The sequence below is a fragment of the Myotis daubentonii genome, chromosome 15 (assembly GCF_963259705.1).
Source record: "Myotis daubentonii chromosome 15, mMyoDau2.1, whole genome shotgun sequence".
Taxonomy (NCBI): domain Eukaryota; kingdom Metazoa; phylum Chordata; class Mammalia; order Chiroptera; family Vespertilionidae; genus Myotis; species Myotis daubentonii.
This window is the reverse complement of record NC_081854.1, coordinates 53,043,911-53,184,294: the sequence shown is the minus strand read 5'-3', so window position 1 is coordinate 53,184,294 and position 140,384 is coordinate 53,043,911. Positions and strand designations below refer to the sequence as shown.

General features: G+C 48.7%; 4 protein-coding genes, 1 long non-coding RNA gene and 1 other non-coding gene across 10 annotated transcripts; 4 read left to right on the top strand and 2 right to left on the bottom strand.

Annotated features, from left to right (window-relative positions):
• Nucleotides 1–1,770: 1,770 nt before the first annotated feature.
• On the bottom strand, nucleotides 1,771–7,329 carry LOC132217561 (uncharacterized). Its single transcript, XR_009448910.1, has 3 exons — nucleotides 5,432–7,329; nucleotides 3,950–4,649; nucleotides 1,771–2,940 (listed from the first exon to the last, which is right to left on the bottom strand). It is a non-coding gene; the product is annotated as an uncharacterized LOC132217561 (long non-coding RNA).
• Nucleotides 7,330–7,459: 130 nt separating this feature from the next.
• LOC132217559 (metallothionein-2A) lies at nucleotides 7,460–8,374 on the top strand. Of its 2 annotated transcripts, none has more exons than XM_059667985.1 (3): nucleotides 7,460–7,617; nucleotides 7,860–7,925; nucleotides 8,101–8,374. In XM_059667985.1, the coding sequence occupies exons 1-3, from the start codon at nucleotides 7,590–7,592 to the stop codon at nucleotides 8,223–8,225; spliced, it is 219 nt and encodes a 72-aa protein (XP_059523968.1). In that variant the 5' UTR covers nucleotides 7,460–7,589; the 3' UTR covers nucleotides 8,226–8,374. The 2 variants fall into 2 exon arrangements, with proteins under 2 accessions (XP_059523968.1, XP_059523969.1); XM_059667986.1 differs by having other exon boundaries at nucleotides 7,461–7,617; nucleotides 8,134–8,374.
• Nucleotides 8,375–17,999: 9,625 nt separating this feature from the next.
• LOC132217558 (metallothionein-1E-like) lies at nucleotides 18,000–19,697 on the bottom strand. Its single transcript, XM_059667984.1, has 3 exons — nucleotides 19,540–19,697; nucleotides 18,939–19,004; nucleotides 18,000–18,247 (listed from the first exon to the last, which is right to left on the bottom strand). Exons 1-3 carry the CDS (start codon nucleotides 19,565–19,567, stop codon nucleotides 18,156–18,158), a joined length of 186 nt encoding a protein of 61 aa, XP_059523967.1. The 5' UTR covers nucleotides 19,568–19,697; the 3' UTR covers nucleotides 18,000–18,155.
• A 10,917-nt stretch (nucleotides 19,698–30,614) lies between these two features.
• LOC132217560 (metallothionein-1E) lies at nucleotides 30,615–32,304 on the top strand. The gene is made up of 3 exons (XM_059667988.1): nucleotides 30,615–30,771; nucleotides 31,304–31,369; nucleotides 32,056–32,304. The coding sequence occupies exons 1-3, from the start codon at nucleotides 30,744–30,746 to the stop codon at nucleotides 32,145–32,147; spliced, it is 186 nt and encodes a 61-aa protein (XP_059523971.1). The 5' UTR covers nucleotides 30,615–30,743; the 3' UTR covers nucleotides 32,148–32,304.
• An 11,494-nt stretch (nucleotides 32,305–43,798) lies between these two features.
• NUP93 (nucleoporin 93) lies at nucleotides 43,799–130,143 on the top strand. Of its 4 annotated transcripts, none has more exons than XM_059667981.1 (22): nucleotides 43,799–43,932; nucleotides 55,852–56,044; nucleotides 59,227–59,344; nucleotides 96,252–96,314; nucleotides 102,389–102,517; nucleotides 110,852–110,926; nucleotides 113,096–113,185; nucleotides 114,922–115,061; nucleotides 116,726–116,858; nucleotides 118,004–118,161; nucleotides 119,259–119,424; nucleotides 119,674–119,767; nucleotides 120,747–120,938; nucleotides 121,314–121,440; nucleotides 121,526–121,598; nucleotides 121,872–121,916; nucleotides 123,404–123,520; nucleotides 124,258–124,376; nucleotides 125,194–125,311; nucleotides 125,711–125,794; nucleotides 127,148–127,276; nucleotides 129,876–130,143. In XM_059667981.1, the coding sequence occupies exons 2-22, from the start codon at nucleotides 55,866–55,868 to the stop codon at nucleotides 129,984–129,986; spliced, it is 2,460 nt and encodes an 819-aa protein (XP_059523964.1). In that variant the 5' UTR covers nucleotides 43,799–43,932; nucleotides 55,852–55,865; the 3' UTR covers nucleotides 129,987–130,143. The 4 variants fall into 4 exon arrangements, with proteins under 4 accessions (XP_059523964.1, XP_059523965.1, XP_059523963.1 ...); XM_059667980.1 differs by having other exon boundaries at nucleotides 43,831–43,940; nucleotides 55,861–56,044; XM_059667982.1 differs by lacking the exon at nucleotides 96,252–96,314 and having other exon boundaries at nucleotides 43,830–43,940; nucleotides 55,861–56,044.
• Nucleotides 55,641–55,748, top strand: LOC132217748 (U6 spliceosomal RNA). The gene has a single exon (XR_009449006.1). It is a non-coding gene; the product is annotated as a U6 spliceosomal RNA (small nuclear RNA).
• Nucleotides 130,144–140,384: the final 10,241 nt, after the last annotated feature.

Sequence of the window (140,384 nt, the reverse complement as noted above, 5' to 3'; positions counted from 1 at the left end):
CCCCGGCGGCTGCTGTCAGCTCACTGGACAGTGGGAGGAGAGGGCCTTGGGGACAGGTTCAGGGGGTTTAGTCCAGGAGGAGCTGCCACGGCCCCTGGCTCCCCTGGTTACAGGCCCATGGGGACCCTTAGAGTTTAGGAGAAAGAAAATTCACTCGAAAGGGAGGTCCGAGTGAATGTGCCCAAGGAGGGCCACGCTGGCTTCTTTGTCTCGAAGGGTTTCATCTGGTCTCCGAGGTGGGGATGCTAGGGGAGTTCTCAGGGACGATCTCCATAGACCATTCCTCAGCTTTTCTAGATGGTGGTGTCCACGGATTGGTCAGCACCAGGGCAGGGGGGTCAATAGGCATTGCCACCTGGTTTTGCTGCTTTTCGGGGCCTGGAGCTGAAATATAGCCGAGGCCTAGATGTTATCTCCGGGGAGGAAAGGTCAGGCCGGGACCAAACCGCAGGCTCAGCGCGAGGCTGGGGGAGGGAAGGCTCCCCGGGCAGCGAGGCCTGGCATTAGTTTGCTCCGTGCCGGGCACCCAGGGCTTTCCGCCCTGGTGACCTGTGTGTGGCTGTAAATTGCTCGGCTCGTCTGTTCAGCTATTTGTCTCAGGTCTCAGCTCCAGTTGCCAAGGAATTTTCCTAGCTTCCTCCTATCCTGCCTCACCATCACTTACCTGAAGGGCTGGGGGCTGGGTACCCCTCTCCCACAGACAGCCCAACATGCAGCTGACACACCATAGACGCTGAGTCAGACCAGGTGTGAGACTAGATAGGGGACAACAGCCAGCCTCCTGGCACCTCTCCTTCTACCCCCTCCCCTTTTACCCGCAGGCTGCTGCTCCTGCTGCCCTCCCGAGTGCGAAAAATGCACCAAGGATTGTGTGTGCAAAGGCGGAGAGGGGCCGGAGGCCGAGGCTCAGAAGTGCAGCTGCTGCGATTGAGAGGAGGACCTGCCCCTGCAGGAAACACGTGTAAATAGTGCTGAGTGGCCCAGTGCCACCTTCCCTGCGGGGGGGAGGAGAGGGGCTTGGCTGTGTGTCCCCCACTCCTGCAAGTGACAATAAAGCCTATGAATGGCATAAGCCAAGGACTGGTCTCTTCTTACAGGGGAAGGATGGGGGGGGGGGGAGGGCAGCGTGCCTAATCCGAGGTGCCCAGCTGCAAAGTGAAACCCTGAGACTTGGCTCCTGTTCTGTTTGGGGCTGAGATGGAGTCGAGCACCTCCCCTCCCCAGATGGCCCTGATCCTCCTGCTCAGTCAGGGTCAACTCTGGGGAAAGGGGAGATCAGACCCATCGAGGTTTGTTTCAGCCCCTCTTCATCTGTAGCGTGGGGCAGGGGGAAGTTAAAACCAGCCCCCAGCTCCCGAAGCCCGTCATTTCTGGAATTTTCTAGTTGCTACAAAGCTGCCAGTTTTCAGAGGCATTAAGGGGGGTCCAGGAGGCTCCGGGCCGGTCTTGGCAAACTCAGCTGCGTTTCCAAGGTCACGGCCCTGAAGAGCCCGTCTCCCTGAAACTGAGTGTTGGGGTCCTTTTCAAAGCGCCTCCCATGGCACTTCGTCTCCGCGCCCCCTTTCTTCTTGGGGAAGTGGGGCAATAAGAGCTTTTATCCGAGGTCCAGGCCGTGGGGAAAGACAACACCCAGCTCCGCCTGGGCGGGCTGAGGAGGGAGAAACCGGGCCGGGAGAGAAAGGCTGTCCGGGAGGGAGACACAGCGCTGTGAACACGCCCTCCTAGTGAGTTTTGGTGGTCCATTCAGAAGCCCACCGGGATGTATTTGTAATAGGCTACGTTGAGAAAAAAGAAGAGTGCGAGAAAAGCCACGCCGGCTCTGTAAAGAAACGACAAAAAAGGCTGGTCGTTGGCGAGCCCTGCTTGTTCTGCAGGAAGTGGTGTTGGCTCAGTAGGACAAAGGGTGTCCAGAAAGACGCCTGGGCAGCTGGAAGAAGACACAGGTGATCAAGTCAGTGGCCAAAGGGTTCATTAGTCAGGGAAACGTGTTGGGATGGTTGGCTACCGATTTGCATATCGTCTGTGAACAAAAGCAAAACACAAAGCTATCGCCCTGGCTGATAGCCGGGGCTCAGCGGTTAGAGCGCCGGCCCTCGAACCGAAGGGTGGAGGGTTCATTCTGGTCAAGGGCACGTACCTGGGTTGCAGGTTCCCCGCCCCAGTTGGGGTACGTACAATTGATGTGGCTCTCTCACATCGATGTTTCTCTCTCTCTCCTCTCTCCCTCCCACTCTCTCTAAAATCAATGGAAAAAAATATCCTCCAGTGAGGATTAAAAAAAAAAATCAAAGCTGTAAAAGAAATTTGGAAGAGGAAAACAGAAGACTCTTTATTCCTTTGGGGTAGAGATGACTCTGCTACATAAGACACATAAAAGAAGAGACTGATAAACTTGAGATTGCCTTGAACTCCTTCCCCTTAAGTAGAGTACTTTATTGGATCCTTAAACTCTAGAAGAATGGTATGACTACCATGGCCGTTTTATACATGGGGCACTAGGGCCTAGGGTCATTTGCATGAGTTCTGTTAAAAAATAAACCGAGGCTTCATAAAAATGCGAAGTTTACTTGAGCAAAAGTCCATTTGAATTGGGAAGCATCCAATCTGACAGAAAGGAGCTTCAAGGAGCTGCGCAAGAGGAAAGACGGTTACAGGCGAAGGGAGCAGGAATGAGGAAGTTGTAACAGGCAAAACAAAATGGGGTGATTCTTGCCATTTACTTTCCCCGGGGGGATGGCAGGAATCACTCAGGCAGATTACCTAACCCGTGGGGTCAGGTGGCTCCTGACAGACTGGTTGAAGCTCATTCAGCCTTTGAATGAGTGACCTTTTCCGTCTTTCCGTGGGATTCTGAGCAGGCAAGGAGACACACATCTCCACCAAGTCTGCCATCTCAACGTGGCCCTCCAACCTGCCTCATTGCAAGAGTATTTATGGATGCTGGACACCGAGGGTAGATGAAAAGAAATGGTCTCTGGCCCAGCCGGTGTGGCTCAGTGATTGAGCATTCACCCCTGAACCAGGAGGTCATGGTTGGAGTCCTGATCAGGGCACATGCCTGGTTTCGGGCTCCATCCCCAGTAGGGAGCCTGCAGAAAGCAGCTGATTAATGATTCTCTCTCATCATTGATGTTTCTATCTCTCTCTCCCTCTCTCTGAAACCAATTTTAAAACAAGAAAAGAAAAGGTCTCTGTCCTTCACGGAGCTCATGGACTTGTGGGAGGATAAAACCACCGCAGAACAGCCAGAGTGAAATGCTTGATACTTTAGTGCTGGAAGACTTATAGAGCATGGCTCACAGGCTCTCTGTTTTAAAGATGGGAGACTGAGGCCCAGGGATGGAGGGGGACACATAAAAGCTCTGGTAGCTTTAAGAAGGAAGAAACCCTACCAGATTGGGGGATCAGGAGGAGGCGCGTAAAATGGGTTTGGGGCCCTGGCCAGTGTGGCAAAGTGGTAGGGTGTCGCCCGTGGACCAAAGGGTTGTGTAACGGGTCCAATTCCCAGTCAAGGGCAGGTACCTGGGTTGCAGGTGTGTTCCCCTGCTCCAGTCAGGGCACTTGTGGGAAGCAACCAATCGATTTCTCTCTCACATTGATGTTTCTCTCCCTCTCCCCCTCCCCTTCCTCCTCTTTCCCTCCCCTTTCTCTAAAGCAGCGGTTCTCAACCTGTGGGTCGCGACCCCTTCACAGGGGTCGCCTAAGACCATCGGGAAACACATGTATAATTACATATTGTTTTCGTGATGAATCACGATGCTTTCATTATGTTCAATTTTGTGACAATGAAATTGGGGGTCACCACAACATGAGGAACTGTATTAAAGGGTCGTGGCATTAGGAAGGTTGGGAATAGAGTCTGAAGGGATATTTATTCAATGGAAAAAATATCCTTCAGTGAGGAACTATAAACAGCCACCCCAGCAGTAAAAGGAGAAGGAAAAATCACCTCCTTCATTCCAGATGGCATCCTTCTATTAATGCAGGCTGGGCTCAATCACTGCTTCACACTGAAGAGTCACCTCAGATCTGCAGGGGGATGTTTTCTCCCCTCCAATGCTGCTTGGCTTCGTCTCCCTCCCCCCCTTCCATGTCAGGGATGCAGACATCAGACAGTTTTCCCTCTCCACGTCTGTCCCAAGCACAGTGAGGCTTTCAGGGGTGTGGAGATGAGCAAGACGAGGCCCGGGACCCCCTTCACCTTTGTTGATTGGTCACCCCTTGCCTTCCAGAGTCAAAATGATTCAAGGGAGACAGCTGAGACTGGAAGCAAGTTTTTCTCCGAGCATGGATGGCCCAAACCAGGGCTAGATTAATACTTTGGGGGCCAAAACAAGCCCAACTGTCTCTTCACACAGTTGGAGTGTTTCCACTGGGGGGACAAATAGGCATCTGATTTACTAGAAAGCAGAAATGTTGCCTATAATGTGTGTGTACATGTAAGTATCAACAACACAACCGGCCCACTGCCCAAGAGCAGCCCTGCAATGCGCTCAGGCCACAGGGCTGCCGGACACTGTGAGGTTTCCAGAAGCTTGGCTCTCAAATCAGAGAACCATTGCACGTGACCCTCAAATTCTGGTACAATCTGACCATTTCACAGACGAGTATACTGAGGTGAACCGCATCCAGCACGGCCAGGGGTGAACCTGAGGAGGGGCGGTGAAGGATTAAAGAAGACGGACAAGAGAATACAGTTGGGACCAGGTAGGATCACTGTGCCTGGATGAGGAAACAGTGACCCAGCCTGTAAGCCGAAGCTTTATTTTATAGTCAGATCACCCAAAGCAAAGCAAGGGGAGTGGTCAACATGTTTACCATGTTATTTCGAGTTTCAAATCTATTTTGCTCCTCAAGCCTTATTTTGGCAGCACTTGCTGCACCTCCCACAGCCCCTTAGCTACCTAGGAAGGAACTAGGGAGGACTACAAGATCAAGCTTCATCATTCCAGGAGGGCTCTGCCCTCCAAGCTGGGACTTGTTTGTGGCCCTGCCACCGGTCAGTCCGAGGCTTGGCCCTATAGCCACTCCTTACACTGAGGCTTAGAGGGGCCCTGGCATATAACTGGCCCCAGGTCATCCAGCAGAGTGACCGTTAGAATTTAGTCCCTCTGACAGGCCAACTCTCCCTCCCTGCTTGGTTTTTGTTGTTGTTGTTAATCCTCACGCGGGGATAGGTTTCCATTAATTTTTAGAGAGAGTGAAAGAGAGGGGGAGAGACGGAGAGAGAAACATCAATACATTGGTTGGTTGCCTCCCGCACGTGCCCCAATCAGGGGGCTGCAACCGAGGCACGTTCCCTTAACCGGAATCAGACCCGGGACCCTTCACGCTGCAGGTCAGTGCTCTATCCACTGACTAGGGCCCTGCTTGGTATTTTCATTTGAGTTAGCACACAGGTCCCAGAGAGGTGGAAAATGGTTTTACTTACATTTTGCAATCGGCCCTAAACAAGGTGAAGGCTGGGAAGGGAGGAGCCATCGAGGCGATGACCCCCAATACCTTACTTGACAAATATTTATGACGCGCACCCTGCGCCCAGGGCTGGAGACACATGGCAGGGGCAACGAATGCTCTTGGAGTTTTCAACGGCAGCCTGGGTTAGGGAAGGACACCGGTACGCCCGCATGTATTACAGACACGGGAAGTTCCAGGGGAAAAAAGGACAGGGTGTCTTCCAGCACGTAGCACGGGCACCCTGCTGGAGCACGGGGCTCAGATGGCTCCCAGAGGAAGTGAGGTTTGAGCTGAGCTGTGAAGACGTCTCCACAGGACCCGACGGTAAACACTGCCAGGACAGCCTGTTCTCTGCCGCCTCCTCACTGCACGCCCGCCGCAGCCGCCAGCAGCCCCTAGGCCTGCCAGGGACCTTCCAGGAACCCGTTTCCCAACTCTGACGACACATTCTGGGCATTCGGAGGTTGCTGATCCAGAGAGGAATCCGGGCCACCTGGCCCCTCTTCCTCCCAGCATCCCCCGGGGAAGAAAGCTCTGTGGGGTTTTTCCCTTCCACGTGTTCCAGAACGCGCCAACTTGCCAGCCAACTGCCTCCCCTGCTCCTCCCTCCCCTGCCCGGCAAGGCCTCACCCTCCTCGCGTCCCTGACCCACTTCCTCCCAGGCTGCACTGGTCTCCTCCTCTCTGCTCCCCCGGCCCCCGAGGGTGCCTTCCAGCCCAGCCATGACCCTGCTGTCACTTTTCCCTGGGCCCCGTGGGGACACTGCCCCCACCCACCCCCGCCCATGAGTGTCCGGACCACAAGGCTTGTGGCTTCTTGGCTTCTATGCTCCTCTGTGGCTCAGTGATGCCTACCCTTAGACAGCCCTCAGCATCGGCTGGGCTCTCTGATTCAAATCACCAGGTTCTGCACTCCCTAGCTCTGTGACCCTGGGCAAGTTGCTTAACCTCCATTTCCTCCTCTTTATTTATTTTTTAAAATATATTTTTATTGATTTCAGGGAGGAAGGGAGAGGGAGAGAGAGATAGAAACATCAGTGATGGCTCTAGCTGGTTTGGCTCAGTGGGTAGAACGTCAGCCTGCGGACTGAAGAATCCTGGGTTCGATTCCGGTCAAGGGCACATGTCCAGGTTGCAAGCAGGATCCCCATTAGGGGGTGTGCAGAAGGCAGCTGATCATTGATGCTTCCATCTCTCTCTCTCTCTCCCTTCCTCTCTGAAATCAATAAAAATATATTTTTTTTTTAAAAAAAAGAAAAGAAATATCAATGATGAGAGAGAATCATTGATTCTCTCTCATCACTGATTGGCTGCTCCTGAACACCCCACACTGGGGATAGAGCCTGCAACCCAGGCATGTGCCCTGAAGGGGAATCTAACCATGACCTCCTGGTTTATAGGAGCCACGCCAGGCGGGGCAATTTCCTCCTCTTTAAAATAGGAATGACAGATGGTCCCTACCTCCCAGTGTTGGTGAAAGGAGAGCTCCCACAGAACTGGAAGACTACCCTTCCTATTGTTGCCAAAGCACTGCATATATAACGGGTAAGATATGTCAATAACCGTCCCACGGGTTTCATATGATGCTACACGGTGATTAAGTCTTGACACATACAAAGAATTTTTTGGTAATCTGCTCTCACTTCCAACGGATTACTTCTCCGAGCAGGATCCCCAGAATCGGCTTTCAGGCTCTCTAACCACTAGGGTTCAAGTACGGGGCACACGGGGTGTGGGGAGCGAGCTGCGCCGAGGTCACGGCGGGAGGTCAGAGCCGGGTGCTCGGCGCACGTCCCAAACGCCTAGTCACAGCTCTGCACCCGGCACCCCCGCCACACCTCCCCCCCACCCCCCGCGCGAGGTCGCCCGGCGCGCACCCAGGGAGGCTCCGGGCAACGGCCGCCTGGATCCGTGTGCACAGCCCGGTGCGCTCGGCCCCCTGCGCCCGCCGCCACCTCTGACTCATCGAGGGGCGTGTGCAGGCGGCGCCCGGCACCGGCGGCTTTTGCACTCGCCCCGGCCGCGTCCCGCTATAAAGGAAGCCTCCGCGCGCCCCGCTTCACAGCGCCTCCCGCAAGCTCCAGCGATCAGTGCCACCTCTGTCCTCGGACTCCAGCCACCGTTCAGCTCGCCATGGACCCCAACTGCTCCTGCGCCACCGGTAAGTGGGCCTGGTCCGGGGCTGGGGATGCCCGGTGTCCTGCTCCTTCTAATCCCTGGGCTCCAGGGTACGAACGGCTCTTAGAGCGGCCGGTGCGCGTTTCTCCACGGCCCGCCGTTGTACTGACAGTTGGCTGTGGAGCTGGCTTCGCTGTGGGTCTGGGAGCCTCTAACGCAGGCTCCCGGCACCCCTTCACTGGTTGGGTATCCGGGGACCATTCTCACCTGTTTTTCTTCTTGCAGGTGGTTCCTGCACCTGCGCCGGCTCCTGCAAATGCAAAGACTGCAAGTGCACCTCCTGCAAGAAGAGTGAGTGCAGTTTTCTCTTCTGCTCCCGACGTGCCCCTCCCGCCCCCACCCTGCATGCCCTCCGCCCGGAGGGGAATTTAAACAGGGCAGCTGCCTCCCCTAGGGAAGGCGGCACCTCCTCCACCGTGGCCCCTGTTGCGAAGGACGGGATTTCTTACTGATCTTTTATCCCAAGCGCTCACCTCTGCCGCCTCCTCTCCTCCCACAGGCTGCTGCACCTGCTGCCCCGTGGACTGTGCCAAGTGCGCCCAGGGCTGCGTCTGCAAAGGAGCCTCCGACAAGTGCAGCTGCTGTGCGTGATGCGTGATGCCTGATGGAGAGCCCGCTCCCGGTTGTAAATAAGCCACGTGTATAAACCTGCATTTTTTTGTACAACCCTGACCCGTTTGCTACATCCCCGTTTTTATTTCTATAAAACACACGAATGACAATAAAAGTTGTTGGCTTTATTCGGAGTCTGTTTTCCTTGGCGTGGGCACCAGGGCTGGGTGTGGGGGACTGGATGGGAAGTGAAGGGACCTGGGTCGGGAACGGAAATGTTGTTATTCCCTAACAGCCTTCAGGCAAGCCAGGTGGCCTCCCGGAGGGGGCTCTATGGGCATTGGGTGGACACAGGATCCCCTCTGTGGTCACGACGTTGATGGCACAGAAACTTCTCCATCCAGAATGCTCATTCCCTGCGGTTTCCCGGACCCACTTCGGTACCTCACGGCATGGAAGGCTTGAAAAATCTATAGAGTACCTTACTTGCTTGATCCTGACATGGGCTTTAAAATCCCCCTTTGTAGTGAAGAAATTCCCCCTAATCCACCCCAGACCTACATATTGGTAAATAATAATTACTATCAAATGGCATAAAAGAGCAACACAAGCCACATTTTTAGATTCAAGACACATTTTCCATAGAGAACAGATATGCGAGATTTTAACACGCTGCACACGGCTCATCAGAAGGGTGCATTGAGACAATTTATAAATCCCCCCAAAGTGTGGACCTCAGACACCTGGAGCACCACTGTCCCACTTTGAACTTGGTTCAGAAACTTTGCAAGTTCCTCCGTAGGGCAGGCTCAACCCTGGCCCTCCTCCAAAATCCAGCTCCTGGCTGTTTGAAACCAGCAAAGTGCCTAGGGATTTGAAGCGAATCACCCAGGCTTCTTTTCTCAGAGGGAGGGGTGGCTGAGAATGGCTCCAGGGGAGGCACCCCGTCCCCCAGTCACTCCCTATCCCCACCCCCACCCCCATTAGCCTGTGCAGGGCGATGTCAGGTTCGGCAGTTCAGAAGCAGTGACTTGTAATTAATGACAACGGTTAGTCCCCCCTGGCTGTTTGTAGAAGGAGTTGCTATTTGATGTAAAATCAAAGAGAAAGACAAGTCACATGGACCAGGAGTCAGGACCGTGCTTGCCTGCAAGGCTCTATGTGAAGAAGGGATCACAAGAGCCAGCCTGTGCCAAGCGCATGGGTTTTGGTGTCATGCAGCCTGGTTCACAGCCTACTTTGCCACACGTGGCATGTCCTGCGCGAGTCGCTGAAACTCTCTGAGCCTCCGTGACCCCATTTGTAGAAAGGAGATTATATTTCTAAGGGAGGAATAAATGACAGTGTCCTGGCTCCAGGGCAGGCTTAATAAGCAGTGGCTGTTACGATCTGTAGGGAGCGGCTATGGGGCCAAGCTTCGGACTGACCGGTGGCAGAGCCACATTCAAGTCCCAGCTTGGAGGGCAGAGCCCTCCTGGCACAAATAAGCTTGACCTCATAGTCCTCCCTTGTTCCTAGGTAGCTAAGGGGCTGTGGGAGGTGCAGCAAGTGCTGCCAAAACAAGGCTTGAGGGACAAAATAGATTTGAAACTTGCAAGGACATTGCAAACATGTTGACCACTCCCCTTGCTTTGCTTTGTGTGATCTGACTATAAAATAAAGCTTCGGCTTACAGGCTGGGTCACTGTTTCCTCATCCAGGCACAGTGATCCTACCTGGCCCCAACTGTATTCTCTTGTCTGCTTCTTTGTTCCTTCACTGCCCCTCCTCAGGTTCACCCCTGGCCGTGCTGAACTATGCTCCAGGTGGCTTCACTCCCTGGCCACTGCGAGCTGGTCACCGTGTTACTGGATGCTCAACCCGGCCTCTCACAAGGAGAGCCATTTGTGCTCCTGGCTGGAGAGATCAGAAACAGCGGAGTGTTCTTGCCACTAATGCCTCTAAGCCAGGTTCCAGCATCCTCACCTTCCCTGGGAAATGTGTGTGGAAGGTCTTGGCTGAGGCCATGATGCTGCAATCTGCCTGCAGTGCATGTCCCACCTGTGTCACTTAGAGCCGCGTGACATACCCTCTGTGTGGCTCAGCCTCCTTCACTGTCAAGGGGTAAAGTAAGGCAGATGGGTCAGAGGAGTGAATGGGTTTGTACGGATACAGAACCCACATGAGCTCTGGCACGTGCGGAGCGGTCTACAATACTAGCTACTTGTCTTATGACTGTTCTACGTGGCTGAGGGGAAATAGATTTGCCTCCAAATAAGCCAGGGCTGGTGAGCCAGGCTGTGTGTCCCGTGTTGTCCACGAAGATGTGACCTGCAGACCAGAGTCCTTCACTCTTCCACCAAATTGTGATCGGCACAGGAAATGTCCAGGCATGAAGAAGATGCCCTGTATCTCCTCAGAAACCCAAAGAAAGCTGCCATTTGTAATTTGAAATGATTCCTATTTTCTTAAATATATTTACATGGAAAGCCGACTATTTTACCACTGATAGCAACTATAAAATGTGAGACACTGGAGCTGGCCAGACGATTCTCATGTTATAATAATAACATCATAATTATATTACTATTACTATAATACATATTTATATTATTAATCATTACGTACATCATTAGGATAAAATCTATATATGTCACGTGTATTGCTGCCACAGTGGGTGAGCTGGCAGCTTGCTCTGGCTTAAATGGCTTCGAGCCTTAGAGAAGTGCTGTCAACAGACCCCAGCCACAGGCTGGCGATCCAGGGGTCTTCTTCCCCTTCCCTCAGAAGCCTTGCTGGAATCCACCGAGTGTACAGATTCCCAGCTATGTCACGGGGGCAAGTGATTTAGCCTTTGTGTGTTGAAATGGTCCCATTAGCAGAAAGGGCTCGTACCTACTAATAGAAGTATTTCCCTTATATGGCTGTTGTGAAAGTGCAAAGATCCAGAGTGATGAAAACATGACCTGCCAATCACTAAGTGCTGCGTCATCGTCATCAGCCGGGAAGAGGGAGAACACTCCTCTTGCAGTGATATTGCGGCAGGCAGTTAGGCATGAGCACAGCAAGGACGGTGGGCCAGGCACAGAAGGCCGCCAGGGCAGAAAGCCCTGGGTGTCGAGCAAAAGACACATGTAGGGTGGGACCTCACCCCCAGGGGGACCTTTCCTCCGCTAGCCTATCACTGGCCTTGAGGTTGGGGCCCCCTGACCTTTCCTCCCTAGAAATAACCTCTAGGCCTCAGTTGTATTTTAGCGCCAGGCCCAGAAAAGCAGCAAAACCAGACAAGTCACCCCATGGCTGGCCTCAGGACCAGCGGCATTGAATAAGGACCCCTGCCCTGGCGCCCACCCATCAATCCGTGGAGACCCGGACCCTGAGCGGACACCCCTGGAAAGCTGCTGAACATTCTATGAAGATCCTCTGAATCCTTCCGGAGCCGGAACTCAAGTACCCAGGTTGCTGAACCCAGGCCCCCTGTGGCCCCACCAGTCTAACCCCTGGTGCCCTTGCCGCTGCCACAACAATATCCCAAGCCAAGTCTCCCCATTACCTGAAATGCTGCCTCCTGAGGGGTAGCCAGGCTTCGGGAACCTCTGGGAGGGGGTGTACCAGCAGGCTGTGGGGAACACTAGCATTTTCTGCAAAGGACCTGACAAATGTGCCCATGGATCCCCCCTGGGGAGACTGGAAGGGTGGAAGAAGGCAGGGGCCTGTGCTAGCCAGGTGCAGGGTAGCCCACAAAGGGGGTTGTAGGCCCAATGTGGGTTTGGGGGGGGGGGGGCGAGGAGAAAAAATGCGGGTGGAAGGCCAAGGCCCCATTGCACACGGTTCTCTGCACACAACTCCCGTTCGTTTCTCCCGTTCCTGCCAAGTCATGGACAGCAACGGGAGGGGGTGTTGCACACGGGGCTCTTTGCCTGAGGTCAGTGGCAAGGGGTCCAGGGGCGGAGAAGATGGTGAGGTCACAGGGGCTGGATTCCAGTAAGAAGGCCTTGGAGACCAGAGCTGGCTGCCCCGGGTGGAAAATGGGGAAGGGTCAGGCCTGGAGGCTGGATACCGTGCGCCACACGGCACACAAGCCGCTAGGCATGATCAGGGGCCAAAGGTGGGGCCCTCGCGGTGCGCACGGAGCTCAGCGGGGCTGGTGGAACAGTGCACCCCACCCAGCCAGGTGCGCTCAGCCCAGACAAGGACGCTGGGAGCCGCGCGGTTCCGCGGGGCAGGTGCAAGGGACGGGGCGCAAGAGCCGGAGCTGCGCCCGGGCCGCCTCTTCTGGGCATAAAGTGAGCGCGCAGGCTCCTGGGCGCCACCACGCGGTGCACCGGCGCAAGTGCCCCTTCTCCTCTTGCTTTGCACCGACTGCCTCATCTCTGCTGGAAATGGACCCCAACTGCTCCTGCCCAGCTGGTAAGGAACCCGGGCTCTGGACCTCAGGAGGCCTCTTACTCACCCTGAGGGAGAGGAGGGAGTACTCTGAGCTTGAGAGGAAGCAGACGCCTTAGAGAGAGAGCAGCTTCTGTGCCTTCTCCCTGGCCAAGGGCCCTCATCCGGTTGGAGCATTTGCATCCTCCCAGTGGTTCTTGTTGGAGAGGCCTGAGGGTCCAGGTTGTCCTGCTCCACATCACCAGGTGTTGGGGGGGAGGGGTTGCTGCTGGCTCAGGACTCTAAGTTGTCCCTGCGGGTTGGAGGCAGGGAACAGTGCGTCTTCTGGGCTGAGGACATAAGGTCCTGGCCCCCAGAACTGGGTCTGGAGCCGGGGGCCATCCCTGGGGGGTAAGCACCCCCTCCCGTTGCTGTCCATGACTTGGCAGGAACGGGAGAAACGAACGGGAGTTGTGTGCAGAGGACCATGTGCAATGGGGCCTTGGCCTTCCACCTGCATTTCTTCACCTTGCCACCCCCCCCCACCCGCCATTGGGCCTAGAACCCCCTTTCGGGGCTACACTGCACCTGGCTAGACAGGCCCCTGCCTTCTTCCACACTTCCAGTCTCCCCAGGGGGGATCCATGGGCACATTTGTCAGGTCCTTTGCAGAAAATGCTAGTGTTACCCACATCCTGCTGGTACACCCCCTCCCAGAGGTTCCCGAAGCCTGGCTACCCCTCAGGAGGCAGCATTTCAGGTGATGGGGAGACTTGGCTTGGGATATTGTTGTGGCAGCGGCAAGGGCACCAGGGGTTAGACTGGTGGGGCCACAGGGGGCCTGGGTTCAGCAACCTGGGTACTTGAGTTCCGGCCCCGGAAAGATTCAGAGGATCTTCATAGAATGTTCAGCAGCTTTCCAGGGGTGTCCGCTCAGGGTCCGGGTCTCCACGGATTGATGGGTGGGCGCCAGGGCAGGGGTCCTTATTCAATGCCGCTGGTCCTGAAGCCAGCCATGGGGTGGCTTGTCTGGTTTTGCTGTTCTTCTGGGCCTGGAGCTAAAATACAACTGAGGCCTAGAGGTTATTTCTATGGAGGAAAGGTCAGGGGGTCCCAACCTCAAAGCCAGTGATAGGCTAGGGCAGTGGTTGGCAAACTGTGGCTCGCGAGCCACATGAGGTTCTTTGGCCCCTTGAGTGTGGCTCTTCCACAAAATACCACATGTGGGCGCGCATATACAGTGCGATTGAAACTTCGTGGCCCGTGCGCAGAAATTGGTATTTTGTGGAAGAGCCACACTCAAGGGGCCAAAGAGCCACATGTGGCTCCCGAGCCACAGTTTGCCGACCACGGGTCTAGACAATCTACAAACAATAAATCAAGCCCTGCTCCTCAGGGTCTGCCCATTTAGAGAGTGTAAGTGCTGCCCAATCTCAAGCCACCGGTGTGAGGTCACTGACGCAGAGTTGGGAAGAGATACCCTCTTACACAGCGTTTCCATCAGTCAGACAGGGTAGATGTAAACCATCTCAAAAACACGGACCAGGGATCAGTAAATAATAGCCTATGGGCTGCACTGGGCCCAAGGCTTGTCTGTGAATGGCCTCAGAGTGATTCTACATTTTGAAAGGGTGGTATACATAAATAAACAAATAAATAGCCCTGGCCTGTGTGGCTCAGTGGCTGAACACCATCCCATGCACCAGGAGGTCACTGGTTCGATTCCAGGTCAGGGCAAATGCCTAGGTTGCAGGCTCCCTCACCAGCAGGAGGTGTACAGGAGGCAGCTGATGGATGTGTGTCTCTCCCTCTCCCTCTCTCTCTTAAAAAAAAAAAAAAAGTAAGTAAAATAAATAAATAAACGACTATGCAACAGAGACCACCTGTGGCTTTCGTCTCACTAATGAAAGCAAAAATATGAATCTTCCTTCATCATATTGGAACTTATTCGGCCCTTGCAAACCATAGATAGACTGGTTACAGATACAACAGTTTAGCAACAATCGATGAATGCATTCTGTGAAAAATCAATAGACTATAGGGACAGTGTCAAGTGCAACGAAGAGTATTGCATATTCTGTTGTTGTTTCTAAATTGTGTTATTTTTTCTATGTGTCCCCTATATTATAATTTGTAGTAAGTGTATGTACTCGTGTGCATGAATGCACAATTCATTTGTATTGTTCAGTGCTTGTCACAGGCCCAGCACAGTGGAGGTGCCCGGGAATGAATCAATGAACAGCCCCAACCCCACGGTTCCCTTGCCCCTGAGCCCTCTATGGCTCCCCCTTGCCTGGGAAATGGTCACACAGGCTGTCTTTTCCGTCTCCAAGCCTTTCCTCATGCTCTCCCCTCCTACAGGATGGGGGTGGGCGCGAGGAAGGAGAGTCCCTGGAGCCCAGGGCCTTGTGCACATGCGCTCTTGAAGCAGTTTCCCTCTGGGAGAGCTGGCCTTTGGGGAGTTGACCTTGATTTTTCATCCGTACCAGGCCCCACACCCTGTGCCCTGTAAGGCTCTGAGGCACCGCATCTGCGTGGCACAAACTTGGAAAAGTGAGTTTCCCAGGCCTGAGAGTAGCAAGCTCCAAGGGCAGGCAGGAAACACCTCATTACCCAAAGAAAACCTCACCAGGGCGGGTCTCACAGGCCCAGGCAAGAAGCTACGTGGCCCAGGACGGGAGGTGAAATCCAGGCGCTGTCCTGGTCTGCCTTCAGTCTCAGAGCCTCCGGGTGTCCTTGGTGCCCTGGGGAAGCCCTGTGCCCCTGCAACATCTTCCCCAGACTCCTGGGTCACCCGCAGTGGGACTGAGCTGAGGATCACTGTTGGAGGGTAAAGGGGAGGACGGGGGGCCCAGCATGGAAAGGGGGCAGGAGCAAGGAAATGCCATAGGGTTGGGGTGCAGGAGCCTCAGGCCTGGACTCAGGGCCCAAAGAATCTGGTGGGGGCATGTGCCTGTGACCAATGTCCTTGGAACTCACTCTAGCCCACACTTGAATTCCAAAGGGGACTATCTGATTGGCTGAGGTTCCCTTTGCTGGCCCATCTGACCCGCACCCTCTTCCCCAGGCTTCCACACCTCTCTCTGCCTTAGCTGCTTATCCCAGAGTCAGTGTGACTGGAGCTGTTCTCCGGGAGGCAGAAATGGTCCCTCCCACTCTCTGCCCCAGCTCAGCAGCTGCATCTAGAAATGATAAATAAATGCTCCCTGACCTCCACGGGGATTTGAAATAAGTCCTCCTCCAGCAAAGAGATTGGATCTTGTCTGTATGTTACCTTCCCTCTCTGTGTGCTCAGCACAGTGATTCACATACAGTAGGGGTCCAATAAATGCTCCTGGCGTCAAATACAGCGCACTTACGGATCGCCTCCTGATCCTCAGGCACGTGCCTGGCCGAGAGGGAAGTGGCATTTACTAAGTCCCTAGCATGTGCCAGAGACTGTGCTAGACACACTTCACCTCGCAGCAGCCCTGGGGAGGAGGCATTATTGTACCCATTTTCAAGATGAGAAATGTGAGGCCCAGACAGGCCACAGAACTTGCCTAAGCAGTGGAGCTCTGCTTCCAGCCAGGGCTGGCTCCAGAGACGGCGCATTTAACTGCCTTCCAATTAAACAAGGTATTAACTTCTGGAGTAAAACAAGGCATTCTGATGCAGCCATGTGAAACTAGAAAAATGTTCTTGTAAATGAATCTCTCCAACAGTCATCCATAATGGTCGTGCCCCGCCCACCCGTGGGGAGATGGGGCTTGGGGACAGAGTGAAGATGTCACTTCACACGTGGCTGGGAACATATAAAGCCGCCAGTCGGTGACTGTTTGTCAGGGCAGCGGAAACACCGTGTCCCCTTCTCTGGAGGGGCTTGGCAGCTGCGGCCCCCGAGGGCGGGGTTGCGAAAGAGCAAACTCTGGGCACGTTTGTGTCCTTGGCACCAGGCCTTCCAAACAGGACCGAGCCGTGTCCCTCTCCCGCTCGAGCCCCACGGGGTCCGGGCCCGGCTGGGACGCCAGCCCCACCACACAGTAATAGAAACAGGAGCGGTAGGCACTGCAATGTGTTTTCTGGGGGGTTGTTTGTTCTAGAGACCTATACCTGTATGAGCTGTGAGAGGCTGGCAACTTCACCACTGCATTGTAATCTCTGTAAATGTGGAATCATGTAAAGAATGTACTATTATATGCGGGCTGTACATTTAAATAAATAATAATAAATAAATAACGTATTCTGTCAACATTTATTTGCTCTACAGCGCGAGCCCCCAAGGAGGCGTGGGGCATCCCCTCCACTAGGTCCGCTCTCTATGAAGCCTCTTGTCACACGTCCTGCAGAGCAAGCCTGCCTGCCACAGACAGGAAGCGGGTCCCTCCAGGTGCCCTCAGCCACCAGCGCCCACGGCCACATGCGAGGGGTGATGGCTTCAGAGACAACCCTGGGGTAGGAACACTTCCTGGCAGAAGCCCCTTTCATTTCACCAAATGACTCCCTGTGACCCTGTCAGTGGGCTGCAACCTTAGGTACTTGTTACATGTACAGGTCCCTGCCCAGACGGTGTGGCTCGGTGGGTGAGCATCAACCCATGAATCAGGAGGTTGCGTTTTGATTCCTGGTCAGAGCACATGCCTGGGTTGTGGGCTAGATCCCCAGTGGGGGGCGGGGGGAGGGGAGCGGGTGCAAGAGGCAGCAGATCCATGAGTCTCATTATTGATGTTTCTCTCTCTCTCTCCCTTCCCCTCTGAAATCAATAAAAATATATTTTAAAAAAATTACACACACACACACACACTCACACACACCCCTGGCCCATCCTACATCTCAGAAACCAGGCTGGGGCTGGGAGGGGGTGCAGGTGGTGGCTTGTCGCCCTTTCCACCGCGCCCAGTGATTCAGCCAAGGAACCAGGCTGGGAGGCATTCCTATGAATGAGGCACGTGGTCCCTGCTCCCTTCTCCAAAGTGAACTTGAGCAACACCCCTCACACACGGGCCCAGACATGCTGGCCCTTCACCCCCACCCCCCCACCCGACCTCCCAGTGCTCAGATCTCAGTGCCAAGGCCTCTCCACTCAGGCTCAGCCCAGCACATCCTGGATTACATTCTGTCTCTCCTGTGCGGTGACTGTCTCTCCGCTGCAGTCTGTAAACTCCGCCTCACCTCACCACCCACAGCCCATTGCCTGTGTAGACAGTAGGTGCAGCATAGGTGGCTACCACATGAATACACACAGTGGCACAGATACACACACAGAAAGGGCAGGGACCGGTTCATTCTAGAAGGTGGTAGAGGAACCACTCACAACAGAGAGAGAGCTAAGGGCAGGCCAGACAGCAGCAAGCGATTCACCTGCCCCATTTCCCTCGCCCCCACTTCCTGTGCAGACTCCCCACCTCCCCCCAAGGCAGGTTCCCTGACAGCCCAGTGGAGAACCAAGTCCCGTATTCCCAGAACACCATCAGGAACCTGGAGCCAGAAGAGTCTCAAAACGTTTATTGTCATCCAAATATTTCATACAAAAAAGGACATAGCAACTGGGTCAGGGTTTATGAAAAAATATCCAAAAATGCAGGTTTGTAGACATTTCTCTATTTACATCCGGGAGCCGGCTCTCCCCGCGTCATGCGTCGTGCATCACGCACAGCAGCTGCACTTGTCGGAGGCTCCCTTGCAGATGCAGCCCTGGGCGCACTTGGCACAGCCCACGGGGCAGCAGGTGCAGCAGCCTGGGGGGAAAGGGCGGAGGGAGAAGTCAGCACACATTACGGGCACCTCCCTGCCCAGCAGCAGGCCTGGCACAAGCTACCCCGCCAACCCCAGAGGACCCTGAGTTTCAGATGGCAGGTGGGAGCCTTTGGAAAGGGTCCCACCCCTAGGAAAAGGCTGCTCTGCCATCCTGGGCCCAGACAGGTCAGAAAGCTTAAAGAGGCAGTGCCAGGGCCTGGGGGAACGGGGAGAGGGGGTGGTGGAGGTAGAGGGGAAGACAATGGAGTCGGCCCCCAGCCTCCTAGGACCATACAATGAAGTGAGGAAAGTCCTCAAGAGGAGGGAGGGGCAAACCCCGGCAGTGCCCAGGAGGGTCCGGAAAGCTTTGGGCTGACTCTAGGGAAAGGGCTGCACCAGCAGGTGGGAGAGACCAAGTTCATGTGCATAAAGGCTCAGGACACTGGAGGGGTCAGAGGGCTCCATCCGCAGGACACAGGTTCTAGCTGGGGCTCCATCCCCAACACTGTTTGCTGACCCCCCTGGACCTCAGCGTCCCCGTCTAGAAGGAGAGGTTAGACTCCGCGGCTCTCCCGGCTCTGGTTCTGATCCAGTGGCTGGGGAAGTGGGGTCCGCGGGTGCCTGCTGGGCTCTGGGCTCCCCCCCCCCCCCACGTAGTTCACCCCCAAGTTCCCAGGAAGGGCCCGCGCTCACTCTTCTTGCAGGAGGCGCATTTGCACTCTTTGCATTTGCAGGAGCCGGCGCAGGCGCAGGAGCCACCTGCCAGGAGGAGAAAGATGAGCAGTGAGATGCCCGATGCAGGAGACACAGCCGTCAATCAACCATCCCTCCCTGCCCCTCCTCTGTGCCACCCGTACTGGGAGCTCCTTTCCCACTGCGGGAAGTTAAATCCAAGCTTCACTCTCTTTTCGTCCCAGGAAGGTAGGTCCCCTCCTGGTTACCCCAAAGGGAGGTCCCAGGCTCCACACAGCCCGGACAGACTGGGGCTGGGGCCCGGGTCCTGTATCCTCAACTGCCAACAGGCAGTGTCCCGACCGCCCATCAAGTCCTGCACAGAACACTGAGTCCCAGTCCAGCAGCACCCCGTGACCCACTGGTTGCCCGGGAAGACAGCAGCCTTGGCCCTCAGTACCCTCAACTCTCAAACAGAGGCAAAGGGCGACGGGAAGTGCTCTCCGCAGCTTGGCTAGGAAGGACGCACTGCAGCCATAACCAGATACCCCTGCTCCACCCCAAGGCCCCCCGTCCTGTGCCTGGGAAAGGGGCATCCAAGGCCCAGGGGCGGGGTGCTTACCAGTGGCGCAGGAGCAGTTGGGGTCCATTTCGATCAGCGGTGAGACTTGAGATCCAAAGCGAGAGAAGAAAGGGTACTCGTTCTGGTCCAATGCGTGGTGGCGTGGAGCAGCCCGCGTGCTGCTTTTATAGCCCAGAAGAGGAGGCCCGGGCGCAGAGGCCCCGCCCCGGCCTTGCACCCCGCCCTCCCGTCGGCTCCGTGCCGCCCGCAGCGCCCTTGGCCGGGCTGTGCGCACCTTTCCGGGCCGTGCGCACCGCTTCCCTGGGGCTTGACCTCTGTGCGCACCGCGGGGGCTGCACACGGGTCCCCCGATCACGTGGAGGAGCTGGGTGCCGGGGACACGGTGTACCAGCTCCCGGGCCCTGCCCCATTATCCCCAGGGGGGCAGCCACTCCTATTCCCGCTGTTCCGGGAACTCAGCCCGAGTCCTAGAAGTCTGCCCCACCCCTCGCCCCCTCGTCTGTGTCTGCAGGTTCACCCTTTTCTGAGCCAGTGTGCAAACCCAGCCTGTGCTCACGTCCCTCACTCGGCTGGAGGCCCGGAGTTGTGTGCAGAAACGTGGTGGCTGTGACCTTCACCCGCACCCCCTGCCCCTGCTCACCCCCCTGTCCCCGCACCGATGCCCCTCCTTCCTCGTTTCCTGTTTACAGCGAGGCGGGCGGGAGCAGAGAGCGGCCCCTTCCTCCTTTCTTCCCTTCTCCCGACTAGAGCGGTGAGAGGGCATGTTGTCCTGATCTTCCTTTGAACTTTCCAGGGTTCGCTCAGCCAAGCGGGCCCACCCCCCTCCAGGAAGGAGGTTCCCACGGCCTGGGGGCCTGGGATGCAATCCCTCCCCCCTCCCACCCCCCCAAGGAAGGGATCCCTTTTAGGCACTAGGCTGACCTGGCATAAATCACAAGCAAGAATTATGTTATTTCCCTTTCGGTGTACCTGGCAGTTACATGAGGGTTAGTCTGTGCCAGCCTTGCTTCAGCACTTTCACTCTTTAAACCCCACCAACTCTAAAGGGAAATCCCAGGACCACACGCGGCACAAGGAGTTTATAAACAGCCTGGTCGCGTGCTGGGAAGTGGTGCCCGGGATCTGACTCCAGTCACTTGCCAAAGGAAAGAGAAAGAACCTACCCTTTGGCCCTCGCTGGTTTGTCTCAGTGGATAGAGCATCAGCCTGGTGACTAAGGGTCCCAGGTTCGATTCTGGTCAAGGGCATGTACCTTGGTTGCAGGCACATCCCCAGTAGGGGGTGTGCAGAAAGCAGCTGATCCATGCTTCTCTCTCATTTATGTTTCTAACTCTCCATCCCCCTCCAGAAGGAATACACATGTCTGTGACTTTGAGGCTCCGTTCTAGGTCTGGAAGTGAACCGATTCTCATTTTCAGTTGTGGTGAGGAGTTTGCTTTTCAAGGAAAGCTGAACTTTAAAAATTCAGTAGACAGATGGTGCCGGCGATGGCGGAAACGGTGAGCCCTGTGTATCTGCGAGGGACACGGCCTGTCTTCTCCTGCACATCCCGAGGGCTGATCCTTCTTGGTGGGAGAAAGGCTACCCTCCTGGGGCCACTGGTTTCGTGGTCACGTGGTCGATAGGGACAGCGCAAGGCACCGCAGGCCTGGTGGGCTTGTCTGCAAGCAGAAAACTGTCCCCTATGCGGTGGATGATACATACAAATCGGTTCTTCATATGTTTGTTGCAATTATATGTGTTGAATGTCAAAATGGGTTGGTATACTGTCCTTTCAAACATTTTCTTTTTTTAAAAAAACATGTTTTTATTGATTTCAGAGAGGAAGGAAGAGGGAGAGAGGGATTGAAACATCAATGATGAGAGAGAATCATTGATTGGCTGCCTCCTGCCCCCACCTCCCAGGGTCAAGCCCACCACCGGGGCATGTGCCCTTGATCAGAATCAAACCCTGGACTCTTCAGTCCACATGCCGACACTCTATCTACTGCGCCAAACCAGCCAGGGCAAACTCTTTCTGAATAATTCACTTTATTTGACCATAGTTGATGTCCGTGAATGTGAGAAACTAAAAAGGGGTCCTCCCCCCAGCAAGCGGCCCTCACAGCCTGTGCCCTGGGGCTCTGGCACTGACAGCAGCTGCCCCTCAGTGACATCACCTTCTTGCCTCAAGGCACTCATTTTCTTGGAAGACTAACTGTCCATCTAGAACTCAACTCTCTGAAGATCTAGGTGAGTCTCCAACCCAGCCCTGTGGGCACAGAATTCCTTACTCTTGTTGCACAGGAGAGAAACCGGAGTCAGAGCAAACTCAAGCACTTTTCTTATCTTTCACATATTTCACAGCAAGAGAATGTGGCAAAGGGGTCTGGGTGGACTGGAAAAAGGGAAAAAAAGTGGGTTTGAACATGTTGCTCTGGATACGTGGGGAGCAGGTTCTTGGTTCTGGGTTCTATGTTACGGGTCACACACAGTGCCCAGCGTCCTTCTAAATTCTTTGCATGGGTGAGATCACTCAGTTCTAAGAGCCAGACACTGTTATTTCCCTTTCCATAGTGGAGAAGGCTGAGCAACAGACAGGTAATGACACCCGGCGACCGGTGACACAGCTGGGGCTGGCACTCACACTGGCTGCCCCCAGCATCATGCCCTCCCCCACCACCGGGCACCGTGGCCTCACAGGAAAGAGGGGGACACCACACACCTGGCCCAGAGGCAGCGGGAAGAGCAGAGTGGCAGTCAGGTCCATGTGCATAGCCCTGTGACCTCCTTGGGCTCCTGTTCACCATCTTGAAAGTCAGGAGCACAACAGGACTATCTCAAAGGCCTCTCACAGCTCTGAATACCGAGAGGCGGGATGGACCACCCAGAGACATCATGTCCCAGGGGGCTCATTGCCAGCCCCCCACACTCCCCATGGCACGAGGTCAGCCGGGTTCCGATGCCATCTCCAGCCTCCGACCCTGAGCAAAGGGTTCAAAACCAATGAGCCTTTCTCCAGGAGCATGCTGGGAGTAAAAGGATTCTCTTCATGTGAATGTCACTGTGGACATAGTGATCATCACAGCCTGTTTGTTCTCCCCTAGCCTGGAGCCGGGGCACGATCACTTACTCCTCAGATACAGGTATAATTTCCTTCTGCAGATGGGAAAGGCCGTCTCCCGGTCACACGGCCAGGAAGCGGCACAGTGGTCTGTGAACCAGGAGGCCTCGCACAGGCTGGCTGCTGAGAGCCCTCCTCACCCCGGGCACCTGCGGGCAAGCACGGGCCTGACTCCGGTCCACGGGACTTGGACTTGACTTTCCCTTTGATTTTTGCATCACATAGCAACTCCCTCCACAAACAGCCAGTGGGGGCCAACCGCTGTCATTAATTACAAGTCCCTGAGGGCCTCACCCCCGTCTGATGAACAGCACCCCCCCTGAAGGGCAGAGCCCGCCAGCGCCCGGCCTGGGCAGACACTGAGCCCTTCATCTGGAAATGCTCAGCCCTCCCACTTGCTGAGAAAAGGCCTTACCGGCACCTCCCTGCAATTCTCTCCACATCCCTAGTCACCTTGCCGGCTTCAGCGAGCCAAGGGCTGGGTTTGGGGATGGGGTCAGATATCTGTCGGACTCTGGAGGGATTTCCTGAGATTCAAAGCCAAACCACAGCTAGGAGCTCTCAGGGGGTGGCAGGTGCCCTGTCAGAGACACTGGGCAAGACAGGAGCTATGGTTCCCTGTGGGGATATCGGGGCAGGCGTGTGCGTGCCTCCCAGGCTGTGGGCTCCACGCACTGGGCCGTGCACGACTTGTTTTCCAGTGCTCAGTGCACACTTTTGGTGGAAATGCGCACGGCACTTGTAAATATCTAATGTTCTTATTGGTTCTTCATATATTTATTGCAATTACATGTGTTGAATGACAAAATGGGTTTGTATATTTTCCTTTCAAACGTTTTCTTTTTTAAAAAAAATATGTTTTTATTGATTTCAGAGTGGAGGGAAGAGGGAAAGGGAGATGGAAACATCCGTGATGAGAGAGAATCATTGATTGGCTGCCTCCTGCACGCCCCCCACTGGGGGTCAAGTCCACCACCCGGGACCCTTCAGTCCACAGTCCACTCTATCTACTGAGCCAAACCAGCCGGGGCAAACTCTTTCTGAATAATTCACTTTATTTGACCATAGTTGATGTCCGTGAATGTGAGAAACTAAAAAGGGGTCCTCCCCCCAGTGCTTCAGAAGCAAGCGGCCCTCACAGCCTGTGCCCTGAGCTCTGGCACTGACAGCAGCTGCCCCTCAGTGACATCACCTTCTTGCCTCAAGGCACTCATTTTCTTGGAGACTAACTGTTCCATCTAGAACTCAGCTCTCTGAAGATCTAGGCGAGTCTCCAACCCAGCCCTGTGGGCACAGAATTCCTTACTCTTGTTGCACAGGCGAGAAACCGGAGTCGGAGCAAACTCAACCACTTTTCTTATCTTTCACATATTTCACAGCAAGAGAATGTGGCAAAGGGGTCAGGGTGGACTGAAAAGAAAAAAAAAGCGGGTTGAACATGTTGCTCTGGTTACATCGGGGCACAGGCTGTCCCCCGACTTCACGCACAGCAGCTGCACTTGTCCAGGCTCCCTTGCAGGTGCAGCCCTGGGTGCAATGGGCACAGCCCGCGGGGCAGCATGAGCAGCAGCCTGGGGACAGCAGGGAAAATGAGGGGTCAGCGGTGACTGCCAGCCACCTCCCTGCCCAACAGCAGGCCTAGCACAGCCCTCATCTTCAAAGGACCATGAGGACAAAAGAGCATGCTCCATGGAGAAACAATTAGTAAGACCACTTGGGCTCGGGTTTCACCAGGAGAAGGCTGGCCTGCCCCAACTGAGCCCAGGACAGGGCAGGGCAGAGAGCCTGCAGAGGCAGTGACTGCTTCCCAGTGGCACAGGAAGACCAATTCTCCTGATCCCTCCTCTCCCAACCAGCTCAGGGCTCCCTCCTCCCACTCCCCAGCCCCCAGCTTCCCAGGGAAGGGCCCTCACTCACTCTTCTTGCAGGAGGTGCATTTGCAGTCCTTGCATTTGCAGGAGCCACCTGCAAGGAGGAGAAAGACAGGCAGTGAGATAGATGCCTGATGCAGGAAAGACCGCAGTCCCTCAACTCTGCTCCCCACACCCCTCCCCTGGGCAGGGGCCAGCCCGGGGGAACTCCTGTCCCAGGTGGAACCGATGGGGGCCTACCCCACCCTCTCTGCCCTTCTGCTAGAGAGGGTGGGGCAGTCCCTTGTGCTTACCCCCCAGGGATGGTCCCTGGTTCCAGACCCAGTTCAGTTAGGCTGCGCCTGGGGGCCAGGACCTTATGTCCTCAGCCCAGAAGACGCACTGTTCCCTGCCTCCAACCCGCAGGGACAACTTAGAGTCCTGGGCCAGCAGTGCCCCTTCTCCCTCCTCCCCCAAAACCTGATGATGTGGAGCAGGACAACCTAGACCCTCAGGCCTCTCCAACAAGAACCACTGGGAGGCTGCAAATGCTCCAACCGGATGAGGGCCCTTGGCCAGGGAGAAGGCACAGAAGCTGCTCTCTCTCTCTAAAGCGTCTGCTTTCTCTCAAGCTCAAAATGCTCCCTCCTCTCCCTCAGGGTGAGTAAGAGGCCTCCTGAGGTCCAGAGCCCGGGTTCCTTGCCAGCTGGGCAGGAGCAGTTGGGGTCCATTTCCCGCAGAGATGAGGCAGTCGGTGCAAAGCAAGAGGAGAAGAGGCACTTGCGCCAGTGCACCGCTTGGTGGCGCCCAGGAGCCCGCGCGCTCACTTTATGCCCAGAAGAGGCGGCCCGGGCGCAGAGGCCCCCTCAACCCCCACTCCGGCTCTTGCACCCCGTCCCTTGAGCCCGCCCCGCGGAACCGCGCGGCTCCCAGCGTCCTTGTCTGGGCTGAGCGCACCTGGCTGGGTGGGGTGCACTGTTCCACCAGCTCCGCTGAGCTCCGTGCGCACCGCGCAGGCCCCACCTTTGGCCCCTGATCATGTTGTATGGTCCTAGGAGGCTGGGCGCCGACTTCCATTGCCTTCCCTTCTACCCCCTCCTCCCACCCAGGCCCTGGCACTGACCTCTTTAAGATTTCTGACCTGTCTGGGCCCAGGATGGCAGAGCAGCCTTTTCCTAGGGGTGGAAGCCAAAGGCTCCCACCTGCCATCTGAAACTCAGGCTCCTCTGGGGTTGGCAGGGTAGCTTGTGCCAGGCCTGCTGCTGGGCAGGGAGGTGCCCATAATGTGAGGTGCCACATTCTCTTGCTGTGAAATATGTGAAAGGTAAGAAAAGTGGTTGAGTTTGCTCTGACTCCGGTTTCTCTCCTGTGCAACAAGAGTAAGGAATTCTGTGCCCACAGGGCTGGGTTGGAGACTCGCCTAGATCTTCAGAGAGCTGAGTTCTAGATGGACAGTTAGTCTCCCAAAAAAATAAGTGCCTTGAGGCAAGAAGGTGATGTCACTGAGGGGCAGCTGCTGTCAGTGCCAGAGCTCAGGGCACAGGCTGTGAGGGCCGCTTGCTTCTGAAGCACTGGGGGGAGGACCACTTTTTAGTTTCTCACATTCACGGACATCAACTATGGTCAAATAAAGTGAATTATTCAGAAAGAGTTTGCCCCGGCTGGTTTGGCTCAGTAGATAGAGTGGACTGTGGACTGAAGGGTCCCGGGTGGTGGACTTGACCCCCGGTGGGGGGCGTGCAGGAGGCAGCCAATCAATGATTCTCTCTCATCACTGATGTTTCCATCTCTCTTTCCCTCTTCCCTCCACTCTGAAATCACGCAGGCCCCCCTGACCGGGCCCCGAGGGCCGCATGGACCCCGGGCCCCAGCGCGGGCAAGCGGGGAGCCGACCACCGGGGAAGGGAGGAAAGAGCCAGGCGGTGAGGCCTTCTGCTCCCGCTACCTCCCCCGTGGTCGGTCACTGCCCGGCCCCACCCCTCGGCCCACCGCCAGCCACGCAGCTGGTCTGGACACTCGGACCCGCTCCGGGGAGGCCAGGCCCTATAGCGGGCGCGGAGGGATTTCAGAGCCCAGCGGCCAGACTCTTCCTCCCGCACCGCCGGGAGAGGTGGGCGGTGCGCCTTTCATTCCCCCCTTGTCTTGGAACTTCTGGCTCAATCATGAGACGGACTGCAATTCTATTCCACCAAGACTATCCACTGAACTATCCCTATAAGGTTAACAAATGGTCCAGTGGAAGTGAAAGACACCATTTCAGATTTAATAACTTCTATTGAAATAGGATCTTTCTTCTTAGAATTCCTCCATGGTTATCAAAAAAAAAAAACCAAATCAAGATTTAGTATTATTTGCCTTGAAGAGGCTCAAGCATTCCTGTTTGTTAGGCTAGGTTTAAATTTAGAGTCTGTTGAACTAAGCCTCCGTTTTTCTGGGCACCATTTTCAACTGGACCAAGTCTCTTCTGTTATTTGGTTCCTGGTCTGGGCTGGGCATGGGAAGCAAGAAGCAGCCATGGGGACAGGAGACCTTCCTCAGAAGGGGCGAGTGTTCAAGCCCCTGCACCATTGGGGGGGTGAGGATCTGTGCCCCACCTCTGTTGAACCCCAAGTTCTCTCCTACTGGCCCTCGGCTGTGTCTGTCTTAGGTCGTCCCACCCTGTGGAGTCTTACCGGTCTCTGACTACCAACCATCTGTGGGCCAAGTAGGGTGATGTGAGGTTCAGTTCTGTCTCCTTGTTAGCCTATGCCCCCTGTGGCCTCCACGCCCAGCACCCGCCTTGGGTTCCCCTCGCCTGCTGGCAGGGCCCCGGCATTGATCACATATTTTTTTAAAAAAAGAAAACGTTCGAAAGGAAAGTATACAAACCCATTTTGTCATTCAACACATGTAATTGCAATAAATATATGAAGAACCAATAAGAACATTAGATATTTACAAGCGCCGTGCGCATTTCCACCAAAAGTGTGCACTGAGCACTGGAAAACAAGTCGTGCACGGCCCAGTGCGTGGAGCCCACAGCCTGGGAGGCACGCACACGCCTGTCCCGATATCCCCACAGGGAACCATAGCTCCTGTCTTGCCCAGTGTCTCTGACAGGGCACCTGCCACCCCCTGAGAGCTCCTAGCTGTGGTTTGGCTTTGAATCTCAGGAAATCCCTCCAGAGTCAGACAGATATCTGACCCTATCCCCAAATCCAGCCCTTGGCTCCCTGAAGCCGGCAAGGTGACTAGGGATGTGGAGAGAATTGCAGGGAGGTGCCGGTAAGGCCTTTTCTCAGCAAGTGGGAGGGCTGAGCATTTCCAGATGAAGGGCTCAGTGTCTGCCCAGGCCTGGCGCAGGCGGGCTCTGCCCTTCAGGGGGCGTGCTGTTCATCAGACGGGGGTGAGGCCCTCAGGGACTTGTAATTAATGACAGCGGTTGGCCCCCACTGGCTGTTTGTGAAGGGAGTTGCTATTTGATGCAAAAATCAAAGGGAAAGTCAAGTCCAAGTCCCATGGACCGGAGTCAGGCCCGTGCTTGCCCGCAGGTGCCCGGGGTGAGGAGGGCTCTCAGCAGCCAGCTTGTGCGAGGCCTCCTGGTTCACAGACCACTGTGCCGCTTCCTGGCCGTGTGACCGGGAGACGGCCTTTCCCATCTGCAGAAGGAAATTATATCTGTATCTGAGGAGTAAGTGACCGTGCCCCGGCTCCAGGCTAGGGCAGAACAAACAGGCTGTGATGATCACTATGTCCACACTGGCATTCACAAGGAGAGAATCCTTTTACTTCCAGCATGCTCCTGGAGAAAGGCTCATTGGTTTTGAACCCTTTGCTCAGGGTCGGAGGCTGGAGATGGCATCGGAACCCGGCTGACCCCATGCCATGGGGAGTGTGGGGGGCTGGCAATGAGCCCCCTGGGACATGATGTCTCCGAGTGGTCCATCCCTCCTCTCGGTATTCAGAGCTGGGAGAGGCCTTTGAGATAGTCCTGTTGTGCTCCTGGCTTGAGAGATGGAGAACAGGAGCCCAAGGAGGTCACAGGGCTCCGCACAGGGACCTGACTGCCACTCTGCTCTTCCCGCTGCCTCTGGGCCAGGTGTGTGGCGTCCCCCTCTTTCCTGTGAGGCCACGGTGCCTGGTGGTGGGGGAGGGCATGATGCTGGGGACAGCCGGCGGGAGTGCCAGCCCCAGCTGTGTCACCGGTCGCCGGGTGTCATTACCTGTCTGTGGCTCAGCCTCCTCCACTATGAAAAGGGAAATAACAGTGTCTGGCTCTTAGAACTGAGTGATCTCATCCATGCAAAGAATTAGAAGGACGCTGGGCACTGTGAGTGACCCGTAACATAGAACCCAGAACCGAGAACCTGCTCCCCACGTAACCAGAGCAACATGTTCAACCTGCTTTTTTCCCTTTTTCCAGTCCACCCAGACCCCTTTGCCACATTCTCTTGCTGTGAAATATGTGAAAGATAAGAAAAGTGCTTGAGTTTGCTCCGACTCCGGTGTCTCGCCTGTGCAACAAGAGTAAGGAATTCTGTGCCCACAGGGCTGGGTTGGAGACTCGCCTAGATCTTCAGAGAGCTGAGTTCTAGATGGAACAGTTAGTCTTCCAAGAAAATGAGTGCCTTGAGGCAAGAAGGTGATGTCACTGAGGGGCAGCTGCTGTCAGTGCCAGAGCTCAGGGCACAGGCTGTGAGGGCCGCTTGCTTCTGAAGCACTGGGGGGAGGACCACTTTTTAGTTTGGCGCAGTAGGTAGAGTGGACTGTGGACTGAAGGGTCCTGGGTTTGATTCTGATCAAGGGCACATGCCCAGGTGGTGGGCTTGACCCCGGGGGGCGGGGGAGTAGGGGCAGGAGGCAGCCAATCAATGATTCTCTCTCATAATTGATGTTTCAATCTCTCTCTCCAAGAACCGATTTATATGTATCATCCACAGTATAGGGGGACAGTTTTCTGCTTGCAGACAAGCCCACCAGGCCTACGGTGCCTTTTTATTTTTTATAGAGAGGAAGGGAGAAGGATGGAGAGTTAGAAACATCGATAAGAGAGAAGCATGAATCAGCTGCCTGCTGCACACCCCCTACTGGGGATGTGCCGGCAACCAAAGTACCAAAGTACATGCCCTTGACAGGAATCGAACCTGGGACCCTTAGTCCCCAGGCTGATGCTCTATCCACTGAGCCAAACCAGCCAGGGCCAAAGCGAAGGTTCTTTCTCTTTCCTTTGGCAAGTGACTGGAGTCAGATCCCGGGCACCACTCCCCAGCACGCGATCAGGCTGTTTATAAACTCCTTGTGCCACGTGCGTGTGGTCCTGGGATTTCCCTTTAGAGTTGGTAGGTTTTAGAGAGTGAAAGTGCTGAAGCAAGGCTGGCACAGACTAACCCTCATGTAACTGCCAGGAACACCGAAAGGGAAATAACATCGTTTCTTGCTTGTGATTTATGCTCGGTCAGCCTAGTGCCTAAAAAGGATCCCTTCCTTGGGGGGGTGGGAGGGGGGAGGGATTGCATCCCAGGCCCCCAGGCCGTGGGAACCTCCTTCCTGGAGGGGGCTGCACCCGCTCGGCTGAGCGAACCCTGGAAAGTTCAGTCAAAGGAAGATCAGGACAACATGCCCTCTCACCGCTCTAGTCGGGAGAAGGGAGGAAAGGGGGAAGGGGCCGCTCTCTGCTCCCGCCCGCGTCGCTGTAAACAGGAAACGAGGAAGGAGGGGCATCGGTGCGGGACAGGGGGGTGAGCAGGGGCAGGGGGTGCGGGTGAAGGTCACAGCCACCACGTTTCTGCACACAACTCCGGGCCTCCAGCCGAGTGAGGGACGTGAGCACAGGCTGGGTTTGCACACTGGCTCAGAAAAGGGTGAACCTGCAGACACAGACGAGGGGGCGAGTGGTGGGGCAGACTTCTAGGACTCGGGCTGAGTTCCCGGAACAGCGGGAATAGGAGTGGCTGCCCCCCTGGGGATAATGGGGCTGGGCCCGAGAGCTGGGACACCGTGTCCCCGGCACCCAGCTCCTCCACGTGATCGGGGGACCCGTGTGCAGCCCCCGCGGTGCGCACAGAGGTCAAGCCCCAGGGAAGCGGTGCGCACGGCCCGGAAAGGTGCGCACAGCCCGGCCAAGGGCGCTGCGGGCGGCACGGAGCCGACGGGAGGGCGGGGTGCAAGGCCGGGGCGGGGCCTCTGCGCCCGGGCCTCCTCTTCTGGGCTATAAAAGCAGCACGCGGGCTGCTCCACGCCACCACGCATTGGACCAGAACGAGTACCCTTTCTTCTCTCGCTTTGGATCTCAAGTCTCACCGCTGATCGAAATGGACCCCAACTGCTCCTGCGCCACTGGTAAGCACCCCGCCCCTGGGCCTTGGATGCCCCTTTCCCAGGCACAGGACGGGGGGCCTTGGGGTGGAGCAGGGGTATCTGGTTATGGCTGCAGTGCGTCCTTCCTAGCCAAGCTGCGGAGAGCACTTCCCGTCGCCCTTTGCCTCTGTTTGAGAGTTGAGGGTACTGAGGGCCAACGCTGCTGTCTTCCCGGGCAACCAGTGGGTCAGGGGTGTTGCTGGACTGGGACCCAGTGTTCTGTGCAGGACTTGATGGGCGGTCGGGACACTGCCTGTTGGCAGTTGAGGATACAGGACCCGGGCCCCAGCCCCAGTCTGTCCGGGCTGTGTGGGGCCTGGGACCTCCCTTTGGGGTAACCAGGAGGGGACCTACCTTCCTGGGACGAAAAGAGAGTGAAGCTTGACTTTAACTTCCCGCGGTGGGAAAGGAGCTCCCAGTACCGGTGGCACAGAGGAGGGGCAGGGAGGGATGGTTGATTGACGGCTGTCTCCTGCATCGGGCATCTCACTGCTCATCTTTCTCCTCTTGGCAGGTGGCTCCTGCGCCTGCGCCGGCTCCTGCAAATGCAAAGAGTGCAAATGCGCCTCCTGCAAGAAGAGTGAGCGCGGGCCCTTCCTGGGAACTTGGGGGTGAACTACGTGGGGGGGGCGCGCAGAGCCCAGCAGGCACCCGCGGACCCCACTTCCCCAGCCACTGGATCAGAACCAGAGCCGGGAGAGCCGCGGAGTCTAACCTCTCCTTCTAGACGGGGACGCTGAGGTCCAGGGGGGTCAGCAAACAGTGTCGGGGATGGAGCCCCAGCTAGAACCTGTGTCCTGAGGATGGAGCCTTCTGACCCCTCCAGTGTCCTGAGCCTTTATGCACATGAACTTGGTCTCTCCCACCTGCTGGTGCAGCCCTTTCCCTAGAGTCAGCCCAAAGCTTTCCGGACCCTCCTGGGCACTGCCGGGGTTTGCCCCTCCCTCCTCTTGAGGACTTTCCTCACTTCACTGTATGGTCCTAGGAGGCTGGGGGCCAACTCCATTGCCTTCCCCTCTACCTCCACCACCCCCCTTCCCCGTTCCCCCAGGCCCTGGCACTGCCTCTTTAAGCTTTCTGACCTGTCAGGGCCCAGGATGGCAGAGCAGCCTTTTCCTAGGGGTGGGACCCCTTCCAAAGGCTCCCACCTGCCATCTGAAACTCAGGGTCCTCTGGGGTTGGCGGGGTAGCTTGTGCCAGGCCTGCTGCTGGGCAGGGAGGTGCCCGTAATGTGTGCTGACTTCTCCCTCCGCCCTTTCCCCCCAGGCTGCTGCACCTGCTGCCCCGTGGGCTGTGCCAAGTGCGCCCAGGGCTGCGTCTGCAAGGGAGCCTCCGACAAGTGCAGCTGCTGTGCGTGATGCACGACGCGTGACGCGGGGAGAGCCGGCTCCCGGATGTAAATAGAGAAATGTCTGCAAACCTGCATTTTTGGATATTTTTTTTCATAAACCCTGACCCAGTTGCTATGTCCTTTTTGTATGAAATATTTGGATGACAATAAACGTTTCGAGACTCTTCTGGCTCCGTGTTCCTGATGGTGTTCTGGGAATACGGGACTTGGTTCTCCACTGGGCTGTCAGGGAACCTGCCTTGGGGGGAGGTGGGGAGTCTGCACAGGAAGTGGGGGTGCGGGAAATGGGGCAGGTGAATCGCTTCCTGCAGTCGGGCCTGCCCTTAGCGCTCTCTCTGTTGTGAGTGGTTCCTCTACCACCTTCTAGAATGAACCGGTCCCTGCCCTTTTTGTGTGTGTATCTGTGCCACTGTGTGTATTCATGTGGTAGCCACCTATGCTGCACCTACTGTCTACACAGGCAATGGGCTGTGGGTGGTGAGGTGAGGCGGAGTTTACAGACTGCAGGGGAGAGACAGTCACCGCACAGGAGAGACAGAATGTAATCCAGGATGTGCTGGGAGGTGGCCTGAGTGGAGAGGCCTTGGCACTGAGATCTGAGCACTGGGAGGTCTGGTCCGGGGGGTGGGGGAGAAGGCCAGCATGTCTAGGCCCGTGTGTGAGGGGTGTTGCTCAAGTTCACTTTGGAGAGGGGAGCAGGGACCACGTGCCTCATTCATCGGAATGCCTCCCAGCCTGGTTCCTTGGCTGAATCACTGGGCGGGGTGGAAAGGCCGACAAGCCACCACCTGCACCCCCTCCCAGCCCCAGCCTGGTTTCTGAGATGTAGGATGGGCCAGGGGTGTGTGTGTGTGTGTGTGTATTTTTAAAAAATATAGTTTTATTGATTTCAGAGAGGAAGGGAGAGAGAGAGAGAGAGAGAGAGAGAGAGAGAGAGAGAGAAACATCAATAATGAGACTCATGGGTCTGCTGCCTCTTGCACCCGCTCCCCTCCCCCCGCCCCCCACTGGGGATCTAGCCCACAACCCAGGCATGTGCCATGACCGGGAATCGAACCGCAACCTCCTGATTCATGGGTTGATGCTCACCCACCGAGCCACACCGGCCGGGAAGGGACCTGTATATGTAACAAGTACCTGAGGTTGCAGCCACAGTCAGGGTCACATGGAGTAATTTAGGGAAATGAAAGGGGCTTTTGCCAGGAAGTGTTTCTACCCCAGGGTGTCTCTGAAGCCATCACCCCTCGCATGTGGCCGTGGGCGCTGGTGGCTGAGGGCACCTGGAGGGACCTGCTTCCTGTCTGTGGCAGGCAGGCTTGCTCTGCAGGACGTGTGACAAGAGGCTTCATAGAGAGCGGACCTAGCGGAGGGGATGCCCCACGCCTCCTTGGGGGCTCGCGCTGTAGAGCAAATAAATGTTGACAGAATACGTTATTTATTTATTATTATTTATTTAAATGTACAGCCCGCATATAATAGTACATTCTTTACATGATTCCACATTTACAGAGATTACAATGCAGTGGTGAAGTTGCCAGCCTCTCACAGCTCATACAGGTATAGGTCTCTAGAACAAACAACCCCCCAGAAAACACATTGCAATGCCTACCGCTCCTGTTTCTATTACTGTGTCGCGGGGCCTGCGTCCCAGCGGGGCCCGGACCCCGTGGGGCTCGAGCGGGAGAGGGACATGGCTCGGTCCTGTTTGGAAGTCCGGGTGCCAAGGTGACAAACGTGCCCAGAGTTGGCTCTTTCGCAACGCCGCCCTCGATGCCGCAGCTGCCAAGCCCCTCCAGAGAAGGGGACACGGTGTTTCCGCTGCCCTGACAAACAGTCACCGACTGGCACTGGCGGCTTTTTATGTTCCCAGCCACGTGTGAAGTGACATCGGCACTCTGTCCCCAAGCCCCGTCTCCCCAAGGGTGGGCAGGGCACGACCATTATGAATGACTGTTGGAGGGATTCATTTACAATAACATTTTTCTAGTTTCACATGGCTGCATCAGAATGCCTTGTTTTACTCCAGAAGTTAATACCTTGTTTAATTGGAAGGCAGTTAAATGCGCCGTCTCTGGAGCCAGCCCTGGCTGGAAGCAGAGCTCCACTGCTTAGGCAAGTTCTGTGGCCTGTCTGGGCCTCACATTTCTCATCTTGAAAATGGGTACAATAATGCCTCCTCCCCAGGGCTGCTGCGAGGTGAAGTGTGTCTAGCACAGTCTCTGGCACATGCTAGGGACTTAGTAAATGCCACTTCCCTCTCGGCCAGGCACGTGCCTGAGGATCAGGAGGCGATCCGTAAGTGCTCTGTATTTGACGCCAGGAGCATTTATTGGACCCCTACTGTATGTAAATCACTGTGCTGAGCACACAGAGAGGGAAGGTAACATACAGACAAGATCCAATCTCTTTGCTGGAGGAGGACTTATTTCAAATCCCCGTGGAGGTCAGGGAGCATTTATTTATCATTTCTAGATGCAGCTGCTGAGCTGGGGCAGAGAGTGGGAGGGACCATTTCTGCCTCCCGGAGAACAGCTCCAGTCACACTGACTCTGGGATAAGCAGCTAAGGCAGAGAGAGGTGTGGAAGCCTGGGGAAGAGGGTGCGGGTCAGATGGGCCAGCAAAGGGAACCTCAGCCAATCAGATAGTCCCCTTTGGAATTCAAGTGTGGGCTAGAGTGAGTTCCAAGGACATTGGTCACAGGCACATGGCCCACCAGATTCTTTGGGCCCTGAGTCCAGGCCTGAGGCTCCTGCACCTCAACCCTATGGCATTTCCTTGCTCCTGCCCCCTTTCCATGCTGGGCCCCCGATCCTCCCCTTTACCCTCCAACTGTGATCCTCAGCTCAGTCCCACTGCGGGTGACCCAGGAGTCTGGGGAAGATGTTGCAGGGGCACAGGGCTTCCCCAGGGCACCAAGGATACCCGGAGGCTCTGAGACTCTGAAGGCAGACCAGGACAGCGCCTGGATTTCACCTCCCATCCTGGGCCACGTAGCTTCTTGCCTGGGCCTGTGAGACCCGCCCTGGTGAGGTTTTCTTTGGGTAATGAGGTGTTTCCTGCCTGCCCTTGGGCTTGCTACTCTCAGGCCTGGGAAACTCACTTTTCCAAGTTTGTGCCACGCAGATGCGGTGCCTCAGAGCCTTACAGGGCACAGGGTGTGGGGCCTGGTACGGATGAAAAATCAAGGTCAACTCCCCAAAGGCCAGCTCTCCCAGAGGGAAACTGCTTCAAGAGCGCATGTGCACAAGGCCCTGGGCTCCAGGGACTCTCCTTCCTCGCGCCCACCCCCATCCTGCAGGAGGGGAGAGCATGAGGAAAGGCTTGGAGATGGAAAAGACAGCCTGTGTGACCATTTCCCAGGCAAGGGGGAGCCACAGAGGGTTCAGGGGCAAGGGAACCGTGGGGTTGGGGCTGTTCATTGATTCATTCCTGGGCACCTCCACTGTGCTGGGCCTGTGACAAGCACTGACCAATACAAATGAATTGTGCATTCATGCACACGAGCACATACACTTACTACAAATTATAATATAGGGGACACATAGAAAAAATAACACAATTTAGAAACAACAACAAAATATGCAATACTCTTCATTGTTCTTGACACTGTCCCTACAGCAGCCGTGGGCAAACTACGGCCCGCGTGCCGGATCGGGCCAGTTTGAAATGAATAAAACTAAAAAAAAAAAAAGACTGTACCCTTTTATGTAATGATGTTTACTTTGCATTTATATTAGTTCACACAAACACTCCATCCATGCTTTTGTTCCGGCCTCCGGTCCAGTTTAAGAACCCATTGTGGCCCTCGAGTCAAAAAGTTTGCCCACCCCTGCCCTATAGTCTATTGATTTTTCACAGAATGCATTCATCGATTGTTGCTAAACTGTTGTATCTGTAACCAGTCTATCTATGGTTTGCAAGGGCCGAATAAGTTCCAATATGATGAATGCAGATTCATAGTTTTGCTTTCATTAGTGAGATGAAAGCCACATGTGGTCTCTGTTGCATAGTCGTTTATTTATTTACTAGAGGCCTGGTGCACAAAAATTTGTGCACTCAGGAGGGTCCCTCAGCCCGGCCTATGCCCTCTTGAAGTCTGGGACCCCTTGGGGGATGTCCACCTGCTGGCTTAGGCCCGCTCCCTGGGGGATCGGCCCCAAGCTGGCAGTCAGACATCACTCTGACATCCCGGGAGACCTCGGGGGATGTCCACTTGCCAAGGGGAGCAGGCCTAAGCTGCAGTCGGGCATCCTTAGTGCTGCTGAGGAGGCGGGAGAGGCTCCTAACACCACTGCTGTACTGGCAGCCGTCAGCCTGGCTTGTGACTGAGCAGAGCTCCCCCTGTGGGAGCACACTGACCACCAGGGGGAAGCTCCTGCATTAAGCTTCTGCCCCCTGGTGGTCAGTGTGTGTCATAGTGACCAGTCATTCCCAGTCTTTCTGCTGTTAGGGTCAGTTTGCATATTACCTTTTTATTATATAGGATTTTACTTACTTATTTTTTTTTTATTAAGAGAGAGAGGGAGAGGGAGAGACACACATCCATCAGCTGCCTCCTGTACACCTCCTGCTGGTGAGGGAGCCTGCAACCTAGGCATTTGCCCTGACCTGGAATCGAACCAGTGACCTCTTAGTGCATGGGATGGTGTTCAGCCACTGAGCCACACTGGCCAGGGCTATTTATTTATTTGTTTATTTATGTATACCACCCTTTCAAAATGTAGAGTCACTCTGAGGCCATTCACAGACAAGCCTTGGGCCCAGTGCAGCCCATAGGCTATTATTTACTGATCCCTGGTCCATGTTTTTGAGATGGTTTACATCTACCCTGTCTGACTGATGGAAACGCTGTGTAAGAGGGTATCTCTTCCCAACTCTGCGTCAGTGACATCACACTGGTCACTTGAGATTGGGCAGCACTTACACTCTCTAAATGGGCAGACCCTGAGGAGCAGGGCTTGATTTATTGCTTGTAGATTGTCTAGACTTAAGAAAGTAAGGCATTAAATGTTGATAATGCAGATTAAACCTGAAATGTGTAAACATTGCATTATAAATAGCACCCATAAATTGAGGAAATACTTTTCTAATATTTGAAAATTGCAAAAAAGTTACTCGATGTCATTTTTTAAGATATATGTTTTTATTGATTTTTTTTTTTAAGAGAGAGGAGAAAGGAGAGGATAGAAACACTGATCCGCTGCCTTCTGCACGGCCCCTACTGGAGATCGAACCCGCAACCCCGGCATGTGCTCTGATGGGGAATCAAAGTGTGATCGCCTGGTTCCGGGTCCCCGCATAACCACTGAGCCACACCGGTGGGCTAAAATACCCAGGTTCTAAAAAAAGATTCTGTGGAACCTTAAAAACATTGACTTTCTTTACTGGGTGTTTTCTGCCACCTGGTGGTCATTTCATTTATTGCAAGGTACGGGAAACGCCCCGCCCTCCCCCCCCTTCGCATTCAGTTTCACTTGTCAATCAACCTGCACATCAAAAGGTTAAGACAGCCAGACTTGCTTTCCTCAGATGCTAGAAAGCAGTTCTAAGCTCACAGCTAGGACAGCCTGAGAGCCATACAGAGAGGCCCTGGGAAAGTAGTTTGGAGTTAGCATGAGCTGGCATGCACAATGTTCTGCCAATTTTACTAGGGCCTTAGTTTGAATTTTTAGTGCACCAACTTCGCTCCCACCTTTTCTGTCTTTTCTATGACTACAGGTCCTGTTTGGGCTGTGTTTATGATTTATCATCAAATGCATTTGAATTTATTTTGATAACATATTTTTGAAAAATTTGCATAGACTTGGGGATAATTACACACATTTAGGGTGCCATAAAATGATGGTATATTGTATTAAAACAGTGTTTTCCAAATTTATCTGGCATTCGAAAGAGACAAAGTGATGCCATAGGCCTAAGGCTGCCCCACCCCAACCCCCACCCTTGAGACTGTTCACAGCAAGGAGGTCTGGGAATCTCAGTGTCATGGGGTGTCAGAGCTGTTGCTATGGTGACTCGGTGTTCTGGCTGACCTTGAGGATGGTGAATATCCCCAAGACTCAGTTTCCAGGCTTGTGCTACCTCCTGCCCATCTGATTCCAGATAGGATAGTTATTCAGAGCTCAGTTTTGGACAGAAGCCAAGTTCTGTACCTGTTATTAATATGTATAATATTTCATAGCAATAATGATGACTGTTCAAGAAGCTTTGAGAGAATTCAAATGAGCGCAGCCAGGACTTTGGACTATTCCCTGCACAGCACCCAGCTGTACCCTGATAGAACATGCCACTCCTCTGACTCAAACCCTCCAGTGGCTCATCATATCTCTTGGAGTAAAAGCGAGAGTCCTTACATGGGTTCATAAGGCCCAACATCATGCCCCACCCCCCCACCAGCTACGCTTGCCTGACCCTGTCCCTCAGGGCCCTCAGGAATGTTCTGCCTCAGGCCCTTTGCACCTTCTGTTTCCTGTGCCTTGGGTGCCACCAGTGGCTCCCTTCCTCACCTCCAAGTCTTCCCTCCGTCCCCTCCACTTTGGAGACTCACCCCTGCCCCCTTCCCAGGTTCATTTCCTTCCTGAGCTGTTATCTAGCCCCCTGTCTCCCCTAACAGAATGTGCATTGCGTGAGGGCTTTCAAATGAAAAAATTCTTGCTTACTGCAGTCAGTCAATGGCAGGGTATATACCTAAGAAATAAGTGAGACAAGGCAAACGTGCAAATTAAAGATCTCTCTCTTTGGAAATAGGACAGTATTTGAAGGGGACCATTGACTAGCCATTATGTAGTTACTATAAAGGATGTTTTGTAATTATGGTAAAAAAAATGTAAAAAAATTATGGCAATCACTTTTACTTAGCCCAGGAAGTAATATCATAATCTCACATCTTGGTTTCATAGGCTCAGATGAGATCTGACCTATACATTTCCTCCGCTTGTTACCTTAGGATTCATTCAGTCAAGGAAGAGAGGAGAGCAGTGAAGGGCCGCTATAGAGTAATTGCCCTGGGTTTCAGAACAACCACATTGGAGAATAAGTGCCGAGAAATGAACTGTGGTTGCTGCGATGGCTTTAATAAAAACGAGAATTGAATCATTGATGGTTCTGGGTCAGTATCAGATGTGGCATCCAAAGGCCTGGGGGCAAGCCCTGTCTCTGCTACTTACTGGGCATGTCCCTGGGAGCCAATCCCAGTGCCCAGAATAGTACCCAGGGCCCACATAGTAGGTGCTCAGTGAAGAAGACGCCAGAGTTGGCAGTGCTCCCACAGAAGCACTGGGAGCAAAGACCCCTCTTTGCAAAACTAGATTGCAATGGGTCCTCCCTAAATGTTGCTGGCTGGTGAGATAAACCCAGGCAAGGTAAGGTCTGCACACACTATAGTTTCAGGAAATGCTTCCCGTGTCCAGTAATATTACAGAACCACACAGCACCAAGACAGGGCCATATATAGGAGCTGGCCCAGCTCCGCTATGCCACGCCACCGTTAACCCAGTTTGGACCCAAAGCTGGGGGTGCCAATTCTATTTCAGAACTTCAGGCTCTGCCTTCCAGCATAGTTGATAATTTGGGGGCGGGAGCCTCCCATTCTGGCCTTTGGGTCAAGCAGTATCTTTTCAACGAACACTGACTGAGCGCCCCCTGGTGGACATAAAGCTGAACACCCCAGGCTGCTGCCCTCAGGGCTTCGAGTCTGGTCAAAGTTACAGACTATTGCAATGCCCTGTGATGCCTGGGGGTGGGGATGGGGGGGTGGGGGGGGGGCGACGGTCAGCTTTGTCCTGGAGGGTCAGAGAAGCCTCTACTCAATTCTAGAGTGTTGTGGCAACAGGCTTTCCAGAAATAAACACAGTTAACCCCCCCGTGAGTGCCTACTAGGTGCAGGATTCTGCTCTAAGACCTTAACCATGTATTAACTAATTTAACCCTTAGAACAACACTTCATGGTAGATTATTATTCTCCCTACAGGAGTATCCACAATGTGAAAGAGGTACCCCCCCAACGTAAACGGGGGTGTTCTTGGGTACAGTCACCACAAAAGGGGGGGTGAGTGGTGGAAAGCCCCGAAGCCACCCGTGTCCACTGTTCCTGGCCACATTTGTTTGCTGATCATTTCCCCCTGTGTTTTCAGAGAAGGGTTATGTCCTCTGATTTCTAAGAGTGGGAATAATGAAAAGTCCGTTTCTGATTTCTTCCTTCACTCTTGGGGACACTTTTGTCATTTAAGGATGGGTTTGTATTTCCCCCCACCCCTCCTGACTCCCCAGCTGCAAATACATTTAATAATCAACCACAGCAGAGGCCCTGGCAGATGGGCCTCAAAACAGATGGCTCCACTGAAAGGCTGTGACTGGAAACAGAGGCTAACGTGAACCAATCAATCATGGGGCTCTTGAAGGCAGTTTCTACAGAACTTTCTACATAGTCTACACCCACCCAACCCCCTCGAGTTCCTTCGGTACACTTTTCATCCGCAGATGAGCCTTCCAATTTTTTTTTTTTAAACATCTGGAACATTGAAAAGGAAGAGAGAGAAACCCTGGGGCCTTGTCAATCAAATTCACTTTTCTTCTGGCAGGCTCAGCATCAGTGACAAATTGCGCAATTTGACATAAACAAAGTGGGTAGATGTTTTCAAACATCAGCAATGGAGAGATGTGTAGGGTGGGTGTTTTTCTCCCCACTCGCTAGTCAGTATGTTTAATAACAAATAGAACAACCAGATGTTTAAGAAATCCTACCGTCTTCACAATGTCGTCTGATAGTTAACTGCGGCCGAATAATGAGAACATGGGTTTCATTCCAGGCCCAATTCAGAAAGTTAACTGTCTAGTCTGTTTCCCTGGACAGTTATGACGGTTCACGAAGACTTTTAAGTTCATCTCTGGGCTAGAGAACACTCGTCTTGGTTTCAGAAAATGTGCTTGCAGGCCCTGGGCTGCCACCACTTTCCTGTGTCACCTTGGGTAAGTCATTGAACCCTCCTTACCTTTAGTTTCCCCACAGGATACACAATGATAATCAGCCCTGCCCTGCCTACGCCTGGCTAACGTGAGGTTCAAGTGTAATATTAGATGTGAGTCACTTTTTATAAGTCCTTTTTTTTTTCATATTTGTCACCTGAGGATATTTTTTCCATTGCTTTTCCAGAGAGAGTGGAAGAGAGGGAAGGAGGGAAGAGAGAGAGAGAGAGAAACATTGATATGAGAATATCAATTGGTCCCCCTCTCGCCCCCTGCATGTGCCTCAATTGGGGCCAGGGATCGAACCCGAGACCCTTCAGTAGGCGGGCTGACGCCCAACCAACTGAACCACGAGATCAGGGCTCTAACGTATATTTTTAAAATTGTTGAAATTGTAGTTATATTGTTCTTCTTTTTCCTCTTCTTGAGCATTTTTTCTTTATTACCTAAAAATGTTATTTTATAGCCCTGGCCAGGTAGCTCAGTTGGCTACAGCATGGTCTAGATATGCCAGGGATGTCGGTTTGATCTCTGGTCAGCACACATACAATAATCAACCAGTAAATACATAAATGATTAGAACAACAAATCTCTCTCAAATCAGAAAAATAAAAATATTATATTATACATATAAAAGGATTTATATGTAATAATGAATAATAATGTAATCAACTACCTATGAACCAGCTACCCAACTCAAGAACTAGAACATATTCAATACTTTAATTCTTCCCAGGTGGTCCTCCGATCCCTTTCTATCCCTAGAGATAATTACAATCTTAAATACCCTATTTATCATTCCATGCAGAAAGAATATATTGTTTGGTTTTACTTGCTTTTTAACTTAATTAGAAATTTTGAGTTCATACTATACCATATAGTCTTCTGGTACTTGCTTTTTCCATTTAACATTGTTTCCAAGATTCATCCATGTTGTTTTTATGGCTATTGGTTCACTTATTATTTAATACTGTGTAATATTTCATTGAGGTAATACCCACAATTTATTCATTCTTTTTTTTAATCCTCACTGGAAGATATTTTTCTATTGATTTTTAGAGAAAGTGGAAGAGAGAGGTAAAGACAGAGAGAAATATCAATGTGAAAGAAACAAATCGATTGGTTGTCTCCTGCATGGGCCCTGACCAGAGCCCAGGCTGGGGAGGAGCCTGCAACTGAGGTACATGCCCTTGACCGGAATTGAACCCGGATCCTTTGTTCTGCAGGCCCACGCTCTGTCCACTGAGCCAAACCAGCTAGGGCTATTCTTTCTTTTGTTAATGGACATTTGGCTTGTTTATTGTTCTGCTGTTGTGAACTGCGCTGCTAAAATATTTTTTTAAATGTATAAAACAATCTTAATTTTTGAAAGAAAATTCTTGCTCACATCTCCTGGTGCACATGTGTAAGAGTTTCTTTTGGGCCCGTATCTAGGAGTGGAAGTGCTGGATTTACGATAAGGAAAGATTCTGCTTTGAAAGGTAAATGCTCTGATTTTTCCTTTGGCAATGTTTTATGAGTATTTGTCTCTCATTAAAATTCTTCTTTACATAAAGGAAAAAAGCAACAATAAAGCATAAAACCCTATTCAGATGTAAGATGCTATTATATTTGTGGATATTGTCTGACTACAGCAGGATCTAAATAAATATTTAATAGCTTTAGGACAAAAGCCATGCTCATGCATATTGTCAATCAACACCAATCATTTATAGAGAACCCACCATATGCTGAAGTGTTAAGAAAAACAAAGTCCGACACTAGTTAAAGCAGTAAGGGCTTATTTTAGTCAGCAAAATAGACTATTGCAATAGGGGAAAAGGTCCAGGAGGAACTAAACTCCACTTCAATTTCTACAGAGCCGACTGAACATTTCAAAAAGAGAACGAGAGATTAGGGAGGGGGTGATCAGTGGTGGTGGGAGCTCAGTAGAGTCAGGGATGCGAAAAATTGCAAAAGTGAGAAGTTGGTGTTGGTCCATGAGAAACCCTCTGCTTGGAATGTTCTGCAGCCACGATTTTACACGGCTGATTCTCTCCTATCAGCCATGTTTCAGCTCAGACGTCACCTCCCCAGGCGCCTTCCCTGACCACATAGCCCTCCTAACACACTAGCAGCTATTGATCACATTTTGTTTCCCCCACTAGCCTGCCATCTCTCTTAGGGCAGGGATCTTTTCTGTCGCAGTCGCCACTGCGCCCACAGCGTCTAGATTAGTGCCTGTCACTAGGATGGCGCTCAGTCAAGGGTAAGAAATTCGCATTAGCCCTGGCTGGTTTGGCTCAGTGGCTAGAGCGTCACCCTGTGGGCTGAAGGGCCCCAGGTTCCATTCGGTCAAGGGCACATGCCCTGGGTTGCCAGCTCGATCCCCAGTATGGGGCGTGCAGAAGGCAGCTGATCAATGATTCTCTTTCATCATTGATGTTTCTATCTCTCTCTCCTCTCTCCCTTCCTCTCTGAAATCAATAAAAATATATTTAAAAAAAAAGAAAAAAAGAAAAGAAATCCGCATTGGCAATTGTGGAATCGCTTTCTCTGGACTGAGCCTTCAGTAACCGCGTGGGAAGAGGCAAGGGCTGACGCGGGGGGGGGGGGGGGGGGGGGGGGCGAGCGGGGAGTGACAGCTCAGCGGAAGGCCCCGCCCCCGGCCCCGCCCTGTCCTTGTCCGCTTCCGGGGGTCTCTATAAAGTTCATTTGGCGGCGCAGCGCGCGGGGGCTTCTGGGAGCGCCGGCCTGGGCCAATCAGGAAGCGCGGGCGAGCGGCGCGAGAAGCGGCGGCCGCGTTCCGTGGCCGGGACCTGAGCGGCGGAGGCGGCTGCCGAGCCAGGTGAGCCTGTCTCCCGCGCGCGTCCTGCGGGCCTGGGTGTATTATTATTATTATTATTTTCTGGCCTTGAACCGGGGACCCCGAGGCGGGGCGGGGCGGAGCTGGGTCCCCACGCCCGGAGCCATGCTGCCCACACTTCCCACTCGCCTCATGGAGCCGGGCATGTCTGACCGACTCCGGCGAGACAGCGCCTGGCGAGCGTCCGGCTGCGTCCCGGGAGGACCTTCTGTCTCCCCTCTGTCTGTGTGCGGAGCCGTGTCCCCCTGTCCTCCCGTCCCCCCATCCTTCCGGGCTCCTCGCTCCCCCCCCCCCGTAGCCACGCCCCCACCCAGCGCCGCCAGCCCACCGCCCGGTCCCCGCCGCAGCGCGCTCGCCCCTCGGGGTGCTCCCTGCGGGGAGGCATCGCCCTCGGAAGGAAGGGGGTTTTGGGCGAAGGTGACGACCCTGTGAGCCTCTCCCGACCCTTGGCCTGTCTCCTCCATCGCACCCAGGGGCATGCTGCTCCCCATCCAGGGAGGTGGCTCCCCGAGCGTTCTCTGGGCGCACAGCACCCCACCCTCTGCAAAGGCGAAACCTAAGTTGATGGGGGTCTCTCTTTCTTCAAAATTACGGGGCCGACCGCGGGCTTCTCAGACTCAGCGCCGTTGTTTGGGGCTGGGCAAGTCTTCGTGGTGGAGGCGGAGCTGCGCTTTGTGGGGTGTCCCTCTGATCTCCACCCTCTAGACGTCAGGAGCACAAGGCCCTTCTCCCGCAGTTATGTCTCTAGATGTTGCCAGTGACCCCTGAAGGACAGACCTGCCCCCAGTTGAGACTCGTAGGTTTAGCGAGAAAAGCCAGATGCAGAGACCTTTTGGAGGCTGATGCGGCGGCCCGTTGGGAGGCGGGGGCGGGGGGGGGGGGGTTGGGGGTTGCTGTCACTCTTGAGGTTGGGTGCACAGACGGTCTCCATCCCCTGGAGCGGGGCTGCTCCTTCTGAAGACACGTTGGGTTTAAAGACTGAGTTACCGTAGCCCGCATTGGCGAATTCTTCATGGAGGGCAGGCCCTTAGGAACCATCTGCGCCAACCTCATCTTCGCTGGTGGTGGAACCGGGGTCCGGAGAGGGGGAAGGGCCAGTCCCAAAGTAAAGGGCTGATGTGGGGTAAAGCCAGGCTGGCGTCCCTTGTTCTTCGCTCCCAAGCCTGGCTGCTCCTGGGAGCTGAGAGTTTATCAGGAAGTAGTAAGCTCGGTGGATCCTGGCTGTTTCTCTGCGATGCCAGGCTGCGTCTCTTTGCTCATTGAAGGTGAAATAATGCAAGTGGTATTTCATGTATCAGGAAAGCTGGTGCTGCACAGCCCTTACTGCAGACCCGGGGTCATCCAGGCCAGTGCTAGGACCGAATCACCCTGTTTTCAGTCTCCCATCTGTCTAGGGTCGTTTCTTTCGGTTCCTTTGTTTGCTCCAGAAGTCTGCCTTCTGAATAATGGTTAGGGCTGACTTTCTTTTAGTCTTACAAGACTATGAAGAATTATCCAACTATTATAAAAGAATCCTCATTCTCTTCCTAGAAGCCTCTGGAACAATAGTATCTGTTATGATGTAATTTTTTTTTTTTTTGGTTGTTGGTATAATTGACAGCAGACAGATACAGTAAAAAGTGGAATGATATTGTCATCTAACCCCATAGTTTATATATTCAGAAGCAGAGAGGAACGCAGAACCAGTCTTTGAAATCTCAAGTGAGACTTTACTCATTAATCTTTGGTGTTGAATGCTGAACACTGCTCTTATTATAGTTTAATTAATAAGAAGGTTTGAGGGCAAGATTTTAACTTTAAATTAAATGCTAAATTCCTTTTGAATCACACCTTCATTGTGGAAATTTGGACTTATAATAATAACCATATTTTTTAATAGGGAGCATAACGTATATTAAAAAATTTTAACTGCCTTTCAGAAGTTCTTATTGAATGATATGAGTTATGATTAAATAAGTTATACTTTAGTATCACATATTTACTTTTGAAACAGAGATGTTTATAATGAAACTGGAGGCCTGGTGCACAAAAATTTGTGCACTCGGGGGGGGGGGGGGGACGTCCCTCAGCCCAGCCTGTGCCCTCTCGCAGTCTGGGACCCCTCGGCGGATGTCCACCTGCTGGCTTAGGCCTGCTCCCCAGGGGGATTGGGCCTAAGCTGGCAGTCAGACATCCCTCTGGCAGCCCAGGAGCCCTTGGAGGATGTCCATTTCACTGGGGAGCAGGCCTAAGCTGCAGTTGGACATCCTTAGTGCTGCTGAGGAGGTGGGAGAGGCTCCCGCCATCACCGCTGTGCTGGCAGCCATCAGCCTGGCTTGTGGCTGAGCAGAGCTCCTCCTGTGGGAGCGCACTGACCACCAGGGGGAAGCTCCTGCATTGAGCATCTGCCCCCTGGTGGTCAGTGTGTGTCATAGTGACCAGTCATTTCCAGTCGTTCTGCTGTTAGGGTCAATTTGCATATTACCCTTTTATTATATAGGATGACAAAATGTTGCCAAATTGGCAGCTTTGGAAAAAAGCTAGCATTTTTACAACGAGACAAATCAGTAGAGTTTATAGAATACTTTCTGTGTATCACCAACCTCTTGAAGTAGTTAGGAATTATTATCTTTTTATAGATGAGAAGTGTTTCGCTAGTAAGTGAACAGTGTAAATTTGAACCAGGTTTGTGGGTTCAAAATTCAGTCTTCTTCTGTTTACCCATTCTGTTTTAAGATTTAAACAAAAATTAATTTTGTTGTTATATTAAAACTTTTAAAAATAGTTGAAAAAGGGAGTAGCATTGTTAGTTGTACATTTTGAAGAAAAAAGGAATAAATAAATAGCATGAGTTATTTCCTCTGATGTATACAAAATTCCCCCCTCAGATGGCATCTATATACTGGTATATAAAAGCCTAAGCGACCGTCCGACTGATAGCTATGACGTGCAATGACCACCAGGGGGCAGACGCTCAGCGCAGGAGCTGCCGAGCTACGGTGATGCACTGGGAACCAGAGAGGAGGGAGCCCGATTTCGGGGTGTGTCACCTGAGAACCGCCCTCACGCAATCTGTAACCCCTCGGGGGATGTTGGAAAGCAGGTTTCGGCCCAATTCCCGCAGGCCAGGCTGAGGGCCCCCACCGGCGCATGAATCCGTGCCCTGGGCCTCTAGTCCAGAATATAGCAGTGCTAACTGCATTTGTTAGATTGCAGGATCTTTGTAGTTGAAGGGAGAATATTTGGGTCTGTGGTAAAATTAGCCTTCCGTAGTGAGAGGTAACAAGTGTTGTTTGAATATATTAAAATTCCGCAGGGGAAGTAGTCGGTGTCATCATTTCAAGCAAATGGATGAATCAGGAGAGATTCCTTTAACACTGAAGGGAAGACAGATGGCCTTGTCTTTGTCCTTTCATCTCTTTCTCGGTCCTTTTATTTATTGGATAACTGGGCTGTTTGGATTGTGGGTGATAAGGAAAAATTCGCATGGTTTAATAGGTTGTGTTGTACTTGAAAAGGGCAGTGAGTTCCCTCTAGCACTCTGTGTGTTAGGTCCAAAGAACACATTATCCCAGACAGATTTCATCTTTTATAAAACAGATTTCTTCTTCCAAATATACTCTTCAGATAAACGGCTTCCAGAGAGAAGAGGAATGACAACAGGTCTACTGCGTCACTTACTCCATTTTCTGTGTTTCCACTGCAGAGGCCGTGGTGGTGGATTGGCCAGGGCACGTAGTTATAAGCACCGAACCAGGATTTACTTGCCAGGTCTAGCTCAGATGCCCTCAACAAACTGGGGGTTGCCAAACTACGAGCTGGGGGCCAAACAAGCTAAGAAGAATTTTTACATCTTTAAAAATCATTGAAAAAAATTCAAAGCTTATTTCGTGAGCCATGAATATTATATGAAATTCAAATTGGAGGGGCCATGATTAAAGTTTTATTGGAGCACAGCCACCCTTATTTGTTTACATATCATCCACTGTCAAGCAGAACTGAGTAGCAGCAAGACTGGCCCACAAAGCCTAACATAGTCACTGTTGGCCCTTTACAGAAAACGTCTGCCGGCCCTTGTCCTCGGATACCAGTCTCAGAGACTGGGAAAGAGAGTTTGGTAGACAGGTCTAGGATGGGTGGCTCTGGGGCTCTTTCGTATTTTCCTTTGTTTTCTGCCAGCTCTGAGATCCTAAGGTGCTAATTTTGGGGCATATAGGCTTAAGCCAGGATAAGTGAGTAACAGCCGTTTCTGGGGTGACGTAGCAGTCTTTAAAAGCACTCAGTACTTCCCTGGCTTGCGAATCCACAAAGCTTTGGACAAATGAAGACATAGTCTACTTGTGGCTGGTGCTTTAAAAGACAATAGACCAATGAGCTAATAATGCCAGAAAACAGATGTGTACACAATGTAATACAACAAGCATGAATACTCTTAAGTCAGGGCCTGAGCAGTGGAGATGGCTGCAGGGCCAGGTGAGTGCGGACCCAGGTTAAGAGTTGGATCAGCTGCAAAATCCTAGAGGGGCCACTCTTTGAGAATACTGACTTAGATGGTCTAGAAGGGCTGAGCATTGTGAATAGTTAAGTGTCTGCTGTACTTGTGAGGGGAAAATAGTCTTCCTACGCTCACACCACCGACTGCAACACTGCTTCACTTCTGACACCAGATGTGTGGGTTTGCCACACATCAAGCTACACTCAGATTCTCTGGACACTAGCTGGTTATTCTACAATTTAACTCAATTCTGACACTTAACTAATTGGAGATAGCATCCGATCCCAAGGGTTAAGGGTTCAGTTTCACAAGACTGTACCCCCCACCCCTGCCCCCGCTTGCCGTCCTTCAGAAGCCAATCGCAAGAAGCACATTGTTACCTGTGGTTCTCTGACAGACTGGCTGAAGGTCAGAGGTGCCACTGACTTGCTAGAGCAGGATACAGAACTCAGAGAAACATTTACTTACATGTACAGTTTATTATAAAGGATATAGATCAGTGGTTCTCAACCTTCCTAATGCTGCGACCCTTTAATACAGTTCCTCATGTTGTGGTGACCCCCAACCATAAAATTATTTTCGTTGCTACTTCATAACTGTAATATTGCTACTGTTATGAATCGTAATGTAAATATCTGATATGCAGGATGTATTTTCATGGTTACAAATTGAACATAATTAAAGCATAGTGATTAATCACAAAAACAATATGTAATTATATATGTGTTTTCCGATGGTCTTAGGCGACCCCTGTGAAAGGGTCGTTCAACCCCCAAAGGGGTCACGACCCATAGGTTGAGAACCACTGATATAGATGAACAGCCAGTCAAAGAGGTACAGAAGGTGGGATCTGGAAGGGTCTTGAGCACCGGAGCTTCTGTCCTATGAAACAGGTGCCCCACCCTTCCAGCCTGTGGAAGCACTTACCACCCAGAACTCATCAATCTCATTGTTCAAGAGTTTGTTTTCTTAAATATCTTCTCAATATAAAAGGCTAAGTGTCTGCCTGTCCGACCAGTGGCTATGATGCGCACTGACCACCAGGGGGCAGACGCTCAATGCAAGAGCTGCCATCATGGGCACTGGCCATTTAAAAATAAACAGCACCACTGATCTGGTGCCAACAACCAACACTCGGCTTCCCCCAAGTGGTACACAGGCCCTGCCACCACCCTGGAGTGATACGCTACCAAATTGCAGCCAATGCTGCCAAGACCCCATGGTGCAAAATGTGGCCCACAGCCCAGCTCAGCCCGGAAAACGGTGGCTGTGGGCGCCGGGTAATGACGTCACATAGCAACGCCCAGCTTCCACTCCCTAGCGACTAGCATCCTTGGAGTTTCTTCAGCCAAGGAACCAGACTTGCTTTATAGCCAGGTGCAAACATTTTATAGTTTAACCAAATGTTTGTGAAGCATTTTCCTGTCCCTCATCTCATTTGATCCTCACAGAAATCCTGGAGTAGGTAGATAGGAGACTTGGTAGAATCCTATTTTCTTTTCATTAGCAAGATGTGAATAGCGATATTAAAATATTTCTTCTAATTAATTTCCTTTCAATGTGCACGAATCCGTGCACCGGGACACCAGTATATGTGTGTGTGTGTGTGTGTGTGTGTATAATGTATATATCTGTGCATTTTTTTTTATTGTTTAAAGTATTACATATGTCTCCTTTTTCCCCGATTGATCACTCCCCCGGCCACTCCCACCCCGCAGGTTAAATATATATTTTTTTATTGTTTTCAGAGAGGAAGGGAGAGGGAGAGAGATGTAGAAACATCAATGATGAGAGAGAATTATTGATCAGCTGCCTCCTGCACGCCCCTTGCTGGGGATTGAGCCCACAACCCAGGCCTGTGCCCCCAACTGGGAATCAAACTGTTACCTCCTGGTTCATAGGTTGATGCTCAACCACTGAGCCATGCAGGCTGGGCTGTTCAAGAGTTTTCATAGAGATTACTATGCAGCCCCGGTTCTGCTTCTCAGAGGTTGGTGGGTGGGGCTGAAAGTGTCAGCTCTCCAATCACTTGGTCTTTCTGGTGACCAGCCCCATCCTGATCACCTTCCCCTTTGAGTGAAGCTCAATGGATTTTCTAATTGAACAAACGCACTATTAAGCAGCTCCCAGATTACCCCCCCCCCGAAAATTACGCCCCCCCATCCCACCCCCTCAAAGCCTCCCTTCTGTTATCCCCCTGCAAGGGTAAACAGTCCTGCCTTCTGACAGCAGTGGTAAATTGCCTTCCTTCTAAGGCTTTCCGTTGCTCGGTGGTTGAGGAGGTCTGGAGGCTCAGTAGGACTTCTGCCCAGGGGCACCAGAGAGCAGTTTGTTGCGTGGGGCCCTGGGACCCTGTGATGCACCTGTCAGTGTTTCCAAAGCCCCCTCCCAATCAGGCTGAGTCACTGCAGACAGAAAGGACTCAGTGCGGTGAGTCGTCCCCACTGGCCTTTTCCCATCCAGCCCCAGGTTTGCTCCGTTGACTGTCCACAACCCACTTCTGAGACTTCTCTGGCTCCTTCCTGGCCTCCTCCTCCCTAGCTCCCCAAGGGTGCAGCTGGCGTCCAGTCTCTGCATGTGTCCTGGCCAGATTTTTACAACACGAAGCTTGGACTTCATCCCTCTCCCACCCCATCATTTTAGTTCTTTCTGTTGGACAAAGCGAGGGAGGTTAATTTCATGATCAGTTTCCAGTATCTTGGGTTAAAATTGATATTTGGTTGGTTAACTCCTATATTTTATGTCTGATTTGATATGTATTTTGCAGAGGTACTAAAAACTGTCCTTAAATTGATTAAATTAACCACAAATTAAAAACATCTTAATGAAATGGAATGATGAGTATATCAGAGTATAGATTTGGAAACTTTAATAATTTTTTAAAAAGATATAATTTTATTGATTTCAGAGAGGAAGGGAGAGGGAGTGATAGGAACATCAATGATGAGAGTGAATCACTGATCAGCTGCCTCCTGCCCGCCCCACACTGGGGATCAAGCCCGCAACCCGGGCATGTGCCCCTTCTGGGTCCATAGATCGATGCTCAACCACTGAGCCATGCTGGCTGGCAATAATTTTTTTGTAAATTAATTTCTACTGGTTGCTTTATATACAATGCAAGATAGAGCCAGTATTTCTTAAATATGATGTTATATACATATCTCTTCTCAGAGACATGGAACAAGTTTATTTTCTACTCTGAAGTTCTATCGCAAATTTCTTCCTACATGTATATTTATTCTTTTGGTTTGGGATTCCGTTCACCTGAAAACTGGGTTATTTCTTCTAAAATATCACTGGCTTTTTTTGTCTGGGAAAAGCACTAGTCTGGACCAAGTGTGATCTGAACTGATGCCATTTATACTGTCACTGCCTTATGCTCTGCAGCCTCAGAAATGTTAAGTATCAGTTGGTAGTCGGAAGGGAATGTGTTTGCTCTGCTCTTTGCTTGTCAGTGGGTGCCGATTTGGCAGGGGAGTGCAGGAAGCCTTGGAGAACAGACCCCACGGACGGAAGAATAAAACTCCTCCTGTTCATTCAACAGAAAATGATTGTCTACTATGTGCCAGGCACTGTTCTGAGACCCGGGGAACATCAGTGAACAAATCAGACAAGTCCCTGTCCTTGTGCAACTTACATTTAGCAGGGGTGACAGACAGTAAGAGAGATGGGGGAGTGCTGGTGGGGGTTGCAGATTGCACTCTTAACTATTTTGTTCTAGGTTGTCATCTAAGGCAAGGTGACAGTTTAGCTGAAACAGCGAGACAGGGAATCGTCTGGTGTATATCTGGGAGAGGAGTGATCCAAGTAGAGAAAACGGAGTACAAAGACTTTAGGGTAGGAATGGGCCTGACCACTGGGGTACCAGCAAAGAGGCCTCAGAGTGGCGGGAGCCCAGGAAAGGAAGGGGGGACAGGCATGGAGTGAGTCTGGGAGGTAAGGAGAGGTGGGCTGCTTCTACAGGGCTTCCCTCTGTACAAGAGATTTAAGCAGAGGAGGGATGTGATCGGACTTTAAAAGGATCCCTGATTGCTGGGTTGAGAATAGACTGTAGGCGGTGAGGGCTGATGCGGGAGATCAGGGAAGGGGTGATAGTGACTCAGATGGGTGAAAGTGGTGGGAAGAGGTCGATTCTGGATGTTTTGAAGGTAGATTTGAAAGGCTTCGTTGACCTATTGGATGGGAGGTATGAGTCATGCAAGCTTTCAAAGCTTTTGGCTGAAGCAACTGAGTCATGGTGTCTCCACGCTGAGAAGGCAAGGACCAAGTTTTGTAGACAAGGTTAGAGCTCAGTTTGGGGCTTATAAAATTTAGGGTGTTGTTTAGAGATTCAGGCTTTGTTTTTACCATGGTCAACATAATTCTTTAAATAAATTTAAAAGGTCTTTTATTGGACCACATGAAAGTGAATCATGATTTTTGTTTGTCTTAATTATTTATACTTAAATCCTTCACTCTAAACCTTAAAAAATATATATATATATATATTATCGATTTCAGAGAGGAAGGGAGAGGGAGAGAGAGATAGAAACATCAATGATAAGAGAGAATCACTGATTGGCTGCCTCTTGTACGCCCCCACTGGTGATTGAGCCTGCAACCTGGGCATATACCCTGACTGGGAATCGAACCTCTTGGTTCCTAGGTCGACACTTAACTGCTGAGCCACGCCCTGCTGGGTATCATCACTCTAAATCTTTATATGGGTAGGTCATTTGAGAAATTGAGCATTTCCTTTGTCTGAATTTCTCCTACAGGAATGTAAAATGTTATTCCTTTTCCTCCCCCCACCCCCCCTTTTTTTTCAGAGAGAGAGGAAGGGAGAGTGATAGAGAGATAGATGAGAAACTTCCGTTGGCTGCCTCCTGCATGCCCGATTCTAGGGATCAAGCCCACAACCTAGGCTTGTGCCCTGACTGGGAATGGAACTGGTGACCTCTTGGTACATGGGTCAGCACTCAACCATTCAGCCATACCGGCTGGGTTCTTCTTCTTCTTTTAAACATAGAAAAGTTTTATTTCTTTATTCAGAGAGTTCCAGAAATTTCCTTATGAAAGAAAAACAGTATTTCCTTTGCTTTGGCTCTGATGGACAAATTGTGTTTATCTTAGAGTGAGAAAAATGTATGGGGAAGAGGCAGCAAATTACTTTTCTTTCCTCTTTCTGGTGATCAGCCATGTTTCTGGTAGGTAGTAGAATGTCATTGACCTTAAGGGTTTCTGAGGTAAAACATTTCTCCATTAGGCAGGAGCTGCGGTTTAAAAATATTCTTCTTTTTCGGTCCTTGAGAAAAACTTCCTTTGTCTGCCATCCCCATTTTCCCAGATGTAGAGATCGCCTGATTCTCTTGGGTGAAGACAATGATTTTCTGGAAACTTTAAGTGAAGAGTTATTGTGTATATGACTTTTTGTCTAAAGATTGAACTCAGTTTAGTACTTCATAAAGAATTTCAAAGCGTTTTCATGATTACTCCAGCTGAGCTACTTTTGTTTTAACCTTGTGCCCTTGCCTTTAAAGTTAATGTTGCTTAATGCTCACTTTAAAAAGTTCTTGTTCTCCTGCTGTAGATTTATGATGGTGCTATGCCCTTTTAACATTAACCGGTCCTTCAAAGCTGAGATATATATTACATTAGTACTGTAACCACAATTCTAGACCAGTGGGATTTCAAAAGTGGGTTTAAAACAAAGTAGAAAAGTATAATCAACAAGAGCTACTGTTTAAGGAATTTTGTTATTTTTTAAATAAATTACTTTGTTAACCTTTTAGCAACATAAATTTTTTCCCCCCCTAATGATGGTGATACTGTTTATCTTCTGTTTATTTAAATAGTCGTAGGACTTAACATCGTTTTGGTTAAGATCCTTATATAAGGATAGTACAGGATATATATAATTCATAACTATATAATATCTGTTAAATTTTTAACACTGTTCATAGGGCTTTTTTTGGTCATTTGGTGGAGAAACAGGTGGTCTTGTTAACATTCATGGTCTAGAAGCCAGCTGCTATTTATATTGTAATTATTAGTAGCAATCATATTTCTAAAAGTAGTAGGTATATTAACAATTAAGCCTAACATCTGAATATCATAACAAACGAACATGGATCTCTGCTCTCAGTAACCTTGTAAGCTAAAGAACATGAGAGTGGAGACTTGGACATGAATTTGAAGAGACTGTCTATTATGTTATTATGTTAGTGGAGGAGCAGTTATGTGAAAATAACGTGAAATTAGTCAGAAGACCTATCTTCTGGTCTTGGTTCAGCCCCTTTGTAGTGGAGAGTATTGTGGGCATGGAGCTGAGCTCTGTGGGCTGGAGTTGCTTCTTCTGTTTGCTCAGGACTCTCACAGAGTTGCTGAGAATCCTATCCTATATAATAAAACCCTAATATGCAAATCGACTGAAGGGCGGAATGACCAGTCACTATGAAGCGCACTGACCACCATGAGGCAGACACTCAATGCAAGAGCTGCCCCCTGGTGGTCAATGCACTCCCACAGGGGGAGCACCGCTCAGCCAGAAGCCGGCTGACGGCTGGCGACTGCAGCAGTGGTGGTGGGAGCCTCTCCCGACTCCGCAGCAGCACTAAGGACCCCTCGGGGGATGTCCGACTGCCGGGTTAGGCCTGCTCCCCGCCACAGTGCACAAATGTCGTGCACCAGGCCTCTAGTCATGAGATAAGGGCCTTATAAGTTGCCTAGTACTGTGGGTAGTGTTGTTTTACTTAGACAGGTGGCGAAATAGGAGGTGGAGGGTGGTGGTTCTTTGAGTCCGTGGAAGGAGGCAGGAATCCTGGTCTGTGGCTTAGTATCTTTGCATTTGTTCTGATGGCAGAAGTCAATCTTGGGCCTGACAATATACACAAAAATTATCTATTTGTTTTTTAAAAAGTATATTTAATGATTTCAGAGAGGAAGGAAGAGGAAGAGAGAGATTGAAACATCAGTGATGAGAGAGAATCATTGATCAGCTGCCTCCTGCACACCCCCCTACTGGGGACTGAGCCTGCAACCCAGGCATGTGCCCTTGACAGGAATCAAACCCAGGACCCTTCCATCTGCAGTCAGATGCTCTATCCACTGAGCCACGCTGGCTAGGGCTAGAAATGATCTATTTCTTCACAGTCTGACTCATTTTCTCTGTCAGGCCTGTTCTTAGGGTATGTTCAGGAACAAATCCACTTGTCTGTTTACAAAAAGGCCTGGTGTTGTGCTCGCTTCGGCAGCTTATATACTAAAATTGGAACAATACAGAGAAGATTAGCGTGGCCCCATGCACAAGGATGGCACGCAAATTTGTAAAGTGTTCCATATTTTAAAAAAAACAACGTCCTAGTGTTTTATTAAGCTTGTAACAGATTCAGATAGTGTTTAAAGACTATCTTTTCCTCGATTGAGCTCCCTTTCTTCTCTCCCTCTAGGATCTGCAGCGCCAATGGATACCGAGGGGTTTGGCGAGCTCCTTCAGCAAGCTGAGCAGCTTGCTGCCGAGACCGAGGGCATCTCAGAGCTTCCCCACGTGGAACGGAACCTGCAGGAGATCCAGCAGGCGGGCGAGCGCCTGCGTTCCCGGACCCTCACACGCACGTCCCAGGAGACAGCAGATGTCAAGGCGTGAGTACTGGTGGGGAAGCAGCGTTGCTGCTGGGTGGCTGGGGGCAGGATCCATTTCTTCTCTCCTGTCCTGAATTTGGATTCAGTTTGTAAATGACACACAAGCCAGTTTCTTGGGAACTCAGAGCGAGTGTGTAAACAGGTCAGTAGCCTTGCTTTGTCTCCTTGCCCGGGTTTTCCAGCCAGTCTTTCTGACCAAGCTGTGAGCCCATATCACAAGCAAAGATGATCAGGATGGGAAGGGGCAAAGAGTTTTGTCATGCAGAAACCAGTCACAGCAGTTCCTGCCTGGGTTCGCTGACTGTTGGGTCATAATGGCTCCTGCAGTATATTAGTCAGTGTGGGCCACACAGGTGAGTGTTTCTGCCTGTGCCAGTGAGCACTCAGAGATGAGCAATGTTTTTAAGGGCATTGGAAGAAGTTGATGCAGTCAGTGGCGAGAAGCCATCCAGCGAGGAGTGATTCTGTCTGCTTATTGTCAGTGACCCCGTGGGCTGCCTCTAAGGGACCTGGCAATGCAGTGTCTGCCAGTGGATTACCCAGGAAAGAGGGTGAGCGCCAGAGAGTGCAGCTGCAGAAGAGTGCTGACTGATGGCCGGCCAGTGGCTGCTGCTGCTGCACAGCATTGATCGGGCTGTTGATTCCACAGCCGTGTGTTTGGGGTCTTCACTGTGCCGGGCCTGGGACTTCTCTGGGGCTCCTACCATCAGTTAGACATGGTCCTTGTCTTCAAGGAGCTTATAATTTTGGGAGGCAGAAAAAAATGTTGGTGCTTTCCATAAGAACTATGATTTAGTCCGGTCAGCATGGCTCAGTGGTTGAGCATCCACTCTGAACCAGGAGGTCATGGTTTGCTTCCCAGTCAGGGCACATGCCTGGGTAGCAGGCTCCATCCCTGGTGTGGGATGTGCAGGAGGGAGTGAATCAATGATTCTCTCTCCTCATTGATATTTCTATATCTCTCTCCCTCTCCTCTGAAATCAGTAAAAACATTTAAAAAAAAAAGAAAAAAAGAAGTGTGATTTACTGACTACTTAAGATTTGCTTATCCTCACAATGAATATTAGGGCTGCTGTCCCCTTATTACATTGAGCAGCTGAGGCTCAGAGAGGGCAAGTAATTCTCAGATCACACAACTGGTGAGTGATGAGCCAGGGTTCAAACCCAGACAGGCTGACTCCAGAGCACATGTAAAGGGGAGGGGTGCTGTTACTTGTTCTGTGTGGGAGATGTGGGAAATTGGCAATTTCTGAATTGAACTTGAGAAAGACCTAAGTGCTTTTGTTAACGCCAGAGGCCCTGTGCACGAAATTCGTGCAAGAGTGGGCCTTCGCAGCCCTGGCTTTGTCCACAAGGTTGTCCGGAAGGACTTCGGGACAGTTGTTCCGCTGTTCGGCTGTTGGGTCGATTTGCATGTTACGTTTTTATTATTATAGATGAGTACATTGTTTGGGGTACGTAATAAATGTTGGTATTGGTCAAGTAAGTCAGAGGAGCCCCGGCAGGGATTTTGAACTATCCAACCTTGCAGCTACCTGCAACCAACTGCTCCCCGGCTCTGTTCCCCCGCACCCCAGCCAACCGTTAGACATTTCGGCTAACTAGGCTCCTTACTGCTGCTCCCCATTGCCTGTAGTTCCCCCGGTCTTGAGTGTGCAGGCTCTGTGCTGGTGTGAAAGGATGCTGCTGGAGCCAGAGGATCATCATGCCAGCTGAGTTGCTATAGTTATAATTTAATTGCCTCAGCTTTACAGCCTATTAAGAGCAAAAACGGAAAATGTTTTCTTGGTAACAATTATCAGTCATGCTCTCTTTCTTGTAAATTTCCATTCTTCCTCATCTCTTTCTACCTTAAATTCATTATTTTAGGGAGGAGGAAGTTAGAATATTGAAAGAATGGGTACAAGATCGGGCAGGTGCTTAAAAAGAAACCAAAGGGCTGTTGACTGTATTTTTCCATCTTCTTGCCAGAGACATAAATTGTGCTGTGAATATTTTAGTACAGGATGAGGGTAGAGGAGAGAACTGAGTAAGGAATTTTTTCTTACCTGAAATTTTGAAAGAAAACTGTCTTACAGATTTTAGTTAAAATTAGATTGTAGGTTTAAGATTGAATTGTTTGGTGCTGAATTCATTAGTTTAAATACACTTTGTTGGAGTTTTTATTTTAGGGAACAGATTTGATAGAATTTTGCTTCTGTTTAATATTTTTAAATTAAATTTTTTCACACGTGAAAAAGAATATGTATGACACATAAAGGTGTTCATCAAGGGTGGCAGGCTGTGAGCCAAAGCCAGCGGCCGCCTGTTCAAGGTGTATTGGAGCACAGCCATGCTTGTTTATGTACTGTCCATGCTGCTTCGTGCTACAGTTGCTGTAAATAATAAAACGAATGAGAAGATCACCTGTCTCATGATCTCCTTTACTGCAAACTGTTTGAAGCCGTCTGGCCTGTTATTTTATTGACATACTCTCATGTTATTCTTTTTTTTTTTTTTAAATATATTTTATTGATTTTTCACAGAGAGGGAAGGAGAGGGATAGAGAGTTAGAAACATTGGTGAGAGAGAAACATCGATCAGCTGCCTTCTGCACACCTCCCACTGGGGATGTGCCCGCAACCAAGGTACATGCCCTTGGCCAGAATCAAACCTGGGACCTTTCAGTCCACAGGCCGACACTCTATTCACTGAGCCAAACCGGTTAGGGCTCATGTTATTCTTGACAAGTCCCTTACTCTAATTCGGGCACAACCAGAACTTTCTCTCTAGCTACCAAATGCAGTGTTGGTCTATTATTTCAGGTGATAGATTTTTATGGAAAGGTATAAACCAACTATATAGGAGTGTCTAGGCCAGCCGTGGGCAAACTACAGCCCGCGGGCCGTATCCGGCCCGTTTGAAATGAATAAAACTAAAAAAAAAAAAAAGACTGTACCCTTTTATGTAATGATGTTTACTTTGAATTTATATTAGTTCACACAAACACTCCATCCATGCTTTTGTTCCGGCCCTCCGGTCCAGTTTAAGAACCCATTGTGGCCCTCGAGTCAAAAAGTTTGCCCACCCCTGGTCTAGGCAGTATACAGGGAGTTGTGGATAAAAAATACTCTTTAGTATTTTATGAAACTTACTGAGGTCTTAATCCTACTTTTTCCTCCCTGCCCTATATCCTTACATAGGTCAGTTCTCCTTGGGTCTCGGGGACTTGACATCTCCCACATCTCCCAGCGCTTGGAGAGCCTGAGCGCGGCCACCACCTTTGAACCTCTTGAACCTGTGAAGGACACAGACATTCAGGTAAGGGCTGCCAGGTGCCTGGATCGGTGCAGGTGGAACCCTGAGCGTGCAACCCAGGTTGAAGGCCCTGGCCCTTTGTTGACCATCTGATTAAGGAATTCCCGATTTCTTTTTTAATTCTCTTCTTCCTTGGATGTTCAGAGAACAGGAGACTCAGCTTTGGAGGTTAGTGGGGAACATTGGGTTATTTTCAGAGTGCTCTGCTAGGCTGAATTTAAGGAAGCAGTTCCGACCTGCACTTTTAGATTATTGTGATTGTGAGAATAGATTTCCTTCTTTGGGCTTAATCCAAGGCACAAACATTAGTTGTATCTTTTCTTGTTTTCTTTGCTAGATCTCAAGTAATTTTACTGTTCGTCTTCCACATTTCTTTTCTACAATCTTGCTTGCATTGGTTGGCAAAGAGCTGGGGAAACTTAGAGTACTATTTACTAAAACCTACTCATCAATCTCTAGGAAGTATTTGGCTACATTAGTGGTACCAGGAAATTGTCTAATAGAGCACTCTACTCTCATTTAACCTAACATGTCACTGGCACAGTTGATTGCTATTTTAACCTAATCAGAAATTGATGTGTGTGTGTGTGTGTGTGTGTGTGTGTGTGTGTGTGTGTGTGTGTGAGAGAGAGAGAGAGAGAGAGAGAGAGAAACACTGTTAAAGAAAAAACTTGAGTGATCCATTTAGTTTTGAGGCATTGAAACTGCATTTGTGTTAGAGTAAAGGCATAGTGGGGTACCCCATTTTTCTTATTGATTTACCTTTGAATTGAAAGGACCCAGGCCTTACAAAGGCAAATCCTAGTACAAATGGTACTAATTGTGTTATTGTTTGGGCTCAATTTAGATTAATACTCTCTACCCACTACCCTTCCCAAGAGCTGTTTTAATCCATCTAATGGCCACAGTTCTGTATTTAGTCCTATTCAGAAACCTAAAGCACTGTACTTTGAGTTGAGAGTTGAGTAACTGTAGATATTCTTTATTTTTCCTGTTACTGATATGGTCCCAGAGTATGGAAATATAGTTTCTTTCCAGTACTAAACCACATTTGCCTGTTACCTTAGAATTACCTTCTTGTTCCCATGTAATCTCAAAATGCCATGGAGCCCTAGCCAGTTTAACTCAGTGGGTAGAACGTTGGCCTGCGGACCAGAGGGTCCCAGGTTCAATCCCGGTCAAGGGCATGTACTTTAGTTGCAGGCTCCTCCTCAGCCCGGGCCCTGGTCAGGGTGCATGCAGGAGGCAACCAACCAATGTTTCTCTCACATTGATGTTTCTCTCTGTGTCTTTCCCTCTCCCACTCTCTCTTAAAAACAACAACAACAACAACAACAACAACAAAAAACAATGGAAAAATACCCTTGGATGAGGATTAACAAAAAAACCCCACAAAAACAAACAACAAACAAAAATGCCATGGATACATACTTGTCACTTAACTTTTTTTTTTTTTTTTTTTTTAGTTTTAGCTATTCCCCTCCCCTCCTTGTATTTCAACTGCTTGATACTCTATAAACAAATACTTATAACAGGCTTGAAGTGGGCGAATGGGATAAGTGCTCAAATAATTAGGATACTTACCATATATTTTGGGGAGTACCCCAATAGTTTGGGAAGACATGGCACTTGATGTCAGATAGGTTGTTGGTTGGTTGGTTTTTATGTTTAAAATACCAAGGAAGTTGTTTTTTTTTTAAAAAAACTAACTGCTTTTTAAGTTTTCTTTGGCATATTTACAGTCCATATTTGGAATACTCAGCCACATTTACTGATGCACTTCACCAAGTCCCACTGATGTGGTACTCCATTTTTTGCTTTGAGATGTGAGTGATGGGCTCCTGAATGCATTGAGTCATAAGGGTCATTTATTCTGACCCTCTACTTCATTCATGAACAGTCCCCTTCAACCTCCCATCATATGGCTTCCTAGCAGTGCATGCTTGGTCACATTAGTGTTTTTTGATTAGGAAACAACACTCTGAGCATAGCTAAGAGTTTTGGTCCTTACCATTGGGAAATCTTTGAATTTTTAGAGGAAGGTTGCCTCCATTTCAAAATTTTACCTCTCAGTTAGGCTTTTCTGGAATACCTTCAGAAATGCAAAATGCCAATTCAAGATAACTTTTGATTACTTGGGAATTAAGTATCTAGACCTGAACTAAAGACTTACTAGTTTTCAAACAAGTCCTCTATTGACTTCATCTTCTTGCCAGCAAAGGCTTTAAAGGAGAAAATTTAACATTAAAAGGGCTGACACTTGGGCTTGATCTGAGATGGCTCTAGTTATTAGTAGGGATTGGAAGCTTTAAGTTGCATTGTGTGGCTCAGCTGACCTATGCTCCAACTTCCGGTCTGCACAGTAGTGTCATGTCCTTGTCTGGTTTCTTATTTGGAAGTCAAAGGTAAGAACCAAGCCAGCTTTTGCCCTTAGTATGGAATGGTCTTTCTTTTAATTCTTCTCATAATGTGTTCATTATCCAAAGAGAGTTAAGTTGGAAATCTTCAGTTTTTTTGTTTTTAGAAAATTCAGACTTACTTTTTTTTTTTTTTAATTGATTTTTTACAGAGAGGAAGGGAGAGGGATAGAGAGTTAGAACCACCGATGAGAGAGAAACATTGATCAGCTGCCTCCTGCATACCTCCCACTGGGGATGTGCCCGCAACCAAGGTACATGCCCTTGACCAGAATCGAACCTGGGACCTATCAGTCCGCAGGCCGACGCTCTATCCACTGAGCCAAACTGGTTAGCACCAGACATACTTTTTGATGGACATTTTTTCTCATTTATTTTAACAGCTTTATTGATATATAATTCACATTTCTGATGGATTTTTGTGTATGAACATTTGTTTTCTGGCCAGTGTGATTTTTGAGATGAGAGTACACAATCTCTCGGGCCGAGTACCACACAGAGTGAATTTATGACGTCAGTTTATAAATTCATAAAAGGAAATGCTAGAGGATCCTTTATACTAGTAGATGCTGCCCAACACTTTATACCATCCGTTGTTTGCATCACTTATAAGCTTGCATCTATAGATACATGGATAATCCTTTTCTGTTTGGTAAACACTGATCATATTTCCTTCCCTTTCTAATGGAGCTTGAAATTAACGCAGGTCTTTTTGTTGTTACTTTTTTAAAAAATATATTTTATTGATTTTTTACAGAGAGGAAGGGAGAGGGATAGAGAGTTAGAAACGTCGATGAGAGAGAAACACCGATCAGCTGCCTCCTGCACACTCCCCACTGGGGATGTGCCCACAACCAAGGTACATGCCCTTGACCGGAATCGAATCTGGGACCCTTCAGTCCGCAGGCCGACGCTCTATCCACTGAGCCAAACTGGTTAAGGCTTTGTTGTTACTTTTTGTTTGTCATAATCAGTGATGTTGATTGGCATGCACTGAGAATACATTTTAAAAACGTTGTCACCAGCAAAGGTAACATTTTTTAAATGACACTTAAATATAGGTTTGGCTGATGCTAGAGAAATTTTAAAAAATGTTTATTGATTTTATTTTTTGGAAATGGTCATAAAGAAGGCCTACGCATTTGTGAAATAGAGGTGGAAGAGCAAAAACTATTAACAGGACATGTTACCGACACGACTATCCCGCTGTATTAAAGTGACATCAAGGTGCTTGTGAACACAAGCCCTCTCACCGAGACCCACTTGCTCACTTCTGTCTGTGGAGAGAAATATTGAGGGCAGATTGCACATCTTTATTAGGATCTGAGCAGACCTAATGTACCATGGCTGACGTGTACTATATAGTAATAAAGTGCAGATTTACACAGTTCAGTTATAGTCTTGGCTTTCCCACTAGATTGCATGTATATTTCAAGAAGGCAATGCAGAAGTAGCCCGAGTTAGTCATAAAAATGGGAGCTGCTGTTTCTCAGCATTAGACCATAATATTTTCTAATGACACTAGATCAAGTAGAATAATACTATTGCTAAATGCATTGCATTAGATTCCTATTGCCACAACAAATTACCTTGAAATTACCACAAACTTAGTGGCCCAAGCATTAGAAATTTACCTCTCACAATTTTGGAGGCCAGAGTTTGAAATTAAGGTGTTGGCAGCAGCATGCTCCTCTCCGAAGACTCTAGGGGAGAATCCTTCTTCTGGCCCCTGGTAGCTCCTGGCATTCCGTGGTTTGTGGCAGCGTAACTCCATTCTCTGCCTCCATCTTCCCAGGTTTGTTCTCCTGTTGGCAAATCTACGTCGTCTTTTGTAAGGGCTCTACTGGCCACTGGATTAGGGCCTACCCTAAATCCAGGACGATGATGTGTTTGAGAGATTTCTGTAGAGACATTTTCCAACTAGAAACAGTCTGCTTTGTGTTAAATACCTAGTTTTTAGGGTAATACTAGTTTTTAGGGTAAGTATAAGTAGGATTAAGTTGTACTTTTCTAAGGTCGGAAGAGCTAATTTGGGCGTTTGTGTATTCAGCCAAACAGTGGCCAAACCTTTTCTTTTTTCTTTTCTACGCTAGGCCTTTGCTTACCACCTTCCTTTAGCGTGGAGTAGCGCCTTTGTAATGCCCAAGCCCTAACTTCAGTCTAACACTCTAAGGCAGGGGTGGGCAAACTTTTTGACTCGAGGGCCACAATAGGTTCTTAAACTGGACCGGAGGGCCGGAACAAAAGCATGGATGGAGTGTTTGTGTGAACTAATATAAATTCAAAGTAAACATCATTACATAAAAGGGTACGGTCTTTTTTTTTTTAGTTTTATTCATTTCAAACGGGCCGGATCCGGCCCACGAGCCGTAGTTTGCCCATGGCTGCTCTAAGGCTTTCCTTAGATGCCACCCCTTTGATAGTCTTCTTAGCTCTCTCCTCCCCATGACCTCCAAATTTAGTGTGTTGGCTTTACTGCTTAAGAAAAAACAAAACTTTCTGAATGTTCCCTCACAAAAACTTAGAATGTGTTGTTGGAATTGATTTAGCAGCCAATTCAAATCTTAGATAAGTGAAAATTTAGCCTGTTCTTTAGAGAAAAAAAAAATCCTATACCAAAGGTCTTCATAATGTCTAAATTTCCAGATGAAAGTCTGTCCCGTGTGAGTAAAGAGAAAACGAAGTCTTAAACAGAATAAAATGATTATGCGAAAATTAAAGTCAGGGAGACTGATCTATCACATATAAGATTAATGGTGCAGTGATAATTGACTTGTTAAAACCTTGTTTTGCTTACCACACTGTGTCTATAATAAAATATTCAGTATTTCCTTCCTTTTTTCTGTTCTTGGCCTTGGAAAGGCAGAGTATGCTCAAACCACTCTTAGCTTATTTCAGTAATCAGAAGACACTAAATGGCTTTGGTAAAGTATAAATACGAGTCACACTGGTGGCGTAACCCCTCATTGTTATATAACCTAAATGGTTATTTTCATGGTTTATCTTTTAACTTGATATCTTCGGAATTAAGATACTGCTGCTTACATGCAACTATATATAACAGCTAAGAGGAAAAGTGGCTGTGCTGTTTGCTAATTATGTGTTTGTGGCACCGGCAAGTTCTTGGTAGGAATTGGTTTCAGAAATCCTGAGGTAGTTCGTTGGAAAGAGGGTCAGACTTGCCTAGAACGATCAGCAGCTCTTCAGGAAGATTATAGGTCAAACGTAACATTGAGGGAAAAGCACGGTAAGCTTTCCCTGGCTCCGCTCAGTTGAAGGAAAGTGCATTCTGCATGGGTGAACTGTAGCTTAATTCCAGGATTATTTTTAAAGAAATGTAGTTGTCATTTTCGTCTGTTTCTAGAAATTGAAACTACCAAGCGTGTGTCCCAAAGAGAGAGGTCTTACCAGAGCTGCTTTAGTAAATTTAAGGAAGAGATGAGGTTCATTCCTAAGAGTGCGTCTATTTGCATACTGATAATTTATATAACAAGTCTGAGAAATAGTCTAAGTAGGAAAAACAGTTCTTCCATGTTGTTTGTGCTGTTGATATGCTTGAGCAGGCTTTTCTGCACATATTGGTCACCAAGGCCAAATGCAGGAATAAGTAGTGGACTCTGAAGGAATAAGACTTTGCTCTTTAAATGTTTTCACATCTGAAAAGATGAGAGACTATGGCATGGAATCTAATAGTGCGGAGGTTTTTATTTAAGCAGTTGTGTTTGTTGATCTCCTTTGTTATACCGGTATTTCTTTTGCACCTAAGGAAATTTCATGGTAACCTTTCTCTTGAGGTTTTAAAGGACTTGAATGGATATTTGAAGCTTGCCCTTTCCCAGCTTATAACCGCTGCCTGTTCTGGACTTAAACCCATAGCTAATGCTCTTGGGTTCACTAGCAAATGAATCCAGTTCTCACTGTATCCAGATTCTGTTGGAGAGACCCTTTTCTGGAACAAACACCAGGTGCATTTGGGGCCAAGACTCCATTGCAGAAGCTGAAGTGCATGTGGAAAAGACACATCTCGCTGTGCCCGGTGCTCTTGTTCAGGGCAGCCATCGTGCCAGGCTTTGTCTCCTGAGTGAACACCGCAGTGTCCACATTTCACCCACTTAATAAACATGTTTTCTGTTCCTTGTCATTAAATCCTGACCCAGTGTAAATCTCAGCGCTGATAACAGCCGGTAAACATGTAAAGAAGAAAAAGTAATTGTCTTCCCAGAAGCAGGTTCATGTGCCATCCTGTTCTGTGTTTATAATGAGGTCGTCTAATGCTGATTGCTGCGGTCAGTACTGAAATGATTTAATTTTCCTGCCTGCATGTGATAAGGGAAAAGGTAGGCAGTGTGGCTGGTGCCAAAGTGTGCAGTTACATTAAAGTCTCCTTTGACTGGAATTAAAAATGGTAACTCTGGAAATAAAATGGATGTTAAAGGCTTTGTTTGTGGAAAATGTGAAAAATTGCTTTTCAGGGAGCCAAGGATATAAGATTTCAGGTTTTGACTTGTCTATTTACTCTTATCCTGAATGCAGGGCTCTCCCAAAGCAAATAAATGGTGCTGAATGTGTTTGGAGCAAGTAGGAAATGACAGGCTGCTTTGTCTTAGAGGTTTCTAATATCCTGTAGTGAGCAGGAGAGTATCAGTTACAGCTTAAAGAACTTGGCATGGTTTGGGAAGAGTTTTCTGGGAGAAGCCCAGGGCTAAAGTATTTATCTAACAATTCAAGAGAGCACTTCAAATATTGGCCAGGCCTGGTGCCTTTGAACCAGAGCTGAGTCATCCTTCCTCCTTCAGAGGTGTCTCTTAACTTCCTGTTCTATTGATGCCCCAGCACTTGGGAGGTGGGGAACATACGTCGGCATCTTCAGTCTGGTATTTTTAAATTGCTTGGTTTCAGGAACCGGGAATGGGCACTGTTTGATACTGGAGTAGGTGTGATTTAAGTGAGGGTGAAAACCTCCATTGAATGCATTACTGTAGACCAATCTCTCATTCCCAGGTGGCAGCCCTTGACCCTGTGTGCTGCTTTGATCTGCTTGCCACAGCGCCGTGTGCTCCATTTCCAGTTTGCAATGTCAAATCCAAGCTTTGTAGGCCTGCAGCCTGAAGTGTCTCCTTCCAATGGTGGTGGTTGCAGAGTGTGGCTCCTCAGTTACAAAGCTTTGCACCCGGGTTCCCACTGTCTCCACTAAAAACCCACAGTCTGTGAAGGAACTGAGAGAAGGGCTCCAACAGGGCAGACCCTTGGTTTTGCCTTTTTGTTGATTTGTGTGGAAGGGACCAGGAAAAGTAGCTGACAGGTAGGGTGGGCAGCATCCTCTACTGACAAGACCTATGCTTAGAATTTCTCTTGCTGCAGAGCTCTCAGCGCCAGTGTGTATTGCTTTCTTTTCAAGCATTTCCATTTCACAAATGCTTGCTTCCACCTTGCACTCCAGACATTGGAGAGGTTGAGCAAGTCCCCCAAGCCCAGGTGGCCGGCAGTCCCTGGTCTGCAACACTAACGATCTGCAGTGATCCTTTGGGATGCACATGCCACCTTCATTATCCTGGAGGACCGAAGGGTGAGCCCTCTCTTTTCACTGTGGAGTGGCTGTTGAGGCCGAGACGCCATCAGCAAAACCCTGCCTGTGCTTTCCAGAGAACAGCAGCACTGGAAGCACTGCGGCCGAATCTGCTGAGCAAGGCCAGGTGTGACACTGCTCCCATGAAATTGTACAGGAAGAACCCTTGTCTTAGAAAACATCTTCACAACTAGGACTGTGCCATTTATGAAACAGAGGGGAGGGTTAGGTCAGCAGAGCATACGTGGGTAGTGCGGGTTTACTGGTTGATTTATTATTACTGACCAATTTGGTATATTTCTTTGAATGGCATGAGCAAAAGGATATGGGGGAGAGTATGCTCCACTCCCTTTTCTTTAAAAAAAAAAATTATTTGTCTATTTTAAAATGCTGTCACTATCTTAGGGACAGGTAGAAACTGCTGTGGAAGGTTATAATATGCTTGATTTGCTCCAGTTACCAAAACACACTGGTGTGATATTATCTGGGAGTACTTTCTCCTCTCTTATTAGATCTCTCTTATTCACAGTGCGTATCAGTCTGTTTCAGCAGGTCCCCTCTATGATGAGCAGGGCCTGGCGGATCCTTGGAGGTTTACTGGCATTCGTGGTGGCACTTGGCTGTGCGATGGGATTCCACACTGCCCAGCTGTCTTCACGAAGGAGTATGGTTCATTCAGAAGGTGCTTACGGAATCAGTGCTTCTCAAACAAGCTCCTTCCCCCCAGCCCCCATTTTATGTCAAACTGAGAGAGAACTTTAATAAAATAGAGTGAAAATAAATTGACCAGGAAAAATGAAAAGAAAGACATAAGATATAAGCCCTAGTTTTTAAAATTAAATTCAATAGATGTAAAATGATTCTGTTAGATTGCTGTGAAAGTTTCTGAATGCTCATTCTCAGTTTTTGTCTTTACCTTTTAGACTGGGAACAAACCATTTGCGGGCTGGTACCCCTTCAGCCTTCCTCGGAGTAGTTCTAATTTAAAAGCTGTGCTTTCTCGCTCCCTTCCCCCTTCCCTCCTTTAGTTTAAGTGTTCCCTGCTGTTATAGTGAAATATGGCACCAAAGTTTGCATTCCTGTCTTCTGTTTTATGGCAGCTAGAATCAGGGAGGCAAAGCTAAGATTTACTGAACATTTATTATGTCCAGACACTGTACCGAGCACTTTCTGGGTTTCCTCATTTAATTCTGCTCAGTAATAGCCTGCTGTGGATACTATTGCTCACCAAATTTCACTGATGAGGAGCCTAAGGCCTCAGACTCAGTGGTTCTCAACCTTCTGGCCCTTTAAATACAGTTCCTCATATTGTGACCCAACCATAAAATTATTTTCGTTGCTACTTCATAACTGTACTATTGCTACTGTGATGAATCGTCATGTAAATATCTGATATGCAGGATGGTCTTAGGCGACCCCTGTGAAAGGGTCGTTCGACCGCCAAAGGGGTCGCGACCCAGAGGTTGAGAACCGCTGATTTAGCGCAAAATAAAGAGTAGAAAACCCTCTCTGGGGGTGTCAGGCAATGCTCTTATTTGCATAAGCTTAGTAATAAAACAATGTTGATTGAGGGAGAAGCTGGAACGTGCTTTCCAGCTGGCTTTGGGGGGAGTTGAGTTTTACAGAAGGCCAAACCTGCTTCATCCCTTTATCTTCTCCAGGTGCTTGCTTTTTTGTCATGCTTTTCTGCTTTCTGAGCTGTCAGTTTAATTTTCTGTCTAAAGCTCAGCCTGTTATGTCTCAGGTTTACTGCCCTGCAGGTACACAGTAAAGGATTTCTGTGAAATCCTGGAGCAGCTTTTAGATTTGAAATGCCAAGGCTTTGTGCTTTGAAAATTGGTTGTGTGCAGCTTCTGCTTGATCATCTTTGTTTTCTTTTGCCTCTGAAGCTGAGCTGGAGGTAGAACGATGATGCTAGAAGCAATTTAAAGGGCACATCAAATTTTTACTGTAATTCTGAACTATTGATTGTTGACTTATTTGTAGGTTTAATGCAGACCCATTTCCTTACTTAGCGTCTGACTGGCCATTAGGCTCTGGCAGTGTGCCGGAATGCTGAAATCTTGAATCTTATAATATGATTTGGCTGTCTAAGGGAATTATGTGTGTTTGCTTTTTAAAGATACAGACAAAGCCCTCAACTTTGTGTTTGCTCCAGAAAACAGGAAGTAATTTCTGTATACAGCAAAATTATTCATTTCTAGGCGACAGCATGGAGTGCGGAGTTGAATAGAATGCTAACTGAAGTCATACAAATTGGTATCCTTTGGATTAACTGGCTCTTTTAAATAAATGCAAACTAACATAACAGAATTTCAAAGAGAAGACCAAGCAGGGACCCAAAATGTCCTTGTGGTGTTCGAGAGGAGGTCCCAGTTACGCACTGCCGTGTAAGCGGCCCTCGGCATGGATCTGGTGCCTCTCTCTTGAATCCAGCTGAGGGGCTGGTCGTGTCCTGCTTTCGGAGGGAGCTGGGCTCAGGGTGGTTGGAGGAGAAGTAATCATTGTCCATTACAGACTTTCATTCCCAACCTGGACACCTCTCGATTGGAACAGAGAGCGAGTCTCACTTCTTGAGTGAGGGCTCAGGGAGTTAGATGATAAGGAAACATTACGTTTGGGATTTTGAGAGTGTGAATGAGAACTGAATGGAAAAGAGGAAAATCCACTTTTCTCCCTAATTTCAAAACGAAGACATGCTTACTTTAGAGAACTTGAAAAATGGCTCCATGGCGCTTTCTTGATGGCTGTATTGCCCCTGGAAGTTGCTGGACCATTTTGGGAGTGTTAAATTGTATGGACCAGGTACTTGAGACTAGAACATCTGTTTGAAATGATAAGGAAAATAGATCTTTTTTTAACAGAGAGGTGAGGAATTAGTCCATAAAGCATGGGTTAGAGATAAATTATAAAAAATGGCTGTTATTATTTAGAATTGCTCAATTCCTATAAACGATCCATCTTTTCTTTTAATCTTTGGTTGCTCACAGCAGTGTTTCAGGTGGGTTGAATGGGTGTTGGCATCATCTTTATTAGAAGGGGAAGTTGAGACCCAGATAGATCAGTTACGATCTGAGGTGGAACCTGAACACAGATACTGCTGGTACCTTGCCCTGTATTCTTACTATCATGCCTTGCTGTGGAAAGCATCAAGGGCTGGACTGGTTGGGTGAATGCCATGTTATTATTTTTTGCAAAGACACTAAGGTAGTTCTTTGGCCAGTGATGTTTTGGTCCTTTCCTTCCTGTTGTACCTTTCCTCACCTATTTTCTTTGAAGTTTATTTCCATTTATCCCTTTCCATGTGAAAGGTTTGCTGGTTAATGAAATCAACTGTAGGGATGAGAATGCTACTTAGCAGAGTAAACCAAGTGGAGACAGACCTCATTTTTTCCATCTTAGATACACTTTGGAACAAAAAGTGGTGCTGATGTTTGTTGCTGCTGCTGACTTAGTTTTCAGATGCCCTTTAAGTGAAGGCTCAGGGTTTCTGAGCTTTGTCACCCTAGGGCAGTGGTTCTCAACCTTCCTCACGCCGCGACCCTTTAATACCGTTCCTCATGTGGTGACCCCCAACCATAAAATTATTTTCGTTGCTACTTCATAACTGTAATGTTGCTACTGTTATGAATTGTAATGTGAATATCTGATATGCAGGATGTATTTTCATTGTTACAAATTGAACATAATTAAAGCATAGTGATTAATCACAAAAACAGTATGTAATTATATATGTGTTTTCCGATGGTCTTAGGTGACCCCTGTGAAAGGGTCATTCGACCCCCAAAGGGGTCGCGACCCACAGGTTGAGAACCACTGCCCTAGGCCTTTCAGCCTGGTTTATGTTGTCTGAGTAGGTCATTGGTGCCAAACGAATGCAGCGTGGCAACCCCGAACAAATGTCACATTTGAAACTTTAGGCGAGCTGGACCGTCAGGGTTTAGAGCGGATTTTGGGGGGGGAGGTTTTTTATTTGTTTTTGCCAGGTGTTTTTGCTTTCTGTTTCACCCCCCATTTCCTTCCTTTCCCTGGCTATCTTCCCTTCTTCTGCTTTCCTTTCTTTCTCTCGGTCCTTTGCATCTCTTTCTCTGCCTCTCTTTCCCCCGCCTTTTAGGCTGGCTGTCATGCAGAGCAGCCATTGCTAATGGGAGCGTACCTCCTTTTGTCCGATCAGGAGTTAGCTGTGAAACCATGGCTGTCTTCTCTGTAGAGTGAGCACCATCTCGAGGTGAGGTTGTACAGGCTGGTGGAGAGACTGGTCCTGTGGGAGCCGGGCCTTGCTGGCTGCCAGCGGTGGGCCTCTTCCTCACACGCTCTCATTACTGTGTTGTCTGCATTTGCAAACCCCAAAGAAGTGGAATTTATTTTCTCCATCTAGCTAACCTGCATATGTTTGGCACTTTTAATGGGTACCCGGAAGGTGTATTTTCTTCTTCTTGGCCCTTGCCCAAAGCTTCTGCTTATATTCTACTTTTGTGTTTTTGGTACCTGACTCAGCTTGATATCGAAGGTGTGTAAGAGTTTTCTGTTATAGTACCTAGCAAAGGAACTGATTATACATTAAAGCCAGATCCTAAGTAGAGAGGATGATGGGGAAGAAAATGACCAAGGGGTATTTAATTTTGTTTCTCAGGTTTTAGGAAATCAGTTTATAGATTAACTCCCAGCTTCATGTGCCCTCTTCACCATTTGTTAAATATTCATCCTACTAGCTCATGAGGGGGGGGGTGGGGGGGGGAGAAACATCGATGTGTGAGAGACACATCAATTGGAAGCCCCAACTGGGACTGGGGATTGAGCATATGCCCTTCGGTGTGTGGGCCGACATTCTGATCACTGAGTAATACCTGCCAGAGCTCCTACTAGCTCATTTTTGGGGGGAAGGGGCGGGGAGCGGTTGTGCTGGACTGGGTTTATTGTGGAATAGCAGACATATTGCAGAGCCCTTTAGGCATCTAGGTCTTTCTTTGGGAGTTCGGGAGGCAAAGGAGCTGTAAATCTCATCTGTCTTTGTATTAGCTTTCTACCTCTGGTTGGTTTTAATTTCCTTCTCCATTCTCCTCATGCCCTCAATACCTTTGGCAACCGAAAGAGGCTCTTTCTCTGATTCCAAAGCGTGGGGTCAGACCAGCATCAGCATCTCTGGGACTTTGTGTGAAATGCAAATTCTCAGGCTCCACCCCAGACCTACCGGATCCACATCTATGGAGGTGGGATCCCAGAATCTGTCTCTTAACAAGCCCTCCAGTTTGAGATCCACCAGGTTAAGTGACTACAGAAGTCTAGTGTAGGTAAACCCTGTTTTTCCAGCTGTCTGCCCACTTTTAAGTTATTATTTGTTTGAGTCCATAAAGAATTTGTTACCACCCTTGTTTTTATCTTTGTTTCATCAAGGACACAGTAGTCAATAAAATATATGTTTAAAATTTACATATATTAAAAACTTATGACTTCTAATTGGTCATTGATTTTTTTTTTTTTTCGCCATGGAGGTAGTATTAACTCCGATAACTGAGGCTATAGCTCAAAATACATGGCCTAAAAGCAGTCACAGCCCAGAGGGGAATGGACAGAGGGAGACAGAGGAAAGGGAAGTGGAGGGATTAATAATCCCATCTTGGCTCATCGTCATTGTCCTCTCAGATCGCTGTGAGCAGATCTGCTATTGCTTCTGCAAACGTTAATAATTCATGGATGGACTATGCCAACGGAGGCCTTAAATCTGGTTTCTCAGCAGATTAAATACACCGTCTGCCATTAGTAGGAGCCAGGAGAGATGAAAGATGGACTTGTTTTTCTTCACTAACCTGATTTTCTCTGCCTTTCTCCTCAGCTCCACTCATCCTCATTTTGTTTACCTTTTCATTTGCTTCTCACTGTACCCCCCTCCCTCATTAAGTGAGTGGTGGGGACCTGGGGTCTACTGTTAATGACATTAGATTTTTCTTTTCCTTAGCTGCTAGTAACCACAGATGCCATGAGAGAACGCTGAAAGGCAAAATAACCTTAGAAATGCCTAAATCAGTCGGCATATTTGAAAAATGTATTGAAATGTGCAGCCTGTGTTTTAGAAATCATTTAAAATGATTTGTCTTTGCTTTGAAGAATAATTATATTGTATAGACAGTTGAAGAATAGTGTTCTTATTTCATATAGGTCTGATGACATTTCCCCATTTTACAGATGAGAATACTGAGACATGAGGTGCCTCACTTGTTTAGGGTTACCTAGAACCGAGTTCTTTTGACTCCAACTTCTACTTTTCACTAGACTTGATTACCTCTTGCTTTTAGAAATCATATGTAGGTAATCTTATCGGGTGTTAAATAGAATTTAATTAAATTAGGCTCGACGAATATGTATGAAGCTACACAAGGACACAGATTAAATTCTAAATGTAAATTTGCCGAGAAGCGCCAGAGTCGGAGAAGGCTGATAACAATCTGCAATTGTGCAGACATTTCTAGAGCTTCTGAATAACATCCCTCAGCAACTTAAAGGTTAATCAATAAATGTATGTTGAGCACTTAACCCTGGGCATGATGCTTTGTTAAGCACTGTAAGTGGATGTAATAGATTCCTACCTTCATTAGATTTTCAGTGTTTTAGGTTACCTGATGGGTTCAGCTATCTGGCATGCCCAGGACCTGAGATGGCAAAGTAGCAGAACTGGGAGTGTTTGCTTTAGTCACCTTTAGTCACCTCAGTAGTTTGCTGGGGGACTTAGTGGTAAGAAGTATGTTAATCAAACTGAACCATTGGCTTAAAAATGATTTCTACCCTTGTCACTCTGGAAGGCTGACAGAGAGAAAAATGATGTGGGAAAGGCAGATTTAAAAATCAGCCTAATTAAAAACACACACACACACACACACACACATTTTAGAATTTCAGATCCTTGTCTTCCTATTCTAGAGATGAGAAGGGTGCAGTACAGAGATGAAGGCCTGCCTGGTGTTTCATTATAGGACAGTAGAAGCTCCCGGGGTAGACAAAGTCCCTGCCTCACTTTACTTGGCTGTCCGTCCTGATGCGAGGCACTGCCTCCACTCTCCTCTCCCCCCTGTTCACGTAGGATGAGCATCCTACAGGACATCACCATGTTTTCTGTTTCAAATTCACTTTGTTGTTATTTCTCATATAATTTTACTCTGGTTCTTTTTTTTTTTTTTTTTAAGGCTGCATCCTTGAATATAATTTTATTATATCTTGATTTCAAATTTTATGTATTGCTTTGAGTAATGCCATATTCAACTTTATAATAGGGATTAATGAGAAAATAGAACTCTACCTACAACTTTTCTTCATAGGAAAATTTCAGGAACCTATATTTTGTATGTCAGTGAATTTGAAATTCTGACCAGATAACAGAATCAGTTTTCCCCTTGTTTAAATCATTGAGGGTTGGATAATTTTAGTAATTTTCTTTTTTTCTATTGAGGAGTCCTTTTTTTTTTTAAAATCAGTTTTTGGCCTCATCAGTGTTTTCCAGCTAATAGCAGAAATAGTAAATATGTATAGCAAAAAAAGTACATGAAAATGAAGGTTTTAGTGTCTTTAATCTAAAATAATATTAATAATATGATGGAGCCTGCTTTAGTAAGCAAAGTCAAACTCAATATCTGCATTTATAAAAGAAATCTTGGGACCATATTGAGCTTTAGTACTCCTTTAAATAACAGCTTCCCTGCTCAGTTTAAAATAGAATTTGTCTAAAAGAATTCTATTTACAATCAACCTGGTAATAAATACATCTGCTGTGTAAAGTACATTGGTAACAAGAACTAGCAAGCTGGGAGCCGTTCTTTTGTGTCCACTCCCTCCCACCCCCCATGTAATAACTTGAAATCTGGGCTCTGGGGCACACCTGAGCAGCTTTTCTTGGTGTAGTGTCCCATAGTGCTTGCAAAGAGCCCTGTAAGCCTTATTTTCTTAATCTGTGCCACAGGGGAAATTAATTACCCCTGAAATTTTATGGCTGTGACTCTGATAAATCTTCATATACTTTATTATTTTATTTATTTTTTACTAAGATAGAACTTTTCCATATAGTCTACAAGTCCTTGCCAAAAACCATTTGTTCCCTGTATCTGAATACTAAGGCTTGATAGATGCTGTGTGTGTGTGTGTGTGTGTGTGTGTGTGTGTGTGTGAGAGAGAGAGAGAGAGAGAGAGAGAGAGAGAGAGAGAGTGTGTGTGTGTGTGTGTGTGTGTGTGTGTGTGTGTGTGTGCTGGAGCTCTTTCTTATCATTCTGAGTTTCTGAAACCTGGGACTGCAGTATGAATTGCCCTGGAGGAGTATTTGAGGATGCTTCCTCCTCCTCCTGTGTTAGCCTATTCCCATTAGTAACTGTATTTCCTGAGGAACTACTTCTTGAAAACATGTTCAAAGTGGAAATCTTACTTCTTTAAAAAAAAAAAAAATTTATTGATTTTTTTACAGAGAGAAAGGGAGAGGGATAGAGAGTCAGAAACATCAATCAGCTGCCTCCCGCACACCCCCCACCGGGAATGTGCTCGCAACCAAGGTACATGCCCTTGACCGGAATCGAACCTGGGACCCTTCAGTCCGCAGGCCGATGCTCTATCCACTGAGCCAAACCAGCTAGGGCGAAATCTTACTTCTGAAATTACTTTCACTCATGTGGGCTAAGCTTCCAGCCCACCTCTACACTCTGGTTTGTGAGTATACTCGGGGCAGTGATCCTCACTTAGAACAGTACTCAAGGTGAAATGCCCTGATAAAATGAGCAGATTGCTTTTTCATTGTTGGCTGATTTTCAGGACTGACCAGCTATGGCTTCCACGACACTGACTTTTGGCCAGGACCATTTCATTTTCCCTGAAACGCCTTGGCTCTGGACGCAACTGAGAAGGAAGCTGACTTTGAGAATTGAATACTGTTGGTAATGATGCTTAGTCACAAAGAAGAGTTTGGTGCCTCTGCACATTGGCTAAGAACCACATCAGCATTTCTCTTACTCCCTAAGGCAGCATTTATCTCAGGGAGCTGAAGAGATTTGAAAGAACAAACAACGAGCAAAAGTAACATTTATATGTAGTGCCCCTTTAAGTAGTTGCCTGCATCTGCCTTGGGTGGGGCCTAGTGAACACTAAAAATCAGTGAAGTGCTTTTGTTGAGTGCTTATAAGAACAGCACTATGGTAGGCACTGATCAAGATTAGAATAAACATAAACATAAACTGCCCTCTGAAAGCTTCTACCTGGAGAACCAAGCCTAACATTCCTATGATAGGATTAAGCTTAGACAGCGTAAAGTGACAGGCAGAATTGAATGGGGGATGACATGAGATTCTACTAAATGCCATGGGGGTTCAGTGGAGAGGGAGGGGGTGCTGATGAATGAATTTTGGGGTAGATGAGGATGGCCCCCTAGAGTAGACGGGATCTGAATAGGCCTTGAAAGATTAAATGGGTTTAGCTTGCATGAAGTGAAGGAGGATATGAGAGTAAGAACCTGACCAAAGGTAGGTTATATGCTAAGAAATAAAATCTGTCGGGGAGGGGGCCTCAAATGTGGAAGGAGGCACTGCCAAGCAGTGGAGTGTAGGCAGTACTTGCTGTTGAAAATTTTGGAGCAGGTAAATGTAAACAGGAAACACTTTTGGAAGTGGCAAGTGGCTTGGCCAGTGGAAGGAGACTTGCTGAGATGTCTTTCAGAGACTTGTAGCAATCCAGCTACGGTGATGACGGCCAGGACCAGGTTGGTGGCTGAGAAAAGAGGAAGCAGCGATGTATGAGAGTCGTTTGGGATAAAACACATCACCCTTGGGTTTAAGAAGGAGGCTCAGAAATAACTCAAGGAGGATTGGCACTGTTGGTCAAGGCTGGGAAATTAGGAAGATTAACTAGATTGAGGGTTGAGAGTTCATATAAGTTTTTGATGTTCTGGGAAGACATCACGGTGAAATATTGAGCGATAGGATAAGAAACACTGCTCAGAGAATAGCCCCAGACAGAATTTTCCAGAGCCACTGGTATAGAGGTGAGAACTTGTGGCAGGGAAAATAAATATATGGGAGAAGTCTGTAGCATTAGGCAAGGGAACCAGGTCTCAGCGAGGAGAGAGGAGCCAGGAGGAGGATGGTGATGGTGGGCTGGGAAGGCAGCCAGGATCCAGCTCTGCCTCAGAAGGCTAGAGACTCGGGGACGGTTAACTGCCCAACCTGCACGGCCTCTCGTTCTTAACTCTTGAAAGCACTTTCCCACCAGTGATATTACTTGATCTTCCCAGCAGCCCAGTGAACCTGGCAGAAGGCAGACAGAGCTCACTAGGGATCTATGCAAGTTTGATTTCTGGGTGCCGCCCTGCATGTTGTCAGTGCACTTAAGAGCTTTCCAGTTGTTCACTTGAACATAATTTCACTGGTGATTATTATAATTCTACTTCAACCACAGAATTTCAATGGCTTCCTTTTCTCTATTCTGTAATCTTGTTTATTAATGAAAACAGGTAAAAAAGGTAGGATACTAATGTCACACCTTCAAAAATGTCTCCTCGTCCTTGTTGTGTTTCACGTGTGGGCCTGTGGAAATTGGAGCCATCTTCCAATATTTTTCCTTCCTTCCTACTCAGAAAGTTTTCAAACCAATTAATTGTATGAGGGAGAAGGTCAGAAAGTCTTTGGAATCTGAATATCTTAAATTGGAGTAACTGTTCCTACTTTTTAGGAAAATTTTTGGGGGGTCCTATACATGTACTTTGCTGGGAAATTCTTTAATGGACTCATGGGGGAGAATCTATAGAGAGATGAAAATAGAAATAACACTTGAAACTTTTTTATGAAAGATTACAGAGGATTCGAAGGAACTATCTAAAGGCATGCTTTGTTGGAGTTTTATATGGAATACTGTTTGAAAATTCAGTATTTGGAATTTGGAGATCTTTCAAATACACAGAGGCCTAAATACACTTTGGCCATTGTAGCAGTAAGATCCATCTGTCTTTACTCTTGTGGGTGTCTAGATTTTTTTATATAGTGTGTTACGTGATGTTCAAGTTAGCTGCTGTTATATGCAGAATGGTGCAGTGTGCAGAGGATTTTGAAAAGTTGGTCCTCTTTGGTAGAAAGGATTAGATGTCATCTTTTCATTCCTTATATTAATAAACTAGAGGCCCAGTGCATGAAAATTGTGCACTTGGGGGGCGGTCCCCTCAGCTGGGCCTGCACCCTCTCGCAGTCTGGGATCGATCCCTCAGGGGATGTCCGACAGATGGCTTAGGCCTGGGGGGAGCGGGCCTAAGCCGGCAGTCGGACAGCCTTAGCACTACCACAGAGGCAGGAGAGGCTCCTGTCACCGCCGCTGTGCTCACCAGCCATGAGCCTGGCTTCTGGCTGAGCAGCGCTCCCCCTGTGGGAGCGCACTGACCACCAGGGGGCAGCTCCTGTGTTGAGCGTCTGTTCCCTGGTGGTCAGTGCACATCATAGTGACCGGTCTTTCCACCATTCGGTCTATTTGCACATTAGCCTTTTATTATATAGGATGCTGGGTCCAGGAGTTGTCTCTCTTTTCTTTTTTAGTTTTTGGTGCTTAGGGCTATATGAAGACAAAACAAAATTAAACAAGGGACTACTGAATAGGCATTTAGGAATGGACCACTTTATGTTCAGCTGAGGATACAACAAGCGGAGAGGTATAAGGTGGCTTCCTTCCAGTGTTTACAACCTTCACATACATATTCAGGCACCTGGGGTCTGAGGCAGGTTAGTTAACACCTCTCAGTATGCTCTGCTCCGAGGTTTTTTGCAGGCAGAATCTGCTTTCCTTGGGATACTCCTCGATTGGAGGGAGATGGAGTCTGAGCTGGTGTACAATTTATTCTAGCATAAATATCCTTTCAGTTTATATGTTGGGCGCACTGCTGAAGAAGAGTGTCTTAATAGTGAGTAACTCAGTGAGGTATTTTTTGTTTTGTTTTGTTTCTTAGTTATTAAAAGGGGTTTTCTCATTCACCTACAGTGAACTATACAGGGCTTCCTCAGAGAATAGGTTTTAACCATCGGTGAAATGGTTTGACTGTAACCACACTGGGGTCTTTGGGTTCTTTTTTTTCTTGCCCCTTCCATCCCCAGGCAGAAATTCTTATTGCTGCATATCCACTATGCTCCAATGCAGTATTTATTTGATCCCAAACAAAAGAGTTTGCTTCTTGGACTGGTTCAGAAAGAGGTCCCCCAGGATTGTCTTTTGTTCAGTAATTGGAGCAAAAGCCGAGCCTGGTTAATTTCAAAGCTACGCCCAACACACACAGTTTCTCCCTCCCTCCTTGTGCAGTTTCTCAGCTGCTAGTGGTACCTTGTATTGGGTCTGGAACAAAAAAAACTTGAATTGTTGAATGTTCGCTACAACTACTGTGACATCTGCTATGGCATCAATAGCACTGTTGGTGCTGTTAATTTTAAGTTAGGGGGAAAAACAAAACTAGAAAGCTCTTGAGCTTTACAGTGCTTGTTAACACATGCACCTCCAAATTATGCATTTGGTGCTATCACAATGAATAAAACAAAGGAAATCATGAGTTGATTTTTATGTTAGTAACATAAGTTCTTTCACTGTTACTCACTGTTCACGCACCAATGTGTTCCTGTGTTCATTCTCTTTCATATAGCTTTCTCGTTTTTATAAAATGTCTGAAACATCTCAATTCTGAGCACTTAATTGGCAAAAGTTCTGTTGAAAGATATATTGGTTAATTATATTAGTTGTTTTTCTTTGAAAGCAATGAAATCTGTAACTTGGCTCTGCTTTAAATACCAAATCGATGATTCTAGATGAGTAAGAACCTTAAGTAGCCAAATTCTAGATGCCAGGTAGCCAGGTTAATGTTTGTTTAAAATATTTTATGAAATTGAAAGCCTCATGTGTCCTTCGGGTTCTGCAGCGTCGGTGTTGGTTCTGCAACCAGCAGATTGCGCTCATAGGGTTTGTTTCTGAAGATGAAAGAGTCTTTCTCTTGATTTTTCCTTTGCAGCTGGTACCTTAATGACAGTCCACTACCTGCCTGCCTTACTTTAATCATCTGGCGCCTGTGTCTTAGTGCGGTTTCATCTTTGCTTCTTCACAAGCTTCCCTGTCATTGCATAATTTGCTGCATTGAATGTCTTTTAGCGACAATGAAAAACACATGTTAGTATTTTAATGTAGGCTTTAAGTTTCAGGCTATACATTAAAACATGGAGGGAAAAATCTCCTTCTGAGGAACACCTTTAAAAACCATTACAGTATAATGGGAATATTCATTACTTACACATCATATATTTTCCCCCTCAATGTTGTATAAAGAAGTGACAGTTGAGCTGAGCATATGTTAATAAAAGGTCTGCATTTCCCTTTGTCACTGACAGTTTCATTGGCTGTATATTCCTGAGATGCAAATAACCTCGTGTCTGTTCAAAGCTCTAATTGATCTGAATAGTTATTTAAACAGTATCAAAACCTTTTAACTACTGAGAGGCCAAACATTTAAGATGGTGAATTTGCTGTTCTGTGTGGAGGACGGTGCAGTTGACGAGGGCGCAGTCATCTGAGATGCTTGTGTATGTTGGAGCTACACATTCTGTAGGCTAAAATGGCAGAATCTGCCTGCTGCTGTATAAAATCTTTTAACTACCATTTATTTTAGCATCATGGCATGTGCAAATTCCTGCTGCTCAGTTACGGGACCAGCTTCACAACTGGGGTAACAGTCTGTGGCTACAGCACTGCATCACAATGCAGCAAATGCATTTTCCACATTCACCAGACGTGACAGCTGAAGCGATTTCTACCCATGCAAGATGTCGGAAGTCATCAAAAATTCACATCAGAGTAATTGCAGTAGCTTGGGTCGCCGGGGGTGGGGGTAGGGGGGGAGTATCATAGCATTTCTTGCCTACATGTTGTCTCTCCCCCTCTTAAATCTTAACTTGGTACAGTCCGTTAACAATAAAATACCCTTCTGTAACCTATAAACTGTTACTCCCATCAGTTTGTGCCTTCAAACTGATGGCTGACTTCTCTGAATTTGTGTAGAGCAGAAGGAATGATGATGCTGTGCCCTGGGGGCTGCAAGGCACCCTTTTCCAAGGGGCCCTGCACTCTCATTGTCTGATTGGACTCTTTAGTGCTTCAGTCATGTCAACATTTGCAGGGTGTTCTCTTTTCCTTTTTCTTCTTTCTCTCTCTCCTCTCTTCTCTCTTCCTACCCCCCCCCCCTCCACTTTTGGCTGTTCAGAGTGGGAAAAACTTGAGCACTGGTTCTAACAGAGCTCATCCCACATACAAGGCATGGAAGAGCTGCAGTGACCAACAGCAGCCACCGGTCTGGAACTCCTTAAATTTGAGAGCTGCAGGTAGGATTGCCTTTGCCTGTATTTTGTAAAGAAATGAAGATAAATGCACCTAGTAAATAGAGTAACAGCATGTTGTAGTACCTCCGAAAGACAGGGTCTTGGTCCGTTTAAAATGTTCAGAAAAATTCAGAGGCATTTAACTCGTTTGATAGAAAAAGTACTTGATTCTCCTGAGAATTGTTCAGATTTGTGCCTTGTCATTCTAATATTTTTGTTTAAAAAAAATCTGTTGGGTGGGGCAGAGCGGTATTTGCTTAAAGATTTAAATGGTTATGTAGGATTTTTGCAGACTTCATCTTTAAGTAGTACATAGTGCGGACTTTCTTTAGGATTCTTTTAAAAAGATGCATGTGAACTGCAATTCTTATTTGAGATAAAATATTAAAGTAGAATTTCTTTGCATTGCTAAAACCAGATCCTTCTTTGGGATTGTAGGTGACTGTGTGTGTGTGTGTGTGTGTGTGTGTGTGTGTGTGTGTGTGTGTAGGCTACCTTACCAAGGAATTCAGTCATTTATATTTTGTTACCAGGAAAAAGTACTCTTAGAATTAGAGATACCTGGAATTATCTCCCAGGAAATGCTTTAGCATAAGGCTTTACATGAAAAAGAAATAGTAACATCAAAGATGTGGATTCTTAAAGTTACTTTTTAAAATTCGTCCTCAGAAGAGTATGCTATGAGTCCTTTAAATATATTTCAGATTGTTTGGTGTAGAGAATGTGATTTGTATAAGTGAAATGAAAACTTCCTAAGTCATGCAAGCATTATCCAGAGGGTAATAAAATTGTAAATGTTGCCTATAACACTTTAAATGCCTTGAGTAATATCAGAGATAAAATGCTTTTAATTCAGCATTAAAAAGCAGCTTTCTTGTTGTATATGCATATTACAGTAATGTATAGCTTTTTATCGCAGGAATGTATTTGTATCATGGGACCAGTAAGGTCTGGACTTCTTTCCTCAATGGGGACTTGGAAATTGCTCACCTAGTTGAGAGATTTAGCTGCCTTCTGAGGTGTGGGACTTACTGTACTCTTAACAATAAGAAGACTTGAGGAGCTGTCAAGTGGGGAATGGAGGAGGGCTGCTCAGGGAAGGGAGAGGGACTGAGAATTTAGCTTGTCTGGGTGTTGGAGGTCTGGATTTACCCAAGACCAGGATTGCTTTAAAACTCTGACCCAGTGCAGCATTGCAAAGAATTGATTTCTGAGATGAGACAATGAGCTGTGGTTTGCATTTTGTAAAGATGGAGGAAACCTCTCACACTGACCCTGTATGGGAGATGACTCAATTATCCATGCCCGGTACAGTTGCAAATTATTTTCCTTTGTCTGAAGTGGGTGGATGCCAGCGCCTTCATCAGAGCTCCTTAATTTAATGTATGGAAAATGTCTCAGCCACCATTTTTAACAATTAGCTGTATCACGGTTGAGGTGAGCTGGGTTCTGAAGGCAGCTGCAGGGCCATTTCATTTACATTAGGTCTGTGCCACCAGAGCTTTGTTACTATAAAACTCAGCAATGAATTTGCAGACTGCAGACAAGAGTTCTCTAGGAGGGTGGAGAACGTTCCCTGGAAGAAAATGGAATCCTTTTGTCTACAGTAAGTATTTCTCATACTTATATAGCTGTGAGAGGTTGAAAAATTGCCTGTGGTCGAATGGGCAAAACAGACTTTAAAATGAATGCTGCAAATGCTAAAGGTGTAACAAAGGTTCTTGGATATGTTCTTTTATGTATGTGTTAGAAACCAAGTGTGATATATATACTTGAAATAAGGTTTTATTGAAGATTTTAACACATGCTTTTAATTAACTATGCATTGTTAATTTAAGGTAATGAGAGGTATGAATTTACCACTAGTCAAAGATGAAAATGACACTTGAGAGAAAAAAGAAATCTAAATATGGTATATTTAAAAGAGTTCAGGATTCTTTTCACTGTCTTTTACAGTCAGTTTATTTTTCCATTCCTAAAGAAAATTGCTGGATTTTAGGTGGTTTTTGTTGCTGTTGTTGTTTATTTTTAAGAACATATTTTCATGGTCTGTGTAACAGCCAGAAAAAATGTTTTAACAAGACAAGAAAAAATGTTTTAACAAGCTAAGATTTTGCCCTAAAAGATCAATAGATTGGGGCTTTCATTCACTAAGGAGGATAATTTTTAGTGCCTTCTGTTTAATTTCACTTCACAGCTACTTGTGGAAAACTCTTGTTTGTAATTGTAAGCTTAGAAATCTTGATTTTTAAAATTAATTGGATTTGACTGGGCTAATTCCTTTGTTTCTTCATGCTGTTACTTAGAGGAAACAAGTAGATTTTAACTTTGATTTGTGTGTTTATCTTTTTAAAGGCACTTAACCCTCAAGATTTATAGTAAGTGTATATTTACAGTAAACTGTACCATGAAGAATATGCTCAAAAGGCCTTAGTAGCTATTCCAGGAGTTGAATCTTCACAGAATGGTTATTGGAGAAACCTTTTAACTTGATATCAGATTTATAAAACCAGCTGTTCTTCCAGGTCTGGTTGCACTAGCTGCTGTTTACCGTATTCACTGAGTGCTGTTTTCTAATTAATAGATGCTCTTGAAACTAGAGGAGAGGAGGATTTTCACATCAGTCTTTTCATTGAAATCAGAAGGCTCTGTTGTCCTGTTTAGAATCCTACAAAGATTCCATAAAGCTTGCAGAAATCTTATTTGTGCTTGCAGCATAAAAACCTAGATCTCTGTATATTTTTTTAACCCCAAGAGGGACATTTAATATATTAATTGTTTAGATATATGGCATATAGATACATAAAATGCAAAAGGAGTCTTTCTCCTTTGATTTTACAAGGCTTGCACTTGAAATAAAAGTGTGAGGGCAGCAAATTAGAACTCCATTTTACTTGCAGCTTTGCGTGCATAAAATGTTTGGTTGGATGGCATGAGCGGTGTCAGCCTTCCTTTGAAATTTTCACACTAAAACTTGGTGGGAGTTTCTGGCCAGATTTTCTTTCTGTGGTTTAGGGAAGCTGTGTAGCAGGTGCTCAGGGAGACAGCAGAGGCCCGGGTGCTTCCCGTTGCCTTTGCCTCCTCCATGGTCTACTCAAGCTGGGCTGCTGGGAAGAGGCTCTCCTTTCTGGTACTTGTAGGGGTTTCCCAAATGCCTAACTCTAAGCTCGTCAGTTTTCTCATGAAATTTTAGCCTGGCTGGTAATAAAGAATCAGGGGATGGCTCTTTTTGCTACAAAAAAAAAAAAAATGTATTCATAGCAAATCTTTGAATGCTCTGGCAGCGAGTGGCATAATGTAGATAAGCAAGCCTGCCTGCCGGGCCCGCTAGGACTCACCATGGTGGCACTAAGATGGCAGTGAGAGGAAAGGAAATGGCGGCACCAGGAGCTCTGACAGAGGTGACCGCACGTGAGCTATCTTCCGTCAGCCTCGTTTGAAGTCACCCTAGTAACACTGTCTTGCCAATTTGCAGCAGCTACTTTTTATTCTGTTAGAAGTTAGAAATTTTGAGATGTTCCTGAAGTAAAGACTTAGCATTTATATGTAGATAGCTTCCGAAGAATGCTCTTAAGAAATTGTTGGCAAATATGAGTAAAGTGAAATTTTAAACAGGTATTTTATATCAGCACTTCTGCAGTTCCTTGCTTTGTGCTTCCTTCTTCTTTTTTTTTAAAATGTAGAAACGTACTCCTTCCAGTGTAAGATGGATATTCAGGAAACAGAAGACAGGAAGCTGCTCCTTTATGCAAGACGAAACTAGCATTCCTATGAGAACGTTATTCATGTTTGATTCTGATTTTCATTCTCATTCTTTGTGGGTTTGGTAATTTTATATATAAAATATGTGTCTGCTGCTTTCAAAACCAAAATTGATTGTGTTTCTTTTGTGGTTCAAGGTACGGATTATTTTGGAAATGACAGTGCTAATTTCTTACCTGTTCCCACCTGTCATGGAGTTGGAATGTCTGGAGTTAGCCTTAGAGTTTTTGTAGTACAATCAGCTCATCTTACAGTTGGGCGAAGCAAGGTTTACTGTAGTTAAACAACCTTTCTCAAGGTCACACATCTAAATCCAGGCCACCTGACTCTTGGTCTGTGCTGTGCCTCTGTCTGCATTTGACTCCATCTTTCTTTTTGTGGGTTTACTGGTGACCGATAGATCTATGGGTTGAGCTTGCCAAAATGACTCATTGAGCTGTGTATGGAGTCTTCCTGGGCCTGTGTGGTAGTAGATGATATGCATTTATCACTTATAAACAAACATTTAAAAATAAGATATACTGCCTAGCTGGTTTGGCTCAGTGGATAGAGTGTTGGCCTGCGGACTGAAGGGTCCTGGGTTTGATTCCGGTCAAGGGCATGTACCTCGGTTGCAGACTCCTGGCCCTGGTGGTGGTGGTGGTGGTGGTGGTGGGAGGGGGCGGGGGGGGGGGGCAGGAGGCAACTAATAGATGTGTGTCTCTCACATCAGAGTTTCTCTCTGTCTCTCCCTCTCCCTTCTACTCTCTCTAAAAATCAATGAAAAAAATATCCTAAGATGAGGATTAAAGAAAAAGATATACCTGCAGGTCAAGTTTTTCAGTCCATTGTGTTTGGCTCGACATGAAGGGCGAAAGTCTCCTGGGAGGGGCATGGGCGTCACATTCATCTGTTCTGAGCAGGGGTAGAGTGGGCATTCTGATGTGCCCTTTAACTCTGGGCGCGAGGGTGCCACAGTGCAGGGTTTAGCCTCTCCCTCCTATATGGATGGGCTGCGTGAAAGACCTTAGCTCCCTGTCAGTTTCAGGCAATTTGTATTTGAAAAATGGTCTTGCCCTCTCTCCTCCTGTTGCTTATGTTTGTCACTCCAGCTAAGCAGTGTTTTGAGTTGTCTTGTACCCGTGGTGACATTGGCGAGTGGTTCATCCTGCAGGATGACAGGGTAAAGTTAGCTCTGACAGGGTGAAGTCAGAATGTTTTCAAACTTAATGAAGGTTTTGGAGAGAGTGTGAAACCCCAAGTACTGTTAGCAGAGGAGTGCCGTGACACATTACATTTAAGACAGTGGGAAGTTATAAAAGAGAAGGACTCTTGTTTGTTTTTCTTGTTTGTTTTACTGGTCTCCAGACAAATACATTAAAATAAAAAAAAGAATTTCTGAGCTAGAAGAAACTGCAGGAAAACCAGAGTGCCCTTTGCTGTGACAGTCATGATGATCAGTGCTCCAATCCCATCAGCATAAGCTGTGCTGCATCGCGGGAGGAGCTGTGAGTTTCGACTGCAATGTACATGACTGACACCGTGTACCAGCAGGGAACTAATGTGGCACGCGGTGCCAAACGTCGTCTTGACTAGTAGCGCCCCTGGTGCTTGCTAAATAGAGCTCGAGGCTTAACCCTGAGCTCTGTAGAAACCAGCCTGGCAAAAACAGCTTAGCTCCCCCCTGATGGCCTGGGAGACACACCTTCTGCTCTCTGCCCTTCTTACAGTCCCAGATCGCGCTTTTGTTTCCTGACCTCAAAGGGAAAAGATACTAGATTTGACAAAACAGGGGCTCTATGGGTTTGTTTGTTAAAAAAAGAATACAGGGTTGTTTTAATGAGTTGTCCTAGAGTGGGTTTGGGGGGCAGTGGGAGGGGATGTTGGCCACAATAAAGGCACTTCCATTTCTTTTATACTGCAATGCAGTTAGTACCAGAGTTCTTTGAATGTGGACTACTCCATCTTCAAGATGGAAATCAGTTCCTCAAAGACATATTAAAGCATTTTTTATTGTCCCTTAATGTATCCTCCTTAACTTTCCATCACGTTAGAGTGGCCATGGCATTAATGTTTTATAGATTTGTGCACACCTTTGGGTGAGGAAAGGGTTCTGCTGCTGCTCTTGGAACCCAAGCATACTCCGGCACGCTGCAGTGTTCCACTGGCAAGCTAGATTGGAAAGTTCTCTTTTCAGAATCTTCCCTGATCTGTGTCCCCCCAAAATTAGCCCTAGCAAGTATGTTGGCTTGGGGTGGGAGGTGGCAGGGAGAAGCTAAAATGCTTGGAGTTGCTGTCCTTGCTTTCTCCCATGGGGCCACCTCTGCAGTCTGGGAGCAGTTGGCTGGCTGCGGTCCCTCTCCCTTTCTTGGCTCCTACTGTTCCTGCGCCCCGAGCCCCCCAACCCCACCCCAGTTCCAGGGGTGGAGTGGTGGAGAGAGAGGATGGCCGGCACAAGCCCAGCCCCTGCAGCTTGGTACTCTGCTGCATCATGGCCCCTCTCGCTAGGGTGCAGGCTCCGGCTAATTTCTTCTGAAGTGGTGAGGTATTAGCATTGATAAATCACAGCCTCTCCCCAGACCTGGTGACCAGCAGGGAGAGCTGCTTACTGGCCCTGGAAGATTATTTCAGGGCTCCTTGGATTTGGGAGGATGGGGAGTCCTGCTGAAAACCATTTCCCCCCACTGGTGCCCAAATGTCTATCATTTATTATTTTACTCATTTATATTATTCCCTTACTACTTGGAGTTCTCCACATGGAGTCTCCTACCCAGTGACTGAGCTGGATAGATTACCTCTCTTTCCCAGACAGCCAGAGATAGGTAGCAGATAACGATATGGTATTGCAGCAATAGCACAAGAGACTTAAATGGCCCTCCCAGGGATGCAGCCCTAGCCTGATGCCTTGTTGTAGAAATAAGAGGCACCTAGTACTAGTAGTTATGTGCCCACATTTTGTTGACAAAGGAGGTGTGCTACCTCCTCCCCTGCACCCCTTCCTACTGTATCACAGGAATGGTATATCTGCATTCTCAGTGATGACTTTCCCTTCTGGGTCATTTCTTTACCCAATGCTAAAAATCTTGGAAAGTTGGTGTTTTTTTTTTTTTTCTATAATTTATTTCTTTCCTTCCTTCCCTCTTTTCCTTCCTTCCTTCCTTCCTTCCTTCCTTCCTTCCTTCCTTCCTTCCTTCCTTCCTTCCTTCCTTCCTTCCATTTTTGTTGGGATGGGGAGGATAATAGGGAGGGGTCACAGAAGGCAGTTAGATGGACTCACATGAATGGCTTTCTCAAAGGCAGGTGTCTTTTTCTAGAAGGCTCAGGTGAGTGGAATTGTGTCATGGCTGTATTGGCATGCCCATGAAGGGACCAGGCGTGCCAGTCAGTATACTTAGGTCAGAATGCTGCCCATAAGGCCATAGGCAGGTCCTGGAGGAGGCATTTCTCTGAGCCATGTATTCTTGGGTGTAGAATTTTCTTGCACACGTTGAGTTTTCAGTTTGAGAATTTGTAGACCATCCTGTAAACGAATTTGAGTTATGGAGAGCAAATGATTCATTTTGCCTTGATGGACCCAAATCCATCACATAGGTTTGTGACCCTTTGTTTAGCCCAGGAGCAGAAACCATGTTCAAAACAGGACCCTGCAGCTTGGCAGTGACAGATGGCCTGGTGCCCATGCAGCCCCGTGTTATAGAGCCAAGGTCTGCCACCTGTGGCTCCAGAGCTGCCTGCGGGCCGATGGGTATGCAGAGCTGGCAAATGGTGGGACTCCACAGCCTCTCTTGCAGGGTCTGCTGCCACCTGCTGCATGAGAGCAGCGAGGCTTTTGCATAAGTGCACAGTGAGAAATCATACGGCAGCAATACAAATGGATACAACTGGCGATGTCCCCTCTGCCAGTTCAGCATTGCTTTCTGCAGGGGTCGTTTTGAAGATAGATACTGTAACTCAATCTGTAAACAAATTATTTAAATATTTATTTATTTATTGCAGAAAACAAGCAGTGGGACTTACTCTAAATATCTAAGTGGGAGAATAAAGCCTTGATTTGCTATTCAGTCTCTATTCCTTGCAAAAAGGAGATTCAGTCTCTTGTGTGCCTTTTTTTTTTTTTAAAAAAAAGAATACATTTTTATTGATTTCAGAGAGAAAGGGAGAGGGAGAGAGATAGAAACATCAATGATGAGAGATTCATTGATCAGCTGCCTCCTGCACGCCCCCCACTGGGGATTGAGCCCGCAACCCAGGCATGTGCCCTTGAGCGGAATCGAACCTGGGACTCTTCAGTCTGCAAGCCGACACTCTATCCACTGAGCCAAACCGGCTAGGGCTCCCATGGGCCTTTTAAGCTGACATCTTATGTATTCTTATTGTATTACATTAAATATTGGTTTAAGATAATTACCAAACATGCTATAAACAATGTAAAAGTTTCCCAAATCCTGAAAATGCCCTGGTTTTAAAATTTCTCTCTTCATCTTGTGGGTTTTATCAACAATGAACATCTCTTCCGCCTGAGAAATTCCTTGAGGTGCTCTCTGCAGGCACCACAAAGGGAGCTAATGAAAGAGTGTCCACACCATCTGATAAGCCCAGGGCTCCCACGGCCACACGGTTTCTGTGTGCTCATCTGAAAACAGTATCTCGCTTTGTCCTTCCTCACTTTCTCCTTAAGTAACAGTTTACCTTCCTAAAAATTTCACCCATTCGTTCAGAAATTGGGAAGAACGTTTGGGAGCGGTTAAGGGAGGAGGCATTTTCCTGAGAAGGAGCTGAAGCAAAAGAATGGATAGAACTCACTCTGTCTTTAGGGAAATTGGACGTGTCTCCATTCACCGCCTAAAGATCTAATGAATACTTACAGTGCGTATTGGAATTCTTGTTTCATCTTGGAGCAGACCCTCTTCATTATTCTGTGTTTGTTTTTTTCTCTGCTTATTTTTCACTCCATCTCATTGCTGTCCTCGCGCTATGGCTTGTATCTCGGCAGGGTTATTGTGAACCACAATGACCATTTTCTACTGTTACTGCTTTCAATTGTTAATATTATTTGATTTGGGATGTTGGTTACAGGTTTCCTATTTTGTATATAGTGTATGTGTTAAGTGAGAGAGGATACAAGACTTTTATTGCACCCACCATGTGTTTTTATCTTATGTCAGATGCCTTCTGGCACAAAGGCTGGCCTGCTGTGGGCGCCTCACTTTCAGTTTTGACAGCGTGGATTGCCATTTGGTCTCTTGAAGAGGAAGAGACATCGAATGGCCTTTTGTTTTTTTGAGAGCCATGTAAACTGTGGCTTTTGCTCTGTGGGGCCACTTTAGACTCATTATTTCATCTTTTTCCATTTTATTTTTTAATACTGATCAGGAAATGTGTGTTCTTCCATTCACACCGTTTATGTAACTAGCAAATCACTTACCTGTAGTAGGTGGGAAACAGACCTGTGGAAGGATCAGTGTCGGCTTTGATTGCCGTGCTACTTTCCTCACTGAAGTGCATACTGACATTTTTCTCACAGAGACCCTTATTTCTTACATTTTATTTACATTTTATTTATTTATTTATTTATTTTTTTTTATTGCTTAAAGTATTACAAAGGGTATTACATATGTATCCATTTTATCCCCCCGCCCTAGACAGTCCCCTAGCCTCCCCTATCACCCAGTGTCTTATGTCCATTGGTTATGCTTATATGCATGCATACAAGTCCTTTAGTTGATCTCTTACCCCACTACCCCCTGCCCCCCAACCCTCCCCGGCCTTCCCGCTGCAGTTTGACAATCTGTTTGAGGCAGCTCTGCCTCTGTATCTATTATTGTTCAAAAGTTTATAATGGTCTCTATTGTCCATGAATGAGTGAGATCATGTGGTATTTTTCCTTTATTGACTGGCTTATTTCACTTAGCATAATGCTCTCCAGTTCCATCCATGAAGTTGCAAATGGTAAGAGTTCCTTCCTTTTTACAGCAGCATAGTATTCCATCGTGTAGATGTACCACAGTTTTCTAATCCATTCATCTACTGATGGGCACTTAGGCTGTTTCCAGATCTTAGCTATGGTGAATTGTGCTGCTATGAACATAGGGGTGCATATATCCTTTCTGATTGGTGTTTCTGGTTTCTTGGAGACCCTTATTTCTTACAGTGTTCACTTTTGGAAAGCAAATAGGCTAAGAGAATGTGGCCATCTGACAAAAACAAATGTCCTTTGCTCATCTCTTTCTCTGCAGTGGGCATTAGCTGCCACTTGTCCTCCGGAACCCAGAGTCTGCAAGGTGATTAAAAATTGTGCGTTTTCATGCCCATATTTCTCAACCTGCCGGGGTCCAACCCCAGCGAGTCCAGGGGTTCCCAAAGGCGTAGACCGAGTAGGTGAAGAAGGAATGACACGGAGACAGTGTTCAGTTGATCAGCAGCCTAGCCAGGATCTCTAGCCAGGATCTCCAGCCAAGTTCTGGTCTCGATCTCCAGAGAGGTTCTGCTTAGGATCTCCAGCGAGGTTCTGTAGCCATGTTCCCTCGCTAGGCTCTCCAGCCAGGCTCCGTCCAGGCTCTCCAGTCAGGTTCAGTGTCCAGGTTCCAGTCAGGTTCTCCTGCCAATCTCTGTAGTCAGGTTCAGTCCAGGATCCCTTGCCATGTTCTCCCGCTAGGCTCTGTCTCTAGGCTCCGAGGCCAGTCCCTCTCCAGGATCCTCCGGCATGCTCTCTCCAGCGAAGTTCTTCTGTCTCTAGGCTCCGTGTAGGTTCTGTTTTCTTGATTCTGTTCTAAGTTCTGCGTGTTTCTGTCTTGTTACAACTGTATTTATACCAGTTGATTCAATCCTATCAATCTCTATTACAAAGGTTAGGGCGTTTCTTATCTCCATTCCAGGGAGAAAAGATTATGTAGTTTAAGCATGATTGTTCGTAGTTAAAGGGATTAATTACCCGCCTGGCACTTAGTTGAGGGGTTTTATTCCCTCCCTAACTTCAGGGGAAAATCCCTACCTGGGGATTCAACCTTTCTCGGAGAGGTGACTTTGGTTAAAACACAGCGCCAAGAAGGTGAGCAAACATATTAAGAACCGTATGCCATATATGCCAGGTCCCTTGAAACAGCAAGGATGGACCGGCTCCCGGCATCAACCCGAGATATTTTAAAGCCAGTTTGGCTGCCAGGTCCCTGAGTTGTGACCACACATTTGATAGGCGAGTTGACTTACCTTGTGGTTACATTCTGGGTTGTTCTCAGCCAGTATACATTGCAAGGCAGCCCACTTCCTCTGTTAAAGATGGAACATGTAACTGAGGATATTGCTTGGACAGATGTACGGTGTTTATTGTTCCATGGCAATAAATATTAATATTTTGGAATGCTACAGAGTTGGCATTTAGAGCAGTAATTTCCAGCTTTTTTGCCTGTGACCCAGAGTAAGAAATACATTTTACGCAATGATCCACTTCATATACATACTAGTACACATAAGTATATGTAATTGAAAGAAGTTCCATAACACAGTATTTACCCCTACCAAATATCTCTGTACTATTCTATTTCATTTAAAAAGTTGCTGGTTGATTTTGTGACCCAATTATGGGTCCTGACCCACATTTTGAACAACACCGTTGTAAAGAAATGCCAAAAACTTTACTATGTGAAGTAGGAGGAAGAAAGGAATAAATAAATAAGTAATGCAAGCATTACATCTGTTTATCTGCTGTGAAAAGTTGTTAGAAAATTTGTATTTTAAGTCTGAGTTTTGCTACTTACAAACCAGGTGATCTTAAATATCATTTGGGAGTTGGTAGAAGCTCTAGAAACCATCAACAGTTTTTTAAATGTTTAACCTATTTTTTAAATTAAGGAATGTTTTTTAATTTTTCAATCGCAGTTGATATACAGTATTATATTAGTTTCAGATTAGACAGTTATATAATTTACAAAGTGATCACCCCGATAATATAGTACGAACCTATATTAAGAACACACTTTGAAGTATGGTCCAGTTAAGTAGTATTGAGAGACAATCTAGAATTAGGTTAAAGGTGAGGACTATAACCAAAGGTGTGTAACAAAGATGTAGAATGCAGTAATCACCATACCCATGTGGGTTAGCTCCTATTAGTACTGGTTTAAGGGTTAGTATTCTCTGAGCCTTCAACTTCATCATCTATAAAGGGTAACTAATAACAGATGAAGAAAACCAATTTAAGGCTATTTTGCTCCCCTCCTGAACTCTCCTTTTAGAGATAAAAAGGTTTTTCTTTGAAGTTTACTATTCCCTAAGTATCTCAGAAACATTTGGTCCCTTGAGAGTTAAAACTCTTGAGAGTTAAAATTCTGCCTCTGCCTCTTCCTGGTGGGGAACCCTTGGTCACACATTAAATGCCAAAATCTGTTTCTTACCTATAAAATGGAGTGGAGGGGAAGGGGGAAGAGTAGGGGTGATCATGTCTACTCTTTCATTTGTTAAAAGATTAGCAATAATGTCTTTGAATTGCTTAGAGCAGTGTCTGACCCTTAACTGCTTCCTGAAGGGGAGCTATAATATGTTAGAGAAAGCTTGAAACCAAAACCCATCCAAGGAGCCAGTTAGAAGAGGTTCTGTTTCCAGGACTCTGGCTGTGAGGAGCAGTATACAGATGGGGACGTCAGGAGTAGTTATCTCACCTTGCAGGCCTGCAGATGTTCACGGAATGTTCCTTATTGAGCAGGGCTACAGTAGAAGGGTCGGGTGGGGGCCTATGAGCAATTAAAACGTGCTTGTTGGCAAGAAGAGGGGATGCTAGTGATGAGGGACTCTGAGGGTCACAGGTAGATCACTGGCATCTCTGCATGGAAGGTTGAACCTTCTCTATGACCAGGGGTCTTCACTGTGGCCGGGATCCCCACCCAGTGAGAGCAGGCACCTCCCTTCCTACCCAGCTCACCTCTCCAGAAAACCCATTTATGATAAGTTCTAAAAGTATCTATCTGGGATGAGAGGTGTCTCACAGGACAGTTGGAAGGAAAGGAACACAGGTGGAAAAGGGAAGTTGAGGAAGAGATCTGTGGGAAGCATGGGCTGAGGCAGGTATTTTTCTGCCCAACTTTTTAATTCTTTGTTATTTTTCTTGTCCTTGAAAAGAAACAGACTGCCACTAGATGGTGCACAGATCCAGCAGGATTCTGACGATAAATTTTAAGGTTTTTTTCAAAAAATAGTCACCAAAAATGTGTTGTCTTTAAAAATAAAATGTGTCTTGTAGCCTATTTTAGTGTTTCATTTTAGAAAGCAATAAAGGATAAAAAATTCGAATTCTCTATCTTTTGTGAACTCAGTTTATGCTGTAGAGAAAGCCTAATTGTGGAGGCACATAATGGTAATATTTTAAGGAAGAAAATAATCTGCCCAGCACAATATCTTTTCTTCTTCTTTTTCTTTCTTAACTACTACTTGGAATTTCATTTCTTAAAAAACCTTTAGAATTGTCTTACAGCATGTTGCTTTAGAACAAATGTGTCTGATGGTTGTTTTTCACTTGTGTTTTAATGGTGTGTATGTGTATGTGGGTTATATGTAGACATGGTGCAGTCAAAAGAATGGGAGAGGCTGGTCGTTGAGAAGAGCAGAGGACGCCCAGTGAGGGGGGGCAGTTGGCATAGCCCCTCCCACCCCAACCAAAAAGAATAAAATAAGACCAGGCCCAATCAGGTAGTGGTTATCACCCTCCTGGCACCCTCCCCCAATGTGACAATTGCTTCCCTTAGCAGCAGCCGCCATGATAAGGTGCATCAAAGCACAGTCTGCTCTGCTCTTTGTTCAGGACCAGCATTCAGCGACAGTGGCTCCATAGCTGTGTTTAGCAGCCGTGACACTAAAGCCAAAGACCACTCAAGAAAGGAAATTCACAAGAAGGGTTTGTTGACTTGATGTAGTCGTGTGCTGTGAAGGCTATAAACAAAGTTCATTAAAATCCTTCCCATCACTTGTGTCTGGCTCCCCTGCCATGGCCAGAGCATGGCCACAAGCTTCCCACTTCTACATGCATAAACGGCGTCCTAGCTGTATGTGCTCTGGTTTATTGAGGCCATTTCAATGTAGGCAAGTAACTGTGTGCATATTAAACCAAACTGGGCTGTCTCCTCCTCACCCCACTGTATTAAACAAGTAGCGGATGTCATCAGGCTTGAAATAGGGAGCACATGTGGCAAAACCCCAGCAGCAATGGTAAAGAAATGAATTTTTGGGTATCCCAGCCATTGACAAACAAGTGAAAAATATCCAGGCAAGTAGATAGCGATGGCTTCCTCAGTGTTAGGAAGAAATGGAAGAATTAATCAAAAGCAACAGAGAAATGAACAAACAGATAAATAATAAATAAATAAATGTTCTAGGCATGAAATAAATGGTCTTTTCAGGAAGGAAGAAAGGGAAGGAAGGAAGGAAGGAAGGAAGGAAGGAAGGAAGGAAGGAAGGAAGGAAGGAAGGAAGGAACATAGGAACATTAGAGGCACTGTGACTTGCTGCGTAGCCAAAGCTATGTCTATATCTATAATATGAGCCATTTAAGAATTGAAGGATACTCCTGGCTGTTCACATTGTATGTTTATAGGACATGAGACTTTGCACTACTGTTCCATGGGGACTTTACCTTCTGACAATCATCATGTGCTCCCCGAATGAAAGAAACTAGGAAACATCTATTTTAAAAAATCTGCTTTGATATTTTTTGAGTTGAGAGTCTTCTGAGGGTTAAGGTGGGCAGGATGGAAAATACCTGTATGGTACTTTTCTTTTCCTTCAGTGTACTTTTGGTGTTTGGAAGGTTAATTTGAACCTAAGTTGTGTCATTTCTCCCCCTTTCACAGGGCTTCCTAAAGAATGAGAAGGACAATGCCCTGCTGTCGGCCATTGAGGAGTCCCGGAAGAGGGTAAGAAACGAGCCTAAGTGTAGATGTAGAGCTGTGGTGAGGGCGGCCTTGGGTACCTGGAGCAGGTTCTGGAAGCTGGAGCCTATGCCCAAGGCCCAGCACTCCTCCCTAGACAGTGAGCTCATCAGTTCTGCAGGAACTGCTTTTCAGGAAAACATCATGCTTGTACCTCCATGTGTAGTTAGTGACCGAAATGCATCTGAAACACGGGACTATCGATTAATTATTAAATTAATCTTAAAATGGAAGGGCCACACAATTCTTTGGTTTCATTGTTATAGGAAAAAGTGGTATTTTGGTTTCTACTGAATCAGCAGTTCAGAGAGGCAATTGTGATCATTGATAATTTTCCTCAATTTCTTTTCCTTTTATCACCCAAGTTGACTTTCTATGCTACCTTTTATTTTTATTTGTATTATAGTTGACATATATTATGTTAGTTTCAGGTATTCAACATTTATATTCCTTACAATATGATCACAATAAATCTGGTAACTGGTCACCATAGATATTTATTACAGTAATATTGACTATTTCCCCCATGCTGTACATTACATTCCTATGACTTTTAAAAAAATATATATTTTTATTGATTTCAGAGAGGGAAGGGAGAGGGAGAGAGAAATAGAAACATCAATGATCAGAGAGAATCATTGATCGGCTGCCTCCTGCACGCCCCCCACTGGGAATTGAGCCCACAACCCGGGCATGTACCTTGACCGGAGTTGAACCCAGGACCCTTTAGTCCGCAGGCCAATGCTCTATCCACTGAGCCAAACCGGCCAGGGCCTGTGACTTTTTCTTTTTAATAACTGGAAGTTTGTACCCTGTTTCTGTATCTATGAGTCTGTTTCTGTTTTATTTGTTCATTTGTTTTCTTAAATTCCACATATAAGTGTAATCACATGATATTTCTATACTGTAATACTCTCTAGGTCCATCCACATTGTTGTAAATTGCAAGATCTCATTGTGTTTTTGTTTTATTTTTTTAATTTTTATTTATTTTTAGAAAGAGAGGAAGGGAGGAGAGAGAAAGATGAAAGAGAAACATCAAAGAGAGAGAAAGAGATGAGAGAAAACATCAACCGGTTGTCTCTTATATGCACCCTGGCTGGGGATTGAACCCAAAACCTAGGTATGTGCCCTGATTGGGAATCGAACCCATGTCCTTCCGGTGTAAGGGACAATGCTCCAACCAACTGAGCCACACTGGTCAGGACAAGATCTCATTCTTTTTTTTTAAGCTCTTATTCTTTATGCTGCCTTCTACATAAATGATTTCTCCAGGCTCTTGAAAAGACAAAACAAACTAGCTTGACCCTTGAAAGAGTAGTAAGTAAGTTGGCCAGGGCAGCCATTACAAGTGCAGCAATATTTTGCAACAAGCATTCCCTCAAAATACTCAAAGGTCGCTTATTTTACTAATATGTGAGTTATCACTCCTTGTTTCTGACAAGGATTAAAAGATAAAAACCTTTCCAAAACTTCCCATTATTGAGTAAATATTTTCAGGCCACCGGAGTCTTTTGGGGAGGGAGGAGGAAGGCTATCAATTATGTGGAGTTGATTCTACAAGGGCAGTTTGTCTCCCAGTAGAGGGTGCATCTACAAAGGTGAGTAGGGGTGAAAGAGAACTTTGTTTTGCGGTTTACTTATATAAAACTAGAGGCCCGTTTCACAAAGATTCACACAATAGGCCTTCCTTCCCCTGGCTGCTGGCACTGGATTTCCTCCGGCACCCAGGACCCAGGCCTTTGGTCCGGCCGCAGCGGAGAAGCCAAGCCTATTCAGTCTTCAGTCGTCTTCAGTCTTCGCTCAGGCCGGAGCCTGAGGTCTTTGCTCTGCGCCTGCGAATGCAAATTAACCTGCCATCTTTGTTGGGTTAATTTGCTTACTCATCCTGATTGGCTGGTGGGCATAGCGGAGTGATGGCTAATTTACATATTTCTCTTTTATTAGTGTAGATAATCCTTATATCAAGTGAAATACATTTCTGTTTTATTTATGTAAAAAATAATAAAGTGAAAAAAAGCTGCTTCTCAGTGTGCTTTATTAAAACGTACCACGCAGGTACAAGTGTCTCGGTGGGGTTGCTGTGAGAGAGGGCAGCAGGGGGCTTGGTAGCTCTAATTTATAAGAAAATGTTCCAAAGGACTGACATGTTTAATTATCAGAGTAAAATGCCCTAAAATGTTATTAATTATATTTTTGGCAACAGTACTTATTTCTAGAAATAGAGACATTCACTTGATTCGGATTTGAAAATATTTTAAAAAATTTGTTTTTTGTTCACACTTTGAGCCACCAACTTTGATTCTCCTGCTGTAAAGGACCAATAAATTAAATTAGGACTTCGAATGCTGCCGAGCCTTATTAATCCACTTACCCTATGTTTCTGGAATTGGCAGTCTCTGAACATTGTGTCATACTGAGACTAAATGTGCAGCCAGCCAAAACATTTAAGTGACATACCACAGTGCAAAATGTGTGCATATGTGTTTGTGAGGGAGATGTTCCGCTGTGGGGAGCCAGCTGGGGGAGACCTTTCCCCTGGCCGGACACTGGGAAATTGCCACTAAGTAGGGGTCCTTTTTCAAACAATGGCTGAGCTGCTTCCTGGCATTTTCGTGGTAATTTCATGTTTGAATAACGTGCCAAAGTCCTGCTGAAATGCCAAGAAAAGAAGCTACAAAACCACAAATGTGTCCTGTCTTTTTCCATTTGGTGCATCCCAGCAAAAACAGAACAACATTATCAGAACATATGTAGAGCGTCTAAAAGCCAGCAACAGCTCAATGATAAGTGGGTGTGAAGTCAAGGCATATTGCCCTCTTCCCTTTATGAAAAAGGGGTTTGAGTGCTCCCCACCTGTTCTCAATTCAGTTGCCCAGTCTTCTCCCTGCCTTCCTTTCTTAGCTGTGTTCAAAGAGCTGTATTTCCACACATAACTGCTTTGACATTTTCTGTGGTTTGTCCTGTCTTCTTTTAATTTTAGACCTTTGCATGCCCTTCCTGGTCATTCCTTCTTCTTCCCTTGGGTTTCTTTCCTCTTTGATCCTATTCCCTGCACCCACCTTGCCTCCAACCCCCACTGTCCTCTTCTCATAGTTTTTAGTTGCGTAGCTCTGTTGATTTTCTCATGGGCTCCCCTAGTTGACATTCCTCTTTGCACCTAATCCATCATGTGGATCTAAAGGGAATAGGCTGGAATAGGGCAGATGGGTGGGTGATCATTCCTGATTAGCCCACAAATTGGATGTTCCATTATCTCTAATGCAATTAAGATAAGCTGGGGGCGGCATGGTCAAGGGAAGAGAATTTTAATGTTGGACCATTCATTTATATTTGCAGCTCCTTATCACACTAATGATGAATGGAACCACAGTGCTGTTTATTCAGGTTGTGAGGTTGTTTGTAAATGAGTAGCTGGCATACCTCTCAGATCTATCCTAGGATTTGAGCCCAGAAAGCTGCCAGTTTTCAGAGTACATCCTGTATTAAAGACCCAAGAGTTCTTGGCACACAAGTGGGCAGCCTGATTAATGGGATGGTTAATCCCCACTTGTTGTCACTCTGACCCTTACATGATGCTGGAAGTCGGCTCCCACCATCCTCATCAGCAGTATCTCTGGATGGTGTACTGTCTGTTTTTTTTTTCGGTTTCCTTTCCTACTCTGCCATTCTTGTCCTTGAGAAAGACTCTTGTGTATGTGCTGGGTTAGTGCCACAGCTTCATCAGTGCCTCACTGGCTGTTGCGAGCTTGGAAAGCCTTGCCCCACCCTCTTCATTTCTACACACCCTGGTCCTCGTGCCTTGTGGCCCTCCATTATCCCTTGCTGAGAGAGGCTCAAGGCTGAGGAGGTGGTTGTCTGACCACTTAATAGGAAGAATTTTAGAAGAAATTGAGATTCACTTGTACACTATTTCTGGATATTTTCTAGGAAAACCCCCCTTCTCGCCTCTACCTTTCTGTTCTAACATACTTCTCGCTATTCAAAATATATAGTTTTCACGTATAAGTTCATTAATGTAACAAGAGAAAAAGATTTTTCTTTAACTTTTTCAGTCCAGGCTAACTGGCTGGAGTGGTCCATTCCGCCTGACTCTGAAGAAAACTAGGTGGGACACTGTTCTTAAAGTTTGCAATAGTCATTTCTCCTTGTGTCTTCAGAATGCACAGTAAAAAGGGGTCCATTGATAGGTCAAGCTTGCAAGGTGTGCCAGCCTTCTTCCTGGTCATTTTTGTGCGCCTCTGGTGTGCTTTTTTCACATTTTAATAAATATTGGTCCATAGTCAGACATCCCACCTGTGGGAAGAGTATGTAAATTTTTCCTGACAGTTTTCCAAAGCTCACGTATATGGTTATTATCGGTATAAATTATCTGCATTGCAAAAATAAAGCAGGCATTACTAATGCTCATTCCCTCGGTGCCACCTAATTAGATGCCAGTCTGATTATAATCAGTTGTAGATGAAACGGCTTTTTGAAAAGTAGGATTAAGTTGATAGAAACTTGCTCTGCCAATTAAAGAAAAATAGGCTAAGAATGGTCATGATTCAGTATATCTCTATAAGTTGCTTTAATTTCCTCCTCAGAGGTTTATTTTGTCTTCTTTCCCTCCCTCTTTTCCTTCCTTCCTTCTCTCTTCTGTCCCTCTTTTCTTTTCCTTCTGAGTGCCTTTGTTTTGGTAGCAGCTGCAGAGTCAGCAGTAGACAGGAGTGAGGGTTGCCAGACATTGCAGTGGTGACTTGGAATAGACCATAGAAGGCTCTGTTTTTCTTTCACTGGTTTGCTTCCTCCTATAAAAATATGACTTTCTTTAAAAAATGAAGGCACTTGTTTTTTCTGTTCTCTTATCTTAGATGCTTATTAAATCTTAAAGTAGCATTGATTTTATAATCCATCATGATTTTATGTACTACTGAGAAAATAAACTGACAGGCTGTCAGTTGTAATATGTAGCCTAATTTCAGAGGTTTTAAAAATATACAGGGTGAGGCAGAAGTTGGTTTACAGTTGTGGGTACATCAAACAGAGTTTATACTTGTATTATTATTTATTATATTATTATATTCTTTTCCACCCTACATTTGTCTTAATAAGCACATGAAAAGATGTTCAACATCATTAATCATCAGGGAAATACAAATTAAAACCATGAAATATCACCTAACACCCATTTAGGGTGGTGACTATAAAAAAACAACGCAATAGTATTGACAAGGATGTAAAGAAATTAGAACCTCTGTGCACTATTGATAGGATTGTGAAATGGTATAGCCTTGATGGAAACAATCCCTCAAAAAAATTAAAACAGAATTACCATGTGATCCAGCAATTCCACTCTGGGTATATACCCCAAAGAATTGAGAGCAAGAACTTGAGATATTTGTATACCCAAGTTCATAGCAGCATTATTCATAATAACCAAAAGGGAGAAACAAGCGACTCAAGTGCCTATGAATAGATAAGTGGATAAACACATTATACATACAATGGAATATTATTATTTGGCCTGAAAAAGGAAGGGAATTCTGACACATGCTACAACATGGATGAATCTTGAAGACATTATGCTGAATGAAATAAGCCAGTCACAAAAAGGCAAATATTGTATGATTCCACTTCTGTGAGGTAGCTAGAGTAGTCAGAGTAAGAGACAGAAAATAGAACAGTGGTTGCCAGGGGCTAGGGAGAGGAAGGAATGGAAAGTTACGGTTAATGGGTACAGAATTTCAGTTTTGCAAGGTGATGAGTTCTGGAGATGGATGTGGTGATGGTTGCAGAGCAGTGTGAATGTACTCAGTACCCTGACTATACTCAAAAATGGTTAGGGTGGTAAATTTTGTTATGTGTATTTTACCACAATTAAAAGTTGTTCATGTGTTAGATTTGATAAAATGGTATATTGCAAACACATGTCAGTGAACTCTTTAAGGATCATTTTTAAAGTTAATTGCTTTATCTCTACTCATGGACAGATGGTAGATGCGGGCGGTGGGGGGGTTTAATAGAAACCATGTTCTTTGCTTTTTTCATTTGGGCCGTCTCTCTGCTCGTCTCTGATAGACCTTTGGCATGGCTGAGGAGTATCATCGAGAGTCAATGCTGGTCGAGTGGGAGCAAGTGAAACAGCGAATTCTCCACACACTGCTGGCATCAGGAGAAGATGCCCTGGACTTTACTCAAGAAAGTGAGGTAGGTTGGGCCCAGAAGATGAAACACTGTTAATAAAAATGGGAGGTAGCCCTGCTGGTGTGGCTCAGTGGTCAAGCATTGACTCATGAACCAGGAGGTCATGGTTCGATTTACGGTCATGGCACATGCCTGGGTTGTGGGCTCGATCCCCAGTGGGGGGCATGTAGGAGGCAGCCAATCCATGATTCTCTCTCATCATTAATTGCTTCTATCTCTCTCTCCCCCTTCCTCTCTCTGAAACCAATAAAAGCATATTAATAAATAAATAATTATTATCTATCTGCTGAAGACTCAAATATGCATCGCAGCCTCAAGCCCTAGACTCATTTATCTGACGGCTTCTTGGCTGTACATGGATGTCTCAGCCATCTCAAACTACACATGTACAGAAGTGAGTCAAGACAGCAACTGCCCCCCATGCCCCTCCTGGCACCAGCCTCTCTTCTCAGAGTTTATCATCTTTATAAATGGCAATTCCAGTTTTCACTTGCTCAGGTCAAAAACCACAGATTGATTTTTGTCCTCTGCTTCCACCTTGTCTCTCGCACATGTTGGCAAATGCAGTTAACACTGCATTAAAATATACCCAGAATCCAACCACCTCCACTGTTAGCACTCTGATTCAGACCCTTGTCAGCTCTTGCTCAGCTTATTGTACTTTGCCTAACTGGTTGTTACAGTTAGCTATTGCCAGGTAACAAAGCACTCCAAACCCATAGAGGCTGAAAACAAGTATTTAGCTTAGCTGGGCATTTCTGGCTCAGGATCTCTTGAGGCTGCTGCAAGGTATTGGCTGAGGCAGTGGTCGGCAAACTGTGCCTCGCGAGCCACATGCGGCTCTTTGGACCCTTGAGTGTGACTCTTCTTAAGCCTTAGGAGTGCCCTAATTAAGTTAATAACAATGTACCTATCTATATAGTTTAAGTTTAAAAAATTTGGCTCTCAAAAGAAATGTCAATCGTTGTACTGTTGATATTTGGCTCTGTTGACTAATGAGTTTGCCGACCACTGGGCTGAGGCTACACTCATTTCAAGGCTCAGTTCAGGACAGATCCACTCCCAAGCTCACTCACATGGCTCTTAGCAAGCCTCAGGTCCCCTCTGGCTCCTGGCATAGGGACATCAGTTCCCTGTCATATAGGTCTCTCAATTGTACTGTTCACAACATAACTCGCTTTCCTTAGAGCAAGAGTGAGGAATCTGAGGGAGAGCTAAAATGCCCCCAATACAAAAACCAGTCTTTATATATCTTAGTCTTGAAAGTGTTTTCCTATCTATCCCCTCTGTTCAAAGTAAGTCACTAAATCTGGCCTACAGTCTAGGAGAGAGGATTATATAAGGGCTTGAGTCCCAGGAGGTGGTGATTATTGGGAAACCATCTTAGAGGTTGACAGCCACACTGGTCTCTCCACTTTTTCCCTTGCACAATCTCAACACAGCAGCCAGAGTAACGCTATTAAAACACAGGTTAGATTGCGTCACTCCTCTGCTCACTTGGAGTGAAAGCCAGCATCTTCACCATGGCCTGTGAGCCCCTACCAGACTCGGTCTTCTTGCCTCTCCAAGCTCCCCTTCTGCTACTCTCCCCATTGCTCTTGCTGCTCCAGCCACATGAACTCCTTACAGGTCCCTGAACAAACCTGGCAGGCTTGCTCCTGCCTCGAGGCCTTTGTGCTTCCTGTTGCTTCTGCCCAGAATGCTCTTCCCCCAGATAGCTGCCTGGCTGTCTCCCTCTCATAGTTCTCCTTCAAATATTTACCCAGTGCCATTTCACTGGGGCCTTCCAAGGTCTTATTGTCTGGAACCCAAGCCAACCTCTTGCATTCAGCACTTCCTAAGTCCCCTGTCTTGCTTTATTTTTCTTTTTAGCACTTCCTTCCATATGCCATTGTATATGTTTTCTGTCTTTTTATTGCTTATTGTCTGTTTCTCTCATTAGGATGTATTGATTGATGGTAATACTAGGTTGAGGGTTTTCTCTTCTTGAAAATCTAATTTTTAAAAATGGCAATGTAGCCCGGCTGGCATGACTTAGTGGTTGAGCATCAACCTATGAACCAGGAGGTCACGGTTCGATTCCCAGTCAGGGCATATGCCCAGATTGGTGGCTCAATTCCCAGTAGGGGGTGTGCAGGAGGCGCCAGTCTGTGATTCTCTCTCATCATTGATGTTTCTACTTCTCTCTCCCTCTCCTTTCCTGTCTGGAAGCAGTAAAAAAATATATATATTTTAAAAAGGCAGTGTATTTATGATTCAGGAACTGAAGTATCCTGTCCCCAAAAGCCTATTCCCTCCCTTTTTGCCTCTTCCAGAGGCAGTCACTATTATTACTTTCTTGTGCATATTTCCAATGTTTTTTATAAAATGCAAGTATATGAGACTACATATCTTATCCCCCCTCCTCCTTACACAAAAGGTAGCTTACTGTATGCTCTGTTCTGTATCTTGCTTTTTTCTCTTAATATATTCTAGAGACCTCTCCTGGGAGGGATTTTGTGGCTACGTGTTGGGATCAGCAGGAAGAATGTCCTGCTTTATTAGTGATGTCTGCCCTATGCTGGGACACTGTGGCTTGATTAGTGATGTCTGCCCTGTGCTGAGAAGCTGTGGCTTGCTACACATTTGCTGCTCTGGTGTGGGGAGGGCACAGCCCTGGGTTCAAATTCTAGCTTCACCACTGACCTTGTCCAAGTTATTTGACCAACTTATTTAACCCTGCAAGACCTTCAGTGTCTTCACTGGTGCAATGTGATTATTAGGAAGATTAGTGATAACCTGACCCATCATGGCTATCCCGTACTATATTTTGTAAAAAGCAGTTTCAGATAATTTAGAGGTGCAGATTAAAAATTACAATGTTAATGAAAATTATAGTGTTAGACATTTCAAATATTTTTACCAATGCTTCTCCATAAGTTATTTTTCCAGAAGTTGTTTTATGGTTAGCTAGCATTCTTCTCCCACTCCCACAAGAGCTAGGCTAGCTGAAGCTCAGAGAGATGTGTAATATCTGGGTGAGACCCAGGATTGTTTCCTTCTAGACCATGTTCTGTTGAAGCCTGGGTCGAGGGTGGGTAGCTTGGCAGTTTGTCATGCCTGCCGGATAACTTCACACATCCCATATCTACAAATTTACTCCTGATTTAGAAACCAGTTTTTCTATTAAGTTAGCCCCCTGAATAAAAAGGTGCTAAAGTCATTTGTCTTAGGAAATTATTCCTTAAGGCTCTGTTCACATATCTTAGACTCAGAGACGTCAAGGTTCTGATCGGAGTCTTTGGAAAGGAAGAACTAATGTTCAAAGCCCCTGATCAACCTAATGTTTCTTTCTCAATTTCTCGTGAGTCTGGGCAGATAAATAGAATAGCTCATGGTTTTATAAACTTCATTTTTTAAAATGGTGTTAATAGGTTGTGGTCTGTATTGGGATTTGGAAGTAATTATAAGCTGTTAATGAGATGTTCTTTCTTGATTGTTCTCTTAAAAATAGACTAGTCTACTTAGTAGACTCTTCTTCCCTGACCTGGAGTCCCCTTGGGAAGGGAGTTACCAGCACTTGCTGTTCTCTGTGACACCTAGCAGAGTGGGTAGGTTGGCTGTAAAAGCCAGTGAATGGTGTGGTGGCTTTCTCTCCAGGTTATCCAGGGAATTGCCACTTTATGAAACCCTGTGGGTTTTATTGTTTGTTGCTGTTGTTTTGAACTTTTTTCCTAAAGTACAACGTGTCCAGAAAAGCCCACATCCTAAGAATACAACTCAGTGAATGATCACAAATGGAACACACCCAGATGGAGAAACAGGACATTACCAGCACCAAGAGTCCTCCTCATTATACGCCTTTCCAGTTACTGCCCCCACTGCCTCCAGCAGGGGGACCACTGCTGTGACTTCTAACATCATAGATTAACTAGAGGCTCAGTGCACGAAATTTGTGCATGGGTAGGGTCCCTCGGCCTGGCCCAGCAATCAAGGCCAATCAGGGTCTTCTGGCTGCTGACCCAGGCCTCCCTTTGTTCCGCGCCGCCCCCTGGTGGTCAGCGCACATCATAGCGAGCGATTGGTCTCCCAGCCAAACTCCTGCAGGGACAGTTTGCATATATGTGTGTGTGTGTGTGTGTGTGTGTGTATTTATATTGTTTGTTTTTGAACTTTATGTAAATGGAGTCATACAATATGTGCTCCTGTTTCTGCTTAACATTCTGTATATCGCTGTAGGCCGTTCATTCTCATGGCTGAACAGTGTAACTGCAATCTGTGTACTCATTCTGGAATTGATGGACATTTGGTTAGTTTCCAGTTTGGGGCTTTTATAAATAGCACTATTGTGAACATTGTGTCCTTTTAAATTTAACCATTCTGGTGGATATGTGGAACCGTGTGTTTTTACAGGCTTTTTCCATATAATTTTCTTCAAAGTAATGGAAAGGTGATATTATCTTCACTTGGGCAGGCACTTTTCTGTGTGGCGCTGCTAACCTGACAGCACATGGGGTATGAGCAGTGTTGGGAATCGATGTATCTTAGCCAACTTTAAAAACAGCACTTAAAGGTGAATTTATCTAACCTTAGTGGGGTCCGTGGCTGTGCTGGAATTAGACATAGTCAATGGATGGGTCCTTAATGTGTTTTCTGGAATATGACTTAGCCTAGCAACTAGTAGGCTCAGTAGAGAAGCTTAACTAGAGGCCCAATGCACAAAATTCATGCAGGAGTAGGCCTTCCTTCCCCTGGCTGCTGGCACCAGCTGGCACCCGGGACCCGGGCTTCCCTCTGGCCCCGGCTTTGTCCGGAAGGACGTCCGGTCTAATCAGCCTATTACCCTTTTATTATTATAGATAGTTACAGATAATGATGGTCACATTCCACACTGTGAGTGTGAACAGCTTATATGGACACAGTGTCTGATTTTGGTAACTGACTTAGTGCCATATTTCATCAATTCCAAGAAAGATATGTGTATCTTTCCCACATTTTAGCATTTCTGAAACCAGGATGTCTTAAATTCAGTGGTGAGTTGCACTAGTAGTACTGGTTTCTGGGTATAGATTTCATAGCCAGCATTGTAAATTACTCACTTTGGTCCCATTGTGCTCATAGAAAGCCAATTTACTTTCTTCTGTAGTATTGCCATATTTCCTCTTCATTCTGTACTTGTTTTGCTAGGAGTGTTAGTTCCCATACTTTTCTCCCTAACTAGAATGTGCCCTCCTTGGGAAAAGTTTGATTCATCCCTGGATACACTTTGAACAAAAGTAGATGCTCAGTAAAAGTTTGTAATTCCCTCCTGTCACGCTCCAGCCACGCCTCACCTGTTCTGGGGTGCTCTCTTAGAATGACTGTTTGGGAACACCATCTGCTCTGAGAGGACCCTCGTGGCTGTGCTCCCAGAGGTGGCTGTTTCTCCACGTATCTCTAGACTCCTGGGTGAGCCCCTTCTCTGGCCCTGCCTTCCATCTCCCCTCCCTGTCTTTCCGATCTCTGGTTCCTGTTCCTGTCACCCCCACTGTATTCAGTCTGGGCCCTATGCAGGGAAACCCATAAGTACGAGGAGTTTGCAATGTTATTCCTACAGAGTATACCAGTTTCCCAGCCTCAAGCAGCCCTTGGCTTTGACATTCCAACAAGCATTTGCTGGTTCCTCGGCTCAGGAATGTGCACATACACATCCTGTGGACGGATAATTGACCTTATGTGTGGCGACATAGAGGCTGGGCCAAGGGCAAATGAAGGAAAGGCGCTTTTGAAAACAAGAGCATTAAGCAAAATTAATTTAAATGGAAATCTGAAACCTAAAATCCAACTACTTTTTAAATGGATAATTTTAAAAATTGGGTTTTCATTACTGGATAATGTTTCTCAAGGCTATTTGTGTGTGCTTAGCTGAAACAGCTGTGTCCTTGCAGAAATGTTTGAGTGCTGCTCCCCTGTCATTCCCCCGCCTCATTCCTCCCCAGGTCAATGGGATTAACAGGCGTAGAGCTCTGTTCTTTAAAAAGACCTGCGACGGTTGGTTCTGTTCCAGAATGGTGGTTTATTGGACAGCACTCCACTCTGTTACTGGGAACACTCACAATTAGTCCAGATGTTTGAAAACGAGCTGCTGGGGCTTCTGTTCATACAGGAATGTGTTTATTATAAAAAGACCAGACGAGAATTTCCAGCCAGCTCCAAGTAACATTTTAAGTTATGTTTCTGTAGTGTCATGTGTGTCTATTGTTCAGTGTAGGATTTATTTCTGTTTATTTTTTGTATAAAACATGATAACAGCTAACACTTATTGGCTGAGTGTTGGGCACTACGCTGAGCTCTTTCTGCTTAGTCTTCACAGCAGTGTTGTGAATACTGTTTTTCTCCCCATTTAATCATCACAGACCTATGAGAGCATCTCATCCCTGCTCCTGTTCTATAGCTAAAGAAACTGAGTCTCAAAAGAAGCAATATACTCAGTCCAGGTCGCACAGCCAGTGAGTGGCGAAGCCAGAATTTCTAACCACTCTTGTTCAGTGGCTGTCCTTGGAAGCGGTGCCAAGCTGTCCTGGCCGGCAGTGGGTGCCGACTTTGGATGCAAACCAGGGTTCCACCGCTTCCTATTGGAGTGACCTTCTGTGCGCTTTGGCGTCTCCATCTGTAAATTGACATGGTGAAGGTACATATCTCGTAGGGTTGTGGAGTGAAAACATGGACATTAAGACAGTGCTTGGCACATAGGAGGTGCTCAGTGAGTCTAGTTATTATTATTGTAACTTAGTAGTTTTCAGTAATTCCGTGACTCAGATAGGAATGACCATTGGGTGTATATTTAACTACATATGCCAGACTGAAAGGTAGCAGGGGGCGAAGATAAGAGGTAGGGATTTGGAATAGTCATGGGGTCAGCCAGCTTCTACCCAGGTCGGTGACGTGTTTAAAGCTCTTTTTAATATCAGTGACTGTGGAAGGTCAGCGCTGAGGAGGACCTCTTGAGATTGTCTGGGACAGCCCCTTCACTCAGCTAATGGGAAGCAGAGGCTCCAAGAGAATGTGCCAGTCCCAAAGCCGGGGAGAAAGTGGCCTTCCTGGAACCCAGGTGTCCCACAGTCCAGTTTCTTCTCCACAACCTGAGTGTGTACAGCCCACCTTTCTGCCTCCAGCCCTCTCTCCTCTCTACCCGACTCCCAGGGCAAGCTCATACGCGTCTTCCATTGGCTGGCTTTGCTAGTGCTAGGAAGTATTGCTGCTCTCTTCCACTGGCTTCCTAAGCCTACTTTAAACTGCTTTGTTTTAGATTTAGAGAATACAGCATTTATTTCTTTTTAAATGAGAGAAGTGTATAAAAAACTTGGTTTCTACAGTACAATAAAACTAAAGTATTGGAGATTTTAGAATATACCTATAGGATACACCTAATTTTGATCCATATTTGTTTACAGTAGGGAGTAAGCTTAAAGATTAATGTTAGTGTCTGTCTGTCTGTCTGTCTGTCTCTCTTTCTCTTAAATACTTCTAATCTTTTCCATATATTTGTGTCTAACTCTCCCCAACAGACGGTGAGGTCTTTGAGGGCAGGATCTGCGGCCTGGCTTGTTGTCGTCCATGTGGGTCGATGTGCACACAGCTGTGCACAGGCAGGCGGGCTTAGTGGGGATGCTTACTGAACGGCTGTAGGACGGCCCACCCTAGACTGGCTTCATATCTCCAGATGCAGGAAACTCATCAGCAGCTGTTGTCTTAGTGTGGACTCTAGACTGGAAGTGTTGAACCCTATAAACTCCATTCCCTAGCCGTGTGATATGATTGATGGAAACAGGAGGCCCACACATAGCAACGATGGAGAGGGGCAACGAGGTGGAGCGGGGGCTTGGAATTGAAGCCGAATTTGGGGAAATGTACATTTCCAGGAACGGTCACTGAGATATCCTTACAACTCCCCCCCCCCCCCCCCATCATTTTTCAGTTAACTGAGCCCGATGGCCGCCCTCTTCTCATGTTCATGGTAAAAAAGTTGCTTTCTCATGAAACCCCTAAAAACATCATTTGGAGGAAGTCTGACTAGGAAACAGACTCCTCGTAGCTTTGTTAAAGACAAGCATGTGGTTACCAAGAGGTCGCCACTTGATTCCTGGTCAGGGCACATGCCCGGGTTGCGGGCTCGATCTCCAGTAGGGGGCGTGCAGGAGACAGGCCCTATGATATTTCTCTCATAGATGTTTCTCTCTCTCTCTCTTTCTCCCTTCCTTTCTCTCAAATAAAAACATTAAAAAAAAGACAGGCATGTGTTTCTATAATTTTTTTGTTTGTTTGTTTATTTGACTGAATGCTGTTCTTAACCAGTTCTGAATGTGTATTCGCCTACAGCCAAGTTACGTCAGCGATGTGGGACCCCCTGGTCGAAGCTCCCTGGACAGCATCGAGATGGCCTATGCCCGGCAGGTGAGCACACCCTCAAGGAAGACCGAGTCAGGAAAAATGTGGGCCCCCTGGGGAGTAAAAGCGAGCAGAGACTTCGTGTGAAAGTCAAGCCCTGAAGGCTCATTCAGAGAACCGGTTAATATTTTACCGTCTAGGCCCCTGGAGAATGCCATCAAATTGGCTAATCGACTGACTCGGATTTGATTTAGGGAAATTGAACTCTGCCTCTACACTGGCCCGGGCATCTCATTTTGCATTTGGCAGCGGCCCATACGCAGTAAAGCAGGGTAACTGCACTGCTTAGCAAGCGGAGTTCTCTATTAACCGAGTCACCTGGGGGCTGACGGTCTCGTCAGAAATCCTTCTTCACCTCGTGTGGAGAAATTTTCTAAATGCTTTTCTGCTTCATAAGCATCGTGTACTCACCACTTTCTAATGATGTCCTTGGCAAGCTCACTGCTGTGGGACCGTGGTCCAGTTGTGCATCATGACCATGTAATCGTCTGGGTGTGGATTGAGGTCACTGCAGGTGTGGGGAGCACAGGGACTCATTGGACTGAAAAGGCCCTCAGGACACTACGTACCTGGAACTGACTTTTTTTTTTTTTTTTAACATATATTTTTGTTGAATTCAGAGAGGAAGGGAGAGGGAGAGAGAGACAGAAACATAAATGATGAGAGAGAATCATCGATTGGCTGCCTCCTGCATGCCCCCTACTGGGGGTCAAGCCTACAACCCAGGCCTGTGCCCTTGACCAGAATTGAACTGAGGATCCTTCAGTCTGCAGGCTGACACTCTATCCACTGAGCCAAACTGGCTAGGGCGGAACTGAGTTTTTGAACAAAGCAGTGTTGGCCATCTGTATGTTTTATTCCAATTTGTCGCTTCCTTGCACAAAGTATCAAAAAGGGGAAATTGTTTCCTGAATCGAGGGTGGCAGACTTCCATCCTCTTACACCCCTTGGTAAGGTGAGTCTCAGTATGCTGTGGCCACTTCTAACCAGGCAGCCGAAGCCAGCCCCCTCCTTCCAAATCCCTCAGCTTTTACTACGAGACCCTCATTTCTTTTCCTCCACTCCAATTTTGAGATCCCTCCCCACATCCTTTAAATTTCACCTTCATTGTTTGGCTGACTTCTTCCATTGCCCCAGCCACCACCAGAGTTCAGGCCTAATAAGTAAGCTTCTGAGGAGAGAAACTGAGTCTTTTGTGTCTGTGAAGACTGGGGTTCATAGAGCTAACATTCCCAGCACCAAGGACACCACAGTGTCGTGTAGCTGTTTAGTGCCTGTGCCTTCCAGTGGGGAGTGAATCTTTACATCCCAGATTGAACATAGTACCTTGCAAAACGGGGAGGGCCCCATGCTCATTGAGCGAATAAACACCACCTTACAGTTTAAAACCCATTTTAAATCTTTGTAATGCCCCCAGAGGCTACGTGGTAGCACCCCCCATTTATAGTAGAGGGAAGTAGGGTTCAGTGGGTTCCTGGTTTGTCTAACATCACTACCTTGTTCAGTTCCTGGTAGAGCAAGGACTTCAGATGTAAAGACTAGAACTTGCTAGTTTTTACAATAATTATTTTAGTTCTTTTAAAATACAATTCAAAGTAATAGTGTTTTTTTCATACCTTAAACATCACATAATTCCTTTTCCTTGGGAACATTTGCTAAGGCGAAAGGGCACTCCAGAGTGTAACAGCTGCTGTTCTGACCCGGGGAGGACTGCGGCCACACCCTCCCCACTCAGTCCCTGAGCCCTGAGCCTGGCCCATTCCATCCTTTTGCTGAAAGATTACTAAACTTTGCATCAGGTTCTTAGGGAGCAGCTGCGGGAGTCCTTCCGTTGTCCATCTCTCCCTGTGGTCCTTGCTCCCTGGGACTGAGGGTCTGCTGGGCAGAGAGGCACAGAATGGCCTGGGGTACTCCCCCCAGGCCCACCCTGCTCCCGGTTCTCAGGTGTCAGGAAGGGTCGGGCAGTTAGCTCTTGTGTGCGTGCGGATGCTATTGCTCAGCCACACTCCTGGGAAGCGGGCTGTGTCCTGCCCACTGGGCAGGACGGACAGGAAGAAGGACAGGCTGGCCAGAGCTTTGCCGACTGTGGGGCAGGAGCTGGCTTTAGCACTGCTTCAGAGGTTTTAAAAAGAAGAGATGAAACTAGAAATGTACCTTTGCTTTTCGTTATTTCAGATTTATATCTATAACGAGAAGATCGTAAACGGGCACCTGCAGCCTAACCTCGTGGACCTCTGCGCTTCCGTCGCAGAGCTGGACGATAAGGTAGGGCCCAGAGCCGGCCCGAGCAGGAACCTGGGGGCCGGTGTTCAGAGGGGATTAGCAGCTTGCTGACTTGGCAGAAATGGGCTGAAGAAACACCCTGTTCCATGGGATAAAATGTTAACTGTTCCTCAGAGTTGTATTGTAAATAATTTAAAAATATATATACATTTCAGCGATGTCAGAGAGAAAAGGAGAGGGAGAAAGAGATAGAAATATCAATGATGAGAGAGAATCATGGATCGGATGCCTCCTGCACGCCCCCTACTGGTGATCGAGCCCGCAACCCAGGCATGTGCCCTTGACCGGAATCGAACCTGGGACCCTTCAGCCTGCAGGCTGACGCTCTATCCACTGAGCCAAACCGGCTAGGTCTTGGGTTGGTTTTTTGATGATGGTGCTGTCCATGTATTTTTAATGCATCTTCAGAAGGTTCAGCAGGATCCGTTCTTGGACACGAGTTCTTGAGCTGTGTTTGCTTTGAAGCCCTGCTGGGCTTTAACTCCGCCCTCACTGGTTTCCCTCCTTAGGGAGACCAATGGGAGCTGAGTTGTGTAGGTGATATATGTGGTTTTCACACCCGTGAGCCCCGTGAACGTGATTCTGGTGGGGCCTTTATAAACGTTCTTCATATCTTCATGTGCTGCTGGTTCCCTTGCTCTCTGACCCCCTCTTCATTCCCATCCCTCAGTTCCTATCCCTGGCCGATTTTATCCCCCAGGGGAAATACATTACATGGATGGTTGGATTGGTAGGAGGCCAGGGGGAAGGGGAAAAGAGGAAGGATATAGTGGAAGTACACAGATTTTTTTCCTCCAAAAATGCATCCAACTTTGCTTTTTTTTAAAATAGTAAAATATAAGGCACCTCAAACAGATCTAAGGAAGAAAGGACGCGATTCACCTACCATGTCACCAGCTAGGAAGAGTCGCATTTGGGTGGATTTTCTACAGTTTCAATTTTGGAGAGGACAATGAAAACGGGATTTTCTTTTTTCCTTTGGAAAAGTGTAAACCTGCTTTTCTTCACTCATTCAAGGATTCCTCACTTTAGAATAGTGCAGAGGTTCAGGAAACACGTTTTCCAGGAGGGATGTACAGCCAGGCGGGTTCTGGGAGAGGGAGTCCCAGCTGTGTGGTGGGAATAAGGGCGAGAAAGCCCGCTCTTGTCCCCCTGCTCCTGTCGCGGGAGGCGCCTTCTGAAGGGACTGAGTGGGAAGGAAGAGGGGAGGCTGTGACATTCCCAAAATGGGGTAAGAGCAGTGGCCCTGGGGAGTCTCTGGAGGACAAAACATATTATTTAGGTTAAGCTTTAATTTGACGCCTTAAAATACTGAAATGACCTTGTAAGGACTGAAATGCAGCTACTTGAGTTCAAACTCCTAGCGCGCTGGACGATTGTAAATGTATTCACTCTCTCCTAAGGGATAACCCACTGAGATTCAGTGTTCTTGTTAGTTCTGTGTGGTCTTAAGGATGTGGGGGGTTCTGTGAGGCCTGGGATAGTCATTGATCTGAGGCCAGCTCGGGGCAGGCTGCTCGTTGGAAGGTGGAAGCCTGGCAGGTGGCGGGGCAGAGGTGCATCTTCTGTGCTGGGCGTAGCCTGGGGCCTCAGGCAGGAGACGTCAGCCTCTCCCCCTCCACGTCCTGCCTGCCTGTGGTGAGCAGGTCAATGCGAGGAAGAGCCAGGCAGTTCTCTAGCCCCACAGCATCGTCACGTGCCGTCTTATTTATGTGCAGAACATCTCTGACCTGTGGACCATGGTAAAGCATATGACAGACGTGCTGTTGGCACCGGCAACGGATGCCCTAAAGAGCCGCAGCAGCGTGGAAGTGCGCATGGAGTTGGTCAGGCAGGCCCTGGGGTACCTGGAGCAGAGGTAAGGCGGCAGCAGCACCTTGGGGCGGGCTCTCAAGTGCCCGAACGCCACTCACTTCTGTGTCAAGTAGTCCTCAAGCTAAGCGCTCTGTAGCTGGCACAGTTTAAATAAGTTGAACAGGTCCGAGGGGAATAATCCTGTTTTCAGAAGCGTTTCTCTATCAGGACTAGTTCTGCAACGATGTAAAATCGTGGTAGGTGGGGGCCCTGTTACACTTCTCTTTTTCTCTTTCTCCTCTCTCTGCCCCTCAGTATGGAGGCAACATGATTATTAGGCCAAAGTGCCTTAGGTCGGGATCCTGTTCCCTCATGCGGCTCAGCAGTGACTCCTTAGGCTTTTTTGTTTTTGCTCAGCATTTTAATTTTCATACCCGGCAGTCTTGCCACCTTTAAACCTTAGGAAGGCCCCTTGATCCTTTATTTTCCTTCTGGTTCTAGTCGGTTGATCCAGTCCTTCCCAGGCCTGTGATTTGTGCCTGGGTTTCTTTGCCACCCCCTCACTAATTGGACGTGGTCACTGAGGGGGCTGTGGCTGTGCCCTGGTGCCCTAACTATTGTCCCCTTCGTTGGCAGGGCTGGTGCCATTCATCCTCCCTGTGGACACTCCTCACAGCTCTGAATTGGCCAGCAGGGGTCGTCATGAGTGTGCGACAGACCCTGTTTGTTTCAGAGACAGGGTGCTGGGCTCTGCTGGCTCGAGAAGAAAAGCCAAGCTGAATACACTGCTCAGTTCAGCTCCTGGCCACAGGGCCTGTGCAGCTGCCTGTGGCCTGGCAGTGTGGTCCCCTTAATCAACAGAATAACACTTCATTAGGAACTCATAAGGCTTCCTGGGTGTAACTGAGGTAATTCAGACTTGGTCAGCAGAGAATAGGTTTTTATACCAAGTCCTGTGTTATACAGTAGCTACACGAAATGAACACCATGAGACACATTGAACTCGCTGGCCTCCATTCACACTGGTGCTTCCCTTCACCAGTGGTACCAGGCTGTGTTCTTTGGTTTTATATCTGGTAAGCAATCCTCCCTGCCCCTTTATTTTATTATTGTTGTTATTATTATTATTATTTTCATTTATTTTTTTAGAATTATCTTGTCCCAGTAATTCCTTTAGCAGCGGTTGGAGCTATTTGGGAGTTTCCTGTCCACATTATTGTAACTATGTTCTTTTCCACTCGGGCGGCATTGTTCCTGCTGGCATTCATTTTAAGGATTCACTGTCACCTGTTGATAAAAAGAATATTTTAGAACAATTATACTCGCTTTTAAAGTATTTTTGCTGGTGCTATTCTTTTAAATTTTTGTAGGTTGAAATTTTTCCAAAGAAAAAGTTTAAAAAGAACTCACTTGAACATTAGGCTGTGAGCGGCAGCAATTATTATTCTGCACATTAGCCCTAATGCATTTGAAGTCCACAGTTATGTTCCTCCAGGGATTCTGTTGAGTATCTGCAGTGATGAGAAATCGTTACAACGATCCGCTGCCCACTGCATAGGTAATGCGGTTCGCTTCATTAAATATGCACCATTTCCTCTTCTGTGTCAGGCTGGACGTCCAGGCCCCGCCCTGCAGCGTCCACAGTCTATCTAATGCCATGGATATGGACACAGATGTGTGTAATATGGGTTTTCAACCTCCTTAGTTTTTTCTTTTAATTTTTTCCAGTTATAAGAATTATACCCTCGTGACTGTCTTTGGAAATTTGCATCAGGCCCAGCTGGGCGGCGTGCCTGGGACTTACCAGTTGGTCCGAAGTTTCCTGAACATTAAACTGCCAGCTCCTTTGCCTGGACTTCAGGTATTGGCAATTTTCTCTGTATGATCATTTATACCTCCAGAGTTTTCCGTTAAAATGAGGTTATGTGTAGAAAAGAGACCAGAAGGGAGAGGAGAGAAGCTAGGAGGCCTTGGGAGGCTAGTAGTGGAGTCTGGCTGATGATGGCACTTGCTCAGCTCAGTATGTGTGTGTGTGGGAGGGGGGCGTAGGATGTCCTGGGGCCCGCATGTGTTTTGAAAGTAGAGCCAGTAGGACTTGAAGAACTTGGAACTGGGTGTGGGAGGCAGAGTCAGGGATGACTTCTGAGATTGTTGGCTCTGACGGCCAGAAGAATGGAGTTCGATATGGTTCTTAGGATGTGGCCTCTGCTCAGCTCACAATCCCGTTGGGGAATTATCATTTATCCTGCTGTGTGAAAGTGCTACTGAGTGTTGGGATACACAGGAGGCTGGCTTCATAGAGGTGAGGCTTACACTTGTGCTTGATAAACAGGGGCTCACCAGCCTGGGGCGTGGAAAAGAATATTCCACAAGGAGGGAACAGCATGAACAGATGCATGGAGTCAGGAAAGAGTATCTGTGCTAGGGCGTGGCAAGCTTGCAGTCGGCTAGTGAAGGCCTTGAGTGCCAGACTCAGCATTTCAGATGTAAACAGCTCAAAGGGGTTAAGGTGGGAAAGTGATATGATAAGATCTGGGTTTTAGAAAGAGCCCTGCAGGGGTAGATAGAGATCTGCGGTTCACCTCTCTGAATGATGGTCTCTTACTGGTCAAGGAACGTCTTTAGCCCTCTTTGTGGGGATTGCAGGAGTGCACGTCTAAGTTGTCACAGAACATGGTGCCTGATTTCTGCAGGCTACTGGGGTTCCGTGGAGAAACCACTGGCTGGCTCTGAATCGGGTGGCGCACACAGTGACTTAGAGGAAAAGCTGCAGAGCCAGACTGCCAGTTGTCAGCTCACCTTGAACAAACACTTCACGTTGCCACACCTCATTTTCTTTGTTTGTAAAGCAGGGAGGAGGCGGCGGCCATGAATGGTGCCTGCCGAATGGGGTGGTCAGTAGTAAGGGACCCAGTACAGGAGAGCACTTAGCTGAGGGTCAGCCTGTCAGGAAGCTGTCGGTAAGCTTTTGTCTGTGTGTTTATCTGAGCCCCTTTCCTCTTGTAGGACGGAGAGGTGGAAGGCCACCCTGTGTGGGCGTTAATTTATTACTGCATGCGCTGCGGGGACCTGCTCGCCGCCTCACAGGTGGTGAACCTAGCCCAGCACCAGCTGGGAGAGTTTAAAACCTGGTTCCAGGAATACATGAACAGCAAAGACAGAAGGTACAGTGACGGGATGGCGCGTCCAGAAGCAGCGCTCTCTTTTCCCTCTGCATGGCTCACAATAAGTTTCTACGCAGGAAAAATAAAGTGTAGAGAGCGAGTAGGAGTCTCTGGAGAGTAACAGTTGAAAACCTTAGAACGTGGGTCCTCAAACTTTTTAAATGGGGGGCCAGTTCACTGTCCCTCAGACTGTTGGAGGGCCGGACTATAGTTTAAAAAAAAACTAGTCGGCTGCTAAGCAACAGGCAGCGGCGGCAAAAACACCCGGCAGGCCGCATGTGGCCCGCGGGCCGCAGTTTGAGGACCCCTGCCTTAGAAGAAGAGCCAGCCCCATTCCGGTACTCATTTCTAGAAGGTCACAATTTTCTGTGCCAGTGCGGGAGAGGCTGTGGTGGGAGCGTGATTTGACTTATTCTGCAAATCCCAGGCACAGCAGGGTGCTTGCAGAATGATTAACTGATTAGCACTTAGTGCTTTTCTGGTTAGCTCAGTTGTCATGCACTCCATAGCTCAAAGGCTAGAATTAGAAGTTAGTTTAAATATACGGACATTATGTAGAAGAATTTGTTTGGCAATGTTAATAATGCCATGTCCAGAGATTGTTTTAAGCCATAAATCCCTGTCTTGTTTGTATCAGAGAGTAAAGCAGGGTTAATGTCCTTGAGTGTCCCCCCCCCCCCCCAAATCCCTGTCTTGTTTGTATCAGAGAGTAAAGTAGGGTTCTTGAGTCCGTCCTTCGTCTCCCCCCCCCCCCCAGAGGTAGACCGAGGCAAGGATTTGCATGCAGGTGTTTATCTGGGAGGTGATCCCACCTGGATAAGGGACTCCCACTTGTCCATCACTGCTGGAGGGCCCTGGGGAGCAGGGAGGAGTATTAACTCCCCGAGTTTCTGCCCTGCCCTGAAGCCTCTAGTGGAGGAAGCTGGCAGGCGGTCACCAGTCAGATTACAGTGATGGGAGCCGGGGGTGGCAGGACAGTGTCTGTGACCCGCGGTGAAGGAAGGCTTTCTAACTGTCACGCCATTGGGACCGGGCGCTTTCAGATGCCCTTGAGGATCTTCGTGACGCTGTTTCTGTCTGTTCCCTTGTGTCTGTAGATTGTCCCCGCCGACAGAAAACAAGCTCCGCCTGCACTACCGCCGGGCCCTCAGGAACAACACGGACCCCTACAAGCGGGCCGTGTACTGTGTCCTCGGCAGATGTGACGTCACCGACAACCAGAGCGAAGTGGCCGACAAAACGGAGGACTACCTGTGGCTAAAGGCAGGTGCTGCTTTTCTTGCCCAAGTGGGGCTTTAGCCCCTTCCCTCTGCTCGAGTTCTACCCACAGATTTTACCTGCTTAATGTATGACGCCAATAAGGCGACCAGGCTAGTGGACTTCCTGTCTCCACTTTTATTCCCAACCAGTAACCACGCCACTACCACAGCACCTGAGCAGTTATAGCTGCAGCTGCACGCCTGGCTCAGGACATACTCCGTACCAATACACCTGTTTCTCTTGGGGGTTTAGTTGAACCAAGTGTGTTTCGATGATGACGGCACCAGCTCCCCACAAGACAGGCTCACTCTCTCACAGTTCCAGAAACAGCTGTTGGAAGACTATGGTAAGATACCCTGAACCTAACCTTCCCACGTTCACCCAAGGTCACTAGTTACCTTTCTTCTGGAAAATCCTTCACCTCTGAACTCGCTCCTCCAGACCCTGTGGATCTTCAAAACACAGCATAGCACAATGATTTCAAATCGCAGTAGAGGCCGTGTGGCCTTCAGCAGGGTTGTGACTTATGGTCTATATCAGCCGTGGGCAAACTACGGCCCGCGGGCCGGATCCGGCCCGTTTGGCTGTTCTATCTGGCCCGCGGAGCCGAAAGAGCGGAGGGTTCTCTTGCTCTCCCCTCCGCTCCTTCACCAGCAGCAGTGTTAACATGGCAACGTCGGGAAACACGGCCGCGGCTCCTTCTTCTGAGTCCAGTTTAAGAACCCATTGTGGCCCTTGAGTCAAAAGTTTGCCCACCCCTGGTCTATACAGTAGCTGTTTTCCTAGAATTGCTCGGATCGACATTTGCTCAGGGAGAGGCGTAGAGAGGACTTGCCTATTGCTTTCTCATAGATCTCCCAGTGGCTGTATCAGCACAAATGTGGGAGAAATAGTCCCATCCCCCCCATCCCCCCCCCGCCGCCCCCCCCCACACACGTTGTTTAAGAATCTTGGAAGAAAAGGTTCCGGCTAGTGGTCAGTGGTTGTAGAATTCAGTCACTGCGGATCTGAGTGACCTGAAGCCCCTCTGCAGTCTTCACCCTCTCCTTGTTCAGGGACTTCGTCAGGATAAGGGGATCAGCAGCCCTTTTGTATTTCGTTTTAAGGCCCTGACTCTGTTTCTCTCCCACCTCCTGCAGCAGCTTGGGTTTCACAGCACGATCCCTAAGGTCTAGAGAAGGCCATGGAACCAGGTGGGGTTCCCGTGGCAGTGCTCTGTGTCCAGGGCCCCTCCACCCACCAGAGGTCCTTTAAGCGCACAGGCTTCTGCGTGGGGTGGCTGTGGAGGCTGACTCCCTCTGAGTGGGCTGTGTCTCCCCCCACAGGCGAGTCCCACTTCACAGTGAACCAGCAGCCCTTCCTCTACTTCCAAGTGCTGTTCCTGACCGCGCAGTTCGAGGCGGCCATCGCCTTCCTCTTCCGCATGGAGCGGCTGCGCTGCCATGCCGTCCACGTGGCCCTCGTGCTCTTTGAGCTGAAACTGCTTTTAAAGTCCTCGGGACAGAGCGCGCAGCTCCGTGAGTGTTTGTTGGCCGTCGCATAACCACGTCCCTTCCCCCATTGGGTGGCAGTGGACTCATCCCTGCAGCCAGCGAGGATTGGGCAGATGGTACCAACCGTGACGACGGTGCCGTGCACAGTGCTGGGTTAGTGGCCGGTCCGGCAGGTTGCCCGGAGGAATGGCTGGAGAAGCAGGTCCTAGAGTCATGCGTCTGGGTCCCCTTATCTCCACTCTGTGCTGGGGAAGAAGTTGAGGACGGGGTGGTGACAGGGTTGGCCAGAGCTGGCGACGTTGGCTGGGCTGAGGACTAGGTGCTGCTGGGTCCTTGGACTCAGTCGCCACACTTCAGAGGGGCAGCGTGGTTGTGACCAGTCCTGTCCCCCTGGTGCAGTCAGCCACGAGCCTGGCGACCCCCCTTGCATGCGGCGGCTGAACTTCGTGCGGCTCCTCATGCTCTACACCCGGAAGTTTGAGTCCACGGACCCGAGGGAGGCCCTCCAGTACTTTTACTTCCTCAGGTAAAACTTGCTCTTGACCCTTCACTTCAGCTGGTTGTGACCTCAAGTCCACACTAGAAAGCACGTTGCCTCTGCCCCCGTACAGGGACGAGAAAGACAGTCAAGGAGAAAACATGTTCCTACGCTGTGTGAGCGAGCTTGTGATAGAAAGCCGAGAGGTACGTGGTTCCTTCCCGCTCCCTCCGTGGCTGTCAGTAGACACGTTCTCACGCTAGCTGGGTACCCTCAGCATGGTTCCGATGGAGAAGACCCAGGGGTTTTAATTTTCTTTGGTTTCTGACAATGAAAATGTTGATTCAGTCCCACTGTTTCCTAGTTAATGTAAGCCTTCTCCCACCTCCCCTCTTTCCTTCCCCGCATGTCCCCAAAGAATTATGGAATTATGGGTATATCTTGTCCAGTAAATTGGGTAAACTTTTTTGTCTCTGCAGTTCGACATGATCCTTGGGAAACTGGAGAATGATGGGAGCAGAAAGGTGGGTTAGACACACCCCTAGAGATGTGCTAGTTTGCAGTTGGAGATTTATAATTGTCCAAAGATTACAGTTAGACTTTAGGACTCAAGATACTGAATAAAGGTGTAGATATGAGTGTAGCTGCTTAGTTTAAAACACAAAGAATGTCTGTTATAGGCCCCAAATGATGACCTTGATTTTACACACATTTCTGTTTTTCCTAAAAATATGTAAATTGTTGACCAAGTAGCTTTTTATTAGTTGAATGTACTCATCTGTTCACGCCTGCCACTTTGGGAGCTGAGAAGGCTACATTACTGTTACTTTTGACTTAGAAAATATGCAATAAAAAGATTGATTACTGCACCTGCTCTCCCCAGATGGAAAAGTTAGAAAACGCTTGCCCTCTCTCAGAAGGTACTTCTGAGGGCTCAGCACCCCACTGACCCCGAGATGCAGCTGCTCCCGTGAGCCTCAGCGGTTCCCTGAGACCCGCCGTGCCCATTGGGCGGCTCAGGAGCCGGGACAGAGGCCCTGGCATTGGAGACCGGTCTTGACCCCACTCGAGCACACTCCCTGTGGCCTCTCCTGGGGACTCACTTTTCTCACCTGTAAAATGGTGAGTAGGACTCAGAGATCTGAAGATGAGCCCGCACTGCTCACACCGTCCAGCCAGAAGGGAGGCCAGTGGCAGGCTGATGGCGATGGCCGTGCTGCCTGAGCAGGACAGTTGCCGGGCACTGTGCTGTGTGTGTCACAGGGATTTTTAAAAAATCTAATTGCCACAATAACTTAGCAAGCTGGGCGTTGTTACCTATCTTTTCCAAGGGAGGTTAATTATTTTCCTCAAGATCACACAGGCAGTAAGAAGGGGAGCTGGAATTGGAACCCCAGAGCTCCTGCTCTTCCCTGATCGGTGCTGCCTCTAGGGTGGCAGGTGCAGGTCCGCTGACTTGGTCCAGTGCTGATGGAGCATCAGAACGGCCAGTCGGACATCACCAGACCCGCCCTGGCTTTCTGTGGTTCCTAAGGCCTCTCATGCTCTCCTGACCCTCTGGTTGCCGTTGAGTGGTGATGGTGATTAAAAAAAAAATTCTGATACCCCTTGCGTGTATATTTTGAGCACAGCGGTCCTTTTGCCATCTGTCCTAAAAGGAAATCTAAAACTCGGATATTTTTCCTGAGTTTCCTGATTCCCCTCCCATGGTGCCTACTCGTCAGCAAAGTTGAAATCATTGGTGATATTACCCACGCTCTGGGTCATTTTGGAAGATTAGAACAGTCTTACTGCTGACTTCAGGCGCAGCTTCCTTGGTCCCTTTCATATGTTTAACAAGCCCTTATGTTTCCACGAAAGCCAGAGCCCAACCGATGAAATATATGTATTGCCCAGGGCAAGCATTTTCAGTTAAAGTGGTTTTCAGACCCCCGTTGCTTCTCTGCCTTTAAAATAACAGCTCCGTGCACCCATCTCTCTCTCCCTCCCCGCCCATCATCTGTCTTGACAGCCTGGAGTCATAGATAAGTTTACTAATGACACAAAGCCTATTATCAACAAAGTTGCTTCCGTGGCCGAAAATAAAGGACTGTTTGAGGAAGCTGCAAAGCTTTACGACCTTGCCAAGGTACAGTGCGCCCTCCCCCCTCCTGCACTTAGTGGATCTGTCACCGGGGGCGTTAAGTGCACAGACATTGGGGGATGCGGGGGTCCTGCTCACCCCCTGCCGAGGCACGCTCCCTGGTGCTTGAGCGTCAGTGGTCCCGTCAGGGTGAGACTCCGCTCTACAGAATTATTTCTGCCCGTGATGTATTTCTGGCCAAGACGGAGTGGCGTATTGTAAGGATGTCCTGCAGGCATTGAGCTGTGGTCTCACTTGGCAGCCGAGTAAGCGTCACATTTTGATGGCGAAGCTGCTGGTGAAAATGCCTTGGTGCCTACCCGCTGGGCCGCGCAGACACACGGTGATTAGAGCGCGGCAGGGAGCAGGATGGCAGCTGAGGTGTTCCGAGAGCAGGAATAAGGGTTTCCACTTAGAACATACAATGGCTGCTGGTGATCATGTAGCCTAGAAAAGATGATGATATCTCCTTTCATCAACAGAAGAGTGGACAAAAAGAGGGTTACACTTCTCTCTCTTTTTTTTTTTTAATTTAAAGATGTTTTGATTGAGGTCTAATTAAGACGTAGACCAATGCGGATGTTAAGTGCGCAGCTTGAAGATGGTTCTGTAGGTGTAACCACCCCCAGGTCAAGATTCAGAGCATGTCCACCCACCACCCCAGAACGTCCCCTGTTTTGTGTAGTTTCTTAGTGCCTTCTGTTGATTATTTGATTCCTTCCTTAACTTAAAACATCGAGCAGAATGCTGATAAGGTGCTGGAGCTGATGAACAAACTGCTGAGCCCCGTTGTGCCCCAGATCAGCGCCCCGCAGTCCAACAAGGAGAGGCTGAAGAACATGGCCCTCTCCATCGCAGAACGGTAAGGCCAACGCCGGTGCCAGGGCCAGGGCCAGGGCCAGGGCCCACCAAATCTGCTAATAACGGCAGTTCCACAGCAGCCCCGACTCACATTCCAACAGCACCTCAGGCTTCTGTTCCCCACACCATCACCAGCACTTGGTACTGGCAGACTTAACATTTTTCCCAAAGAGAAGGGCATGAAAGGGTATCTCAGCATTTTAATCCCGCACGTTAGGTTTAATTCTAGGCATTACGTTCACTCTCCCATTATCAGCCATCTCAAAGGCATTTGGGAGCAAAACTAGTGATGGCCAGACGGGGCAGTTCTTAGAGGGGAGTGGCCAGGGTTTCAGAAGCCACCTTCCCCCCGGGCGTTAACAGAGTCGTCAGACTGAGGAGTGTAACTCCCAGGCCGAGCAGTCATCGCTGTGCCTCCGCAGATGCTCCCGACAAAGGGCCCGAGAGAACACGGAGCTGGCGGTGCTTTCCTGGGGCAGCGCAGGAGGGCGTTCTGTGGCCAGTGAGAAATCTCCACTTAGCACACCGTCCCTAGGGATGGCCGCTGGGCTTTTGGCCCATCAGGACCCCCCATCCTTCCTGGGTATGTGGGTGCAGAGATGGTGGCTGAAGCTAGAGACCACTGCTTCGTGCAAAGTATTTGTCGGAGGATTCATATCAAATCCACCATCAAAAGCTCGGCCATTTCAAAAAGAAACGCCATGTTCCACACAGAGAGTTCAAGAGGTTCTGACGGTTCTCAGATGCTGTCCTAAAGCTCCAGATTGCACGGGAATTCATGATAGGCCCCTGACCCCTTCCCTCGCTCTCTCTTTCAGGTACAGGGCTCAGGGGGTCAGTGCAAATAAGTTTGTGGACTCCACATTCTATCTCCTGTTGGATTTGATTACCTTTTTCGATGAATATCACAGCGGCCACATTGACAGAGCCTTTGACGTGAGTGTCGGGAGGGGTGTTTGAAGTGCAGGTTAATATACGCCCTTGAAAAATTGAGAACACTTCGTGGGAGTCACTGAAAACTAAAGCAATGTCACCAGTATGCCTGCTACGGGAAGAACAATGTGAAACCGGGAATTTCAAGGGGATTTCTGTGTTGCTTTTGCTTCCTTTTTCTTTTTTCTATTCTTTACCCCTTTAGCCTGAAAACAGAGCTTTAAAATGGCCTCAGGAAATGAGGATAGGAATGAAGTTAGTCAGCAAGTTGGAATCAAAGCCTGTGGGTGGGGGGTGGCGTGTTCTCAGAAGCCCTTGGTGGACGTGCTGGATGCTGTTTCAGAAGCTGGCACGACGGTGATGCGTGTGTCATATGGGCTGGTGGGTTTTTGTTTTAAACAGATCATTGATCGCTTGAAGCTGGTGCCCCTGAATCAGGACAGCGTGGAAGAGAGAGTGGCCGCCTTCAGGAACTTCAGTGACGAGGTGAGGCCTCTTGCTGAGCCCTGCCTTCTGCTCCTACTCCCGCGAGAGCTGTCATTTCGGTGTAGCTAGTGACTAAGTCTGAGTACGTCACCGCCCAGATTGAGTTTTCTGAGAGTTCAGCTTCCCACATCCTGGGCTGGTTTTTCTGTGAGTACTTGTCTCCATCAGATTAATTTCTGACTCAGAAAATATAGTCACTTCAGTGATCAGACAAGTTCTTGGGAGAAACAGGTCTCTGGTTGACCCTGTGAGGTCTGGAGTAGTTCTCTGTTATCCACTTGTTCTAGAAGGTGTGTTGGTGCTTCTCTGGGATCTTCTCTAAGTAGCTCCATTGGGTGCATAACACATGCATCACGACCCACTTCCTCCCGTCCCCTCTCGGTCCTGTTTTGTCTCGAGAAGCAGGTGCAGCGGCCATGGACCAGCTGTTAGCCTTGGAGCCCCAGCGCCACTGTCTCTGCAGCATTGCTAGCACAGTGCCCCATCTAGCCCCAGGGCACTCAGCTCTCTGAGCACTGGAATTGCTAGGAGAGCTTTACAAACCTGCACGCCCGGGCCCTGCGCCCAGAAACTCCAGTTCCCCTGGTCTGGGCTGCGGCCCAGAACTCCCCTCATTCCATGTGCAGCCGGGCTAGAGTCTTCTCTAGAGCCGCCTGTCCCGGGGCGTCACTAACAGTTTCCATTTAGAACTGGTCCTCAGCAACAAATCCTCTTACAAAATAGCTGCTGTTGGAGAGGAAGGAGGGCCGGCCTCTGCACATGTGGTGGGGCGGTTGCCTGCTGTGGTCCCCACAGCTCAGGTCTCGCCACTCACAGCCTTCCCTTCATTTCTGCTGTCATCCCCGCTCCCCCCCCCCCCCCCCCCGGCTACTTGGTCTTTGTTGTTTCTTGCCTTCTCTGGATGCATCGTTCATTGCGGCATGGGTGACGTGGTGCGCCAGCGCCTGCCTCTCTAGATGCTCCCAAGGGCTAGGGCTGAGGGTCCGAGGAGATGGTCAGATGGGTCTGAGACAGGAATGTCCCAACTCTGACATTCAAATCCACACCTTCCTTGGTGATCACGCTGCCGGCCAATCCACGCTCACACGCTGGTCAGACGTGCTCAGCCTGCATTGGCTCACTGCCCGCCCAGGAGCCGTGGCATAAAGGAGGGAGCAGGAGGGACCCACCTGAGCGGCGCCACCTGGGCTTCGCTCTCACACTTGACATTTCAGTGCCGTGGGCTACCTTTTTAGTGACTAGCTCTCCACCTGGCAGCTGTGGGCATGCGTGTGCCCAGGCCTGCCCGGAGGCCCCGCTCCCGTTGCTGGCCCCGGCTGGGTTCCTCTCCTGACTTCCTGTGTTTCTCTGCAGATCAGGCACAACCTCTCAGAAGTGCTTCTCGCCACCATGAACATCCTGTTCACACAGTTTAAGCGGCTCAAGGGGACGAGTCCCTCCTCGGCTTCCCGGCCCCAGCGAGTCATCGAGGACCACGACTCTGTAAGATCCCCGCGTGGGCCAGAGCCGTGGCGGGGAACCGCCTTTCTGGTTTGCCGCCCATCGCGCCGCGTGAGCCCATGCGCATGAGCCCAGGCTGCCCTTCCCCGTTCCGCCCGGCAGCCGGGAAACCTGGGTGAACCCGGGTCAGGAGGCTCCAGGAAGAAATCACACCCCAATGGGATTGCTGTTCTTCTCCAGCTAAAAACAGACAGACAGACAAAACAGTTGTGCCCAGTTTGCAAATATCACCTTTTTAAAAATCCAAAATAGAATGCTAATTTGTAGTGATTCCGTAAGAACTTCCTGAGCTCATTTTAAAATATCAGGTTACTTTGTGAGTCTCAGCTCAGCACTTTCATCAAAACCATCCTCACTTTTGGTCAGCACATTACCTTGATGCAAGCGCTTGCTTCTGCTCTCATCTGAGCCTCACAGTGACCCAAAGATGGGGGCAGGCACTGTCATCCCCAGTTTACAGCAGGGGGAACTGAGGCCTGGAGTCGGGAAGCCACTTGCTTTTGTGGGCCCCTCCGGGTAGGGAAGGAGCCGTCGGTCTGACACCCGAGCCAGTGCCTTTTAGCTGCTGTGGGGCCTCAGCGTTCTGCGGGTCAGGCAGAGCCCAGGCCGATGGAATCCTAGGACTCAGGCTGCCTGTGATGTCCAGTTGACTTGACAAAAGGGCAGAGGCATTTGACCCAATTACACCATCAAAACTGTTAGTGTTTGAACATTACCTTTCCCTTACCTTCTCCACCTAATGTTTGCTGAGACTCAGTAAGGCGTACAACAGCCACACCTGATTTTGACAGTCAAGAAACTAGACCAGTGATGGCGAACCTTTTGAGCTCGGCGTGTCAGCATTTTGAAAAACCCTAACTAAACTCGGGTGCCGTGTCACATATAGAAATATTTTGATATTTGCAACCATAGTAAAACAAAGACTTATATTTTTGATATTTATTGTATATATTTAAATGCCATTTAACAAAGAAAAATCAACCAAAAAAATGAGTTCGCGTGTCACCTCTGACACGCATGTCATAGGTTTGCCATCACTGAACTAGAGCTTTGGAAATCCTATCTCCTGCCTCCGAGGGTGTCTGTGGGCTCTGTCGCTTACAGACCTGCCCCGTGAGCTCTGGTGGGCGTTTCACCTTTGGCCACGCAGGGAGCAGTGCTGGGGAAGGGCGCACTCACTTGTAGGCCATCCATGGGTGCACCAAGGCAGCTGCTGGCCGCCGACTGCTCTTGGCTGCGAGAGCTACACAGCCTCAGAAGTGATGTGAGGAGGCGTGCCAGTGCGACTCACTGAGCGTGGGCCTGGGCAGCCGTCTGTGTGTGTGACGAACAACCCAGTGCAGGCTGCTGTGAGTCCAGGGCGGAGGCGGACATTCCTGGTGCGCTGGGTGCTGCCTCCAGGTCAGCGGAGCAGCTGGCCTGGCGGGCGGAACACATTCTGTGTTTTAATCTCTTGTTTTAGGCACTTAGTTTTTGCATGTCATGAGTAAAGCCATTCTCCCATCTTCCTCCTGCCCATCACTCTTCTTTTTTATGGGGTGGAGACGGACAGAGTAGAGACTTGGATGTACACGCTGCCTGCCCAGGCCGTGGCCGCATGGTTCATGTGCAGTGCTGCCCAGCCAGGGACCCAGCCCTTTGCCCGAACACCCCTGGGCTCTTGCAGAGTAGCTTACCGTCAGCCGTGAGGGCTGGGCACTTGTGTGCGCATTGAAAGAAAGTTTCACAGCTACTCTCATCAGAAAGTGACGTTTTCTTTTGATTTGGACATTAGTCAGGACATGAACTTGCCAGTTTATTGTATGTGTCAGCTAAAGCACTTGCCTTTCAGTTTCCTTCTTGGATGGCCCTTGAGGAGCCTAGAAAGTGACCCTTGTGTTTCCTTAAGAGTCCAGTCACTGGGCAGGGGGTGTCTGTGGACTCTCCCGTTCTCTTTCCCAGCAGTTTCCTTTGTCGCTGCTATAAGCATCCCACGTAGCTCACTGTGGGGCCACACGGAGCTGTTCTCCAAAGTTTCTGTATTCCTTAATCATCTGTCACTTAGAAATCAGAGTGACAGTTGTCTTTCTACTGTTTTTAGAGACACCTGAGTTAAAATCTTTCCCTCCTGGAACAATCGATGGAATCCCATAATATTGTTGCCAAGGAAACGAGGGCCAAGCACTTATGTCAGGAAGGAAGGAGTGGGAGGAAGGAAAGGGGAGAGGGAGAGGAGAGAGCGCCGGCCTGGGCTGCATTGTCTCTGCTCCCCACGGAAGCAGCAGGCACCAGCCAGGGGAGAGGCGGGCCAGCAGAGCCAGGTCTGCAGCACAGGCCTGTGTCCCAGCTCGTCACCTGCCCAGCGAGGCAGCTGGCCTGGCAGACCCAGCCGTCCTTGGCTTAGGAGAGCTTGGAGCTGGGCCCTGGGACGGGCTGTGCTAACGCTGTACCTTGCGGAAGAACGTGGTTGTCGTCCACCACACCCCCTCCCCGCCGGAACCTGCCCCTGGCACTGGCAGGTAGAAAATGACAGACCCTGCTGGTGGTCCCGGCACAGCACCCAACTTCCAGGTAACTGGCTTTCTCCTCTTCCCCTTCTCAGCAAATCCGAAGTCAAGCCCGCGCCCTGATTACCTTTGCTGGGATGATACCCTACCGGACGTCCGGGGACACCAACGCAAGGCTGGTGCAGATGGAGGTCCTCATGAATTAAGGGCGGGCTCTGCGGGCTCCGGACGCACGCTGTCAGTACCCCGCGCGTGGGCCGCGGGGTGGGGTTTCTGGTTTTGTTTCTGTTGTTTTGTTTTGTTTCGTTTTGTTTTTCGTATTATGTATTTTTTGTCAACACCAATAAATTTCTTTGATTTGTATTTTTTTTCACATTATTTTCTTTCCTTTTTTTTTCCTTTGAAAATTTGTTTGAATTTTTATTTGTATGGGAGGAGATGACTTCAGTAGTGCTTGAGCCAGAGAACGACAGGCTTATGTAGCCATAGGCATCTATGATTTGGGTCAGGTCGACCTGAAATGATTAAAAATTAACCGAACATGAGCAAGGAAATGAAGGCTTTGGCCGTTACTTTTATTTAGATGTAATATTTCATATAATGGGGTCATGGTTCGTTTTTCACATTTTTATTTGACGGAGAAAGCCAGCCTCGCTTTGGGGGCATTGAGACCAGTGATTATCGGGCACTCGGGGTTCCCTCTTCTCTCAGGTGTGGCTTGGGGTGCAGGTGGCCTAAGACCACCTTCCGGTTCCAGGATTAATTCGTGGGCTGTTCTCTTGCAGTCCCACTGGAGGTGAAAACAGGCTTAGGAAAGGGTAGCCTTCCAAGCAGACGTGGTAGGTGCCCAGCTGGGGTGGAGGAAGGCAGCCCTCCTGCGTCGGTCGCTGCCCAGTGAGAGGTGACCACTTGGCCTGTGCTCCCCTCAGGAGGACTTTGAACCCCTCATTCCCTTCTCTGGTGGTCAGTACCTCTGTTTGGATAATGAAGCCGATGGGCTGGGCACGTTCACAAGTCCCATTGGGCATTGTCACTGGGGGCTTGTGGTCCCTGAGCAGAGGGGTCCCTCAGCAGTGGCTTTCTCCCGCCCCAGTCCCGAAGGCCCAGGCAGTACTGCAGAGGGAATGGGACGCGTGCTTGCTCCTCAGTGGGTGGCTGAGGGTGCAGGGCTTCTGTGTCCCCAAGGTGACGCCGTGAGCCCAGAGGCACGGTCCTGTGGCAGGTTATTAGCTTCAGCGTCTTCCCAGCTCACCTGTTTGGGGAACTAAATCTTGTCCTTCGACATCGGTCCACGATTTTGCCTTTTACCCTGAGAGACCGAGACCGTGGCCCCGAGGGCCCTTCATCCTCCAGGGGTGAGTCCGGTCCGCCCAGTGGAATCGGGGCACTTGGGGACAGGGTCCCCCCGGCCTCAGGTGGCTCATCGTAAACTCACCGAGACACCGAGGGAGGTACCGGCTCGAGCGGGGTCCTTTTCAGAGGCCTGGAGATGTGATTTCAAAGAATCTGTTCCTTTGATTTTTTTTAACGAAACAACTCTGGCTGCCTCACTTCAAAGGGGAAGCTGGAGTGAGCACTTTCTGAGCCAGTCCTGGGGGTTTGTCGTTCAGAGAGCCGGCGTGCCCTTCAGCTGGGGCTGGAGTAGGCCCTGGCCCTGCCCTCCCAACGTGCGGTCTAATCAGAGGCCTCAGTCCCGCAGCCTTGGTTCTTACTCCGTTGGTGCATCATTTAAATTCCCGGGCGTGGGCTACTTTAAGCACCGTGCTCTGGACTAGACTCCTTCCCACAGGAGCCAGCATTTGTGGGTTTTTTTTTTTAAATAGAGGACTCTTTGCTCTTTGCATTCTCACCCCTGCCTGCTCTATTTGAGTAAACTGATCAAACCCCTAATACTAAATCTAGCAATTCCCTGCAGACGTGCAGCATCCTGCTGCTTTAGGCTGAATTCCACAGTCCCGTTTCTCCATTAGGCATCGGGACCTTGGTCTCCCTTACTAGGTAGTTCATATCACCCCAAACTCCCAACTGCCCCCCAGGAAGTGACTGGAACATGCTGGGTGCCGACAAAACCCCAGGCTGGGGCTGGCAGCCCCCCACGGATGGGACCCTCAGCCTAGTCAGCCACGGAGGTTACGTCCTGTGTCCAGCACGCAGGAGGTTTTACCTATGAAATTTCTAGTGGACATGTGCAATTGATGCTATTACTCAACCAGTAAAATGCAGCCTTTATGCCTGCATTTCGGGACTGTCGGAGGTCAGCAAAATGAGGCTGTTTTCGGGGTCCTGCATGTCCCCCATCCTTCATTCTCCTGGGCTGAATTCAGAAGTCCCCGGCCTCCAGCGCATCTCCTGACAGTTTCATAGCGCTCCGGTACCCCGCACAGGTGGGGAGGCGCAGGTGGTCAACCTGTCTTCTTGCCACTCGTTTCTTTCTGCACAGGTTGGTGGGGAAAGGCTGAAAACCACCAACTAAAACATTTTGAAAAGAAACATCAAATGATCTGCCCTTCCTTCTCCTTGCCTTGCTCTGCATCTGCCTGCTGTGGTTGGCGGCCCTCCAGGGCCTGGCTGTGCCAGCCTGAGTTCAGTTCGGCCGCTGCACAGCCCAGGGCAGTGGCTGGAGACGGCCAGGCCATCAGGACCCCGCCCCAGAGTTGGTCATAAGTCAAAAAAAGTGGGCTTTCTTCTAGTCCTCTTTTGCCGGGATCGCTAAGTGGAAGTACTGGTGGTGCCACGTTGCTAAGAAGAATTAGAAAGAATTTTCTGCCCTTTGATTTTTGAAATAGCTTTTGTCTAGCCCACAGTGGATGTTCAGCCAATGATTGAATGAGCAGATTCTTTGCTTTGGCCTTCTGTGCCAGCCACCCCACACCCTCTGTTCCAGCTCCCCACGCCCTCTGTTCCAGCTCCTCACGCCCTCTGTTCCAGCTCCCCACGCCCTCTGTTCCACTCCCTACGCCCTCTATTCCAGCTCCTCACGCCCTCTGTTCCACTCTGCACGCCCTCTGTTCCACTCCTCACGCCCTCTGTTCCAGCTCCTCACACCCTCTGTTCCACTCCCTACGCCCTCTGTTCCAGCTCCTCACGCCCTCTGTTCCACTCCCCACGCCCTCTGTTCCAGCTCCGTGCGTAGATTCAGACTCTCAGCCTGGGGTCCTTAAGAGGCACGTGTGTGAAGGAAGGAGGGGAGGAGTGTCTCTTGGGGTCCATAAAACAGGGCGGGTCCTTCCGAGAAGGAAACTTGGAGAGCTGGAAGGGGTGGAAATGTGATTTACTGTAAACAGTAATAAAGGCCAGATCTTTAAAAAACTGGGTGCAGGAAGGGCTGGCGGAAGGCCAACGTTGCACGGCATCCTCTGTCCCCCTGTGGCCTTTGCCCTTGGGGTCCTTTAAGGGTCTGTATCTCGGGGATCAGGATGGAAAAGAGTTTGCTTCAGAGGAGGAAGTTGGGGAGCCAATGATCCCCCTGGAGGCTTCTAGCAGAGAAACAGACACACCCAAGCCCCTTGGGTGGCCCCAGCAGAGCTGGCCCTGGCAGGCTCTCAGGTGACACCCAGGGCTGCAGCGAAGGCTCCATCTGGGCCAGATTCAGCAAAAAAACACAGGACAGGAGATAAATGGGACTTTGCGATAAACCACAAGGGAGTTTTTGGATGAGCATGCCTCCGTTTTATCCAGCTGCCCAGTGCAGCCTGCCTCTGCTGGCGCTGGCTGCCAGCGGCCTCAGGCTTGGCCCCCACTGCGAGGGGCTGTCCGGCTGAATTGGATCACCCTGGTTTGTGGAAATGACAGCGAGATGGGCAGTCACTTGAGAGGGGGCAGGACCTGGAACTCGGTGTTGAAGAGCCAGGCGGCCCCAGCCGACCTCGGCTGCTGTCATCTCCCCCTTTTTTTTCCATCAGGAATTTCTAATGTGCCAAGTACAGCCTCGTCCCCCTTGATCAGTAACTCTCATTAGGGGCACAGTGGGGAGCATTCTTCGCTTTATTCAGTTGACCGATTATTTTCTTCACGTCTTTGCTTTTCTGACCTTGTCACTCCTTGTGGTGTTTGTGGGAGCAGGGATGGAGGGTGCGGGGGGGGGGGGGGGGAGTCGGTGTATGCGTTCTGCCTGTTCCTTTCTGTACAGTAACTTCTGCATTTACTCTGTTTAGGATGGTTCCTTCACCAGCACCCCTGTCTGTAGCCAGTAAATTTCTGGAATGTTCTCCCAAAGTGCCATGTACCCCTTTGTTCAGTCCTTCCGTGGAGCAGAAACCTCTCGGGCCTCCTCTCCTGGGCATGTCCTTAGCACAGCCGGGGGCTCCTCCGAGGGCAGCAGAAGTGCCTCCTCCCGGCCTCTGGTGCCTGTGCCAGGCCCCTTCTCCGCTCCCTGCAAGGAAGGCTCAGGCCTGCCCGGCCCCAGGTCTGCGAAGTGCCCACAGGTCTCTGTAAGTACAGGACTCCCCACCCGGCCCCCAAGGCTTGCTCTGCCCCCACCAGCCTGGGAAGGCAGTCCCCTGAGGAGGGCCTGGGAGAGCCAGGGCCAGCTGGAGGGTGAGGGAGCATTTTGGTGATAACCCAGCAGGTGGCATCCACCCCGGGCTGGAGCTGGCTGCAGTTTGTGAGCATGTATTTTGGAGACTTACTAGAAAACATCTTTTTTTTAATTTATTTATATTTTTATTGATTTCAGAGAGGAAGGGGGAGGGAGAGGGAGAGAGAGAGAGAAACATCAATGATAAGAGAGAATCGTTGACCGGCTGCCTCCTGCACGCCCCACACTGGGGATCGAGCCCGCAACCCGGGCATGTGCCCTGACCTAGAATCGAATCGTGACCTTCTGGTTCATAGGTCGATGCTCAACCACTGAGCCACGCCGGCTGGGTTGGAAAGCCTCTTCAATGGAGGTTGAGGGCCAGTTATTTGCCTTGGGGGAGGGAGGCAGGATTGGGGGACTGTTTTGGTCTGATAGTGGGAGAGACGTGGCCTGATCACAGGACAGATGCCTCCTGCTGTCTTGGACAGTCTCTGCCCGTGTTTCTGACCTGGAGAGGCGTCCTCAGGGTCTGGGCATGGGATCCTGCTTGGGGACATGCTGATGGCTGAGGAGGACCTGGCCCTACTGAGGAGCTCTGAGGTGACCAGGTGGCCTGAGTGGGCGGCGTGGAAGCGTTTCAGCCCACTCCCTTTGCACGGCAGGAGGCCATTTCCTGGTGACTCACCTGGGAATTGGGGCCTCCCACGACCCCCACCCCCTGTGGTAGGGTCTAACTGTGGCTTCTGGGATGGCAGTGCCTTCGGGGCAGGGACTGGCGAGCCTGTGGCCGGGAGCGGAAACCACTGAGGGGCAGGGGCGGTGGCGCAGTGGCCGCTGTGGTGAAGTGTGGCGGTTTATCCGGCTCTCCAAACTGGAGGCCTCTCGGAGGTGTCCTCAGCCAGGTGGTCACCCTAACGCGAGGGGCACCCAGGGGTCCCCTAGGAAAGGCCAGGTCTCCATAGGTGCCCCAGGAAGCAAACAGCCACAGAGAAGCTTGGGGATGGATGGTGGGCAGTGAGGCCCAGCGCCCGGGAGCTCAGCTGTGCTAAGGACATTCCAGGAGAGGAGGCCCGAGGCTGGAAATGCTTTCCTCGGCTGTTGCAAACGCCTCTGTCCCCCGTACCCCCGCCCGGGGGTATCAGTCACCCTCACACCCAGCGGGCCCTCCCGCCCGCAGTGTGGTCCCTGGGCTGATCCTCCATGCTGGGCAGCCTGATGGATCAGCTGCCTTGCGTTTAAAAAAAAATTAAACCAAACCAAAAAGGGCACTTGGACTCCTCCCGTACAGCCAGTGGTTGAGAGGCGGCCCTCTGGGGGCGGGCCCGGTGGTCTTAGCATTGGAAAGCACGGGACCCAGAAGGATTTGGAGGCTAAAGTCTTTGAAAACTAAATTCTCAAAGGAAAGAACTCAGCACCAATGAACTCAGCCTTGTAGAGGTGTGTCCTCCATTCAGCTCCTGTCCTTCACAGCAGGTCCTTCCCGGGGTGACAGAGCGGCATCAGCGACCCCCTACCCCAGGCTTGGCTTTTTTTCCCCTCGAGACAAAATGAGGTCAACAAAATGAGGCTAAAAACTTACTATTAGGGGACAGATATGGACACGTCAGATTCGACTTGGGGTTCCTGTTGACTCAAGGTGGGGAATGCCGTTCAGCACGTGTCTGAGCATCTGCCCTGTGCCAGGCACTGGGACACCGCCCTCCAGGAGCTTACACCTTCAGTGGTGAGAGTGGAAAGCCACGGCCTCTTGCCTGTAAAAGTGCGTCTCTCTCCACAGGCTGGCGTGAGAGCGTCGCCGTTCCGGAACCGCCAGGGCCTGCAGGGCTAAGAGCTATGGGTGCTTTTGCGACTGCGGTGCAGCCCCTGCTAGTTTCCTAAGCTTAGGTGTGGTTGGGAAAGGGAGAGAAGCAGGTGTGTGCACAGGCACGCACACCATCATAAAATAGGAAGCCGTAAGAAATGAGTGAAAGGGCCAGATGGGGGGGTGGGGGGTGCGGGGGCCATGAGCAAGTGATGGGATTCAGACCTGCAGACGCGGGCATGGTGTGGGCGTGGCCGTCTCTGTAGCCGGGTACAGGGAGCCCGGCTCCGCTCCTGGACTGGCCCCAGCGGTGTCAAGCAGCCGTGAACCACCCCGACGACCTTGAAGCAGGAGGGACAGCAGGACTCAGGTGAGTGGGGGGCCCCTGGAGCCGGGTGGGGACCTACCAGGGGTCAAAGGCCGCACGTGCAGCCCTCCCTGGCCACGCAGAAGCCTGACCGTAACATGGTATCCACCTTTGCTCAAGAGGTGAGTGTGTGGTGGTGGGGTACACCTGGGGAGGTGCGGTCCATAAGACAGAGAGAGGAGGGGAGGTCTGACCTGGGGGTCCATACAAATCAATAATTAAAGGCTGCCTGTGGGCCTTGGGCAAGGAATCCAGCACAGAGAGCTCGTGGCCAGTTATAAATTCATGTGTCTCCCCAGGCGAAATGAGCTCCTCTTAAAACCTTTCACAGCGTGGGAGGCACTGCCTTTATGAAGAAGCCAGACTGTGCTGTGCGCAGCCTCAGTCAGCTCATCTTCCCTCCTGCTCAGAGCTCTCGTTCTCAGCCCTGGGAGCTCTGACAAAACACTGATTGCCACCCAGTGTGTCTCAGTGGTTGAGCGTCAACCTGTGAACCAGGAGGTTGTGGTTTGATTCCTGTTCAGGGCACATGCCTGGGTTGCAGGCTTGGTCCCCGGTAGGGGGTGTGCAGGAGGCAGCAGATCAGTGATTCTCATCGATGTTTCTATCTCCCTGTCCCTTCCTCTCTCTGAAATCAACAAAAACATTTTAAAAAAACAGATTTCCAAGCCCCGGCCCCCTGAGCTTCTGGCTTCATTGGCATTAACTTTTTTCTGAAGCTCCCCAGGTGACCTTTCATGCCCCGAGTCAAGAACAGGGTCAAGACCCCTTATTCTGACCAGAAGCAGGGAGTGGGTTAGGCCTTGGGCCTCTCTAAGTGCCAACCCCTGCCCACTCCTCCACACGGGTTGTCCACAAATCACAGTGTCTGAGATGCACTAAACGGGGAGATGAGAAGTCTAACCGGTTAGGAAACACAGGCACCCACCAGGGTCACAGCCGGTCGCCCGCAGGTCCTTGGTGTTGCTGGATAACTAGTAAACGTGGCTCCAGTTGGAGAGCACCACTGTGTGTATGTTGGGGGGTTAGGGTCACGTTCCCCAGGAAATCACAAGCGAATGACCTCTGACAGCTCTGAGGGAGTCCCTGGCCCCTCATCTAGGATGTTCTTTCCTTGCGTCCAACTGCCCTGCCTCCCTGTGCCCACCATTGGCAGTCATGTGCCCTGAGGGCTTGTCCAGAGCCTCTCCAGTGCTCAGCGCTGCTGCTAGCGGAGCTCACCTGGGGGTAAGAACCCGACTTCCACTCCTCAAACTTCCTGCCCTGTGGGACCTGCACCCCGAGCCAAGCAACCCCGTCTGGAGGGAGGACTCCCCTTGGACCCACCCCTCTCCCCCACTTTAGCACAAATGCAGCCGAATGGCAAGCGTCATCTTGCAGCTGAGCCCTGGGAGGCTGGGTGGCCACCAGCAGGAGAGCCCCTGGGATTCTGCGTTGGGATGTTGATGAGGGCGGCAGGTGACGTGGGAAAGCCCCTCTGAGCTGCTGGGAGCCTCTGAAGGTGGGTTTCTGTAAAAGCCCGCTCTCTGATGACTGCCAGGGCCAAGGCCAGCTCCCTCTGGGTCTCTGCTGTCCGCCCCTGAGCAGCTCCTCCCCCTGCTCCTCCCCACACCCAGCTCCTTGTTTGTTTTTAATAAAAGTTAGTGCCTGCCCCTAACAGAAAGCATTGTCTGAAACAGTGGAGGATGGGTTGGTTTCCTCCCACCTTTTCTGGTAGCTAAAGAGCTGGGACCAGATTGGCCGGCCGGTGTGGCTCAGTGGTTGAGCATCCACCTATGAACCAGGAGGTCACGGTTTGCTTCCCAGTCAGGGCACATGCCTGGGTTGCAGGCTCCATCCCCGGGGTGGGGCATGCAGGAGGCAGCCGATCAATGATTCTCTCATCATTGATGTTTCTCCCTCTCCCTTCCTCTCTGAAATCAATAAAAATATATTAAATAATAATAATTTAAAAAAAGTTTTATCAGCTTGGATGGAGGGATAAAGGTTTGGTGGAGATTTATCAGAAGAGTAAGGCGGGGGGGGGGGGGGGGATGAAATCTCACTCTTATCAGAGAGTGACCACAGATCATGAATCTACTTTTTGCCTTGGCTGCCAGGAAGCTCCAAGCTAACATTTGGCCACTTCCCTCATGAAACGAATGCTTATTCCTTTTTGCCTTTATCCTACCACCCCGTTCTACCATTGCCTGAGCCAGAGGAACCTACCCCTTCCCTGAACCCGGGTAGCAGCTCACCCAGGGACTTGTGCCTTTCGCCCTGGGCGGGGGCTCTTGCTCTGCCTCCTCGGACGAACTAGGTGCTCCTGAGGGGAGTGAGTACGCCTTGCCCTCTGTGTTCCCCAGAACCGTCCACTCCGTTATGAATGCCTGCATTTACTTGTGGAATGAATGTTGGCTAAATAGGTTTTAAATAGCAAGTCTGACCATGAAGAGAGAGAGAAAAAAAACCACAAAACACCACAGAGTCCTTCTTTTAACAATGAAAGTGTGTTAAGTCATCAAGCCCGTTCCCACACCTTTTGGCTTTGGCTGCCAGTAGCTTTAAGGTCCTTCGGTGTCCAACTGCTACACCACCGTCCAGGCAGGAGGACCGGGAATGCCAGAGACACACTTCCGTGGTCGGCAGGGCTCAGGGGAGGCCCCAGCGTCTTGTCCTGGTTGCTGGGGAGGTTGCAATCCAGCCTCCGGCTCCCCAGGCCTTCCCAGGGCCTGGCCCCTCCAGGGTGGCCCTGCCCTGCTGCTGCCCTGCGCAGGGCCTGTGTCTGCTCCCCTCTTCCCGGAGCCCTCAAGTCTGTGAGCCCCCCGCGGGCAGGGACCCAGCCTGCAGGTCCAGGGCAGCCATCGGTGGGGTGGGGGAGGCCGCCGCTGCCTGGAAGCCAGGAAGCCTCGTCGAGGAGGAGCCGGCGGAGTTCTGGTATGGCTGCTGCAGCTGGTGTTGTGAATCAGGCCGACGAGCAGCGCATCCTCTTACCCGGCTATTTCACGACACCAGGGTTGCATCATACCCATCCTCTCCAGGGAGCTTCGTGGGACCAGCACTCGGACTGGGGCCGGGGTGGGGTGGGGAGTCTGTGTGAAAGGGTGTCCTCCAGCTCCGCGGGGGAGCTTTCCAAAATGCTGACGTGGCCCTTCCGCCCGCCCTCCTCCGCCCGGGGCCATAGACGCTCCCGCCAGGGCCCGGGAACCAGCATTTGTGGGGGTTGCCCTGGGAAGCTCAGATCCGTGTGCAGTCAGGGCTGAGCCCCAGGCTCCCCGACGAGGCTGCTGTCCTTGCTGCCTGTTGCTGCAGCCCCTCCGGCCCTCCCTGGCCAGTCCTGTCTGCCTCGCCCTGCTCACCACAGCACCACAGACCCCAGCAGCTTCCCGTAAACAGAAGGGATCCCACACCCCAGGCCCAGGGCAGGCTCCTTGCCTTGGCATTCCTGGCTCTTCTCTCCAGGTCCCCCACCCAGAAATGAGACCATTGCTTCCCCGTGGCGTCCTCCCCGCTCCCTTGGTCTCCAGAGCCCCCGCCCTACACCAATCCATGGGCTGGCTCTGTGGGCTCCGCCTTCAGAAGACATCTCAACGCCACCCACCGCTGCCCCCTGCCCTGGCCCCCGACTAGTCTTGCCTTGACCCTGCCTCCCTCAGTCCATTCCCCACACAGTGGCCAAGGGGATCTTTGAAAAATAGAAATCTGACCGTCACACAAGAGAACATGGGACTTGTAACGCTGGCTGGAAGGCCCAATGCGCCCCCTCCCATGTGTCAGACCCGTCTCCTCCATCCCCTGCTCCAGCGACAGGAGCCCCAACCACACCACACTCCTGTCCCCAGGCCTTTCTCTGTCCTGACCCCTGTGCTCAGACCTGCTTGCCTGTGGGTGGCTTCTCATTGTGGGAGCTCAGCTCAAATGTCTCATCTCAGAGGGGC

Excerpts from the sequence above, each read along its gene's own strand:
- NUP93 (XM_059667981.1), top strand. The coding sequence starts at position 55,866 with ATGGATACCGAGGGGTTTGGCGAGCTCCTTCAGCAAGCTGAGCAGCTT. Across the intron at positions 59,345-96,251 it reads TGAAGGACACAGACATTCAG|GGCTTCCTAAAGAATGAGAA; the intron begins GTAAGGGCTGCC and ends CCCCTTTCACAG. Across the intron at positions 125,795-127,147 it reads TCAGGAACTTCAGTGACGAG|ATCAGGCACAACCTCTCAGA; the intron begins GTGAGGCCTCTT and ends GTTTCTCTGCAG.
- LOC132217558 (XM_059667984.1), bottom strand. The coding sequence starts at position 19,567 with ATGGACCCCAACTGCTCCTGCGCCACTG. Across the intron at positions 19,005-19,539 it reads CAACTGCTCCTGCGCCACTG|GTGGCTCCTGCGCCTGCGCC; the intron begins GTAAGCACCCCG and ends TCCTCCTGGCAG. Across the intron at positions 18,248-18,938 it reads ATGCGCCTCCTGCAAGAAGA|GCTGCTGCACCTGCTGCCCC; the intron begins GTGAGCGCGGGC and ends CTTTCCCCCCAG.
- LOC132217559 (XM_059667985.1), top strand. The coding sequence starts at position 7,590 with ATGGACCCCAACTGCTCCTGCGCCACCG. Across the intron at positions 7,618-7,859 it reads CAACTGCTCCTGCGCCACCG|GTGGTTCCTGCACCTGCGCC; the intron begins GTAAGTGGGCCT and ends TTCTTCTTGCAG. Across the intron at positions 7,926-8,100 it reads GTGCACCTCCTGCAAGAAGA|CGCTCACCTCTGCCGCCTCC; the intron begins GTGAGTGCAGTT and ends TTTTATCCCAAG.
- LOC132217560 (XM_059667988.1), top strand. The coding sequence starts at position 30,744 with ATGGACCCCAACTGCTCCTGCGCCACTG. Across the intron at positions 30,772-31,303 it reads CAACTGCTCCTGCGCCACTG|GTGGCTCCTGCGCCTGCGCC; the intron begins GTAAGCACCCCG and ends TCCTCTTGGCAG. Across the intron at positions 31,370-32,055 it reads ATGCGCCTCCTGCAAGAAGA|GCTGCTGCACCTGCTGCCCC; the intron begins GTGAGCGCGGGC and ends CTTTCCCCCCAG.